General features: G+C 44.6%; 2 protein-coding genes across 3 annotated transcripts; one reads left to right on the top strand and one right to left on the bottom strand.

Annotated features, from left to right (window-relative positions):
* The first annotated feature begins 21,896 nt into the window (after nucleotides 1-21,896).
* LOC147896307 (transcription factor SCREAM2-like) lies at nucleotides 21,897-24,668 on the top strand. Of its 2 annotated transcripts, none has more exons than XM_087382133.1 (4): nucleotides 21,897-22,705; nucleotides 22,828-22,953; nucleotides 23,105-23,264; nucleotides 24,188-24,668. In XM_087382133.1, the coding sequence occupies exons 1-4, from the start codon at nucleotides 22,436-22,438 to the stop codon at nucleotides 24,211-24,213; spliced, it is 582 nt and encodes a 193-aa protein (XP_087238259.1). In that variant the 5' UTR covers nucleotides 21,897-22,435; the 3' UTR covers nucleotides 24,214-24,668. The 2 variants fall into 2 exon arrangements, with proteins under 2 accessions (XP_087238259.1, XP_087238258.1); XM_087382132.1 differs by having other exon boundaries at nucleotides 21,905-22,705; nucleotides 23,105-23,272; nucleotides 24,188-24,663.
* Nucleotides 24,669-29,729: 5,061 nt separating this feature from the next.
* LOC147896306 (uncharacterized) lies at nucleotides 29,730-128,724 on the bottom strand. Its single transcript, XM_087382655.1, has 11 exons — nucleotides 128,312-128,724; nucleotides 127,939-128,126; nucleotides 123,440-123,662; nucleotides 123,202-123,343; nucleotides 122,772-122,996; nucleotides 98,702-98,833; nucleotides 61,578-61,706; nucleotides 33,096-33,550; nucleotides 32,732-32,948; nucleotides 32,209-32,402; nucleotides 29,730-32,124 (listed from the first exon to the last, which is right to left on the bottom strand). The coding sequence occupies exons 1-11, from the start codon at nucleotides 128,668-128,670 to the stop codon at nucleotides 31,923-31,925; spliced, it is 2,466 nt and encodes an 821-aa protein (XP_087238781.1). The 5' UTR covers nucleotides 128,671-128,724; the 3' UTR covers nucleotides 29,730-31,922.
* Between the last annotated feature and the right edge of the window lie 15,455 nt (nucleotides 128,725-144,179).

The raw sequence follows: 144,179 nt of genomic DNA, 5'->3' as shown, positions 1-144,179 counted from the left end.
TAAGAAATGAAAAACTTTTATCCGCAAAATAAAATTTTCATCCAAAATAAGATGAATTTTGATATGTTTAATGTTTAATGTTTGCAATTAATGTTTAATGTTTACAATTACTTCACATGGCATTCTTTTTTGAATACCTTATGTATTAAACAAACTATACACTGAGATAAACTGAGATAAACAAAGTGTGAAGAACATCATGAAAGTACGAAAATGCTCATACATCATAAAAGTGGGAACAATATCATGAAAGTACCAAAATGAATCTGTACATCATCATCATCATGCTACAAAAGTGCATCCCTATACAAGAAACGTGTGAAGCCTAAACAATCAATCTGAATCTGAATCTGATAACTCTACATATGATCCTCTAGTGGAACGCTGACGTGGCTCCTGTATGACTCGCTGCCCAACCGTCCGCTGTGTGCCCTCAGGCAATGCCGGCTCAGATGGTCCAGCCTCATCACCTGCATGAGATGGGCCAGCCTCATCCTGATGAGGAGGAGGGCATGCTGCACGCGCCACTGCTGCCATCTCTGCATCCCTCGCCTCCTCTATGTACGCGCGTCTCAGCTCCCATAGCCGTGCATCTGCGAATACTCGTGCCTCAAATCCAGCGCGAGTAATCGTCTCTACATGTGAAATACGCTGGTCTCGGCCCCGCCCTAGCTGCTGCTCCACCCACTGCTGCAATGATGTCTGCAGCTCTGCCTCTCGCTCAATCCGGCGTGCCTCCTCCGCTCGTGCCTCGTCACCTGGCATGAAGTCACCGTACGAAAAGCGGCGTGGAACGCATGATGCAACCACTGATGTATCCGCACCCTCCTGCATCAGCAATGCTCTCTGTGCCTCCTCCCTGTAGTGCTCTGTCAGGACTACACGGGCGAATGGATCAACAGCCTGACGATGACCAGGATATAGATCATCCATGCCCAGTCCTCTGTATGTCGCCACATCAATGTCGGCAAAGCATACCGGGCACACTGAACGTGCCACCATGTGGCGGGTCATGCAGTGGAGATGTGCGATGTGGCCGCACCCTAGACCAACGGTGTCAAAGTCCTCGTGGCAGAGGACACAAGTGGAGGTAGGAAGCCTCGCTACGACTGCTGCGTCTATCGGTGTCCTAGTCGGCACATCTACAGGAGGAGCAGGGTATAGGGCCACACTGGGGTCGATCCTATGGCGCGACGGATCACGACTGATATGCCTCAACTGCAAGATATAGTGCTCTGCGCGATGGTATGCTATGCGTGTCCGAATCCTCTGCTCCTCCAAATCTGTCTGCAAGAGTCGTACGCGAGACTCCATCTCCTGACGCAAGAGTCGTACGCGAGACTCCATCTCCTGACGCAATAGATGTGCCTGCAATGCAAACATGTCGCGTACATGGTGAGAATTAACCAAAAAACTTCAGTTCAAAACACGCTACAAAAAAATAAACTAACATAATCAAAATAACTAACCTCATCCCTAGACTCGGCCAACACAGCCTCCAACTCTGCAATCCGTCTGTCTCGAGCCTCCAACTCGTGCTGAGGCGCCGTAGATGTGGGAGGTGGTGTAGATGTGGGACGCTCCATCGATGACCGAGGTGGGGGAGGTGGAATCGCAATAGATCTCGATAGGGCCGAGACCATGTGCTGCAAGGATGATGCCACTGAATGAACATCTCCCCTAATCTGTCCTCCCACCGCTCGCAGTGCCGGTGCAGGGATGGTGTGCAACTCTGGTCCCTCGCGTCGACGCCGAACACCTACAATCTGCCGCTCCTGGCGCCCCATCCTACCACGTCCCGCTCCTGATCCTGGACGGGTACTGAGGTAGTCCACCCGATGACCAAGGACAAACTCAGCATAAAGCTGCATGGCAAACGACCTCGCTATCTGGCGGTTGTGAGGCAACCGACCACCATTCGCAGCAAGATATCTCGGATAAATGTGTGCTGCTATGATGGGGTGCCTACACCGTAAAATATGCAAGGGGAGCCCTGATCGTGGTCGCTGGCCCTCGGTGTGACCATCCCAAAACATGTCGTCCAAGGCCTCCCTGTGATGTGACTCCCGCTCAAACAACTGTCGAATCGCTCTCCACGAATCCAAGCCACCACCAGTGATCTCCGCCTCGGCCTGTGCCTGAAAGCTATCCACAACATCCTCAACTGTCTCCAATCGACTCAGAGCCTCAATAACTGAATCCAGGCTCGCAACCAAGTGAGGGGGTGCCCTAGCATCCTGCAGTGCCCTCATCTCAGCTCTCAGCATCTCTATCTGCATACGAATAGTGGTGCTAGAACCTGTGCGCTGGCTGGCGCATGCACAAAAAAAACACATGGAAATTAATATTCTATTTGGGTAATGAAAATAATATTCTATTCAATATGACTTATAATCTATTTACGCAATGAAAACTATTTGTACGTACTCCTTGATGAGGTAGATCCTATGCACCTACCGACCGGTAGATGGGCCAAATGTGTGGCTCAATATTAATCAATATTATTAATAATTCTTAATTTTGATTAGAATTTTTTCACTCTAGTCGTTGCATTTTAAAACTTAGATGTCTCAAGTATTTTCTCCTTATATGTTTCCCTTTTTTCACTTTTTATCCAATATGAAACTTTTCCACATGTGGTGTAAGGACCACATTGTCCACTAATGGCCCCTATACTAAGGACAGATAGTGGAGAGGTTTGGTTAATAAGACCTTCTTTGAATGCTTTACTGCCTTGGGTTTGCAATAGATATGGAGGAGATAGAAGGATACCTAATACATTACTTTGAACGATACACAAGCAAGGCGCATCTAGTATTTCTCAGACTACACATTAAAAATGAGAGCGGGTTCACACTACAGACCTTTTAAAGCGAGAACTTTGAGAAAATAATTAAGCCTTCTCAATATTATCTATTTTGGTTGGGCAATCCACCTCAACTACTGGCCATTCCTATAGATCATCACTTGGTTCAAGACATTTTGTATAAGACTCACTCGACTTCTAGTTGTAAAAATAGTTTTGGAATGAGATCATCCACATACGTAGCAACAACAAAGGGCACAAGATCCCTAGAAGAGGATTCAAAAACTTTGAAAATTAAATCCTTGGATGTCCCTATGCAATGGGAAGGGTTGCATACGATAACTAATGTTAATTTTGGTTGAGCTCAAGTAATAAGCGTCACCGTTGCCTATGGTTGGACTAGCAAGAAAGAGACCACCCTTGCTTACAATGAAACTAGCATATAATTCCTTGAGCATGTGGTTGACATTCCATGTGTGACATAGTTTCAACGAGGGAAAGGAGATATGTAGCATCCGCACTATTTTGGTTATGAGGTGGTTCACGTGATTATTGATACAAAGTCTTTTTGGGAAAACATCTTAGTCGTTTGTAAAAGACAAGATAAATGTTGTTAACATTAGTCATAGGTTTCCCTACGGTGCAAAAAGGGATGTATGTGTGCCACATGGCGAGCTGCCATGTAGCAAACAACATGGAATGGGATGCTTCAAATGTCGACTCTTGAAGGTTATGGAGTTCTCTCTCTCTTAAGTCTCTTATCTATGATCATTAAGGGATGATTAGGAGAGATTCAGTCATTAACAGGCTCTATTTGAACTTAGGTCTATAGTTGATCAAAACACTTGCATATATTAGCATGAATGTGGAATGAATATAGATCCACTAGAGTCCCATGTGCAATGAATGTTAGGTATTCTAGTTAAACTTTCAGTTTCTCTATGGCGTATTTCTTTCTTCTTATACATATAAGAGAAGTAGATGAATTATGGAACTAGACAACAAACATGATCAAAGTGCTAGATCTAAAGCATGCCATAGTGATAGCATAAGAATCTCAAACAGTTTATAGGCACAGACCGTAATATTCGAGTTCTTGAAGACCCATCCAAATATTCTCAATCTTGTAATATTCTTTTTTCAGTTATGCTAGAGTCTATGCATAACACTTAGAAGAATTAGACATTTGCAACTCCATGTCTTCTTAAGGTCTAAGCCACTATTTCATGTCTTCTTAAGGGATATTGAAGATTTGGACTAAGCCACTATCTAGGCATTTCCAAGCTATAGCCTTATCATGCATGCTTAGTCTAATCAATCTATTGACTAATAGGGGACATATGCCTTCAACTTATTTCCTAGTAGAATCGATCCTTACTAATTGCCAAATAGTTAAAGGATGATTTATCATTAGTAATTTCCCAATATATTAGGGATGATTACCCAAGCTTAAACCTAGTTTCCTTCTAAAGAACTTGCTTGTCCCAAAGTGTCTAGTCAACTTCAAGCTTTGGTCACCAACCATGTCACTAGTCAATCTTTAATGTCCAACTCCAATAGTTGACTAGTAGGTTTATGTTTGTGTATTAATTCGATAAGTCGAGCGAGTCTTATACAAAATGTCTTATTAATTTGATAAGTCGAGCGAGTCTTGTGCCTCATTAAACGTTTTTTAAATTTAAAATTTTCACATTTTAAATTTTAAATGTCGTAATTCAAAAAAAATTAATAATTTACAAATGCATTTCAAATTTATAAATACTTAAAAATTATTCCTATGAACGTTTTTTATTTAATAGAAAGAGCTCTATTTAACAAAAAAAAATCTAATTTCACATTTTAAATAAAAAATGTCATAATTTACAAATTTCAAAAAAACATTAAAATGCATTATAAATTTTGAAATTTTTTATAATTTTCCTTATAAACTAAAATTTAATTAAATTCTACCAAAAAGAAAATGCTACATTAAAAAAACAGAAATATAGAACTCCTAATTCAAAAATTTTAAAAAAATTTACAAATGCATTTCAAAATTATAATATTTTATAATTATTAATATGAACGTTTTTTTAAAATACAATTTCATATAAAAAAGCTCTATTTTGAAAATACAATTTCATTTTCACATTTTAAATAAAAAATGTCATAATTCATAAATTTCAAAAAAACATTATATTGCATTTCAAATTTAGAAAATTTTTATTATTTCTCTTTTAACCTAAAATTTTTTATTATTTCTCTTTTAAATTCTACCTCATTAAAAAAACAGAAATATTTAACATTTTCACATTTTTAATAAAAAAAGCCTCATTAAACGATTTTTAAATTTAAAAATTTCACATTTTAAATTATAAATGTCGTAATTTAAAAATTAAAAAATAAAATTTACAAATGCATTTGAAATTTATAAATATTTTATAATTATTAATATGAACTTTTTTTATTTACTAAAAAAGGCTCTATTTAAAAAAAATAATTAATTTTCACATTTTAAATAAAAAATCTCGTAATTTATAAATTTAAGAAAAACTAAATTTATAATGCATTTTATAATTTTTCTTATAAACTAAAATTTTAAATTACGTTTTTTAAAATTAAAATTTTCACATTTTAAATTATAAATGTCGTAATTTAATAATTAAAAAAAAAATTTACAACTACATTTCAAATTTATAAATATTTTATAATTAACTGCAATCAACGTTTTTTTATTTACTAAAAAAAGCTCTATTTAAAAAAAAAAAATTAATTTTCACATTTTAAATAAAAAATCTCGTAATTTATAAATTTAAGAAAAACTAAATTTATAATGCATTTTATAATTTTTCTTATAAACTAAAATTTTAAATTACGTTTTTTAAAATTAAAATTTTCACATTTTAAATTATAAATGTCGTTATTTAAAAATTTTAAAAAAAAAATTTCAACTACATTTCAAATTTATAAATATTTTATAATTAATAATATCAACGTTTTTTTATTTACTAAAAAAAGCTCTATTTAAAAAAAAAATTTAATTTTCACATTTTAAATAAAAAATCCCGTAATTCATAAATTTCAGAAAAACATTAAAATGCATTTTATAATTTTTCTTTTAAACTAAAATTAAATCAAATTCTACATAAAAGAAAATGCTACATAAAAGAAAATGCTACATAAAAGAAAATGCTACACAAAAGAAAATGCCAACCTGGACTCTCCCGCTCCTGCTCCGTCCATCTCCGTCGAACTCCGTTCGTCACTCTCCGTCGCTTGCGCTCTTCCGTCGAAGTCCGGCAAATCCGAAATCGGTGAATGAGGCAGAGCTCGATCGAGGTATGCGGAATGAGGGGGGTCGCTCTCCTTTTATAATAAAAATTAGGGTTTACCTACCTCGATCGAGGTATTCTTTCCATGAGCATACATCACGGTACATATACCTCGATCGAGGTATTGGCATGCCACGATACCTCGATCGAGGTATTCTTGACATAACCATGCATCTTGTTGGCATGCCACAATACCTCGATCGAGGTATTCTTTCCATGCGCATACATCCCGGCACATATACCTCGATCGAGGTATGGCCATGCCACGATACCTCGATCGAGGTATTGTGACATGCCCATACATCTCGGTACATCCACGTCGATGGAGGTTTTGACATGCCACGATACCTCGATCGTGGTGTGTTGGCGGAAACGGGATGCCAAGTCATGTGTCCACGATACCTCGATCGAGGTATGTCATCCGCCCTGTTGGCCACCCTTTCGGATGGCACATACCTCGATCGAGGTATGCTGGACATGCCACGTGACCTCGATCGAGGTTGAGCTGGATGGCCACAATACCTCGACGAGGTAGATGTGGCATGTGTAGCTGGCCTGCCAGCAAACCTCGATCGAGGTACAGGCTCGGTTCGGCAAAAAAGCTACGTACCTCGATCGAGGTATGGGCTAGGCTCGGTTGTGCTCGTGTGTGATTTTCATTGGAGCTTATACCTCGATCGAGGTATAGGAGACCGAAGCAAAACCTTTGTATTTTCACTCGAGCGGGTGTCACACTCACCCGAAAGTGGTCCGGAAGTGGACACCCTTAGCTTGCTACCTCCCTTACTTATAATGACTTACATTGAATTTCAATGATCTACATAGTCCTATAAAGGATTTTATGGCCCATTGTAGTAAATGGAACTACATAGCCTTATAAGGAATTAAAAGGTCCTTAGAATGTCTTACATTGACTTACATGGTCACTATAAGGGTCTACATGGGGTCTTATAAAGGCTTATATGGTCCCAAAATAATGGTCAAAGACTTACATTGGATTACATGGTACTTATAAAAATTAGTCCTATAAAGGCTTATATGGTTCCAAGCTTATGGTCTAAGGTTCTATTGATTGAGTCTTAACCATTCCAACCACAATCCTTAAATGGACTTGGTATAATCTCAAACCCTTGGTGTATGAAAGCGATTTATCCCTTCCATTATTTGAAGTTAGTGAAAAATAGATGGGATAGGAAGGAGTGGAAAAAGCCCATATATGGTTTTTATGGATGGTAAAATGGATTCTGATACTTAAATGGACTTGGCACAATATCAAATCCTTTGTGTATTAATTACTCTCATAATTCTATATTAGATGCTTACCTAGCAAGAAATATAGATTACACAAAAGAGGTGGACATAGAAATGTAGAGATAAGTTACCTTAAAAAGGCATATAGAAGCATAGGAGTGGAGCTATACATGGTGAAGACCAGGGATACCTTATCTAAAATAGGGGTTAGTATGAGAGAGACTACTCTTATTTGCAAAAATAAGGGAGGTGTACACAAGAGATGGCTAGAGGTAGTGGTAGGTTTCAGGGATGGAAGGCTATAAATCACATGTTCATGCTTATAAATCAATCAAGCATAACATAGGAGGAGCATGAAAAAGAAAACAAGAAAGCAAAGAAAAGGAGGAAAATCAACCAAATCACTTTGTTGCATGCATTGTTACCATAATTTCGCCTAAACCCTAACAGGAGTTAAATTTACAAGTTACTTGGTGTTCATGGTTAAATATTTACCATAGGCCAAGGTTGTGGTGCAATGAAAGTATTAACAAGAAACCATCTAATTACCAACAATCCTTGGAATTGTTGGTAAGATAAAGCTGTATGCAATTATAGGTGTTGCAATATACCATATTAATGATTAGCTAGATGTAAATGGTAAAATGTACCAATAATGTTGTTATGAATTGCCATGATGGGCACTAGATGGTGCACATAGCCTATGATAAGGCTATAGCCATGATGTGATATACTAATGGGTAGTGAACATACAAACTTTTTCTATATGCTCCACCTAGATACAATGAATGAGAAGGGCAATATATGGGGTAACTTGGGGGCCATGTCAAAGGCATAGTCCATGATATCCTACATACAATGGCCATAAGAAAGTCATAGTCCATGAGAGGACATGACATGGATGTACCCTAGAGAAGGGCATGTGATGGAAATAGCCGAGGTGAGGGCAAGAAAATGGCATGTAGAGCTACACGCTCATGAATGCTATTGAGCCACAAACCATAGCCAAGGGCTAGAGAAGAATCATTTTTTAATGCTACATTAATTATGTGCCAAGGATTTAGGATACATCAAAGCCTAGCCAACCAATGGACACGTGAGAAGTGGAAAATATTTGATAACTGACAAATTTACATGTGAGTGGACTATTAAGGGAACGTTTCCTTTGAAGACTCAACCCTTAAATTGAGGAAAATTATACCTTGGGATCTTATCTCCTCTAATTAGGTTACATTGGAGCTATTTTATCTACATGGTAACCAAGTTTATGTAGATTGGTTACATGGAAAACAAGTTCATCTAGTTGGTTACATGATAACTAGATCCATCTAGCTTGATTATATGCTAACCAAATTCAACCAGTTTATTTACATGAAAACCAAGGTTCATGTGATTTGTTTAACCCAAAACCATGGTTTCATAAAATTTTATTTCAAATCCATGGGCCACAAATTATGGGCTATACCCCTCTTTAGTGGGGAGAAAACCTCCTTGTTTCAGCATTACTCCATCATCCTCCATGTGCATAGATGTTGCTACAGTTTCCTTCCTTATAGTCACTCCTATCCTCCTAGCATCTTGGGCCCTTTCTATGCACTTTCCACATAGTTCCACTCATATTTGTACTCTCCCCTTCCATTTCTTTACATGTAGCCTTCTTATATGGCCTTGTTTTGAAGCTTGAGAAGTGCTTTAGATATCAAGAAAAGACTCTTCTTCAAAATTTCCCCTCTTTTTCTTGTGGGAATAAGGGATGTGCGAGCATAGCTCTTGGATGGAGTGTTCTTAAAGATCCAATATTCTGCATTATTACTCTAAGTTGAGTGTTGCAAGTTATGTTGTGATGAAGATGGTGTTGTGAAGCTTGTATGCTTTGCAATTTTATCTTATTGTGGTACTTTGTTCTCTCCTTAAAGGTGGTAGGATGAGTAAGATAAAATTTAAACTTGTAAAGATTTAAAGAATTTCGTTATTTTTTTCATGCAACTTCACACTATTTACATGTTTATCTTCTTTTAGTTCTAGATAAATATTTAGATGTCGTCGACGTTCTTGCCCTTGGTTTTTCTTCTTCCTTTGATTGTAGGGCATTTAAAATTTGATGCATAAATTGACATTTGCTTCATATTATATGGTTGCAAGAAACAATAGGACGGGGGAAATCCCTTTTGAATAGGTGGCTACTCCATTGCATGGCACACATGGTGGGAATACCTATGATGACCTTGTCCATGTATATCCATTCTATAGAAAGAAATCATTTTTAAGAGCTTGCACTTGTGACGAGTGCATAACATGAATGTTTATCAAGCTTTATAGCTCTCTATTAGTGAGTTCCCCAAGTCGATAGCTATGCCACAAAGAGGCAACTTGCTATGAGGGATCACATCCTCATTTCCCACGTACTATGAAAATTACTCTGGGAGAACTTGTGGTGATGTGATAATGTGGGATACATGTGCGAACTATCACTAGTATTAGTTGGTAAAGCAACACTAGTGCAAACTATCAATAGTATTGTTTGGTTAAGCAAGGTCTCACAAAATCAAGTGACACTGCAAGATGAATCATGATCCATCATTTAAGTCTATCATGAATTAATGTAGATTGCATATGTTAACATGCGTCAAGATGGAAGTTTCTAACTAGGAAGTAGGGTTAGGGCTATGGACAAATCCTAACTCTAATTGGTAACACACTCTAACAAAGCAAGAGTAAAGTTCTCATTACTTGCTTCATTTCTTTTTGCCTTCTACTCTGATCTCTATACCCCATCTTCTTTTCTACACCATCTTGCTTCCTTCCTTTCTTGTCTATTAGTTACATCATAGGAAAAGAGCATGAAAGCAAAGGGACGCCCCCTAAAAGACCTACTTTTTAAAAAAATTACGTAAATCTCAAAGGCAGAGAAAAATAATTCAAAGATTAACCCAAAACAACTAATATAAATACAGTAACATAGAAATAAGAGAAGGAAGAATACATAACCTACTTCGCATGAAAAAAGTAAAGGGAGAGGGAGAACCTCTTACTTCAAGATCCCTTGTTTTACAATTGTGGAAAGGTTTTGTTCCAATGTCATGCCTATGCCAAAGATAGGGTCTTGCCTTGGACTTCAAAATTTAAAAGGAAAATATAGGTAGCTTAACACTAGTTTGTCATGTTATTGAACTTCATGCAAGTCAAGAGATGTGAGCTTTTTGTATTAAGATTATTAGAAATTTTAGCACGAGAATATAGGGGAGATTAGGAAGGGATCAGGATAGAACTAGGAATAGACTTATTTAGCATGATGGACTTAGTTGAAGTGTTATGTCCATGGTTCCACAACCATACCTTTACCCTTAGTGAGTGTAAGAGCTACCCTTACTCGTGGGATTCATATGCAGATCTTGATAATGGGTCAAGCTTACTATAATGCAAAATACGTCATCCATTGAATTGCTCTATTATGAGAACGATATGCAACTAGATGGTGACAAGAATAATATGCAACTAGATGGTGACAAGATTGTTGTTATGAAGTACCACGATGGGTACTTGATGTTGTAAATGTTGTTATGATCGAAACAAATATAGAGAATGAGAAGAGGGCTATGTAAGATTTAGGTTCATCATATTGCATAGGGAAAGGTGGTTAATGGACATAGCCTTAATAATGGCAAGGATTGATTATTAAAGGGGTATGTGACTGCGAATGCTATCAAGAAAATCCTAGTGAAATGGTAGAAGAAAGAGCATCTGTTTAATGATGCACTAGAAACATGTGCCAAGGCCTCGGAGACACTAATAGCCTAGCTTGCTAAGGTCTAAAACACATTTGAGAAACTTGGAACCATTGACAATTCACAAAATTCCATGTGAATGGATAATTAAGGGAAGGTTGACCTTGAAGGAAAACCTTGGATGGATGGGTGTCATCTTGTTTAGTTGGACGGGAACTAAGTCAATCTATTTCGATTACATGCACTAAGTTTAGTTAGTTTGATTACCTTATTGCAACCAAGCCCATTTGTTTCAATTACATAAAAGAACAAGGCTGCCGTTCATGAAACCATGAGCAAAAGCCAAAACCATGGGAGATAATGGTTTTAAGCATAGGCCTATCCCTACTAATCGATGGGAATCCAACTAGATAAGGGTAATGAACTTTTGGGATGTAATTGGATAATGCTAGCTACAAATTAAGATCGAGTTAGGATCTAAACGACTAGATTACTAAAACCATGGTTTTACAAAAGGATGGGCACCAAAACCATGTGCTCCCATCGGTGCACTAAGAGACTAGCTTAGTTTCTAACCATTAAGGGAATTTTGGACTAAAAAAGGGCCTCTTGGATTAGTCCCGTAAGATTTGTGATTAGTAAACCAACCAATGGGAAGGCTTGGGCATTAAAAGAATGGAGGATTCCATATTGGCCTCTCATTAGTGGAGAGACTTCCCTTGGTCCCCACTAGGCTCCCACTTGCCTCCTCTTTCCCCCACCACCTCCTGGGGCATTTACTCCCCCCCTTGACTTTTTTATGGTCCCCGTACCCTCCTTCCTCAATCTGTGGGCCCCCAAAATCGCGAGTTTTTTTCCCTCCAAAAAATCAAAATTTTCCAAAAGTGTCCCCAACCCCCCAAATACTTCCCAAGAGGCCCCCCAAACTATCCCCATTGACTCCCAACCTTCCTCCTAGCCTCTTTCTCCTCTCAGCCTCCTCCTCCTCCTCTCAACCTCCTCTTAACCTCCTCCTCCTCCTCTCAACCTTCCCTCAACCTCCTCCTCTCAACCTCTTCCTCCTCTCAGCCTCCTCTCAGCTTCCTCCTCTCAACCTCCACTCATCCTCCCCCTCTCAATATCCTTAGCCTCCTCTCAACATCCTCACAACCTCTTTGTGCTCTTAGCCTTGTCCTCTCAATCTCTTCCTCTTTTCTTTCTCCCATTCTTTCCATGTTTATGAAGCGCTCCTCTTCCCCTAGACCAGATGTAAGACACATTTGAAGGAGTACTTCATTTTGGGATTGCTCAAAAGGGACTTGTATGGGAGCGAGGGTAAGAGGACTATGTTGTGGGGAGAGAGAGAGAGAGAGAGGGAGAGAGATGAGATAGAGACAGAGAGATCGAGAGAGAGAGAGAGAGAGAGAGAGAGAGAGAGAGAGAGACAGAGAGAGAGAGAGAGAGAGAGAGAGAGAGAGAGAGAGAGTGTGTGTGTGTGTGTGTGAGAGAGAGAGAGAGAGAGAGATGGATTCCCATGCATTGTGTGTGTGTGTGTGTGTGATTTCACTTAAAAAAAAGTGTGTGTGTGTGTGTGTGTGTGTGAGAGAGAGAGAGAGAGAGAGAGAGAGAGAGAGAGAGAAAAGCAAATGGATTCCTATGGATCATGATGTAGTGGACACAATAAAGAGTTGATTTGATTCCTAGGCTTTGTTTGATTGAAGTTATTTTGTAGATATTCCAACTTCTATTACTAAGTTAATGATTTAAAAAAAATACTAATGATTTACTTATTGCAATTGTCAGGATGCATCAAAATTGACCATTTAGGGATGTGCCAACCACCGCTACTACAATATCTATGAGAAGTGAATTCATGACCACAATGGGGCATGCCTTACAATGATTATTATTTTCTTTTATAGATCAAAAAGTTAAAGATCAAGAAGTTATTGGAAAGGCACATGGATGTAATACTATCTTTCATTAGATGGAAGCACTCATGTACATTGGCTAAAAATGATTTGATTGAATATACCAAGAAATTTTTTATACCACATTGGATATCTATATTTTGTTTTGTAAATTATCATATAAATTCTTTCAGAATGTATTACTTTAGGTTAATTATTGTATTTAGTTAGTCAGGACAACTTTGAATTACTACATGAATCAGTGATGAAGAACAATAGGTTATGCATGGTACTGATGCATAAATCTTGGACATGACATGTCCAATCATAATGGTCCTATAGTTCTCCGAGCTCATGGGATCCCCTGCCTTGTGGATGGGTGAGATAGTGTTAATGGTCCAAGTGTGTGGAAATCCCAAATAGACTGCTTCATTAAAAAGCTTTGCTAAGATCAGGGCTAGGAAGTTAATCCCATATGCAATGAACTCAGTGCATAGCCCCTCATGCTCCTTCACTCGGCCATTATGAAGTTTCATTATGGCATCCTTTACCCCTCCTCTAGTGAAGAGGGTGCAGGATGTGGGACGAGGCATGTGTGAGAGGTTAGGGACTGGCTGATTTGGGATGTCATAAAGTGTGTGTGCATAATCAAACCAAATCTGAGTGTCAGTGAGTGGCAGAGGGGACCGTCCTTCTAGAAATCTCTGCCAGAAGTCCTTAGAGTTGTCACTAAACAAAATGTTTAGTAGCTCCTCCTCGTTTTAATAAACGAAGTCTAGTTTCTTCCTCCGTACCAGTCTACGGTATTCAAGTAGCATATCTGGTGTGCTCCGAAGATTGTTTTTGGTTTCGAATCTGAGTTGATGGTGTAAAGCCTTACACTCATCATTGTACCAACTATTACAGAGTATGGTTCCAGAGGGTGGTGGGTGAGTGGAGCGAGTGGTGTGGGGGAAAGCGTGAATGGCAGCCTTGTGTAGTGAGTGAGTGACAAGGGCAGCACGATCCTCTAAAAGGGGTATGAAGTCAATATAAGAGAGAGAGAGAGAGAGAGAGAGAGAGAGAGAGAGAGAGAGAGAGAGAGAGAGAAGCAAACTTAAGGAAGCGTCTCTTCTCCACTTTAACGCACTTCACAAGCTCCTATATAGTCTACAACTTGAAGTGTCATTTGAAGGAGGGGCCTCCCATAAACATGTGCTTGTGCCAACCACAAACTGCAATAGGAAGGGGTGCCTACAAGCATAAAAGAGAGAAAAAGTTAGAGGTTTCCTTTCTGGCATCACTTGGGTGTAATTGCATGGGTTCAAGTTCAATGGGGGCTGGATTCTTTTATATGTGAATTTTGCATTAGGGGAATTTTGGGCTTTGAACGTGATATAGAGGGTTTATACTACCCCCAAAATTTTGAAAATTTTCAAAAGTGCCAAAAATGACCTGAAACCCTTTCAAACCTTCCCCCAAACCATGCATATGCACCCAAGTCCCTTTCCAACCCTTGAATCCTTCTTCTACTCTCACCACAGTCACTTTCCAATGCCTCAATTCTTCTTCTTCTCACCTAATCACTTTCTGACCCTTGAATCCTTTTTCTTCTCACCATAATTATTTTTCGTCGCTTTTCTAACCCTCTCATGGCTCCATTGCAAGATTCTCCTATAATGTGGTGCTTGGTAGTTGATAGTGTAACAACAAAGCTATTTTGTAATCTAAAATTTTTAATTACTTTCACTCAGTAACTCAAATCTATTTTCTCACATCTCTCATTGTTCCATTTCAATGTTACCAACAAAAAGTAGAAGTGTTTCCTGAGTTACAAGCGCATGTGATAAGATGTGTTCTTGGTAGGATGTGGTGGAGCAAGCAATCAATCAAAGGGTGCAAGCTACATGGCACATGAGGGCTACATCTAGGGATTATGAACTACCTTCTCCATGTAGCTTATTGGATAAACATTATTCAAATCTTTTCAAATATGTGGAAGTAATCTCGATTGTATTTCAAGGAACTTGAGCATGGATGGATAGAACATTGAGGCAATCAAAGGTAGAGGGAAAAATCTTCTTTAATGTGATGGAAGTGGTCTTTCTTTAGCATTTACCACTATACCCATCAACATTTATCTGTCTTGTATGTGTTCTTTTCCTTTAGAGGACACCTATTATACTATAGTGTGTCCTTTTGTAGACACTATATTTTGGCTCCCCATTGGAGGTTGCTTGTACTTTCCCTTTCTATGGTAATTGATATTATTTCATTCTAAAATAAATAAATGTTATCATTCTCATGAAATAAAGTAAAATCATAATCTATGTTGTCTTATTATTGTTGTCTTATTCTTGCTGCTTGTTGAAGTTTACCCAAAACTCAATTTCAAAAAGGCCTCTTAGCCTCAAAGTGCATGTGGGTGTGCAATTGGATCAAACAATGTAAGTTTGGCCCAAATGTATACTTGGCCAAGAGGACTTTGTTGTGTCTTATGACATTACTTCTTGCCCCTAATCAGCCCCTTCCTGGTGATTAGCAAGTTTCTCTATAATGAACACTAGTACACCCCATTAGCCACACATCTATACAAAAAATCAGTTGAGCTAAGAAGAACAAGTATTTTGTAAACAAAGAAAGGCAACCACTTGAGCTAGGCTTCAACAAGATTGAGCCCCAAATAGTGGTTCCCAATAAGTAAAAGAGAAAAAAGATGATTTGGAAAAATATTAGGCAATCTTGACCCCCCCCCCAAAAAAAAAACTATTAGGCATCCTTGATTTGTTGGGAACCAATATTTGGGGCATGGAGAGACATTCCTCCAAAAAACCAGGTCCCCATCTGGCCAAAAGTCACGCGTGCTCACACCTAGGGCCATCTGGCCGTTTTTTTTCAATTTTTTTTTGGAGGAATGTCTCTCCATGCCCCAAACACTGTTCCCATTTTTTTTCAAATTTTTTTTGGGGGAATGTCTCTCCATGCCCCAACAGGACCCCATCTAGCCAAAAGTTGTGCCTGCTCACACCTACGGCCATCTGGGCATGGGGAGACATTCCCCCAAAAAAAATTTGAAAAAAAATGGCCAGATGGCCCCAGGTGTGCACAGACGGTTCGCCCCTGCCCACATCTGGGGCCATCTGACCATTTTTTTTCAAAATTTTTTTGGGCGAATGTCTCTCCATGCCCCAAATACTGGTTCCCATGCCTACATGCAGGTGCAATTGATTTGATCTAGCAAGCTCTCTCTCTTTCTTTTTTTTTTTAACACTGGGAAAAAACAGCCCTGTTTGGAGGCCCATATCTTCTAAATGGTGCAAGATATGAAAATAATTCATAGTATAACTTTTAACAGTCTTTTGATTCCCTACAACTTTTATCATCATCTCTTTCTGCCCAAACTCGCCATCTAAGGCTTCAAATTTGCATTTAGAATTGGGCATGCAAATCCAAGCCAAGAAAACACTTTAGAGTGCCTTTTTTACATCTTCGGGCCATTATTTGCCCATTTGAATGGTTGAACCATGTAAATCACAAAGTATCAAAGTTATAGCTTGGTGTAAAATCTACAACTCTCTCTTACAGAATTTACCCAAAATCAATCATCTTCTCAGACATATTTTCCTTTCCAAAGTGCTCACTCTCAATATGTTGATGAAATTGTGAAAACAAATCATGGAAGAAAAAATACAGTGCAATGACCTATGGCCTCACAATGGGTACTCACAAAAAGTACACATATTATACTCTACAAGATTGATGGCAAAGCTTGACCGATCAAAGTCGCTCAAAGAAGGAGGTTGCTAGAACAAATAAAGGAAATAAGAAGTCAAGTTGACAAAATGCTCAAGGATAAAATTATTAGGTACTCCAAAAGCTGTTAGATCTATGAGCCGCACATTGTGAGAAAGAATGATAGTTTTTTAAGATTTTGCATTGATTTTTAACCTCTAAACAATGTCGCAATCAGGGAGTACGAGTATCCAATACCTAGGATTGATGATATCCGAGGTTAGTAGACTTACAGAGTGTCGAGGACTTAGAGCAGCAAGACAGGACGTGATCATGGAACCATGGACCACATCCTCAAGCTCAGATGTATCATCGAGGAGGTGAGGTCACCAAAGCAGAGGGTTTATTGTTGCTTTGTGGATTTCCACAAGGCATTTGACACGGTTCCGAGAGCCTGCCTCATACAGCGCCTACAGGTCTTGGGCTATGACTAGGAGATCATTTGGGCTGTCATGGCACTTTACGAGAGAGTTTTTGGTAGAGTTTGGGCAGGATCCGGGTGGACAGACAAGATCATGAGCACCATCGGGGTCAAACAAGGGTGTCCTTTGTCGCCTACCTTGTTTGGCCTCTACATTGACGAGCTTGAGATAGTGATGCAGACACAGGGGGGTGTAGGTTGCTCTCTTGCGGGCATGCTGATTCTGCTCTATGCAGATGACATGGCTCTCTTGTCTTCCTCAGCAGAGGGGCTTCAGAGACACCTAGATGCACTACAGTCCTTTTGTGAGTCTCATGATTTGAATGTCAGCCTGGGTAAAATTAAGGTCATGATCTTCAATACATCTCGAGCCATCATGCATCAGGAGCAGTTCACATTTGCAGGGTCATCTGTTGAGATAGTTTCATCATACACTTATCTTGGGGTTATCTTCTCCGGACCTAGCTTCACTATGAAACCCGTGATGCAGGCACACTTGAGTTGAGGGTATGCTTCATTGGCGAGACTAGAGAGGCAGTGCCTCCACTCGCACTTTCAGGATCCACGCACCAAGGGGTTGCTTTTTGACTCCTTGGTTTGCCCAACGAGGATGTACGGCAGCCCTTGTTGGGGGCCAAACTTGTTGGATATAGAGTGGGCTCGTGTGGAGCGGCTACAGGTTCTCATGTTATCATGGATGATTCGTGGTAAGTCATCTGTTCCTCACCAGATCATTCAGGCTGAGTTTGGGTCATGCCCTTTGCAGCTAGATGTTGCATTTCAGGTCATCACACATCTGTACCGAGTTAGGGAATATGGGGATTATACCTCTGGGCGTAGCAGGCTACCATGGATAGTTCTATCCTCTTCTATGGCACTTGCAACAGGAGGAGACCAGAGGTGCTGGTATGCACGTATAGAGAGATGGTTTGAGTGGTTGGGGCTCCACATGGATAGACTACCTCCCTTCCAGTATAGCATGGATGCTCCGTTTTCTCCCCTCTTATCACACGAGGTCAACCAGGTTATCCGTGAGGATCTATTATAGCTACACACATTTCGGACCTAGTTGGGACCGAGTGAACTCCTAGTGAAGCTTAGCTTCTACAGAGATCATTTCTTACATATCACAGCGGAGGGTTTCATTGACCCACTAGGATACACGCAGATTCACCTACCCCACTCGCTGAGGATCTTTCTTGGGTAGTTCTGAGTCTCGACTTCACATCGAGAGCGACAGAGCAGAGTGACTACCCAGGGAGAGGCGCATATGCACACTGTGTGACATGCAGGAAGTTGAGACAGAGGAGCATTTCATCTTCAGGTGTCCTGTGTACTATGAGATCCGAGGGCGTTTCCACTACCTCTTCAGGGATAGTTATGGGGTTTTGTCCTATTTCCTCTCCTACCCCGACCAGCGGTGTTTGGCAGGTTTCATTCATGAGGCACTTAGACACCGTGAGAGGATACTTCGAGCCCAGAGATAGGAGCAAACTTCTTCCTCGACTGATCCCTCTCAGAGCTTTATCACGGAGTTCTTTCAGCTAGATCATATGGACCCCCACGGGACAAGGCCTCGACATGACCGTGACTCGGAGCCTGTGACCCGACAGCTCAAACAGAGGGTTGACACACAGATCACAGTTGGGGACATCCCCTCCTTCTTTAGAGTCGGAGCCCGACTGACGAGGGTCATAGTAGCCCTGGTCAGACGTAGAGCTACGACCAGGAGACATGCTAGGACCTCACCTCTGAGTGGCCAACAACACTCTATTGTCGACTTCTTGCCTCCACTGCCTCATCCATCCTGATATCTTGCCGGTGCCAATGATGATGAGGATATTGATGACGATGCTGAGACTGATGTATAGTCGACCATTAACATGACTATGTTGTACTTAGGACTTAATACTGCCATTTTGCATTTTTGCAATTTGCATTGGTATGGACACTCGTTTAGTAGTTCCACTACCATAGCTTGTTGTATCAGGATTTTCACAGTCTCATAGACCCATCGGTCTTTCGAAGACTTTAATAAACTTTGTTTTTTTCTTTCTCTCTCTCTCCCCCCCCCCCCCACCCACCGGCCCATGCTTCCCATGTTTGGGGCATGAGAATTGCATGAGCATGACTCTTGGATGGAGTATTCATTAGGACACAAGAGTTTGCCATGTGTTTTCTTACATTTATACTCTACATTGAGTGTTGCAAGTTATATTATGGATCGACCATGAATTTCCTTCTATATTGTAAGATTTATGAAGTCTTTTCCTTATGAACATGGTAAGCCATTTGCCAAATTCCTATCTTAAAGAGGACATGATGATCATGTTTCAATTATGATGTACATGGGAGCATTCCCATACGGATATGTATAGGATGATGCTACTCATGCATAACAGTAAGAAAGTATTTGTGATTATGTCTATGAGCACTTAATTAAGTAATGAGCTTATGAATTAATCAAATTTTTTACATTATTAATTGATAATTCATATAAGTTGCAATGGGTTAAGTTATGCTTTACTAATCAGAATTGGATTCACATGCACCTTTAACTCTACATAGAAACATGAAGATAGAGCCCTTAGTGTAAACAGAGCCCTTAATAGCATGAAGATAGAGCCCTTAATGTAAATAGTCTTCTCAATTAATTTATTGTAAAGAGGGTTCTCATCCTTTGCTATTTTACATGTACTTGCATTATGACTTTACTCAATGCCTATTGCAAGGAACTCAAGTGTCTTTGTACTTGCATTAGACAATTCACTTGTTATCGACATGTACTTGCATTAGACAATTCAATTGTGAGTCAATTGCTTTAAGGTGATACCTATTGTTGCAAGGAAAGCATAAACCTTCGAGTGTCCACATGGCTTTCTAAGGATCAAACATGCATATTGCATATTAATTTAGCTTATGGCAATTCTTCATTAAGGACCTTTATCTTTCTACCAAAGAAGTACCCAATCACAGGGGGGGTCACTATATAGAAAACTATAATATCACGTGCATACTAGAAATGCCTTATCACTGAATTTTAAGTTTAAAGTAGCCCCTTTTCTTGACAAACCTACAATTCTTTCCCAAAACCCATTAAAAAAAGTCGCTTATGTTGTTATATTTCTGTAAATTTATATCCAAAAATTGAATTTAAAAATACCAAATATGATAGTCATATATATATTTTTAGTGAACCCCTTGAGACACAAAGTAGCCCATAGAACCACATCATGCATGTGGACAGGCATCGGGGAATCATTGGTCGATATGCAAAACCAGAGGGAATTGTCATCTTGTTCGATTCAAGTCCTTTGGATTTTCCTTTCTATGTAAGGAAAGACTAAGAGACTCAAGGGACAAGGTGATAACGAGTGGAGGCATAACTAGGGGAGGAAGGAGATGAGGTAGTGTGGGTTGGAATTGAAAGGATATATAAGGGGATAAGGGTACGTAGATGATCTACATGTGGGGTTGCAAGAATTGTTTATCAAAAGGGCTTTGAGAATAATTGTTGGGGTGTTGATGATAAGGTCCGAGTCAACAATTCATCCTACAAAATTTATCTCCTAACAATTGCTTGTGCTAATCTTCAACAAAACAATTCATCCTACAAAATTTATCTACTAACAATTGCTTGTAGTACTCTTCAACAATAAATTATTAACCCAATTAAAACGTTACGTATTCTCTAAGAAGCAACGAGTTGACAGGTTCGTACGTTTGAGTTGACAGATTTCGTATGTTCGCAGAATTTCGTCACAGTTGTTGTGATGCTTTTGTTCGTAGATGCCTTCATCTGTCGGCGGTTACTTTGCACCATCACGTACAGATGTTGGTTGTTTTTTAGCTTTTTTCCGTGTAGATCGAATATCTGTACAGATCTTGCTCACTGTTTTTTACTTTTTCGTTTCGTGTAGATGGTAGATATCTGGGGTGGTCGATCGATCGATCATCTGTACAGATCTTGCTCACTGTTGATGGTATATCGATCGATCATCTGTACAGATCTTTGCATTGTTTTCGTGTCGGTGGTAGATCGATCGATCCGTCGTCTGTAGAGATCTTGCTCACTGTTGATGGGATATAATCGATCGATCATCTGTACAAATCTTTGCTCACTGTTTTGGAGCTCTTTTTTTTCGTGTCGATGGTAGATCGATCGTCTGTCGGCAGTTACTTTTTGTACGCTGAATAAAACAAGATTGATGCCTCACAGTCGCTGGCTTGGATCGAGTTCAGCTTCCTCATTCCTACAAAGATTTTTTTTGGAATGTATACGATCACACCGCGTTAAACCATGAGCCGGTGAAAAGCGAACGCGACAGCTGCGTGCGTCCCACTCCGGCCACATGCATCGATCTTCCCTTTTTTTTGGCTGTAAATAGATGCGCGTAAGTGCAAAAGATGCGTTCGACCTGCCGTCGGCAATAACTTTTCAGACCTCATCTACGTGTGGATTAAACCATCAACTCTTCCAATTAATCTATCCGATTAAATGATAAACCCTTAGGCCTTTATCATAAACCCTTCGTACTCTCCCTTGCATCAAGCTCCATCAAGCCATCTGCATCCCCAGAGATCTTACCAACCTTTATGTTTTTTCAATGGTGCTTACGATATATCTATGATCCTCTAGAGTCATCTGCTACTTTTCAGAGTGCTGGCTTAAACTGAACGCATGCCGTGATGATTAAGCTCCATACAAGCTTTTGAACACGCGTGTGCTTTGATGAAGCTACGTCTAATTACACGTCCAGACTGAAGAATTTGGAATCTAAGATCGCGATTTATCTGCGTTTTTCCCTGTTGATGATCTAGTTCCACCTCCTTATATTAAGCACAGACAAAAACAAAGCATGTGGGTCAGGATTCAGACGCTCTCTGGGAAAAGACGAAATAGCGCAGGAGGTTAGTGCTGGACGGCGGGTGGGTTGGACTTCCTGAACGCGTGCAATGATATCAAAGCCGAGCGGCCGACAATCTTTTCCTTGCATCTTTTCTGCTGTTGAGAGCACAGATTTCCTGCTTCCTGCGTCTTATTCTTCAGCTTTCTGACCGTTTAAGAAGTTCCCCTGGCTCCACCTCCGTCGTCTGCAACCTCAGTGCTCACTGTTGCTCAAAGATTGTTCCAGAAATTATTAGCCATCTCAGTCATAGCTGCTCGAGGGGAACCGCTCGCTTCGTGGTACTTATCTGTTCCGCCACGCTTGCGATAGTCCTCTGTTCTGGATCCCCGCAGGTCATCTCATCATTCGGATATGGCGATAAGCATCCCCCCCTTGTCCGACTCGGAGTCGGAAGATGGCATGCAGGTCCATAGTGATCACGCCAATCTTGATTCCGAGCATTATGACACTGAAAGTGCGGCAATAGAAGGCCCAAGTCCTCCCGTTTGCAGCCAAACTTTGCAATTGTTGAGCAACACCTGCGACGCCCTAAACAGCCAACAAGAAGAAATGGAACCAGTCGTCCAAGGGCTCTGTGAACAGCTGCGTTCCTTGAGATCCGTTGTCCCGCACTCTAGCCCAGTAAGAATTTACGCGTGATCTGCCGCTGCCTCCTCTAATGACTACTTGAACGAATTTTGTTTCGGGGAACTAAAATTACGATATATTCAAGCTGCCTTGTACTCACTCCTCGGAAATTGCAGAACTCTTGTGTGATCAGGGATGCACTGGAATACAGGGAAGAATTGAAGAGACAAATCCAAGGATTACAGAGCGGAATCGTCTTGGGTTCAACCGGCCAACAAGCGTCTGAAGCACGCTTCACCCAAGTAAGCGGCATACGCATCTTATGTAAGTCTTTGCTTCGGGATAAATTTTAGTTTGGCTTAGCAACCAAAAATTTTCGGCGATGACCCACAGAGAAAGGAGCCGTCACTGCGGTTTTTCAACAATCTTCTGTAATCGTTGCGATCTGCTCAGGTGGAGGTGCTCGCTAAGGATGAACAGATAGAAATCCATGTTTTGTGCGAAAAGAAGCCAGGTTTGGTAGTTGCTCTTATGGAAGCCATTGAAGAATTCGGGCTTGTTTTCGAGGTTGCCAACATGTCATGTCGTAACAGAGTAGCTCTCGACGTCTACGGTAAGCAGGCAAGTTCCGGGTGTGCCTTTCAGATCTACGTCTTCTCCTCAGTTCTCACGATTGTGAATTTTGCATCTCTCTTAGTATTCTTATCTAAATTTGCATGTATGTGAGTTTCCATCTAGTTCCTCTGTGAAGACGCGGGTCTAAAAAATGACAGTGCTAAGCAAAGGTGAAGGAGAAATGAGAGATCAAGCTAGCATGATCGATCATATTGGCTTTCGATCATGCTAGCTTGATCTCTCTCATTTCTCTTCACCCTTGCTTAGCAGTGTCATTTCAAAGAAATTTAGTATCAAACTCAGATCTGCGTCTTCATCTAAAATCAGACAATCAAGAGTTTAGTTTTTAAACTTATTCTAGGAGTCTTCACCCAAAATCACGTCTGTTTAAAAGCCTGTCGAAGTGCGAGCAGTTATTTTTCTTCACCCTTGCTTAGAAGTTAGCAGTGTCATTTCAAAGAAATTTAGTATCAAACTCAGATCTGCGTCTTCATCTAAAATCAGACAATCAAGAGTTTAGTTTTTAAACTTATTCTAGGAGTCTTCACCCAAAATCACGTCTGTTTAAAAGCCTGTCGAAGTGCGAGCAGTTCGATCCACAGAAGCTGTTGCGCATTCCATATGGCAGTGAACAAATTGCACATTATGTCTGCTCAGAGTTTTGCTCAAATGCAAGCACACTGTTCATTGGCGTCCATATTAAAATGTTTGATTACTAAGAGAGAAACGTGCATTTGGAAGTTCCACCCCAAAAATCCGTGTGGCTAATCCATTTCGTGCAGTGCACGACTAGCTCAAATCCAGTTGTCTCCCGTGCAATTGTCTATTTGAAACAATTGAGAATGGATACAATGTCATTGCAATTGCAGACTGGTCAAGCACTGGACGATATGAACTGACAGAGCACTCATGTAACTGCAGGGCAAAGAGGGTTTCACAGAAGCTGAAGAGATAAGAAAGGCACTACTACATACGATCACAGAAAGGCTGAACGATGGCTGATGAACAAGAGAAAGAGCAAGGAGATCTTTTAGAAACCATTCAACATCAATTCAGGAGAAGCCTGATATGGTATACATCTCTATGTAGTGTAATCTATACGCTCTCCCATCAATAGGCATACTTAAAAACAATCCTGTCATTTTGAAGCTACAATGCTTCAACTATTGCCTTCTTCTTTATCTCTTTGTACACTATGGCACCTCAAGCTTATGGACTTGGTGGAAATCCCATTTATTCCACGTCATCTTCTCTATATATGCAATATTAGAGGACATCCTTAAAGCTTATTATACTGTAAGCTGTCTTTATATGGATTTGTAACTTTGCAAATAGCTTAGAGAGGTGTGGCTCATCACACACCCTTTTGCTTTCCTTGCTTGGACCCTTTTTTTTTGCAAGTTTTAATAGACTTTGTTTAGCCTCGTAAGGGCCTTTTCCCACTAGCAGTTAGGTTATGTTAGTGAGCTTCACATAACTAGTTGTGTTAAGTTAAAGTTAACCTTAAAATGGAAATTGCATTCCCATTGGTAACCCATTATGTTGTGCACTAAGTGGTCTTAAATAAAACTTTGGGGGCATTTTTTATACAAAATGGTATATCTCATCGATCCAAAGTTGGTTCTTTAAAGTTAAGGTTACAATGGATTCTTCTTTTCTTTTCAAGACCTTTCAAATGAGTACCCATGTTATATAGTTCGGAGTTGATCTTGACCATGAAATTTTCTTAATAGGAATCTTGTTTTAAGTATCATTTACCCTTAAGTTAACCATTTAATTTTCACATTCCAACTTCTTTCTTTACCTATTTTGAAGGGGTTAGAATTACAAACATTTTTAACGGGAAGCTAGGAGATTTAACTTAACTACATTCTAAAAATACTAATGGGAATGCATACTAATATGGACACTTTGTTAAGAACCTTAACTAGTGCTCCATAATTGAATAGGCCCTAATATCCATTTAAAGTTCTTGAAAGTAGGAAAGTGTCCATAAATTTCATTAGCCATTATCTAAATTTCATAAGTAGGATGCTTGTTAAAATATGTGTGGGTGGGTGCGTGGCCATTTGCATGTGTGAATGCATGGTTGTGTGTCGTCACTTAGATATAGGGTCTCCCCCATTGATGTAAACCCCATTACAATAGTTGGTGATGTTGGTAAGCATGAGCTTTTGTTCCTACAATAGCTCCATCACTAGCCCTAATGAATACTAAATTTGTGTATTAAAGGCTCCCCTTTTAGCAAGGTTTATCTTAGCTAAAAGTCTAAGAATTCTTAATGCTAGCTCCACATAGGTAGCCAGGGAGAAATGGATGAGAGGGTCCTTCGAAAAATTCATAATAGCAATTAACACTAACAAACATAGCTAAAAGTGAGAGAAGATTGATTCTCTATGGAATAGAGATGATTTAAAGAATACTTTGAGTGACATATGTTTGATCCCCATATTTGCATTTACATTTAATATAAGGATGATGGGGTGTAGCCACTGCAAAATAGTATTTGAGACACATTACATCAGGCATTTGGGGATGGATTGTGTCTGGAGGATACAAACAATGGTGATGAGCTCACAATGCCCAATCTTAGATTCACACTTAAATTTCACTGGTGCCATAAACCTACAAACTCCCAAACTACATATAGTGCACTACATCAAGGCACACGTGAGGGTGCATTGTGTAATACTACCACTATGATTGTTTGTGGTGAAGGACTCATGGCATTATGCATTTAACTACACACACGAGCTTGGTGGCAAGTAGCTCATGGGGAATTGTTTTGAAACTTTTTAGAGCATGTTAAGATGGTCACAAAGATACATCATTTGTGCCTTATGAAGAAAAAACAACATGTATTTGCAACGAAAGTAATGAATTCCTCTATAAAAACACTATACAAAATGCAAATCAAGCTTTAAAAAGTATGTTGGAATTATTGAACACACCGGAAGAATGGATTATGTCTCCTCACATAGCTTTTAGAAAAATCTGAAAATCGGTCTTTAATGGGTAGAGGATAGTGAATGTTTTCTCCTAGACAAGCAAAATCTTATGCATTCTTCCAATATTTATACATGATAAGCATGCAATATGAAAATAAATATAAATTGTCTTACATTGTGAAAAGTCCCTCAATTGTTATGCAAGATTTGCTAAGAACTCCTTTACATTGAAAATGTTGTGAAAACAAATGAGGGAAAGCTTCACCATTTGCATGCTATCACCAAACAATAAACTCTCACACAAGATGTAGGATAGGATGAGGAAATGTTGCACTACAAATTTGACAATGGCATATACTCATATACATCGATCTATAGTTTGACAAGTGTATGTCTACCTACTAGATGAGCTTCTTGACTACTTCTTCATTAGTAAATTCCAAAGTCATGGAAGTTAGCATGAGCATGGCATTTTTAAAAATGCCCCAATCGGTAATAAAGATTCAAATGAGGACATAATTAAATTTATGGACCAACATATCACATGCAACAAAGACTTATCAGTAGATAACAATATGAAAGAAAAACAAGCAACCAACCATACCTCAACTGCAAAAAGAAACAGAGAGGATATTCTGGTCGTTCAGTTTTGGAAAACCACCTTTCATGAAACAATGATACTTAAACCATTAGAAGATAATGACTATAAACAATATTTTAAAACTTACAATTATATCAATTAAGAAATGAAAGATTTACCTCCTTGTTCTTTAAAAGAGAGCCAAAACATGTTTACAAAAATACGCTCAATAAAAAAAATAACTTCTTGTAGAAATGTAAAATGAATGTACAATTCATCATCGACCCATGTGCTAGTATAACATATTGCACGTCATACATAACAAAGGTGGACAAAAAAATCAAAAAGCATGAAGAAACAGTGAAAGTACGCATGCAACATGACAACGCCACACGAGAAAGATTGCATAAGATGGATACTTATTTCCAGCGCATGTGACAAATGAGTGTTCAACTAGCATCATAGTGACTCATATGTTTATTATTGTCATTGCTAGATCAACTTGCGAATTCAAATCATTAAAACCAAGGCAACATAGAATCAAACATTCATTCTTAATTAAAAACATCAATGCAAAAATTAGATAAAGAGTCAACAAACATAACATGTGAAAACATGATCGATAGGTACATAAGGAGAAAAGGCATGTGAAACAATCATACACAACAAAGGTGGACAAAACAACCAAAGAGCATGAAGAAACAGTGAAAGTACGCATGCAACATGACAACACCACACAAGAAAGATTGTGTAAGATGGGCAGTTATTTCCAACACATGTGACAAATGAGTGTTCAACTAGCATCACAATGACTCATATGTTTATTATTGTCATTGCTTAGATCAACTTGCGAATTCAAATCATTAAAACCAAGGCAACATAGAATCAAACATTCATTCTTAATTAAAAACATCAATGCAAAAATTAGATAAAGAGTCAACAAACATAACACATAAAAACATGATTGATAGGCACATAAGGAGAAAAGGCATGTCACAAAAAGAAAAGACATGAGCAATTTTTGAAAAGAAAGAGAAATGGTATAGGCATTGTATACCTTGCATCATTTGCAACAGAATATGAATCAAAGAATGGAATCATAAAGAAAACAATAGAGAAAGACCATCCAATTTGAAAAGTACTTGTTGCACACGGATCTCACAAACTACTATAGAGAACAAGTGCTCCTATATAGTCTCTTCTCCAAGGATGGCTGATATGGTTCATGGAAAGTAGCTCAAATGGCTGATGTGAACATTCTCCTAGTAACCACAACAAAATTTAATTATAATTTCAAATAATTTGTTAGCTTTAAAGGTCTTGCACGCTCCTGATGCATTGGATGAACCAGTTGACAACAAAACCAACACATATGAATGATGCATATGATCAATACAACATTGGAATAGATTTGCCATGTGGGGGGGGGGGAGTTCAAAAGAAGTTTAGTGTGAGTAGAAAAACACATACGATTCTCACATGAACAACACTGTTAACACGTAACATCATGAATCCAGAACACAATAGTATCTTTCATGACGTAAAAATATAGAACCACACATAAATTGCATTTACTTATTATTAGAAGAGCAGGAACATGAAAAACATACCTAGAATTACTCATTGTGTGAAGGGGATGACACCTCAACAAGCTTACTCTGATGAGAAAACTTCAGTTGCACACTTCAAAAGCTTTGAAAATATTTGTTATGTGTAAGCACCAGATGCATCAAGAACCAAGTGGGATCCAAAGAGCTAGAAGTCTATCTTCCTAGGATACAGTCAAGAGGAATGGTTATTGTCTCTATGATCTTGCAAAAAGGAAGGCCGTGGTGAGATTATATGTGTTGTTGTTCAGAAGAAACCTTATCGATTGGAGGAGGTGTCTTCTCCCAAAAGCCAAGAAATCTCAGTAGCAGAGTACAACCCCCAAGGTGGATGGAAGGCCAACTAAATATAAATAAGATGAAGACAAAGACAATGAACCACGAAAGAAAATGCCATTCACTAATAAGCATTAACAATAAAAATTGCAAATTTCGATGCACAATTACCTAAAGCTCCCATGCTGACATACACAAGCAATGCAACACATAATATAACTGGCACAACAATTCATTCATTTGCCAATACAACTATCCCATGAAAAGCTTGAAGAACTAACTTCCTTGCTCTCTCTAGTGTGACTTCTTGTACTTGATGAAATTACGTTGGTTAGGCAAAGAATATTTGATTTATATGCAGTCGATAAAATATTACCAAATGAGTTCTTCGGGGATGTCCATGTTATTTCCTGTGGTGATTTCTACCAAGCAAGCCCATGGTAAATTCAAAAAAGAGGAAGACATACTAGAATTGATTATTGGCTTACAAAATCTAAATGCTATAAGCTGAGGATAACGAGGAGACAACCAACAATTTGTGCATGCATTGATTTTATTTAGGACATGTACAATATACTAACAAATAAAGTATTTGAACATGAATTGTGTTCGCAAACCACCATGTAACCACCCTTCCCATGTCTATTCTTGACTAAACAACCAACAAACAAACATAATGGCGATGCATTTCAAATCACAATCAGGAAAGGATACCACGTGCATGTTGTTGACCACTACAATACAATAACCAAATTCTTAAACTCTGGCTCGTGCCCTATAAATGCAATAAAATAAGGATAGCTTGCTCAGATATGCAAAGGGATTTAAGTGACTTGTGTATGGAGATGATGTTGCTTTTCATGACACCACCTAACAATGATGACATAATGTGGATGCAATTTCCAACTCCAAACAAGGTGTGAAAACAAGGATCCATACATTGCTAACATAAACATCAAACAAACACTCATTTTTTGTCTATGTGAACTTATTAGATAATACTTGCAATAGGACCCAATTCTTAATGTCATCGATCGCCATGGTCATGTCATGCTTATTGAAATTACTTCAACAAGTGTATGTTTTGCAAGTCTTTGACACTTGATTGTTGTAGCCTTGTTTGTACTAGTGTGAGATGGCACATAGCACCTCTCAATGCTTGAACCCTACCTTGTATGGCATTGCTTGGGTCAGATTGAAGGACCTTTGGTACATTGTTGGATGATTTGTGTTTATGAAATGTCATTCAATGGCATTGTTACAAAAACAATAAGGGCTTTCATCTAGAAAACAAGTTGAATACATTCAAAAGGCCTGCCCTAGAAGCTGAGAGAGAGGAAGAGAAGAAGAAGAAGAAGAAGAAAAGAAGAAGAAGAGAGAGAGAGAGAGAGAGAGAGAGAGAGAGAGAAAGTGGGACAAAACAATCAAAGGAAAAAAGCACGTGGAAATCCAAAAGAAAATCATTTTCGCTTCTCTAAGCTGGGCAGGCGTCAATAAGGCTTCCACGCAAAACGTTGTAGGCCAGATATGCGTGAATGACATGTCCTTTTTTCCCTCCCCACCCACATGCACACACAACCATGTGGCTTACATTGACACACAACAAGGATGCACACACAACCATGTGGCTTACATTGACACACAACAAGGAAGGAATTGAACGGGGGCAGCCAGCTTAGGTGGGCGAACACCCAAACGACCTTAGCTGCGGCAAAGGAATATTAGCCAAATGACATAGTCTAATGGCAGGAAGAAACTTATGCAGAATTTTACAAATGAGCAAACATCACAATGGAAATGAATCAACAAACTCATGCAGAATTTTACAAATGAGCAAACATCACAATGGAAATGAATCAGGCAACAAATGAACTTACTCAAGTCATACACAAAGCAGATCTTACAGGACTGTGAAACACCAGACAATAATGCACATGGCCCTTCTCGTGGAGGTCGAAATAGAAGACGTGTACATCGCCGGCTCATGTGTCGAGCGCGTCGGTACTACAAAAAACAAGTGGGTATTGGGGACGCACAATCCGTCTTGGAAATGCCAAACCACGACACCACAACGCAAAGATGTCGACCGTCAATGAATGGGAGCACGGCATGAGACGGGCTTAGCGAAATGGCAACCGACTACACGTCAACAAGATCGACACAGAAAGGGCGAACAATACAACACATCTCTCTAGAAGTATGCCAGGATGAGCTGACATTCCTGATAAGGAGGGAGGGAGATCAAATGATCCTCTGCCGTTATCAAAAGTGAAGACTGAAGTGACTCGAGGATGCTTGAGTCATAGGCAATGGTTGCAGTCATAGGTGAGATTGAGCCGCTGATGGCTTATGCTTGGACATCAGAGTACTCAACTGGGTCGGGGATGTTTTTTCGAAAGAGACCCTGTGTTTGTAGTGTTTCGTTGTGTAATGTGTTCAGTTGGTGCATTCCAATTGATTGGCTGGAGCCTGTGATTGCAAGGCGACCAAAGTGTCGAGGGGTTCCCAGTTGTGCTCTAATTGAGTTCGCAGGTGCTGCTGCAGAGGGTCTGTGTATCTGCACCAACCAATCAAATTATTAGAAGCTCCTAAGCTCCAAGATTTGAACCAATTCACAAAATTCCGAGGGATCTCCAATAATGTTGAGATGTAAAAATAGAGACTCCGCTGAAGTAACTTTTGATGCTGGATGTAGAAGACATCCGATGTGACGGATCATTGCTTTTCTTTGATCCGATCTAGAATGATTTCTTCTGTGGTTGAAACAAACAAATGCCCACAATTTAGTACCCCTCTTGATCTATTTTTTTCCTCGTTTACATTTTTTCCTTCACGTGACGAAGGTGCTCAAGCTATGATGAGCAAAACTTATATGATAGCACTGTACAAGGTTGTTGATCTGCCTTGATGGGTTGCTTCTGATCAACATGTTGTCGATCACAAGTAAACATTCCGTAGATACCACAGGCAATACTGGAGAAGCGAAGAAAGTTCATGTTGGACAGCTTCTCTGTGCAGATGTAGCAATCCCTACTCTTTGTTTCGTTCCCTTCATCTTCAGGTTTACAATGCTTGTCTGCAGATGTAGCGATTCCTACACTTTATTTTGTTCCCTTCATCTTCAGGTTTGTAATGAACCATTCGCACATTTCTGCATGTGCTTTGACTCTTCCATCTTCAAACTGTGGATCAATCTTCTCACAAGTCCATCTTTGCCTTTTTATGATGTGTCCATGCCGTGTGTGTTACATGTTATGATATCCAGTTTCTGTCATCTTTACTAGGAATGCATATTCCAGAGCAGTGTCACTGATGTGTTGGTATCGTCCACCTTCCCCATAATGCCCAGAGTTCATGTCAGTCTTTAGAAGCACAGGGTGAGCTGTGCGATTGACTGTGTATTCTCGAACACGTGCGACCCACTTCGCAGCTTCCCAATAGCCCACCCTATAAACAATCAAGCACATTAATGAGCATTATTTTAATCACTTGCTTTGTAATAACAAATTGTTAATGAGTAATTGTTCTTGCCTTGTGTCTAAAAATGAAGACAACACCAACATTCCAGGATACGGTGCACCTCTTTTAGCATTATCATACGGAGAATAGCTGCGAATGTATTGGAAAATGTCCCGGGTGTTTGGATTGCCCCATTCCTCATAGTCAGGGACAGTAAGAGGTAAACTTTCATCCAACATGGTGTTGCAAATATCAAGAAAGGGCACCTGCAATCAATCGAATTTTAATATTTCCTGGTCCGGTCGGAGAAGCTTCCCTTACACCCCCTGCCCCGAACCCCCCTTATTCCTTATCTTTTATAAGAGGATACATATTTGAGTGATCTATCCCCACTGGAGTGTGTAACTCATCTAGAGATGAAATATCTCCTTGAAAAAAAGATCAAAGAGAACATGAGAGAACTAACTTGCTATTAAGATTCGTGCACAAAAGCTACTGTCAATTTTCAGGAAGGTAGGTACAAGAGGTATCACCAAGGCTACAAGTAAGGATCTTGTTTGTACCAAATAAGTAAGTTTTTAGAGGGTTAACTAACCTTCAATATGGCAGCTCGGAAAAGGTTGGGTCTCATATTCACAGCTGCAGCTACCAAAAGGCCTCCTGCACTCACTCCCTTGGCAGCTAGACGACTTCCATGCGCATAAGAATTTTTGACAAGGAAATCAGCACAGGCAAGAAAGTCATTCATAGAGTTCAGCTTCTGAAGTAGTTTCCCAGATTGATGCCACAATTTTCCAAGCTCCCCACCACCCCTGCATTAAGTCCCAATAATGGTAGCAGTAAAGGATTCCGTCATAATTGCATAGAGGTGCACTCAATGCCAACTCCAACTGATATACAGACCTGGGAATATTGCAAAATTTTCAATGACTTACAATATCCAAATGAAATATTTTTACCTGACGTGTGCAAATGCCAACACCCAGCCACGATCCAACAAACTTAGAAAATCACTACACCATTTCAGATCCAAAATCTCCCCATAGGCACCATAACCAATCACTAAGGCTGGATTTGTCCCATTCATTTGAAGTTTACGAGAATGGACAATCGTTAAAGGAACATTTACCATATCAACTGATTGAACTTTGTGATGATTACAAACATACAAGGGTGATAGGTCCACAACAAGCTTGCAACTGTCAGAAATTGCAGTTCTCCGGTTTCCCTTGTCAGTCAATTTGGAAGAGCTTATGTTTTCTTTGATGCAAAGCTTATTGCTCTTTTGAATTTTTGAAACCGTGTTTCCACAGGTGTCATTATCTGTGGCAAATTGTGTCATGACTACCTCTTCCTGTTGAAGGACTGCATAATCCTTGATGGATAAGTCATAATCAAGCAATGCCTCTGGCATCTGCATGGAAGACATCGAGAATATCAGGACATGGTTCTTCCAAAATACATGCAACAAAAATAAAAGACAAAGGATGGTTATGAGAAAAAGGGATATACACTGAAACTAGGAATATAAGTGGTACTAGCTTTGGGATTAGCCTAGTTTGACTAAAGTTTTACAGACGCAGTTTGTGATGATCTCCTTTCATTTCAGTGTGTGATTCCATCATGGATTGTAACATGTTGTGGCCTCAAGATCTCTCTCTCTCTCTCTCTCTCTCTCTCGTTGGATATATAAAGTATTATCAAGAGAACTGGCAAGGCCATTAGTGGATGAATCAGATATGGGTGAGAAGGTAATTATCAATAGTCATATTGGGGTCAAACAGAGATGCAACCTCCCCCATTTCTCTTTGTATACATTGGTAAGCTGGAGAAGTGGATGGGGCAGCATAGTGGAGTAAGGGTTCGCTTTGTTAATTACGCTCTCCCTTGATACTATGTAGATGGTGTAGTCCCTTGTGCAAATGATAGCTGTGGCAAGATACTTAGGTGCTTTAAGTTAATTTTGTCAATTCCAAAGCATGAAAGTAAAGGCTTTGGCCTAGTAGTTTGAGCATTGAGTCTCCAATGCATAGAGGGTTCAAGTCTTGCATGCAGCAACATTTTTAATAGTTCTAGCAAACCCTCATGCTCTCCCATTGCTCCTACCTGCCGTTTTGCTCCAGCTTGTTGTTTGCTTCCTGTACTCCACTCCCGTTCCATTGCTTCCTGCTCCAGCTCAGTCCGGTGCCTCATTTCATCGCCAGAAACCTGTTTTTTTAGCAGCAAAACAGTCCAGCAACTGTTTTCTGACTTTTTGAGGTCCGATTTCAACATTTTTTGAAATTTCTGAGCTGCTGCATACAAACAACCCTGTCCCGCACCATTTCGGCCGAAAAAAATTCGTTGTGCGGCCGTACGGACATGTACAAACAGGTGCGCGATGCTGCCAGGAATCCGTACGACTTGTCAGAAGTTGATTTCAAGCAATTTTGGGCTGTTTTTGGAGGTTTTTTGCTCAGATTCTGGAACTCTTTTCAGTCATTCGGGCCTTCCTCCAAGTGCTCCAACCTGCTCTAGCACCATTTGGCTGGGATTCTCTCCCTCTTGACTCAGATCTGCCTTGTACAGTTGGATTCGTATGTCACGTTTGCACACATTGCAATGACATTGAAGTGATTTTGCTCTTTGCAGATTTTGCAGTGACATTTGCTCCCTTTTGGTCACATTTTGGGGCTTTTGCAGTATCTGTCCTATTTTGACTTCATTTCCAATCCGACACTGGGGATTTTCGATCTATTGCTGAGAGATTGCGGGATATTTTTAGATTTGCAGGTTATTTTGTCACATTTGCTTTATTTCAGCGAAATTTGGGGCTTTTGGCAATTTGCCCTAAATTTGAAAGTTTTGCCCTTCCAAAAATTGGGGTTTTTGTCAATTTGCAGTGACATTGGCTTGGTACAACCAATTTTCGGCATTTGGTAGACATTGACATGCAGGAACATTGATATTGGCTTGGAATTGCAGCACATTGAATCACATTTGCAACTTGCAACACAATTTGGGGCTTTCCCCAATTTGCCCTCTTTTTGGCATATTTGCCCTCTCAGATTTTGGGGCTTTTGCTAGATTTGTTGTCCATTGCAGTGACATTTGCTTTATTCACCTCAATTTGGGTATATTATGCATTTTCCCCTTGATTTGGGCTTGTTGTCTTGTCAAATTTGAGGCATGCAGCCTCCATCTGGGACATTTAAAGCTGAATTGATCATTGGATACATTTGCAGATATTTGCCCCTTGTTTTGGGCTGATATTTTCGCAAGACAACTATCTTTGGCAGGGGAGTCCTTTGACCGGACAGATATTGTTTTGCAGGTCACATTTTTGGGGACATCTCGTGCATTGAGGTCATTATTTGAGCAGTCAATTTTTGGTTGGTCACTACCTGACATTTGCTGTCATTTTTCGACAGCCAGTTTATTTTGCTGTGAAAGCCTTGAGGCTACTCTTGAGCGCAAACGTTTTGCCATGGGAAGCAACGATTGGATGGGTATGTTCTCAGCTGGGGATAGGCTCGATGGACCCAATTATCCCATGTGGTCATACATGGTGAAACATTTGCTGGTTGCCAAAAAATTTTGAGGTATTGTCTCAAGATCGGATCTTCGACCTTCCTCTGTGGCATCCACTTCTGCTACTGCTACTGCTACAGCTGGTGCAGCTGCTACAGTCACTTCTGGATCTACTGCCACCACTGGTGCAACTGTTACAGCCACCTCTGGATCTACTACTACTCCAGCCACACCTCCTATAGGCCATCTTCTCCCGGTTCTAGTGATGACCTATGGGCCATGGTATGTGCCTTGTAGGCATAGTTATAGGCACTTAGAGTTTTAGTGCCTTTTATGCCACATAGGACATTTAGTCCTATGTGACACCTAGGACACTGAGTCCTAGGGTCTACCTTTAAGTACTATGTACTTTACTTTTCATCTAATCTAGTTGACGTGACAGCTTATCTCCATCGACTCTTGTACTTGCTCCTCTTGCACATCGTACCTACAATGGTATCAGAGCCTGGTTGGACCTGCCTCCTGCGTCAGTATCTATACCTGCTCCGTACGTACATGCATTGTACCTGCTCCATACGTACCTACGTTGTACTTGCTCCGCACGATGTACCTGCGCCGTACGTTGTACCTGCTCCGTACAATTGTATCTTCAAATCCACACACCCACACATACTTGAGTATCCATTTATACAAAGTCTTTGTACTGAATTTCTGTCGGCACTCCGGAGGTGAAGGGCTGTTGGTTCTGTTTTACCCAAGTGCAGGTTCCGAGGGTGTTGGTCACCTACAGTTGTGTCATTGCTCGTCGTAGCATAGGTGTTCACAAGTGTAGCATAGGTCCTCAGGTCATGTTTCGGTGAGAAGTGTAGGCTAAAGCGTGTAAACGCGCGCGTGAATGAGAAAGAGAGCTTTATCATAACGATTGATGGAGGCTCTCGCCTCCACAGGAGTTCAAGGGTTTAGAAGGGGATTTCAGGGTTCGAAAGGGGGACAGGGTTGAGAGAGCTAACTAGGAGTTCCAGGGTTCAGAGGGGGTTGCAAGGTTTAGGAGTTGTCCAAGATTGAGCAGTGGAGAGCTAGTCTCCTTTGCAGATTCGAGGGGTAAGGGTTGAGGAGGAGGGACAAGGAAGGAGGAGGACGAGGGAGAAGAGTGGAGGAGGAGGGAAGGAGAGGGAGGAGGAGGAGGAGGAGGAGAAGGAAGGAGAAGGAAGAGGCAGGAGGAGGAGGAGGAGGAGGAGGGAGGAAGGAGGAGGGAGGAAGGAGGAGGGAGGAGGAGAAGGAGAAGGAGAAGGAATGAGGAGAAGGAGGAGGAGGGAGAAGGAGGAGGGAGGAGGAGGAGGAGATGGAGGAGAAGGATGAGGGAGGAGGAGGAAGTACAAGGGTAGAGCATGCAAGGGTAAGGGCATGTTAGAACACGATAGTGTAAGAGAGCATGGACGCAATGGAGATCAATCGCATGAACACAATAGTGAGCTTGAAGACTGAACCCCAAAGAGTGGGAGCTTCATTTTATTGAGAGATATTTATACATGTTGGTCTCTACACAATCCGTAGGTACCTCCATGGTGGGACCTCTTTTGTAGGAGACCTTTTGGACAGGAGTCCCTCACTTTTGGGAGGGACCTTTTGGGTCTCTACACAAAGTGGGGGGACTTTTTAGATCTCTACATAAAGTGGAGGGACCTTTTGGATCTCTACACAAAGTGGGGGGACTTTTTGGGTCTCTACACAAAGTGGAGGGACCTCCGAAAGTGTAGGCTTTTAGTCTTTCTCTCTCTAGATTTAGTCTCTCTCTCTCTAGATCCTGATTTTGCAAGTATGATTGGATCATTTCTAGAGAGGATTTTGTCTATCCTCATCCTTTAAGATTTATCATACCATCTTTCAGGCTCAAGATATTACAAGCGGAGCTTTACCGCTACTCTACACACACAATGCTCTCATAGTTGTTGTCTTAGACTGCACTTCTGGCCCTTGTTGCGACAAAGTTAACAACTCCCCTGGACCGACTTGATTACCCGCCCTTGGGTTATGGTTGGGTCTGCAGATGGTGTTGTGATGCAGTTGTGATGGTAAAGATGGCGGCGGTGATAGATGGAGCGAGCTTCTTGTCGATCTTTTCCTTGTAATCCACGAACACCGTAGATTGCTTGCTCAGTTTTTAGGAAGCCAGTGTCAACCATTTCTTCAAACAAACACACATAATGCCCTTGAAGAGAAATGGCTCTTTGAAAGAGGCGACTTGTTGTTTGAGCATCTATATGTTGATTTGGATTGAAGCTGAGGTTGGGCAAATGGTCGTCAATGGTGAGGGACACCTCCAGGATGACTGCTAAGGCTTCACTGTATCTTTCACTTTCCTTGAGTGTTTTGTCATAACTGCTTTGCATAATTGATGCATGTCTGTCCAAGGCTCTGATCACTGTTTTTAGAGTTTCTATTGATTAACGGCCAATTGCTAGGAGCATCTGCGTTATCTGGATCATGATGATTGGCATCCCACCGGTAGCGACGGGGCACCGCATCAAATGTGGGATGCGTGCGAAAGGAAGATGGAGCCTGCATGTATTCAAGGAGGTCCTTTTCATTGAGCAGCTTTGGTCTACCCTAAGAAGGTTGTGGCTCTAATTTCATACTGATCTCTAGAGTGATTTGTGCTTGGTGGATACTCTTTAAAATTCCGGAGAGGTCCCATCCTCCTCTTAACTGCATGTTTGGGTATTGCCTCCAAAAATCACCAATGGGATTACTAGGCATGGAAATCCTATCTGTATCTTGTTGCAACTCTCGTGTGGGTGTGCGAATTGGATTATCCAATTCTTGAAGCTCATTGATGGTATCATTAATGGTGTCTTCCATTGAAAACTCAAGGGAGATTGGGGAAGAGGAAGAGATTATAGGGGAAAAGCTTGAGGTCGAAGCAATTAGTGAATTTGAAAAGGTAGAAGTAGGAATGTTTGTGGAAAGTGGAGGGAGAGCAGGGCAAATTGATTTAGCAACTTGATAATCCTCAAGGGATGGATTGTCAAGTGTTGGAAAAAAGTTAGGTGTAACTGGATGATAGGAGTTAGATTCTTGGATTAGGCAATAGTGTTGAGAGGCATGGGCAAAGAGGCATGGCAAGGAATATGGATTAGCGTTGATTTTTGGAAAGGTATGGAGGATAGTACTAGAGTTAGGGAGGGATGTGAGTAGATCAGAATAGAGAGTGGTGTTGGGGTTAAGGCCCTGTGCCACCTCATACACAGCGTGAACACGGTTCACTTTGAACCGGTTCCACCCAAATGCCTATCCTATCCTAATATATATTCTTGAGGGTTGTGGTGTGCCCTCGTCTCTGTATTCACACCGACCATTCCTATTGTTAGATTGACTCCCCTCCACGTGTTTCCGCTTCAACTGGTATCAGAGCGAGTTCGCAAGCAGCGACCGACGCCTCGAGTCAAGTCCTTGTTACGGGAAGCTCTGGCTACGGACTTGGCCATCTCTGTTCCTGAGGGTACCTCGCGCTCGGACAGCAGGCAAATGCTCCCTCGCAACGCAGCAGCAGCACAGAGCTCATCTTCGTATATAGCTCGTGAAGCAGGCTTAACACACGCCTTGCTGCCGCTTCCTGTGATGCCCTGCAACGGCTCAGACAAAAGAAGTCCTCGTTCGTGAGGTTAGCAAAGCGGGTGATTTGAACTTCTCGTTCGTGAGATTTGCACAGCGGGTGATTGGAACTCCTCGTTCATGAGGCTTGCAAAGCGGGTGAGGCACAACGCTTTGATGATAGCGAAACGTCCGTTCTAGGCGTCAAATAACAGAGCTCCATCAGCGTCCGTTCCAAGCGTCAAATAACGGAGCTCCATCAGCGTCCTTCGTTCCAGGCGTCAAATAGCGCAGAGAGCCTGTTTTCTGACTCGAGGTCTTCAGGGGAGTAAAGTGATCGGCCTGTTTTCTAACTCGAGGTCTTCAGGCAAGTGATCGGCTGTCGCAAGTGCTGCTGCGCAGCAGAGCAACACACAGAGCCTTCACTTTCGACGCTACAGGAGTGGATCCCCATTCGAAAGAAGACGTCTACAGCCTTTCTCCATTGTAGTGCATTCTCCGAATTTGGAGAAATTTCATGCAACAAATTTGGGGCTTTTGACGTTAGAGTGCTTGTATGCACTTGTGGGTACCTATTTGACATAATTTTCTTCAATAGACGCCAAAACAAAGGGCTTTTGCTCAAATTGGTGTTATTGGCAGCTGTAAACAGTTTTGAAAGGGGATTTACATGTCTATGTGTCAAATGCAGTGACAAAAGACGAGATTTTGCAATCAGTTTTGGAGAGTGGACAACATTGCATTTAGTCACAGTACGTGACTTTGAGGCCCTCTGTGCCTTAGGTGTATTTATTTCTTTCTACTTCAGCTTATCACTATGTCTTCAAGCAACGAAGGCAACTACTGGAACATTGAGAAGTTGGAAGGGAATGCAAATTTCTCTTATTGGAAGAACCAAATATATAATGTGTTGGTCCAGAAAGATCAAAATATGCCTATCAAGTATAAAGGGATCAAGCCTGATGAAGTTAGTGACCTTCAGTGGGAAACCATGAATGAGAAGGCCAAAAGTACCATTCTTGGTGTAGAGAATGAAGCCACTGCTTACAGCATATGGAAAAAACTTGAGTCCCTTTTCGAGAGTCAGAGTGCAGCTAGTAAAGTGTTTTGGTTGAAGAGGAGAGGGGACAGCTCTCTCACTTCACCTAAATAAGTTTCACTCTATATTCAGCCAACTCACAAATCAGAAAATGAATTTTGATGATGAGGTGAAGGCCATTTTTCTCTTGAGTACCCTTCTTGACAGTTGGGATACTTTTGCTACAGCCATCAGCAATTCAGCCCCTGCTTTCACAGGATTGTCATGCCAAGATGTGGAAAGCGCTCTTCTGCAGGAAGAGGTGAGGCGTAAGAATAGCAGTGAAAATAAGAATGCAAGTGCATTGGCTGTGGGCAGAGGTAGGCAGCAAAATAGAGGGGAAAACCAAAATAAAGGGAAATCTCGCAGTCAGTCCCGTCCTCGGAAGGACCTTGAATGCCACTACTCCCATAAGAAAGGGCATATTAAAAGGGACTGTTTTCAGCTGAAAAACAAAGGCAAGGATAAGGAAAGAAAAGAAGAGGACAAAGATGCGAAAAGAGATGCCAAAGACACCAAGGGCAAGGCTAAACTTGAGGAGCTCAATGCAGTGATTAGCAGTGATGAAGATAATGACGATGTCATACTTGTTGCCTCCTCTGGTGATAGTTCTTTTCTTGTGGCCAATGATGGCTCATATGCACAGGATTGGCTATTAGACTCAGGTGCATCCTATCATGTTACTCCTGATGAGCAGTGGTTTGCTTCGTATGATGCAGGGAAGAAAGGATGCGTGAAACTTGGGAATGATTATGCCTGTGACGTTGTTGGTATTGGGGATGTACATTTAAAATTCCCAAATGGTTCTGAATTTGTATTGCACAATGTGAGACATGTGCCACAGCTCAGGAAGAGCTTGATATCCACTGGGCAGCTTGATGATGCAGGGTATCTCACCCAATTTGGTCATTCTATGTGGAAGGTGCTTAAGGGAAATATGGTTGTGGCCAAGGGCTGCAAATCAGGCACCTTGTATCCACTGTATGTTGAGGGTGTTGATGCTAATGTAATCCATGTGACCGAGCAGCCACACACTTCATTGTGGCATAGCCGGTTGGGCCATATAAGCCAGAAAGGAATGAAAGTATTGTCTTCTTTGGGTTACTTGCCAAGACTTAATTTTTCTGATTTTTCAGCATGTGATCATTGTATTTATGGCAAACATAAGCAATCAGCCCATAAAAAGGCTGGAAATGTTAAACAAGAAGTCCTAACTTTAGTACATACAGATGTATGTGAAATGCCCAATCTTTCTTTGGGCGGTGCCAAGTATTTTGTCACCTTTATTGATGATGCATCAAGGAAGATATGGGTCTATCCCATTAAGCATAAGAGTGATGTGTTCAAAGTCTTCAAGACTTGGTTGGCACTTGTTGAGAATCAGACAGGAAAGAAGCTCAAATGCCTCAGGTCTGATAATGGAGGGGAATACCTCTCAAGGGAATTTACTACATTTTGTGATGAGAAGGGGATAAAGAGGGAGTTGCCCGCTCCCTACAATCCTCCACAAAATGGCGTGGCTGAAAGGGCAAATAGGACCATTCAAGAGAGGACTCTTAGCATGCTCTCACAAGCAGGATTGACCCATGGTTTTTTTTTTTTGCCGAAAAAACAATGCTAATTATATTACTTCGAGAACAAGATACAAAAGGTCAGCTTGTAGCTGACGGGCTGCGTTCACAAATCGGACACAGCCCTAAAAGGTAACACAATAAATCACTCTCTCACGTCGGGATAAGGCGAGTGTGAATGAACAGCCATCGGGGTGGTGAGTAGCGCCACCGAAGGCCCTGCGAAGTCTGCTCAAAGAAGAGGCCCTGAGTGTTCCAAGTCCGGAGGAAGCGTCTCCGCTTCTCTTGACCGGACCGGGAATCTCCCTGAATTTGGTCCCACTGGCCTCTGAGGGTATGAATAATCTCGCACCAAATATCAGTCATGATCTGGGCAGTCGTTAAGGAGGTGCCACCGAGGATCTGCCCGCAACGCGAGGTCCAAATGTGCCACCCTGCTATGCTGCTAATAATCTCCCAGACTGGCAGCCTCTCCTGAACTCCTGTATCCGCCTCTGCTAGGTGCTGCGGGATACCCTCGAGCAGCCCCCATGTACCCTGCGTGATAAGGAAAGTGGGGTCCTGCTGGCATGCCTCGAATAAGTGATGTAGACCAGGTGCGGTGCTGCACCAACAGAACGCGCCCCACGTGATCAACCCTAGCTCTGGTGCTGCGCGAGTGAGAATCCCGAAAGTCCACCTCCACACTTCCTGGGCGCGAGTGCAGCTCCACAGGCAGTGTTTTGGTGACTCCTCAACCTCATGGCAGATCTGACAGCGTCCGTCCTGGCCTATCTGTCTCAGCCAGCTCCCCACCGGAAGACCTTTGTGGGCGAGAAGCCACAGGAAGTAGGAGATCTTCCGCGGCCGCCAACTCTCCCACAAGGCCTTCCAGAAGGCCTGCAAAAAGAATCTGGAAATACCCTGTGCATACCAACTGGGCCGCTGGGTGGGGGGGCGGCTCTGCATCCTCCCAAGAACTCGCCTGCCCAAAGTCGTGCTGTAGGCAAAGGAGGTCGGCCCCTGTCCTGTCACAACCTCTGGCCAGCTCCACTCTCCTGGGTCCCAATCAAGCTCTGACAAGGCCCGCCCCTCCCAGAGCCAGAGTCGCCAAAGCTGCAGCTGATCCTGCTCTATGCTAGGATCGGTACGCCAGACCTTCCCCAAAAGGCCTACGATCCGAACCCTCTGCCAAAAGAGTAGGGGGTCGATGAGTGCATCCTCTCTCCTGAGTCGTCCACCCCCCATAACCGCGAAGAAAGAAATAGAGGAGTCGTCCATACGTCCTGCGACCACCAGTGGAATGCCACGGGGGGTGAACTGTCCCAGCCAACGGTCGTCACCAGGCATGAGGATCTGAGGCTCAAGTGGAACCAACCAATCAGCTGGGATCGCGCCGTCGATCTCCGTGCGTCTCGCCTGGGCTCCACGTGCACCTCCAGCTGCGTCTGCGAGATCAGCCGTCTCTAAATGTCTGTACGTGTCCCTCCAAACTCGAAGGGATCGGGCTGGCTCCCTCATCCAACCATCCCACCTGATATGTGATCTCCCCCCCAGCTGAAGGCCCTCGGCATCTCTGACCTGATCATTGCAGATAAGCGGGTGGCGATCGATCTCCTCCTGACAGCGGGGAGGGGACTGAATGAGACTGAAGCGGAGCCGCCTCCAAACCATGAGGAGGCTACGAACGAGTGGGGAACGGGGCTGAGTAAGCGGGGCGGAAGTGAAGATCCACCTGAGGGACGGGAGCCACTCTCCACCTCGGTGCGGGACACAAGAACCGACCCCCTGCTGAAGTAGCATCTTCCACGTCTGCCCCCCCCTGGTCAAACCGCGGATGACTAACTTGCCTAACAAGGCCCGACTCTGCAGCTCTGGATCGATGACTCCCAGGCCTCCCTCGGCCTGCGGAAGAATAACTGTCTGCCAAGCAACCCTGGCTCTGGTATCTCTGAGGCCATCCTCCCCGAACCAAAGGAAGTTCCGAACCAGCCTCCTAAGCTGTGCCACACTGGATCTCGAGAAACACCAACAGGAAGCCACATACCAAGCCGTGGCAAGGAGGACTTGGTTGACTACCAAGGCACGACCTGCAAGGGAAAGCTTAGCAGTGCTCCAGAAAGCCAGCTTCCGTCGGATGGAATCTAGCACCAGGAGAAACTGCTGAGCTGGCGTGATGTCCAGGCCGACCTGAAAACCCAGGTATCTAGCTGTCTGTCCCCGCGGGATCCACCTGAAACCCAAAAACCTCCCCCACTGAGAACGCGCCCTGGGGTCTGTGAGGAAACCAACTGATTTGTTCCAGTTGATTTTCGCACCAGCAGCCGAACAGAAGACCTCCAGGGCCATCCTCACCCTCTCCAGCATCAACTCATCGTCCTGGACATACAGGGCTGTGTCATCCGCGTACTCCGAGTCCAAGAGCTCCGTGTCCTCCCAGAGGGGAAGGCGAACACCCCTGATCCCTGTAGACCTCGCCCGGAGGTAGTAAGTCATAGCCTCGGCGAAGAAGAGAAATAGGTAAGGGGCAAGGGGGCAGCCCTGACGCACTGATCTCTCCAAGCTAAAACGCTCACCCATCCTGCCTCCAATGATGACTCTGCTAGAGGCTGTCCTGTACAAAGCTGAAATACCCTGAATCCAACCTGCTGGGAAACCTAGCCGCTCCAGAGTCCCCTCCAGAAAGGACCAGTCCACCCGATCGTAGCCTTCTCAAAGTCGAGAAGTAGGATGGCAAGGTGTGATCCGCTGTGCTGAGCCCACTCCGCCGCCTCTGAAAAGATGAAGAGATTATCCAGGATACTGCGATCCTGGACAAAGCCTGTCTGAGTGTCATGAATGAGGTCTGGAAGTAGAGGCCGAACTCTGGCGCTGATCATCTTGGCAAGGATTTTGTAGGCAGTGGTAAGGAGAGTGATCGGGCGCCACTGACGGATCTCCTGTCTATCTCCTCCCTTCGGGATGAGGCAAATCAGTCCCGAGGAGAGGCTCTCTGGCATATAACCGCTGCTGAAAATCCTCTGAAGAGCTGCTAAGAGGGGCTGATGGATCTGGTCCCAGAAGGAGGTGAAGAATGCCCGGGATAGCCCATCCTCACCTGGGCACTTCTGTCCATCGATGGCCATCAAGGCCTCCAACATCTCATCCGTGGTAAACGGTGCCAATAGCGTCGCCTGCATGCTAGGCTGGACCAAGGAAGGAGTGTCTCCACACCTCCTCACGGGCACGACGAGTGTGAGGAGCAAGCGGCTCCTGCTGGAAAAGGGTCCTGTAGAAGTCAGTGGCCAATCCCAAGACCTCTCCCGGATCCGTGACAATGTGTCCCTCCGCTGTCCTGAGACTCCGAAGCTGATCACCTGCAGCTCTCTGGCCATGTGTCCTGAAGAACTCCCTGCACATCCGGTCACCCTTCCGAGCCCAGAAGGAGAGAGAGGCGTGATAGGAAAACTCTAAGCGACGCTGGAGTGTCTCCTCAAGAAGGGCTCTGGCTCGAAGGGCCTGGAACCGAAGCTCCTCCGAGCCCGGGGGTGCCTGCTGGAGCCGCTGAATGGAGGCGAGGTCCCTCCGAAGGGCTCTCTCTCTACCCCACCACTCCTGTCGAACCTGTAGGGCTGCGAGCTGGCAGATCTGGCTGGACTCCTGCAAAGCCTGCGCCACCGAATCAACCAAATCCGCGCACTCGCCCCAGTCTCTATCCCAAAGACTGCAAATACTGCTGCGCACGTCCTCCCTCGAGAAAATGGAGTCGGGAATCCGGCATGAGCGGGGGGGAAGGGCCTGAGCTGCCGAATCTAATGATAAGAGCACCGGCGCATGGTCGGAGAGTGTCGTCCCTGGAACTATACCGGCCTGACCACCTCTGCTGATGGCCCAATCACTAACATAAAATCTATCCAGCCTCTCCAGGAGTCTGCCTCCTTCCCTGCGGAAACCCCACGAGAAGTCCAAACTCCCGTGCCAACGCCGGAAGGACGGGTCTCGCCAACAGTCCCTTCCTCCTGTCGCAAAGATAAAAGAGTCCCAAGCGGACTGCTTTGCCTGAGACATACCTGTAAACTCCGGTCCTCTGCCCTGCTGGTCCTCCAAGGTCTCCAAATTGTTGAAGTCACCTCCAACAATCCAGGAATCCATGTCTGGGAGAATCCCTGTAAGTGTCCTCCAGAAGGTGGCTCTACAACGGAGATCTGTGGGAGCATAAATGTTGAGAATTCCAACTCTGGAGCCTTCCAATTCCAGGCCTACCCACAGGGCACGACCTGGAATCAACGTGCCATGACCGAAAACTCCCTGGGCTAGCTGCTCTCCCACGGAAGTACAGACACCACCACTCCTCCCCAGTGCGCCGATCGAGGGCTCCCAGTAAGTGTGAGAGCGACCAGGGAGGATCTTCCCGCATCTACGGGAGTGAGCCGCCGAAAGCTTGTGTTCCTGGAGCAGAAGTACATCCAAACGTCCTATCACTGCTGGCTAAAGTTCCTGTCTCAAAATGAGCTTCCTGGGACCACGGGTGCCAGAAGAGTGAAACCCGTTCACATTCCAGGATACGAGGTGTAGGCTCATGGTGAGGGCTGGGAGGCAGCGAACAACTGTCTGCTCGCGGTCGAGGTCGAAGAAGAAGCTGACATTTCGGAGTAGAGGCGCTGGCGCTTATGGGAAGGTTTGGAGGGGGAGTCGGGGTCGTCCTGCCCGTCCTTCAACACCTTCAGCAAAGGCGAGAGGCCTTTGGTACCATGAACTAAGGCTTTCTCGAGCCAGCTCGAGATCTCTGAGGTGGACATCCCCCGTAGAAGGCACGGAGTTTCTGAGGCATCCAGGCTCTGACATCTTGGGGGAGGGGCCAAGACAGGGGGGGCCTGAGGATCACAATCAGTCTGAATCGTTTGGCGGCGCAGCGCCACCGCAAGCGCACGTCACCCTCGGACCACTGAGTCTCGAGAAGCTGCCCACCGGACGGGCCTATCCAGGAGCAAATCTGAGCATGCGTCTACTCCCTAAGAGCCTCCCAGACCGAGTCGTTTGTCCAGGTCTCGGTGCCGTCGCTGAGGAATGTGAAAGCAAAGCTAGGGCCATCCCTAGGGGCCAAGGCGGCTATCTTCCCATCTACCCCTTTGCGGAGCAGGAAGATACTGATGTCGAGGCAAGCAGGGAAGGTCCCGAGGTCGGCCACATCCAAGTAGTCCCAGGGGCCAGATCTGTAAAAGTCGCGGGGAGCTCTCTCTCCTGAAGCTGAGGCCCGTCAGAGTCTACCATTGAGGGGCTAGCAGACGGAGAAGCCTCCTCCGGTGGTGGTGTAGACTCCGGGTGTCCTGCCAGCGGAGGGGGAGGGGGAGGGGGAGGAGGCTGGGGAATAGGCAGCTCAGACTCCTCAGGGGCGGCTAGCGGAGGAGGAGAAGGAGGGGGAGCGGGAACTGCCCTCGGCTGAGGAACCGTCGGAGCAGCTAGCTCTGCGGGAGAACTGAAAGAGGCGGGGGGGGGGGGGGGGGGGAGGGATGGGGCTGCAACTGGAACTGGGGATGAGAAGGAGGGGGAGAAGACTGAGGAGGACGAGGGGGTTGAAGCTGCGGGTCGGGAGACAAGGGGTGCAGTTGGGGGATGGGCTGGGGCTGGATGGGAAGAGGCTGGGGAGAGGAAGAGAGGGGGACCTGAGGCTGTGGAGGGCGGGCTACCGTCGAAGAAGATGCTCTCCCATGTCCCTAGGGCGGCTGCCTGTCGGGTCTCTGAGGTGCAGCTACAGGCGGGGTAACCTCTGCCTCCTTGCCTTTATCAGAAATCTTCTTGTTCTTTCCTCTCTTCCTTCTAACCTCAGTCCAGCCGCCAGCTATCTCTGGTCCGGGCTCCGGCTGCCTCTGCTCCTCCTGGCGTGGCTGCGCGGAGGGGGGAGGAGGGAGCGGAGAGGGGGGAGTCGGGGGAGGCCGAGAAGAGCTGGCGAAACGTGGGCAAGCAGCCGCCAGGTGTCCAAAGCTGTGACACCTCAGACATTGTCCTGGCTGTCCGATGACTACCATGCTCTGGGTGATGCTACCGGCACCTGTCACGATCTCGATCACTGCCGGGAGAGTCGCAAGATCCGCCACAGCCACACGGACTCGGGGGGCTCCTGCCGTAGTCACCGCATCGGCGAAAGTATCGTGCATAACCCAGCCGAAGTGGGAACCCAGGTCCCTAACAATCGGCCGCAGCTCAGCAGCAAGACCAGGAAAAACTAGCGTCACTGGATGGCGAGGTATACGGAACCGGGCATCAAAATCTGCTGCGCTGAATCCACGGTACCACGGGACTATCATGATAATCTTTCCATCCACTGACGTAGGGGAGTCAGCAATCAGGTTGCTCGCAGCTTTCGCACTGGAGAGTTTAAGCCAGAAGATGCCCCTTCCCATAAGGGCCACCTCCTCAATATGGCCGTCCTCTAGCATGAGAGTGGACTGGAGCCAGTCCCTGATGGCTGATCTGGATGGGGAATGTCCAATGACTCTGCCATAGACCAAGGTAAGAGCAAAGTCATTGGCAACCTCCTGAACCCGAGATGATTGCTGCTCTGTCAGGATGACGCGGTAGGCATCTGGAGAGGGAGGGACCGTCTGGGCCTCCGGTTCCGGGCAGGGAGCCGCCATACCGCCAAGACAAACTGCGAGGCTTCCGATGAGGAAGAGGCTGTCACCCAAAAAAAGGGGGGGGTAGAAGCGGGAGGGTGGAGCCTGGGTGTGGCGGGAATGGAGGTGGCGCGAGGTGGAGGCGTGGAGGCGGGGGACGGGTGAGGTGGGGCGGCGGGAGCGGAAGCGGGGGCGGGGGAGAGGCGGAGCGGGGACGAGGGGGCGGACGGGGGGCGGGGGTAATGGAGGGGCGGAGGGGGCGGGGTGGGGCGAATGGAAGGGGAGGGGGGGCAGGGGTGAAGGCAGGAGGGGAAGGCGGGGGTGGAACGGGGGGGCGGAGAGGCGGGAGGGGGCGGGGCGGGAGGCGAGGGGTGAGGGGGCGGAATGGGCGGCGGGGGTGAGCGGAGTGGAGCGAGGGGGTAGCGGGTTGGGGCGGAGGGGGGTTGCGGGGCGGGGGTGAGCGGAGGGGGAAGCGGGCGGGGGTGAGCGGAGGGGGTAGCGGGGCGGGGGTAGCGGGGCGGGGGTGAGCGGAGGGGGTAGCGGGCAGGGGTAGTGGGGCGGGGGGTGAGCAGAGGGGGTAGCGGGGCGGGGGTGAGCGGAGGGGGGAGCGGGCGGGAGGTGTGGAGCGAGGGCGTAGCGGAGTGGAGCGGAGGGGGTAGCGGGGCGGGGGTGAGCGAAGGGGGGGAGCGGGCGGGGGTGGAGCGTGGCGAGGGGGACGTAGCGAGGCGGGGGTGAGGGGGGAGGTGAGGGCGGAGGGGTAGGGGCGGGAGAGGGCGAGGCAAGGAGGGGGAGGTAGAGGTACGGCGGGGGAGGGGAAGCTCGCAGGAGCACCTGCACATTTGACCCATGGTTTTTGGGCAGAAGCTGTAAAGACAGCAGTACATCTCATCAATAGGTCACCCAACCGTGCCTTGGATTTGAAGGTACCTGAAGAAATGTGGTCCGGAAAGCCACCCTCTTACAAACATCTCAGGGTGTTTGGCTGCCAGGCCTTTATGCATATCAGAAGGGAAATACGCAGCAAGTTAGACCCAAAGTCACGCAAGTGTATTTTTCTTGGGTATGGTGACAATGGAGAGATGGGTTACAGGTTGTGGGATCCTGAATCTCACAAGATTGTGAGGAGCAATGATGTGATTTTTCGAGAAGATAGGATGCAAAAACAGCCTATCAATACCATTGGAGTGAGAAGAGTCATTTTTGAGGAGGAAGGACCTGCAGCACAACCACAAAATGCCAATCAAAATGCTGTCCAAAATGGTCAAAATCAGCAGCCACCTCCGGCTTTTAATGCTCCATATTATCCTCCACAGGAAGAACCACAAATGCAGCCTGAGATTCAGCAAGATGTGCTTCCAGAGCAGGCTGTACGACCCCAAAATATGCAGGAACTGCAAGTAAATCAGCCACCTAATCAAGATGGTTGGGTTAGGTGGAGCACCAGGGTGTCTCGTATGCCTGATAGGTTTGTTCCAGGGGTAAATGCACTTGATGATTACATCATGGTGACAGATTGTAGTGAGCCCTCGTGCTTTAAAGAAGCCATGAAGAGGGAAGACGCAAAGAATTGGCAGAAAGCCATGGCTTCAGAAATGCAATCTCTTGAGAAGAATCAGACATGGAATCTAGTGCAGCTGCCTACAGGCCAGAAAGTCCTACCATGCAAATGGGTCTATAGGTTGAAGATCACTCCAGGGGATGCTAAGCCCAAGTACAAAGCAAGATTAGTTGCTGAGGGGTTCAAGCAGGAAAAGGGAGTTGACTTTGATGAAATTTTTTCTCCTGTAGTCAAGATGACTACATTAAGGACTGTTTTAGCTTTGGTTGCTTGTCAGGACATGGATCTTGTCCAAATGGACGTGAAGACGGCCTTCCTTCATGGAGACCTTCACGAGGATATTTATATGCAGCAACCAGAGGGATATCAAGTCAAGGGAAAAGAAGGGCTTGTATGCAAATTGCAGAAGAGTCTCTATGGCCTCAAGCAGGCACCCAGAGAGTGGTATCACAAGTTTGATGCTTTCATGAAAGCACAAGGATTCAGACGGTCTGATCATGATCATTGCCTCTACACTAAGAAGACAAGAGATGGTAGTCTTCTTATACTCATTCTTTATGTGGATGATATGCTTATTGCTGGGAATTCATCTATTGATATGAATGCCTTGAAGGCAAAATTGCACAAAACCTTCGACATGAAGGATCTTGGTGATGCAAATCACATTCTTGGTATGCCAATTGTAAGGAACAGGTCAAAGGGTTTACTCTATCTTTCTCAAAAAGAGTACATTGGCAAAGTTCTGGAGAGGTTCAATATGGATAAGGCAAAGGCTTTGAGCACACCATTGCCTCCATATTTGAAACTCAGCCAAAAGGACAGCCCTCAGTCAAATGATGAAAGGGCTAATATGGCCAAAATTCCTTATGCTTCTGCATGTGGCAGTCTGATGTATGCCATGGTTGCCACTAGACCAGATATTGCTTTTGCAGTGGGAGTAGTCAGTAGATATATGGCTAACCCCGGTAAGAGACATTGGGAGGCAATTAAGGGTATATTGAGATACCTTAAGGGGTCTCAAGATGTGTGCATATGTTTTCGCAAGCAAGATGCACAAGTGCATGGATACACAGATTCAGATTATGCAGGGCATGTAGACAATCGTAAGTCCACCACGGGCTACGTGTTTACTTTCACAGGTGGTACTATTTCATGGATATCCAGGTTACAGAGATGCACAGCATTGTCTACCACGGAGGCAGAGTATATTGCAGCCACTGAGGCTTGCAAGGAGGCCATATGGCTTTCACGTCTGGTGGGAGACTTGGGTTTTTCAGGGGATATTCCTTCTTTGCATTGTGATAGCCAGAGTGCTATTATGTTGGCAAAGAATCCGGTCTTTCATCAGAAGACCAAGCACATTGATGTTAAGTACCACTTTATTCGTGAGGTATTGCATGACAAGTTGTTAGAACTTGTCAAAATCCATACTGATGATAACCCTGCTGATCTTTTCACTAAGCCCTTGCCAGCAGAGCGGTTTGCACATTGCAGGACACTGATGGGTGTTGGATAGGCCTTGTACATTTTATATGTACTTGCTGTTTTTTTTTTTTGAGGCACATTGCCTTCAGGTGGGAGGTTGTTGGGGTTAAGGCCCTGTGCCACCTCATACACAGTGTGAACACGGTTCACTTTGAACCGGTTCCACCCAAATGCCTATCCTATCCTAATATATATTCTTGAGGGTTGTGGTGTGCCCTCGTCTCTGTATTCACACCCACCATTCCTGTTGTTAGATTGACTCCCCTCGACATGTTTCCGCTTCAAGTGGCAAGATAGGGGAGATTACATTGAAGGTAGACCACATATTCCTCTGGTAGGCATTGATAGCTTTAATTTTGGATTTTTTTGGGAGTTATATCCCGTGGAAGTTACTGGTGATTGTTGCAATATAGGTAGGATTCCAACTACTACCCGAAGAGGGAGGCTTCCCATCAAGCATTCATATAGTAGTATTGCATCAACCTTTAACCGTACGAGACTTGCATGTACTGAGAGACAGAACAAATTCTTATCGTCTTCATCCATATGCTGGCCTAGATCTCAGAGAGTCTTGGTGCTTACAGGTCTAGTCCAATCAAGACCAGATACTGCATGTAACATTTTGATTTGCAAGTGTTTCCAGAGTATGTGTATTCTTTCTTCAAGGTGATCCTCTTGCTGGAGGATTGCAACAAGATCTTGGTATAATGTAGTGATGCCTTGTAGCAGAATATCTTGTGCTGACCCCTTCGCATCGTCATCAGCTTGACTTAGTAGTTGAATTTCCAACTTGGAAATTATTGCCTTTTAATTTTGCCATTCCATGCACTTGTCTTTATACTTATCCACTGTGGAGGTGTATGCAAGCTTTAAACTATTGAATTGTTGAGCTGCTTTTGGATGCCTTGAAAATTGATCATTAAGCATGCGGAGTTGGAGTATCTCTTGCTCTTGAGCGTCCAATTCTGCTTTGGTGGGCACAAGTATCTCACTTGATGCTATCCATTCCTTCTCTAGTGCTTGAATTTGATATTTACCTTCTTTGAGGTAGTTTTGCAACTCTTTGTTTGTGTCTAATGTGACATGGAGTTGATCCTCTTTAAGCAGTAAACTTTCATTTAAGTGCACCAATTCCTTCTTGATATCATCACAAGTGGCTTGCATATGGGAGAGGGATAACTCGACCTTTTTCTGTTGGTTCAAGGCATCAGATAGCTGTAGGTGTTTTTCTTGGAGAGAAACCGTGGCTTGTAGGGCATCCTTTCTACTTTCTGCTAGAGCATTTTGTGCAAGGAGCTATTGCTGCATTTATTCTGCCATGCTTTCCTTGAGCTTCATAATTTCAGTCTCGGCACTTTGCAACTTGGATTGGAATGATGGGAGCATCTGTCTTTCCATTTCTCTTTCCTGCTCATCTGACGCCATGGTAGCAAATAATTGAGACCATTGTTGTAAGTGTTGGTTGTGATGTTGTATGATCTAGAATGTGCTATGGCCTTGCTTGTATTGGACATACAGTTGACTCCCATGTGCCCATGTGGAATGTTGGTCTATTTCTTGAATAACAGTCTGTTGTATGGTGCCACTAGAGGCATTTGGGGGTTGTGACTCTAGAGTCGTGAAGGCTTGTGGCCAGTTTGATTTACTTGTGCAACACGCGGTCGGACATCGAATTTGCAAGTGCAGTACTTTTTAAATATTCCTAAATTATATTTTGCAATGTTTTGAAATGGATGTTGGATAACATCCATTCCACGCTCGAGTCTTTCTGCAGGAGCAAGACTGAACTGAGTTGCAATATTCTTTGGCAGAGTTCCACATTGTCATTCTCTGGAATCTGTTCGGATTGTTGCCCTTCCATGCTATCTGCATTGAGAATAGATGGAGGGTCTAATTCCCATTCTCGCGATAATATCAATGTTTCAAATTCCTCTATATCTTATGTTGAGAGGGGTGTAGAGTCATCCTCTTGCTCTATTGCAAACCCAATTATTATGGCCAATAGATGGGCATTGTAGCTTTTGCCATTATGTGTAGTGGATACATAATTGGTTAGCAACAAGGATATGTGTTAAGCCCAGTCTTGTAGTTTTGCTCTACCAAGGAGTGTAAGAGTTTTTACTGACATATAGTTTTTTCTCACTCTTGTATGATTGAAAATGTCAACCAAAAACTTAGCTGACTCTTTGCATATGGGATCCAGAATCATATCATGGCGTATTCCCCCGCTTTGTGACTTTGTGTTAGGTGGGAATAAATCCTGAATTTCAGAGAATCTTGCATCCAAATGTTTCTTTGGATATTCTTCTTGTGCCTCTGAAAATGAGAAAGCCTCATGCATAGTGGATCTACTGAGGTAGATCTGTAAGGGCTTTTCTTTATATGTTACTATGCCATACTTATCTTTCTCCAACTCTCTGCTTTTATATGATAATATGAATTGACAAATGTATTCTGTCATAGCAAGTGTTGGTAAGAAGCATTTTAGCTTCTCAAAAAGACTACCTAGTCCCTTTGACTGCAAGGAGCTGTAAGCATTGGGTGACATGGCGAACGTTGAGACTCGTGGCCATACAAGCTGTGTTGTTCCATCTGTTGCTAGCTCTTTGTTGGTCTGGTCCTCAAGGTGTTCTGCACTGCATCTTCCACAGTCAATTGCTCTGGTTCAATTTCTCTAGTATCCCTTGGTTCTGTGGCATTTCTTCTTGGCATGTTGAATTTATTTGCTCATCAGTATCACTGTCCAGAACCACTAGCCGTGGTCGTTTTGGTGCTGACCTCTGGGTTGGTGATTCTGGACCGTGTCCTTCTTTGGGTTGGTGATTTGAGAAGGGCTGTTGAGGTTGAGGCTGAGGCTTAGGCCGTTTGGCATGGTGTTGCTTTGCCGATGGCGTTGTAGGTCTTTTTCCCATCTTATTGGACTATCTTTGTTGAAAATGGGGAGAGGGTGAGAGACACATGATTGGAGACAAGATCTGAGGCACGAACTGATGTTGATAGATTGTGTTATCACAGCAAGTACATAGCCTCTTTTATAGGCTGGGCAAGCCTTATCTTCCCACACAGACACCTCATAGATGAGGTCACACACAAGAGAATCTAGATCCTATAATCTAGGGGAGGAATCACACCTACGACATGAGGTGGCACAAGTGGCCTCAAGATTCTTCACACTCACACAACTGTAGGACACTCCTAGGACTCTAGGACCACACACACTAGGACTCTGATTCCAACAAACCCCCCTTCGGAGCTAGGGTGAGAAACTGTGACATCATCGAGACTGTGCATCCCAGGCAATCTCAGAGGCTAACAGTTGAGCATAATTCAGAAGTTGAACCAAGCACTCTCATGGCTTAGGTGTCAACGTGATCAGAGACTCAAATCTGAGCATGGATGCATGACCAACTCATAGGTCTAGGGAGTACACCAACATCCTGGAACTCGGCCAGGCCTGATAAAGGAAAGACATAACAACCCCCCTGTCTCCTAACTGGGTACATGGAAATAAGTGGAGCGCCTTTTATAGGACAAGGCACACAAAATGACAAATTATTACATCATTTTAGGGGGACTACCCAAGGCAGAGTACCTAACACACATGACTCTAGAAAGCCCACTCTTCATCTATCACCTCATGGAGGGATAGACCAGAAACAGCAGCAGTGCAGGCTTCTTCCTCAGGTCCAGAAGGTGTAGCTTCATCGTCTTCGTCCTCGCTCTGCTCCGCAACCAGATTGGCATGTTCTTTGGCTTGTACCTTTGCCATCTTCTTGAAGCAACGATCCTCTGGATGGCCAAGCTTCTGACAATAATTACATTTAAGAGGTTTTCCTTTCGTCTTGGGCTTATTCTTGAGAAAGAATGCTTTGCCAGATTCAAAGGAAGATTCTGCTTTCTCTGTAAGCCTACTGTCCTCATCAATGAGATGAGCTACCATATCCTTAAAGCTCATATTGCGGCTGACTCTTAGGACAGCAAGGATCTCATTGTACTTGGAAATGTCTTCAATACTTGAGAGAATTACAGCAACTTGATCATCATCTTCAACAATGGCTCGGATGGCAGATAATTGTTGGAGAATTGACCCAAGATTGCTCAAGTGTTCATTGAGGGTTTCAGTTTTCTTCATCTTGAGCTTGAAGAGTTTTTGTTTGAGAAATACTTTGGAATTATTGATCTTATTTCCAAACAAATTCTCTAATTTTTCCCAAACGTCATTTGCAGTTTTATCAAAATCCACATGGTGGATAAGGTTGTCAGCTAAAGCTAGGCCAATGATAGCCATTGCTTTATCATTTTGGTTCTCCCACCAACTGATTCTAGCATCATCACTTTGGGGTTTGGGCTCCTTGCCATTGGTGATATTCCATATGCCTTCTCGCATAAGAAGAAGCCGGAGTTTCATCTGCCAAGTTGGGAAATTGCTCCCTGAGAATTTCTCGATGAACAAGGAGTTTTTTATGCTATCCATTGGTGGAAAGGTCTTAGCTGTTATTACAGCCAGTGTCTAAATCCCTTACAATGTTTACTCAAATTTTGCAAAAAAAGCCCAAATTTTACATGGTAGAAGCTTCAATTATGCCAAAGGAAGACACAGGACAGAAAAGCCCTAAATTTTTGGGTTAGGGTTGCTGCAAAATTAGGGTTTGCAGAAAATTGGGGCTTTTCAAAATCTCCTAGAGCATAGTGTTCTAGCAATACTAGGGAAGCTTCAGACCATAAAAGCCCCAACAAATTCACCCAAAATGAGGCAAAATTCTTGAAAATCGAAATGGGCTGGAACAAGCCGCTCTTCAGGTCGTCATGAAGCAGAAATGCTGGGCTTGAGTTGTGGCGGCTGAAAGACGACTGTTGCAGGAGCAGCAGCGTGGGCAGAGAGGTGCAGCGTAGAGCAGCAGTTGCGTGGGCAGGAGCTGCAGCGTGGGCAAGAGCTGGAGCAGCAGCGTGGGCAGCTTCGGGTCAGCAAGAGCTGCGTGGGCAGTTTCGTGGTAGGGCAGCAAAGGCGGGTAGAAGAGCGAACAGAGGAGCGGGCAGAAGATCCGCAGGATGGCGGGTTTGTTTGCTGCTTGCTGCGGGCTGAATGGCGACGTACGAGTCGATGGCCACGGCCCTCACAAGGTCGTCTGTCGCAGGTCATTGGGGCAGAATGCTGCTGTAGAGCAGAGATAGATGTGCTTTGCGATTGCAATCCATCTTTATTCTACAATCCACGCTCGTCCGATGATCAATAGCGATGACCCAACATCGAGCATGCCATTTGAGCTTCCCATATCTAGCCTTCTGACAGCAACGTGGAGATGACGGAAGAGTGGCCCAGCGGAGGAGAGAGGTAGGATTACAAGGGATGCGTGAGCAGACTGCGAGGGAGGACGGGCAGAATGGCGCAGCATCAGGGAAGATAGCGGGCAGAACTGGAACGCCCTGTTGGTCGCCGCACGTAGAGATGGCGACGTGCGGTGGAGACATACGGCAATGTTATCGTAGAGACATGGCAGGAAAATCGTGTGTGATGAGGCAAGGCTCAGTCAGGGAAGACCTGCTCTGATACCAACTGTTGAAAATGGGGAGAGGGTGAGAGACACATGATTGGAGACAAGATCTGAGGCACGAACTGATGTTGATAGATTGTGTTATCACAGCAAGTACATAGCCTCTTTTATAGGCTGGGCAAGCCTTATCTTCCCATACAGACACCTCATAGATGAGGTCACACACAAGAGAATCTAGATCCTATAATCTAGGGGAGGAATCACACCTACCACATGAGGTGGCACAAGTGGCCTCAAGACTCTTCACACTCACACAACTGTAGGACACTCCTAGGACTCCAGGACCACACACACTAGGACTCCGATTCCAACAGTCTTTACCCTGGCATTGTACACATGACTCAGGTCCCAGTTTAACAGTGCTAATATAGTGCCATGTGCCAAGAGTGCATGTTTCTTTTGTGAGTGGCTAATGCATTTTACTCTTTTTGTCATGAGGGTGCTATGTGTGTGGATCAAAACAAGTATATCTTAGGGCTTTTATTTGTGCAATAATCAATTTATTCGTGGTACTCGACACGTGTGGGTGCGCTATGCATGACTAGTGAGGTGGGCATTCCTCCTATATGCTTAATTTGCTAAGGGAATCATAGGACAGCTAGGACTCAGTCATCACCTCTGAGCCCTAGGTTGAAATCGATTGAAACTACCTATATGTGCGAAGGCATACATATGCTAGTGAGTGCTCGTGATACAATCTTGGAAGACTTACGGCCCCCAAATCTTCATTATTGTCGGGGATGGCTTGCATGTTGATGTAGTAGTGCTTAAGTCGGCTCCCGTTTATTGTTGTTGTAGACTGGACTCCATCCAGTGTTTCTAGCAGCATAGCTCCGATGGGATTCATTTTTTTTACTCTATAAGGTCTTTGACCCAGTGCTCGTGATACAATCTAGTCCTAACTATGAAAGACTTGCGGTCCCCAAATCTTCATTATTGTCAGGGATGGCTTGCATGTTGATGTAGTAGCGCTTCAGTCGGCTCCCGCTTATTGTTGTTGTGAACTGGACTCCATCTAGTGTTTCTAGCAGCACAGCTCAATGGGATTCATTTTTTTGACTCTATAAGGTTCTTGACCCAGAAATTTGAGCTTGCCCTTATGGACTTTGGTATTGTGCAGCAAAACCAAGTCACCTTCCTTAATGTCTTTGTCTTTGAGGTTTCTATCAAACCATGCCTTTTTTCTTCGTTTTTCTGTTGTCATGGCATGGTAGGCAACTAATCTGGTCTCTATATGCTTCTCTAATTGGTAGAGTCTTTCTTTCAGCATTGCATGATCTCTCATACGTTCTTGTACTACTATGTGTAGACTAGGTATTACAAATTCTAGTGGGACCACAGCTTCAAGTCCGTACACCAATTGAAAAGGTGTATTTCCTGTACTGACCTTGAGTGTGGTTCTGTATATCCATCAGGCTGCATTTAGTTTCTCTGCCCAAATCAAAACGCTTTGGTTCTACTACCTTGGTGAGGACAATACATAGAATTTTGTTGGTGGATTCGGCTTGTCCATTCCCTTAGGGGTAGTAAGGTGTGCTCTTTCTATGGATCACCATAAAGCCAGAAAAGAGTTATTGGATGACCTCATTGGCTAAATGTGTGTCTCTATCAGATACAATTTCAATGTGACATCCAAATCGGGTGATTACATTCTCGTACAAGAACCTTGCTGTACTTTTAGCATCTGCCTTTCTGACGGCTTTAGCTTCAGCTTCAGCTTCAGCTTCAGCCCATTTGGTAAAGTAATCAGTGGCCACAATGATGTAGCGTGCCTATATTCCTTTTATTGCTGGATGGATGGGACCCACAAAATCAATCCCCCATTTTTCAAAGGGTTTTTGTGCAACAACTGTTGTTGAGGATTGGCATGATCTCATGTGGTATCACACATCTTCTTAAAACCTAGTCCTTGCCCATCTTGTATAGTTGTCCTACATGAGTTGATAGGGTGCAACTTTTAGAATTAGTTTCGTAGCATCCACAGCTTTCATTTCACGAGGTGGTCTTCCTGCCATTAAGTACCCAATGATGTCTGCACACACCAATCAGGCACAGCGTCTATTTGAAATAATGCGGCATCTGGTAGGTCATCTTCTTTTCCTTCCGGCCCTTCTTTGTCCTCAATCGTGACATGTAGGTCAGATCAACTCTATGAGTTGACTTCTTTGGTCAACCATATGATTGACTTGGGAGCCATATAGGCCACCCTTTGTATTTTCCTCTTATCCATTTGAGCAGTACTACGTTTTGCTCCAGCTTGTTGTTTGCTTCCCGTACTCCACTCCCATTCCATTGCTTCCTGCACCCAACATTTTGGGGTGGTGCCACGTAAGATAGACGCAAAAATTTTCAAACTGTTACATACCTGCAGAGCATCCATACACTTTATGGCAATACTCTCCAAGTTACTAGCACCTACCATTTTGCTCCAAATCAGTCCGGTGCCTCCTTCTGTTGCAAGAAACCTGTTTTTGGAGCAGAAAAACAGTCCACCGGCTGCTTTTTTGCTTTTTAAGGTCCGATTTTGACATTTTTTGAAATTTCTAAGCTGTTTGTATACAAACGACATGGTCCTGCACCATTTCAAACCCCTTCGGACAACAGATGCCGGCTGTACAGGCCTTTACGGACAGCTACGCGACACTGCTAGGAATCCGTACGACCTATTAGAAGTTGATTTCGAGCATTTTTTGGCTGTTTTGGGGGGTTTTGCTGAGATCTGGAGTCTTTTCAATCATTTGGGCCTCCCTCCAGCTGCTCCAACCAGATCTAGCATTGTTTGGCTAAATCTTCTTGGTATTAGACAGCAAAAATCAGTCCCTCATTGGCTTTTGGACACCCTCAGAGATACCAAGAAGACTGAACCTTGACCTGGAACCTTGACCTGCCCGCACTAGACATGCGAACAGACAAATGCAAGGTAATTTCTTAGCTCTAGCTTTGATTGCCACAAGGATGCTTTTGACGGCAAAGAATGGATGGATGCCATGAGAGTTGAACTTGAGTCCAATCATGCAAATGGCACTTGGGTGTTGTGACTTACCTGTAGGCAAGCATGCTATAGGCACAAAATGGGTTTATAAGGTCAAACGGAAAGCTGATGGCAGCGTTGACCGCTTCAAAGCCTGCCTGGTTGCAAAGGGATATGCACAGCAACATGGCATTCACTTTGAGGAGACCTTTGCTCTCACCTCATGCATTACGACCATATGGTGTGCCATTGCACTTACATCCCACAGACATTGGGAGGTTCATCGATCGGACATTAAGACCACCTTTCTTCATGGTGATTTACAGGAAGATGTCTATGTCACTCAGCCACTTGGCTTTGAGCAAAAAGGTTCTGAAAGTCAGAATTGCCGGCTGAAAAAGCAGCACAAACCTAGCGCACAGCATGGCAAGCAGTGAAGTGGGTCTTCTATTACTTGAAAGCCACACAAAATTTGGGATTGTTCTATGGTGCTTAGTCTCCACTAGTCTTGCATGCTTTCACGGACAGTGATTGGGCAGGTTGTTATGACACCAGGGTGTCCCACAGTGGCAACTGTTTCATGCTTGGATCTTCATGCATCTATGGTTCAGTAAGAAGCAACCTACAGTTGCTACTCTAGTTGTGAAGCAGAGTACAGGGCAGCTTTCACAGCTATAGTAGAGTGCTTGACATAAGCCAGCCGGCTTCTACAACCAGAGTGCTTTGGCGGTTGCTCATAACCCAGTGTTTCATGCGTGTACAAAGCACATTGAGGTTCATTATCATAATGTCCGAGAGCGACTGTCAAATTGGAGACATACATTTGTCCCATGTTCCCACGGAGGACAACTTAGCAGATCTCTTCACGAAGGCTCTACAAGCGACCCAACTTTGAGGCTTTTCGTCTTGCCTTATACTTGGCTCAATTTATTACGCGATGATGATCTCCCTATACTATCATAGGTTGCTATATCCCTCTTGGACGAACATGTGCAACCATGATATAGATTTTAGGTATTCCTGAAACGCTTCCAGGATACTTCATCCAAACCATGGAGGGGGTTTGTTAGCACATAGCCCTGGTATGTACCTTGTAGATCAGGTCGACTCATAGAGTTGACTTCATTGGTCAACCATATGGTTGACTTGGGGACCATATAGGCCACCCCTTATACTTTCTCATTATCCATTTCCAAGTTTTCTCAGTTTCCTTCACATGTCGTTTGCTCCCTTGCATTCCACTCCCTTTCCATTGCTTCCCGCAATAGGTAACATGCTTTTCAAAAGGCAATAGTAACAAATAACTTGCTTTCATTTGCAGAGCATAGTAACAGGTAACTTGCTTTTCAAAGGACAACACACATACTTTGATTTACACCTTACACACAATGGCACATCTTATCATACTTTGACTTACACCGTACACCTTACTTATCTGAATGTCTTCAAACTTTGGAGGAACGTATATAATGCTCTATGTAACGAAAAAAAATGACGCGCTCTAAATTGCCATAAAGGAAATCTGATGAGAATAGAAAAGGCTTGAAACATACTATAGGTGATGAAACACTTAGCCGCAAAGTGGAGGAGAAAAAATCCTGATTTAAGCCTGGTGTAATGGTACAGACCCCTTCTGGAAGTGTCAGAACATAAGAACAAGGAGTTTGAAGCTGTTTTGTAGCCTGCAACACAAGAAAAACTATATGAAGTTTACCGTGGTGGGTGAACACTCCCCTACCATCCCTTTCTGCAACCTCTATCCATCAATTCTTGGACATTACTTAAGTTAAGCCCTCCTCACAACAATACTCATGACATTTCCCAATAAAAGCAACATAAGTAGGAAAAAGGAGAAATGTTCCTCTTTGAGAGTCTAGACAAAAATAACACAATCCATATATTAGACACCAATCTCATTGAGAGGCAATACCTACAAAAATGCAAGCTGACTTGCTAAATTTAACTGAGTTTAGCTCATTAGTGCATCAGTCCCATTCACATATATGAAACTATAAAGAGACTGAGAAACAAAGATGACACAACTAGATCACAGCTCCATGCACCCACAGGGGGGGAAGGGCAAGGGCTGGGCTTCAATCTAACTGAATCCCATCCCTCCAAATAGGAGATTGAGTCAATGGAGCACTTCACTTTCAGATGTCTTGTGTACCACAAGATCAGAGGCCGACACACTAACCTTTCAGAGAGAGTTTCAAGGCTCGTCTCTGGCCTCTTGGTTCACCTGGATCAGAGACGAGATTGTGAGGCCCATCTAGACTCCACTCAAAGGGTAATTATTGATTTTTCGCAGCGAGATAGCACAGAGCAGCAGTTTCCAAACAGAGGCGACACAATCAAGACCCGGAGTGAGAGACACGATAGACCCACCAACGCATTGACGCATAGATGATGCTTGGGGATCTTCCTTCTGGTGCTCGCCACATCAACGACATAGCCAACGAGGGTGACAGTGGCACTTGTCCGACGACAAGGAGACCATTGTAGACCGTGCAATTGATCGACATCAGTTTTATCCCTAGAGGTTGATGAAGAAGGTGGAGACAAAGAGAATGAGGACAATTATGAAGAGGATGATGATGCATCATAGAGGTCTCTAGAAATATCATAAAAGTATCTACGGGCATGAAACCTCTTACTTATGTTATATTTTGCTATCTCTTGAATTATCTTTTTCTATCTGTTTGTAGGTGAATGAGGACGAGGACGAGGACAAGAAAATCATTGCAAAAATACAATTGCAATGATATTTTAGACTTCTTCAAGAGACTATAGAAGAGCCCTTGGAAACATTAGACTATGCAGCTATTTTAGTCTCTCTTACACCTTTACATGATTTGCCTTTAGCTCGAGAATTAATAATTGCCACCTCCTTACCAAGGAGAAATGCATATCCTTGTATGGATCTCCCGGTCTCATGATCTCCAGCATAGTCATTGTCACAGTATCCGTGCAACCTTGGATGACTTCCTCTATATAAGGGGTTTGTATATATTCTACATTTTCAACTAAGTCTAGTGTACAGTTAGTTATTTGTGATGTGATCTTTAGCTGTGCCCTCTCTCCTCATCTGCACTCTTCTCCTCTCCTCTCTTCATATTTGTTCAAGTGAAATGAATGTGTGCATTGCATGGTATACATGACATGGGAGTAATAACATATTAAGTGTACACGTACGCTATCACCATGCCATGATAGCCTACAAGTGAATTGGCAAAATAACATCTCTTTGATTTAAGGTAAAAAACTAGCAAACTCCAATGTGACCTGCACACCCAATTTATGACTCATGAGTAATTATTATTTGGCATAATGTTGCTAATGCAAGAGTAAAAACAAGTTTGTGATGTTACTTACGCCACGTTATATGTCTTAAAAATAACTCGTAAGTCATTTAGATTTATAGATTGTAACCAACTACTACACTAGAGGAAGAGAAAAGGTAAGAAAAGGATAGAAGTTTGGCTATCACTCAGTTCAATTCAGCCTACTCGATTACATTAGGGAATTGGGGAGCCCATTTGACATTATGTTTGTCATTGCACAGAAGCATCAATGTTTCCCAATTGAAATAGATAAGATATAAATCCTCTCTAATCCCATGAGAGAGGTTAATAATAAAGTGATGATGGCCATACTCAAGTTCGATATAGACTTTCTCTTGGTTTGTGACTTTCGTATTTTCATTTAATGTAATGAGCTTATGTTCGTTTATTTTTTGGTTCAGTATGGTTATATCTCAATTTCCTGGAGTAGTGCAAAGCTGTGTATATATGCTTTGATTCTTCATGTCTCATATACTTGGCAAAAAGGAAAAGACCATAGAGGATGTTCATGCAGTAGGGTAAGGGTTAGGGTTAGTGCTATGCACATATCGAACATATGTCTATTCTAAACTGTCTTGTACCTTTGATGTATCTCAAGACTCTTTTGACTATATTCCAGTGAGACTGTTTTGGATTTGCATAAGCTATGCTAGGGAACTTACTGCATAACAAATATATGGCCATGTGATAATCAGATATATAAGACATCCGATGAGCTGCTGATAGTACATGTCATTGACTGTAGGCTTTTCTGAATCTTTTGTAAGTTTCAAACGAGTAGCTACAATCTTGTAATCTGCCATATGAAACTTCTTTAGGAGACTATCAACATATTTTAGTTGACTCATGAAGGTGTTGTCTGAATCTCTCCAGAACTCAATACCAAGACAATAGTGCATAAGTCTAAGATCTTTCATGTCGAACTCTGTAGATAAGTCTTGTTTTAACTTCTTGATAAAGCTATCATTACTTCCGGTCACAATCAGATCATCTACGTACAAAAGTGTAATACTAATTTGAACTTTGTGGTAGAGAGTATGATCTGCATTGGACTTCATGTATTTCAAATTAGCAAAATACTCGTCGATTCTGCCATACCAACTTCTAAGTGCTTGCTTTAAGCCCCGTAGAGACTTTTCTAGAGATGGCAAACATGATTCTCTTTCCCTGATTCAACATAACCTGCTGGTTATTGCATGTAGACTTCCTCGTATAGGTAACCATTGAGAAAAGCATTCTTGACATCTAGCTGATACACATTCCATCTGCTGAGTGTCGCTAGGAAGCATAAGTGATAGTGGTGCTTCCAAGCATGTCACATCTTGCAGACAGTTGTTTCATTCTTTAGCTGATGCACCTCGAGGGGGGACTATTACATGTGCTAATAATGCTTCATATGCTGTAAAAGGAGTTGGAGATGTGCAGCTCACATCCATTTCAAGCCATCCTGTCACTCTGACAAATGTTCTTTTTGTGCCTAGCATTGAAGTCAACTTGATTTCAATTTCAGCAATTGCTACTTCAGGTTTCAGAGTGATCTTTGATGGCTACAGATGCCTAGTTTATGTTCTTCATATGACAATGCCATAGTTCTCACTGGCACTTCACAAAAAGGGCTTTATCACCTTGACATCATTCAGCTGCACTTTCTATTGAAGCATTGGCTATTTCAGATTCACAGCTTGCTGAAACTCATCTTTGGCATGAGAGAATGGGCCATCTCAATTATAGAGCTCTTGCGAAGCTACATTCACAGCAGATGGCAAATGATGTACCTCAGACTCACACATTTACCAAACATGTGTGTGAGGGTTGTCTTTTGGGTAAGATGCATCAATTTCCTTTTCAAAAGAATTGTCCAAAACTCTCACAAAGGAAATTGCAGCTAGTACACAGTGATGTCTGTGGCCCAATGAGGACAAATGCCATTGGGGGGTATAAGTATTTCATGACTCTCATTGATGATTTCACAAGATATTGCTGGGTATATCCTTTAAAGCTGAAGTTTTCTTATGCTTTCAGAGATGGCTGAATATGGTTGAGAATGAATCAGGAAGCAAGCTTGTCACCCTCAACACAGATAGGGGGGGAGAGTATATGTCAAAGGAGTTTGATGCATTTCTATCTTCACGGGGCATTATTCACTCATGCACTACTCCTTACACTCCTCAGCAGAATCCTGTTTCTGAAAGGAAAAACAGGTCCACAATGGAGATGGCCAGATGCATGCTTAAGGCCAAGTCTTTGCCCAATAAATTTTGGCTTGATGCAGTAATGTGTGCCAACTATGTGCTGAATAGATCACCTACACAGGCATTGAAGACTATTACACCTTATGAAGCATGGAAAGGCAGGAAGCCTTCACTTTCACACATGAGAGTTTTTGGGTCTCTTGCATATGTTCATGTACCATCTCAGCTGAGACATAAGCTTGATGACAAGGCAATCAAATGCATATTTATTGGTTACAGCCAGGAGAGCAGAGGGTATCGGTTATATCAACCAAATACTGAGAAGATTATTGTCAGTAGAGATGTAATCTTTGTTGACCATTTAGCTTCTCCTCTTGTGGACTGCAAAGCAAAGCCAAATGTTGACATGTTTGATGCCTTTGAATCTTGGTTACCTCTGCCATCATCAGAAGAGGATTTTGACCAGCAACATGAGCCTCCTGCAGGCCCTCCACTAAGCAATAATCAGCCACAACCTCATGCTGATTTGCAGGTTTCTCTTCCGGCACAAAATGATCCCACTACTCATGATGCAGTCATTGAAGAAAGAGCTGTCAATCAATAGACAGCAAAGGCAAGTTCCTAGATGGCTTCTTGATACATTGAGGGACAGCAAACAAGATCAGCCTTTTGCTGCCCGGACAAGATCAGGGAATAGACAGCATGGTCACTTTCTTGAGTTTGCACTCCTTGCTACAGCTTGCAATGAAGAGGCTCTGTGCCATAAAGATGCTTTTGATAGCAAAGAGTGGATGGATGCAATGAGAGCTGAGTTACAATCTATTGCCAAAAATGACACATGGGAATTAGTAGATCTCCCTCCCGGCAAGCATGCCATTGGAACGCGGTGGGTCTACAAATTAAAAAGGAAATCTGATGCCAGCATAGATCGATACAAAGCCCCCGTCTTGTTGCAAAAGGATACGCCCAACAACAAGGCATTGACTTTGAGGAGACATTTGCTCCCACATCCAAGATTACTACCATTAGATGTGTCATTGCCATTGCAACCCATCATCATTAGCAAGTGCACTAGCTTGACATCAAAACTGCTTTTCTTCATGGGGATCTGCAGGAAGAAGTCTATGTCACACAACCTTCTGGATTTGAGGTTGTTAATTCTGAAAATAAGGTATGCCGGCTTAGAAAAGCCCTTTATGGTTTGAAGCAAGCACCCAAGGCATGGTATGCCAAAATTCATGCACACTTACTATCCCTTGGTTTTCATAATAGTCCCACAGAACCCACTCTTTATGTCCGTGGGAGTGGATCTGATTTTTTAGTGCTGATTTTATATGTGGATGATATGCTCATCACGGGCCCAGATACTCAGCAAATTGCAGCTTTCAAGGCTGATTTGCAGCAGCTTTTTGACATGTCAGACATGGGATGGCTCCATTATTATTTGGGCATTCAGTTTGCTCATGTTGAGGGGGGTATCATGATGTCTCAGTCCAAGTATATTGGACAGCTCCTTGATCGTTTTCAGTTTGAGGATTGCAAGCCAATCTCTACTCCAGTGGACCCTGGCTTCAAATTCTCAGCTCATGATGGGAGCCCACCATGTGATATCACTCTTTATCAACAGGCTGTTGGATGCCTTATTTATTTATGTCACACCAGACCTGACTTGCAGTATGCAGTATCTCAGCTCAGCAGATTCATGCACATGCCTAGTTCACAGCATTGGCAGGCAGTGAAGAGAGTCTTCAGATATCTCAGAGGCACTCAAGATTTAGCCCTCTTCTATGGTGATCAGGGTTCACTTCCCATGCATGCTTACACGGATAGTGACTGGGCAGAATGTTCCGACACCAGAGTGTCACATACTGGCAATTGTTTTTTGCTTGGCAATTCATGTATCTCTTGGCTCAGCAAGAAGCAACCAACAGTTGCCACATCTAGCTGTGAGGCTAAGTACAGGGCAGCTTTCACCGCTACAGTAGAGTGTGTTTGGCTTCGACAGTTACTTACAGATCTTGGTATTCGCCAGATTGTCTACACTGACAGCCAGAGTGCTTTGGCCATTGCGCGTAACCTAGTGTTTCATGCGCGCGTACCAAGCATATTGAAGTTCACTATCATTATGTTCAGGAGCAGTTGTCAGCAGGAGACATAGAGTTGTCCTATCTTCCCACAGAGGACAACATAGCAGATATGTTTACAAAGGCACTTCCTTGTCCCAAATTCGAAGTCTTTCGACAGGCTTTACACTTGGTTCCCTTCGTTACATGATCTGACATCACTTGTACATTCATAGGTGGCTATATCCTTTTGGATGAACATGTGCCACTATGACTAGAAAATACCAGGTATTCTGAGACGTTTCTAAAGTACTTCAGCCCATCCCATGGAGGGGGGTTTGTAGGCCGTCCTCTGGTGGTTCTACTGATGCCCTATAGGCCATGGTATGTGCCTTGTAGGCATAAATAAAGACACTTATAGTGTTAGTGTCTTTTAGGCCACATAGGACACTTAGTCCTATGTGACACCTAGGACACTTAGTCCTAGGTGTAGGTTCTTCTACCTTGTACTCTTTAGTTTTGGATAATCAAAGTGTGATGTGACGGGTGTTCTTCTACGACCTTTTGCTATCTACACTCTTTCCTCTTTCGTATGATCCATCAAGAAGTGCATCTTTATTGGTTATTCTCTGCAGTAGAAAGGATATAGATGCTATAACCCTTCTACTCGTAAGTTTATAGTGAGCAGAGATGTTTTTTATGAGATGAGCAAATGGTATAAACCAGTAAATGTGATTGATGATGTAGATGCACAAAATGATAATGCTGCACAGAATTCACAGCAACAATCACAAAATATTAGTGGACCTGTAGTGTAAAACCAAATAAGTTTGGCCAAGCTAAGTTTTGGATTGTTGACTTCGAAGTTTCGAGTCACTTCAACAAGGATACTCCAGACTTTATCAAATCAAAGGTACTAGTAATATACTATACAAATGCTGAATTAAAATATATGCATACATAATGGTTTTATGTTGTAGGTCTGAAGAAAAACCAGCTTATCCATTTGTGGCATGTGCCATTACTGAATAGAACAAGCATGTGGAAATTGATGAAGGGGATGTCTCATTAGACAAGGTTGATGATTGCCAGGGGAATTGAGGAAGTAGTTCTTTATAACGGACATCATCTATACCTGGCTTTAAGGCCTACCTCTCTAAATTAGGCAGGGAAGAAATCCAATAGCATGAAAGGTTTTGCCATTTGAACTTGCAAAGCCTAGTCCTCATGACTAGGAAATTTTTGTGAATAGCTTACCTCATCTTCCTCAAGAGAAGATGATTTGCAAAGGATGTATCATGGGAAAACACAGCCATAAAAAGCACAAAGAAAAAAGACATTCTTGAGCCGATACATTCTAATCTATGTGCACCTTGGAATGCCAAATTAGTAAGGAGGTAAGATTTACTCCCTAACTTTCATAGATGATTATTTAGGTAAGATATTGATATACTTCCTGAAGGAGAAGTGAGACCCTTAAGTACTTTGAGGAATTTGTTGTCATGGTTGAAACCAGACTGGCAAACATGTTAAGGCTCTCAAATTAGATAAAGAGAGAAAGAAAGAAAAGAAATTTTATTAGAGTCTTCCGAAGACCGATGGAACTATGAGACTGAAAGAAAACCTGATACAAATCACAGTAAGGGTGGAGCTACTAAACGAGCATCATCACCCGTGCTGAATCCTAAGTCTGATCAAATATAATCGAATACATCTGGGTGTGACAATGAAAAGAAAAAAGACTGGAGCGGAGCAGAATCCTCCGTATGTCATGTCGCCCTACTTGGTGCATAGCCGATGATGGGACGCTGGAGTCCGTCAAGGGGTGTCGTGCGTCTCAGTCTCCTGGAGGAGGCTCCATGCAAGACCAAAGCCACCGTGACTCCCGTGGGACGTATCCCGAATCTAAACAATGACGAGAGGTCCCCCAGAGTGATCTGAGTGTCCCCTCGATGTCTCGTGTGTCGTACTGCGATCGTCAGGTTGAGGTCTCTATCAGGTCTACGGCTAGAGACTGGACGATCAATGTCACTCGATGGGAAGAACTATGTGATCCTGCTCTGAGAGGTGTCTGATGGTGTCGCCAAGCCCCGTCGCCTGAGTAAGTACTCTCTCTATCGAACCCCCTCGTGAATGAAGGCCGCGAGATATCTCTAATCTGGGTAGGCGAGGAATCTGGAAAGGAGCCTGGAGCCGTCTCTCAAGAGATAGTGGTAGCGACCTCGGATCTCGTGGTACACTGGGTACCTGAAAATAAAATGCTCCTCTGACTCAACCTCTTGACAGTCGCACAATGTGCATATGCGATGCTCCCTAGGAATCCCCTCTGCTCTGCTACTCTCTATGCGAAGGCAGTGTGATGATACCCGAAACTGTCCGACGGAGACCCGTAGAGAGTGAGGCATATAAATCTTAGTGTACCCCGGTGGTGTGATGAATCCCTCCTCCGAAACACGAAGACAGTACTCTCTGTAGAAACTCAACTTCACTGGAAGCTCCCTCGGCTCCAACCAGGTCCTAAAGGTGTGTAGCTGTAGGATATCCTCTCGAATGACCTGGTTGGTGTGTGGTCCGATCGGGATGGTGGGTGGGAGTACCAAAGGGGCATCTAAACTGTACTGAAAAGGAGGTATCCTATCGATGTGAAACCCTAGTCTCACAAACCGTCTGTGAGTCCATGCATACCAGCATTGCTCGTCTCCCTCTACTGCCAACCTCATGGAGGAATCGAGAGCCAACCATGGCAACCTCTGTCTCCCTGATGTGCAGTCCCCATATGATCTAACCCGGTGTAGATATGTGATGGTCTAAAAGGTTGCATCTAGCTGGAGTAGAGAAGCACCAAACTCAGCCTAAATGATGTGATGTGGTACAGATGGTTTCCCCCAGATCATCCGTGAGAGCATGAGGATCTGCAGGCGCTCCACCCGTGTCCACTCTATCTCTCACATGTCAGGTCCCCAACAAGGTCTGCCATACATACCGGCTGGTCGGAGCAAGGAGTCGAAGAGAAGAGCCTTGGTCCGAGGGTCCTAGAAGTGAGAGTGGAAGCACTGTCTCTCTAGCCAAGCAGTAAAGTGTATCCCCTACTCAGTCTGGCCTGCATCGCTGGTCTCATCATGAAGATCGAGCCGGAGAAGATGACCCCCAAATAAGTGTATGAGGATACGATCTCAACTGGTGACCCACCAAAAGTGAACTGCTTCCATTGCATGTTTGCTTGAGACGTGTTAAAGATCATGACCTTGGTCTTGCCAAGGTTGACCTCCAAATCATGGGATAAACAAAAAGCCTGTAGTGCATCCAGGTGTCGCTACAATCCCTCGGGTGTGGACAACAAGAGTGCCACATCATCTACATAAAGAAGAATTCTAATGATGATCCCGGCAAATGAGCAACCAGTCCCTCCGGAAGCCCCCATGAAAGTTTCAAGCTCATCGATGTAGAGGCCAAATAGGGTTGGTAATAAGGGACAACCATGTTCTACCCCTATGGTACTTAAGATCTCATATGTTCAACCTGCGCCTGTCCGAACTCGGCCTGAGACTCTCTCATAAAGTGCCATGACTGCCCAGATGATGTCCTAATCAAATCCCAGTGCCTGTAGGCGTGTGATGAGTCGAGCTCGAGGTACTATGTCAAATGCTTTGCGGAAATCCACAAAGCAGCAATATACCCTCTCCTTCTGTGATCTGGCCTCCTCTATGACACTCCTGAGTGTGAGTATGTGATCCATAGTCCCATGGTCTCGCCTAAAACCAGCCTGACCCTCTGCTCTAAGCCCTCTCATCTTTGCGGACAGGCTGACCGACGCATCCGATACTGCTGCATAGATCTTGGACATCACATGTCCAATCATGATGGTCATGTGATTACTCGGGTCCATGGAATCCCCTGCCTTGTGGATGGGGGTGATGGTGTTGAGTGTCCAAGTGCGAGGGAATCCAAGGCAAACAAAGTCATTGAATAGCTTTGCTAGGATCGAGGCTAACGTGTCGATCCCATATGCGATAAACTCGGTGCATAGCCCCTCGTGGTCCTTAGCTCGGCCATTGTGCAGTTTCAATGTCACGTCCTTGACTCCCCCTCTGGTGAACAACGTGCAAGTGGTGGGGTGAGGTGTGTGTATGAGATCTGGAGTAGGCTGGTGTGGGACATCATAAAGATGGCATGCATACATGTGCCAAACTCTTGTGTCGGTGAGGGGTGATGGAGACCTACGCTCAAGGAATCTCCGCCAAAAATCCTTAGAGTTGTTGCTGTACAAGATGTTCAGCAGCAGCTCCTCATTTTGACGAAGAAATGCCTACTTCATCCGACGTACGAGATGTTGGTACGTGCGTACCGTGTCTGGTGTGTTCGGGAGGTGACACCTGGTTTTAAGTCGGAGTTGTCAGCGATAAGCCTTGCACTCCGCATCGTACCAGTTGTTGCAGGGTACAGAACCAAGAGGTGGTCGTCTAGTGGACCGTGTAGTGTGGGGAAAGATTTGGAGGGTAGCCTCGTGGAGTGTGCGACTAATCAGGGCAACACGGTCCTCTATGAGTGGTATGTGATCGATGTAGGTTAGGAGTCTATTTAGGCGTCCAGAGTAGGCAGGGGAGAGGCTACGATCAAAGTGTATGTCGTGATAGGTGTCGTGCTTCATATGTGGTGTGTGTGGTGTGGCTAAGCGTGGGGTGCCGATAGTGAAGAATAGGTATGTGTGATCAACTCCTGGAGGGAGTGGTACTACGGTGAAGTCGGTGATACGTGAGGTGAAGGTAGGTGATCCCATGATGTAATCTACAACACTAGTGCCCCCCCCATGTGGGAAGCAAGTAAAACCACCTGAGGAGGGCCGTAGGTCAAGCCCGTTGTAGATGATGAGATCATGCATCTTGCCCAGATCAAGGAGCGCGTGTCCATATGGTGTAACAGGCCCGTGTCGGTCCGATGAGATCCTGGTCATACCTACTCCATCTAGGTCCATGTCTGGTAGCATGATAGAGTCGTCTCAAAAGTCCAAGAGTGGTGCCTGGCGCGTGCTCGTCCTGGCGTTGAAGTCCCCAACAAGGAGAACTTTCCCACGAGCTAAAAGGTCTGGGATATCCTGATGTAAGGGTGCATATGGCGATGTCTCACCCTCCTCTCATGCCACTCTGGTGAAGTGGGATGTGTCTGACGGGAAGTAGCATATTGCTATGAAAAGGTCACAAGTGGTTGTGCGTCGGCGGATCCGGATCCACATGAATCGGGAGTGTGCGTCCTTCCTTTCAACGGAGATGGCTCCAGTAAGGGAAGACTTGTACAATACTACGACCCCGCCTAATCCTCGAACTCCTCCTGTATCCCTCCTCTCATCCCTGAAGGCTGACTCCCATGTGTAGCCACTGACTATTGGTAGTGGACGCTCTGGGCTCTGGTGTGTCTCCGTGTAAAAGACTATGTCTCGACCTGTGTAAGATTTCGAGAAGTTCCCTGGGTCTGACCATAAGGTACCATTACAATTCCAAATGGTGCAAGCTAGTGTCTCGAAAACCTGAGTCTCATAGGCCCCGTCCCCCTAGAGAGTACGGGTGGGAGCCCGACGGGTGCCAGTCAACAACCTACCATCTCGGACCACGGCCCATTTTTCCTCCTTGCAGGCAACATCCCGCTGCTGGAGAAGAACTCGTCACTCCTCAATCTTTAGTGGTGTCAAATCCTCATCCATGGACAGGGTGTGGTGCTCTCGTAGAGCGGCTTGATGTCGGAGTGTCACTAGTCGAGCATGTGAATCTCTGAAGCAAATGACTAGGGGCTGCTCTCGGTTGGGGTCTCTCCCAACACGCCATGCTCCCTCTATGCCATGGTCGGGGACCCCCATGGTGGTGGTCACAAAGGTGATCGCCTCCTCCATGGGCATCGTCGTGGTGCTGGTGCTGTCTCGCGTGATCCCTCGTATCCGAATGTTGAGGGCCTTCGAAGCCCTCTGCTGCTGCTCTTGTATGGCGGCTGAAACGGTTGCCTTTGCGGGCTCCCGTTTTGCCACATCTACCCACCTAGTGGTCTCTGCTATAGCCGACTGTATCGTGGCTATCTATGCCTCCATCTCTGTGACTGGGGTCCCTCCAGGCACTGCTTTCAGGGTCCCGAGCTCCTCTCGAAGCTGTGTGATGTCGTGTCTCAGCCCCTAGATAAGGGTGCCCTGCTCATGTATAATGCGGGCCTGCTCCTGGGTGTATCGAGCCTGCTCCCAAGTGTAATGTGTCAGATCTGCCTGACGGGCCCGGTTGTTGTGTATCTCAGCCAATAGGGAGTCCCAAGCATCTGGTGGGGGCCTAAGATATCCTGGTCCAGGTGGGAACTGGGTCTCGAGAGGGGTTGGAATGAAGGTAGGCTGTTGAGGTTGTACTGAGGGTGGGGACAGCGTGATCTAGGCGGGGGAGTGGTATGTAGGAGTAGCGAGGCCGAACGAGGCGATGAAGGGTGGCTGATTGAGAGGTAGAGGGGATACGAGGGAAAAGTACTATGGAGCCATGGCTGGTGGGGCTAGTGATGGGGCTACTGGGGAGGGGACCGGTGATGATGATGCAGGAGAGGGGGAGGAGAGAGGTGGCGTTGATGATGAGGCAGATGATGGTGGCGAAATAGAGGTGGTAACCATAGAGGTCGAGGCTGTGGTGAGCGGTATGGTGGGCTTCGGGTGGGCCCCTTTCTTCTGGGCCGCGGTGCTGTCCAGTGTCAAACCGCTCCGGATGCTGCGTTTGTTTAAGTCCCCCAGGCTGAGTTGCTTTTGTGTTTTCCCCTTGTCACCATTACCCTTCCCCATCTCCTCGTGTATGTAAATTTGGACCGAAGGGCCTCCCGCCTAGTCCCCTATCCTCATCCCCCTTTGCCATTCATTATGAGGGAGGCAGCAGCGGGCAAAGGAGGGGTTGCAGGAGGGTGGGGCTGCAGGCGGAGGGGGCAAAACGGGAGCAGTGAGGGAGGGGCAGAGCGGAGGGTAGAGCAAGGGCAGCAAGGGAGCAGGGCGGAGGGGCAGTGAGGGGCGGAGGGGCAGAGCAAGGGGCGGAGGGGCAGCGAGAGGCAGCGAGGGGCAGCGAGGGAGGTGAGGGAGCAGAGCGGGAGGGGGAAAGCGGGAGGGCAGCGCGGTAGGGCAGCACGGGAGGGGATGTAGGAGGGCGGAGGGCAGCGTGGCAAGGGAGCAAAGCGGAGGGGCAGAGCGGGAGAGGGAGGCGAGGGAACAGAGCGGAGAGGGACTTGGAAAATTTTACAGACTTTCCCACAGCTTCTTACGTATGAATACAGATCTAAGAGAAGGGCATTGAAAGAAGCACTCTACTTCTTATACTGGCCAACAAAATGGCGTTGTTTAACACATGAACCATACTCTAGTTGAGAAAACCAAGAGTATGTTAAAAGGCCATATTATACCAAACTACTTGTGGACTGAAGCAGTAAATACAGCTACGTACCATCATAACCGAAGTGCTACGATAGCAATACTAAACAAAATTCTTGAAGAGGCATTTATAGGTGTAAAGCCTAGAATATATCACCCAAGGATATTTGGTTGCATGGCTTATGCTCGTCTCCATGATGCCAATAGAAGAAAACTATATAATAAATCAACTAAAGGCATATTTGTTGGCTATAGTGATGATCACAAGGCCTACATGATTTAAAATCTTGAAGCACGCAATATTATCACCGCAGGGATCTAATCTTTCATGAAGGAGAAATTGGTTATACTTCAGAAAACAAGAAACAGCATTCTATCAAATCATCGAGTAAGTGGTAGAAAGAGAGGCTGAACCACCTGTTGTTGAAGATCTCTATCAGATACTAGTGACATTGAACCTTAGTCACGGATCCTACCAAAATGTCAAGAAATTCAAGCTATGTTGTACCCCAACAAGTGAGGAAGGACTCAAGATCTACAAGGGTCTAAAGGGCTACCTACCATGAAAGATATAGCTGAGCCTGAGAGACATGAGGATGCCAAGGATGATCCCAGTATTATACTAAAACTTTTTAGCTAGTAGATTTACCATAAGGAAAGAATTCCATTGGTAACAAATGGGTGTACCGAATTGAAATGACGAGTGATGGAACTATGTAAAAGTTATGCCCAAAAAGAAGGCATCGACTATTCCAAATTGGTAGTAGCCCTTACCACTCATTATCACTGGCCTCTTTAACAAAAGGACGTTAAAACTGCTTTTGTAAGTGGTGATCTAAAAGAGGAGGATGCTCAAATGACAGAAGGTCTACTTTTGGATATTGCTTCAACATTAGATCTGATTTGATATCATGGAGTAGTAAGAAGCAAGTACTACTATTTTATCCTCAATGGAGAACGAATATAGAGCATCCAATTGTAACGTTGTGTGGATAAAAATGTAAATATGCTTTTCACTTGTTGCATGTTGATGGGCAGGTGCATAGCTATGTATATAGCTAGTTGGTGGTGGCTTTGAGTTATGGACACTCTCATAGAAGACTCTACACTGATGTATATGTTTTCTTCATATGGTAGATATTTCTACGGGGACTTTTGGGAAATGATGAGTTGAAGTGTAAATGCACTAGTTCACTGCAGAGTTTTGTGGTATCCACGTCACTTATGTTGGTTTCAGGATGACATGCGTCCTTCATTGCCATCCATTGTCATCTGATGATGTTTTCCCGCATGGGTTGTTTTATGTGTGGTTATATGTGGGCATTTATGCTTTGAATGCCTTGTATGAAGTTTGCATGAAGAGGTGGTGCCTAAGATCTAGAATTTGGGGATTAATGTCTAGGCCTAAGTTTTATGAAGAGATTGGGAGAGTGGTAAATTTCATGTGCTGATATGGCTGGAAAATTTGGAAAGTGAGCATGTGCATGCAAGGTGGCTACGTGAATCTAGTCTTGAAGCTTCTGGTCGATGAGGTGGCAGGTACGTGAGTTGACAGCAAGAAGGGCGGCTCGGGAAGCTTGGGGGAGGAGGCCTACACCCGAAGCTGCAAAGGGGCGCAAGAAAAAATACAAACTAGACTCAGTGGAGCGTGACTTCGGTGTGGCTGGGAAGGATCTCAGATGACGGGTGTGGGAGCTTCTGAGAGCGGAAGGGCTACAAGATGTTGGAGAGGCTTGAGTGCGATAAGGAGCAGACCGGGATGGATTGCTACTGTGCAGGAAGAGTACTTTGGATGAGGAGAAGAGCTTCTTGAAAGGATCATCACTACTATACCGTCTGGGAATGGTGGGCGACAGAGATGACTGTCTGTGAGCTGGGTAGTGAGCCGTTTGCACTTGGAGGGAGCTACTTGGCTGGCGTGTCGACTGTGTAGATTGAAGCTTCTCAAACGGAGGAGGTCGTGAGCATCGTGAGCTCTAGGATGCTATAAGAGCGACCAAGATAAGTGACTAGACAGGGTGGTTGCTTTGGTTGTCAGCTTTGGGTCAGAGGCGCTACATGCTCATAGACTGGTTGGTCGTCAATTACATGGGCAGAGAGCAGGGAGGCCTTGATCGGGTGGGTGTTGAATGCTAGCTACAGAGACTTCGGCTGTGGAGGAACTCCTGGGATGGCGAGCTGCGACATGAAAGCTTGGCTCACCTCAAAATTATGTGACTCCATTGGGAGCTCGTGGGCGGCAGACAGTATAGCTAATGGGTTGCTTGCTAGTCATAGCTAACACCTTGTGACTTTGGTGTATAGTTTGAGGCGCAGTTCTAAAGCAAATTGTGGCTAAGATAGATGACTCCTTTAAAGAAAGTCTCGTTGATGAGCATGTGTTAGCATTAGCCGGATCCCATATACTCACGGTATTCTAGTGTGGGCTTCTCTCACAAGATATCGGTTGTTGGTTATGCAGAGAAGGTAGATGGTGTCTTGCTCTTACATTGAGCTCGAAGGCAATGCTTTGGTGACAGAAGATGTCTGAGTTCCTATGAACAATCTTGTGTGAGACTAGAAGGACTGAAAAGACTGATAACCTTGGCATAATTGAAGAAATGTTTTTGGTGTTTGAGATGAGCCATAGGGTGGAGGCTATTATTATACCACGATATGTGCAATATTAAGTAATATTCAACAAAGTTACAGAGGAGCAATGGTTTTTATTCTACAGATAACAGACAAGGTTGCTGCAGGATTGGAGGTTCCCAGGAGCTAGTGGCCGAGAGATCTGTTTTATGAGATAGATATGATACCAGAATATGATTTTTTCTAAGACTAGAGTATAGATATTATATCAGAGTGATTTGAATGTGGAGTTTGATTCTGTAGATATTTTTGTGGAAGGAGATAGAGTGGTACCAATAGAGGAGTTACTGGAGGAAATGAAAAAAATAAAAAAAATGTAGTTTTGTTTAGAGGTAGAATCACAGTATGATACAGTGTGCTTTAGCTGGAACTTTCAGTTTAAAGAAATCCTCGACTTTGAAGCACAAGGTGTGTGGCACCTACTGTTGTATGTAAATGATGAAGAGTGGTAGGGTGTTGTGTTACCAGCAATGGAAGACCTCCCAGAAGAAATTTTCTGGATGAGTCTTTGTACAAATGTTGAGCTTGATGAGTGGATATAAATACTAAAGGAAAAAGCAACAAGAAACTGTATATTCATGTACTTGATTTTAGAATTGGGTCTGTCTGTGCAGAGCATTGAATTTGGAAATGATGTACATGTAGGAATCTTATACTCTGAAGTACATGATCGTATTTGGTCAGTCTTAGCATATGTGAAAGAGAAAGAGTGAATTAATCTGCCATTGCCATCAACAGGACCTCTTTTGGATGATGTGTTTTGCTTTGAACTTGTCCCGGATGAAGACTTCCAGGTTTGAGGAAGTATATGGTGTCTGGCGTTTGGGGAAGGGGTGAGTATATGAAAGAGATTGCAATTGACGACCAACCAGTCTATAAGCATGCAGTGCCTCTGACCCAAAGCTCACAACCAAAGCAACCACCCTGTCTAGTCGCTTATCTCAGCCGCTCTTATAGCATCCTAGAGCTCACGATGCTCACGACTTCCTCCGTCTGAGAAGCTTCAATCTACACAGTCGACACGCCAGCCAAGTAGCTCCCTCCAAGCGCAAACGGCCCACTACCCAGCTCACACACAGTCATCTCTGTCGCCCAGGATTCCCAGACCGTATAGTAGTGATGATCCTTTCAAGAAGCTCTCCTCATCCAAAGTACTCTCCCTGCACAGTAGCAATCCATCCCCATCTGCTCCTTAACGCACTCAAGCCTCTACAACGTCTTGTAGCCCTTCCGTTCTCAAAAGCTCCCACACCCGTCATCTGAGATCCTTTCCAGCCACACCGAAGTCACGCTCCATTGAGTCTAGTCCGTATTTCTCCTTGTGCGATCCTCGACCCCCTTCGCAGCTTCGGGTGTAGGCCTCCTCCCCCAAGCTTCTCGAGCCGCCCTTCTTACTGTGAACTCACGTACCTGCTAGCTCGTCGACCAGAAGCTTCAAGACTAGATTCACGTAGCCACCTTGCATGCACATGCTCTTATATTGGCTGTCCTTCCTTTCAAATCATTCATTAGTGTGTATTCCTCCTGTCCTTGACCAATATGCAAATCTGAAGTTTTGTAATGTTTCCTGGGCCTCTAACTCTTCTTTTTAGGAGACTGAGGGTTGAGATCAAACTCCACATGCTTCCCTTTTTTTGCAGAGGGTCCATTTTCTCCTATTGCACTCCTTGTTCTCTTTGCCACTGGCATGATCTCCGGAATAGTCTCCACCCTAATCAGGTTGATTGCCTTCCCTTTTCCTTTATCTTCCCATTTGACTCCACTAATAGAGGGCTGATTCAGATCCTTCAATTCAACATTGAAGTATCCTAACCTATCATTTGTCTTTTGCATTACATGATAAACTTCTCCACCTACTCTAGCTGGTTTATCACAGTGAGGGCTGATATGTCCCCATTCTCCACAGTTCCAGCACTTCACATTGCTCATGTATCCCCGTCCTCTACCTATTCCAGCTGCATCTCTCCTGTTAGTTTGCACACCTCAACCTCTTCCTCTTCCTGCAGTCTCCATCCAATTCAGGCTGAGTGACTTAATAACTGTTGGGGTAAAGGCACATTGCCACCCTTTTATTAAAGATATAACACCTATGACTGTCTTAAGACAGTCATAGGGTGAAAGCCTAATCCTAATAAAACCTATGAGTTTGTGGTGTGGCTCAACACTTCACACCCACACTTTTGTGTCTCCCCCTCTCTCTCTCGGTCTCCTTCGTTCAACTGGTATCAAAACCTTCACCTCTCCCTCTCCACTCCGCTCTACACCTCTCTCTATCCCTTCCTCTTCCCTCGGGCAGCGCACAGGCAGCGCGCACAGCGCATGCAGGCAGCGCGTGCAGGCAGAGCAAGGCAGCGCGCGCGGAGCAGGGCAGCGCGTAGGCGACGCGCGCAGGCAGCGCGGGGCAGCTCGCACACGCAGCAGCAGCTAGCTGCTGCTAGCTGCGCAGCTAGCTGCGCACCGCACAGCACAGGCTGCTATAGCCGTCGTACGGTCGAGTACGGACATCCGTACCGTCGTACGGACACTGTACACGCCGCCGTACGGTCACTGCGTCAGAAAGGAACAGGTCGATTTTTTTTTTTGGGGATTTGTGCTCTCGCAGGTACAAGGTATAGCAGGTACCCTGCACAGGTACAGCAGGTACAGGAGGCACATTTTTTTTGGGGGCAGAAGGAAACAAAGAGAGCACTCTGCTCTACATTCCTGGTTGTTCAGTTCTCAAAACTGTGTGGTTGAGGTCCTCGTGCTTGAGGTGACTAGTGCCACAGTGTGGTGGTTGCACAGTGATTTTGCTTCGGGAAGGTCAAATGCCTTGATTTTGCAAAGGGCTTTTATGCTTTTGCTGAGTGCAAATCTCAGCTTTTGGGTGACAATTTCAAAGGGCTTTTGCCTGGCAGTTTATGCAGTGTATGCCTTGAGGCAGTGTGGAGCCAGAATGCTCACATTGGTCTTGTTTCCACAGTGTATTCAGTGACATTTCTTGCAGGTCACATTCTGTGTACGACACCTTGAAAAATCTCAGTTGAGCCACGCTTGGCCAGGGCGCATCGAGTTTACTCGGTCCCTAACTGTCCATCGTTGACAGTGCTCAAAAGATTTTCTCTTCAGTGTTTGTACGTTGGGATCTGTGTTGTTACTATGTACACAGGGCCGTTTATGCATCACATTGTCAGGTGAAAGTACCAGGAGAGCGCTGTATTTTGTATGCTACCTTAGTGTTGAGGTGTTTTTCACTTGGTACAGGTGTCAAATCAAGGGGCTTTTGCCCAGATTTTGCTTGTGAGCACTTCAGTTACTGTTTGAGACCTTCAGATGCCTTTTATCCCCTTGGCAGAAGGGTGATTGTTTGGGATTTGTCCCATTCTTTGTTGCAGGTTTGTGACAAGCTGAAGTATTTGGAGCCTCTTTTCAGTGAACAAAACAGTGTATGACAAGTGATTTATGCATATAAAATCAGTGCAATACCTCATCTGAGGTGGGAGAAGTGTCCAGGACAGCAGTGTTTTGTGCTTCGTCAGCTGATGATGCACTGATAAAGCACTTGTGGAACAGCTGCAGCATTCTGAAGTTACTGTCTTATCCTATTTGAGCATGGTACAGTGTGTCAGAAGGTACAGTGACTGGAGGGAAATTTTCTGTTTTGCTGCAGATTTTTTTTTACAGTAAAAACAGCACTATTGTGAGTGCTCCTGGCTCTTGATAGAGCAGGTTTTTCTGAGAAATCAGAATTTTATTTAGTCATTTTTTGACTTATAGGGAGTCAGGTACTTTCCTTATCTGATATGGCATCAGGGGGAAGTGAATCTTCAATTCTGAACATAAAGAAATTGGAAGGGGCACACAATTATGCATTATGGGCAGAACAGTGTTTGAATGTACTTCTGCTAAAGAAGATTTCTAAGCCCATAAGGGTGAAGGGTGTCAAGCCATCTGGGATGTCAGATGATGAGTGGGAGGAGCTTGATTTGTCCGCTAGGGCTGCTATCATGCTTACTCTCAGTGATTCTCTTGTGTTCAATGTTCAGGCTGAAAAGACCTCTTATGGCCTATGGCAGAGGCTAGCAGAGTTGTATGCCCAAAAGAGTTCAGCCAGTAAGGTTTATTGGTTGAAAAAGCTTGTAGACCTTCGCATGAAGGAAGGTACAGCTATGACCTCACACCTGAGTGAGTTCAATGCCATCTTTACACAGCTTATTGCACAGGGATTGAACCTTGATGAGGAGTTCAAGGCTACTTTCTTGTTGTGTACCCTCCCTGAGAGTTGGGACACTTTCAAGACCACCCTGTCTAATTCAAATGTCACTCTTATGTATGCTGATGTGGAGAGCTCTCTCCTTATGGAGGAGATGAGCAGGAAGAATAATGCGGGCAGCAAGTCTTCAAATGCTTTGCAGGTACAGGAAAGAGGCAGGACTCAGCAGAAGGGGAGATCTGCTGGAAAGTCCAAATCCCGCAGTCAGTCCCGTGGCAAAAAGGATATTGAATGCTTTTACTGTGGCAAGAAGGGACATGTGAAGTCTAAGTGCTTCAAGTTTATACGGGATCAGAAAGCCAAGAAGGCTGAGACAAAGGATGCAGGCAGTGGAAGCAAAGGCAAAGGCAAGGCCAAGGCAGATGACTTGGATGCAGTGAATGTTGCAGCAGAAGACAGTGAAAGTAACAGACATGATGTTTTATGCTCTTCTGCTGTAATTGCACATACATTGGTTATTGATGGCCATGACATGCACACCTGGCTCTTGGATTCAGGTGCTTCTTTTCATGTTACTCCTCATAGGGAGTGGTTTACTTCCTACACAGGTACTCATGGAGTTGTTCACCTTGGGAACAACTATGCATGTCAGATTGCAGGGATTGGCAGTATACAGATAGTATTCCCTGATGGACGCACATTTATGCTTGATGGTGTTCGCCATGTGCCGCAAATTAAGAAAAATCTGATTAGCACTGGCTTGTTGGATGACAGTGGTTACCACACCACATTTGGGGATTCCAAATGGGTGATTACTGATGGCCAGGTTGTAGTGGCTGAGGGTTATAAGAGTGATACCTTGTACCCTCTTTATGTTTCCAGTGTAGGTAATCATGTTGTTGCCATAACCGAGCTGCCAAAGGTTTCATTGTGGCATAGCCGGTTGGGACACATGTCCGTTAAAGGAATGCAAGAACTGTCACGTTTGGGTTATCTGCCGTCTCTTTCATTTTCAGATTTGCCTACTTGTGATCATTGCATATTTGGCAAGCATTCTATGACTCCTCATAAGAGGAGAACTCCCCAAAATAGAGCACCGCTTGATCTAGTGCACACTGATTTGTGTGAGATGCCACAGCTATCACTAGGGGGTGCAAAGTATTTCATTACTTTTATTGATGATGCCACACGCAAAGTGTGGGTCTATTTCTTGAAGCATAAAAGCGATGCCTTAGATGCTTTCAAGAAGTTTGTCGCTCAGGTTGAGAATCGGACAGGTCGCAGGCTGAAATGCCTCAGATCCGATAATGGGGGTTAGTATGTGTCACATGCTTTTGTACAGTTTTGCGAAGCTAAGGGCATTAAACAGGAACTCACAGCCCCTCATAATGCATCTCAAAATGGTGTGAGTGAGCGGATGAATCGAACTATTCAGGAGAAGGTTCAATGTATGTTGTCTTATGCTGCATTGCCCCATGGCTTTTGGGCAGAAGCCGTGCAAACAGCTGTTCACATAATTAACAGGTCGCCGAACAAGGCTTTGGAGTTGAAAGTGCCAGAGGAGGTGTGGTCTGGCAAGCCACCTTCATATAAGCACTTACGTGTGTTTGGCTGCGAGTGCTTTGCTCATATACGCAAAGAACTGCGCACCAAACTGGAGCCAAAGTCTTCCAGATGCATCTTTATGGGTTATGGTGACGAAGGTGAAATGGGGTACAGGTTATGGGATCCCGTCAAACGGAAGATTATACGCAGCAATGATGTCATCTTTAAAGAGGATAGTGTACACGAAGAACCCGTGCAACCTGTGGAATACAGGAGGGTTGTTTATGATGATGTCGGACAGCAAAGAATGCCCATTAATATGCAGCAGCAGGCTGCTGTAGATAACCCTGTTCAAGAGGGTATATAGGCTGAAAATCAGCCAGACAATTTTGCCAATGATGCACCACTGGATATGCCAGCAAATGGGGCTGTAGAACAGCCAAATATGGTGGTACAGCCACCCGTCATGCATGACGAACAGGCTAGACAGCAGCCTAATCCGGAACATTTTGTTAGGAGGAGCACCCGTGTACAACGGCCTCCTGACAGGTTTGTTCCAGGAGCCAATAATGTGGCTGATTTTATCATGCTGACAGATTGTGGTGAGCCTTCCAGCTTCAAGGAAGCTATGGGAAGAACAGAGAAAAGGAAGTGGGAGAAAGCCATGCAGTCAGAAATGGACTCCCTACTTCAAAATGATACATGGAACTTGGTGCAGCTACCTGCAGGCAGAAAGGTTTTGCCATGCAAGTGGGTTTACAAAGTCAAAGTGGATTCAAATGCTTTACCGAGGTATAAGGCCAGATTGGTTGCCAAGGGATTTAAGCAAGAGAAGGGCATTGACTTTGATGAGACCTTTTCCCCTGTAGTCAAGATGACTACTTTGAGAGCAGTGTTAGCTCTTGTTGCTCATGAGGACATGGATTTATGTCAGATGGATGTGAAGACAGCTTTTCTTCACGGAGATCTCCATGATGAGATCTATATGAGTCAGCCAGAGGGATATGCTGTTAAAGGGAAAGAGCAACTTGTGTGTAAGCTCAAGAGGAGCTTGTATGGACTCAAGCAGGCACCAAGAGAATGGTACAAGAAGTTTGATGCCTTCATGCAGTCCCAAGGCTATCATAGGTGTGAGACCGATCATTGCTTGTATACCAAACGGGCAAAGGATGGCAGTTTGATGCTACTCATTCTATATGTGGATGACATGCTGATTGCCAGTAAATCTCAGCAGGAGATTAGTGCTTTGAAGAAACAACTGCATAAGTCTTTTGACATGAAAGACTTGGGTGATGCAAACCATATTCTTGGCATGCGGATTATTCGTGACAGGTCCAAGGGACTTTTGTTTCTGTCACAGAAGGAGTACATTGACAAAGTCCTACAGAGGTTTAAAATGGAGGGGGGGAAGTCTATTAGTACCCCGTTGCCTCCACATTTAAAACTCAGCAGTAAGGACAGCCCCAGATCAGATGATGATAAGGCTGAAATGGCCAAGGTTCCGTATGCATCTGCAATTGGTTCTTTGATGTATGCCATGGTTGCCACTCGTCCGGATATTGCTTTTGCGGTGGGAGTCATCAGCAGGTATATGGCAAATCCAGGCAAGCGGCACTGGGAAGCAGTGAAAGGTGTCTTGAGGTATCTCAAGGGTACCAAAGACTTGTGCGTATGCTATGGTAGGCAGGATGCATTGGTGCATGGTTTTACAGATTCTGACCATGCAGGGAATGCAGATAACCGGAAGTCTACTACCGGTTATATTTTCACATTTGCAGGAGGTGCTATATTATGGGTGTCTCGGTTGAAGAAATGCGTTGCACTGTCAACCACTGAAGCTGAATATGTTGCAGCCACTGAGGCTTGCAAGGAAGCAATATGGCTTACTCGGCTGGTGGGAGATTTGGGCATTACAGGAGATATGCCAGTTTTGCATTGTGATAGTCAGAGTGCTATCATGTTGGCAAAGAATCCGGTCTTTCATCAAAAGACCAAGCACATAGATGTGAAATACCATTTCATCAGGGAGGTACTGGAAGACAAGCGACTTGAGCTTGTGAAGGTGCATACTGATGATAATCCTGCAGATTTGCTCACTAAGAGCTTGCCTACAGAGCGGTTTGCACATTGCCGCCACATCATGGGATTAGGATGAGACCATTCTTATTTTATGGTCTTGTATACAGTAACTGTATATTGCTGTAATTTTTATTCTTTTCTCCCCTTTAGGCACATTGGCCTTTAGGTGGGAGGTTGTTGGGGTAAAGGCACATTGCCACCCTTTTATTAAAGATATGACACCTATGACTGTCTTAAGACAGTCATAGGGTGAAAGCCTAATCCTAATAAAACCTATGAGTTTGTGGTGTGGCTCAACACTTCACACCCACACTTTTGTGTCTCCCCCTCTCTCTCTCGGTCTCCTTCGTTCAATAACCTCTACAGCATCATGCAAGTCCTTCAGGGAGTCATCCTGCATAGGAACAGACATCAGCTCTTTTTCTACATAAGCCTTTATTACTTCTGGACTTCCAATCAGATTCTTAGGCCCTTCTTGCATTCTAAGCTGCCTCAATCTTTGGATTTTCCATTCCTTCTCCCTGGCCACTCTAACAGCATCTTCAAAACTATCTAGATTCTTCAGCTCCACTTTAAATCTGAGTGTAGGCTTCAAGCTATCTATAAAACGATCACGCTTGATCATTTGAGGTGGTACCTCTGGAACAAGAGCTTCACACACCTTGTGGTTCAAAATTGAGGATTTCTTCAAACTGAAAGTTCCAGCTGAAGCACACTGTATCATACTGTGATTCTATCTCTAAACAAAAAAACATTTTTTTGCTTTTTTCATTTCATCCAGTAACTCCTCTACTGGTACCACTCTATCTCCTTCCACAAAAATATCTACAGAATCAAACCCCACACTCAAATCACTCTGATATAATATCTAGACTCTAGTCTTACAAAAATTCATATTCTGGTATCATATCTATCTCATAAAACAGATCTCTTGGCCACTGGCTCCTGGGAAACTCCAATCCTACCAACAACCTCGTCTGTTATCTGTAGAATAAGAACCCACCGCTCCTCTGTAACTTCATTGAATATTACTTCATACTGCACATGTCGTGGTATAATAATAGCCTCCACCCTATGGCTCATCTCAAACACCAAAAACATTTCTCCAATTACGCCAAGGTTATCAGTCTTTTCAGTCCTTCTAGTCTCACACAAGATTGTTCATAGGAACTCAGACATCTTCTGTCACCAAACCATTGCCTTCGAGAATTATCACAAGCTCAATGCAAGAGCAAGATACCATCTGCCTTCTCAGCATGACCAACAACCGATATCTTGTGAGAGAAGCCCACACTAGAACACCGTGAGTATATGGGATCTAGCCAATGCTAACACATGCTCATCAACGAGACTTTCTTTAAAGGAGTCATCTATCTTAGCCACAATTTCCTTTAGAACTGCGCCTCAAACTATACACCAAAGTCACAAGGTGTTAGCTATGACCAGCAAGCAACCCATTAGCTATACTGTCTGCCGCCCATGACCTCCCAATGGAGTCACATAATTCTGAGGTGAGCCAAGCTTTCATGTTGCAGCTCGCCATCCCAGGAGTTCCTCCACAGCCGAAGTCTCTGTAGCTAGCATTCTCGACACCCACCCGATCAAGGCCTCCCTGCTCTCAGCCCATGCAATTGACAACCAACCAATCTATGAGCATGCAGCGCCCCTAACCCAAAGCTCACAACCAAAGCAACCACCCTGTCTAATTGCTTATCTCGGTCGCTCTTACAGCATCCTAGATGTTACGCTCTAGCCGAGGTAGCATGACCTCGGAAGAATCAGTCGACATTTCCCTTATGGATCTATCTCTGTAATATATGTGTTTGCGCTTCATGTAAATGATCGGGAGGGATTTAATGTCAAGGTCCTAGGTGAGGGCTGATAGCACCAGACTAGATAGATCTGAGACCAAGGGCCTAGTGCAAAGATTGTGCCTAGGGGCAAGGAATTAAATGCATCCCAAGAGAGGGGTGAAATGTTGCATTAGGAAGGCCCTATATGGATGACATGTGGCATCTAGATCTATCTAGGGATTTGGGGTTTGCTAAGGCTAGTGAGAGAAGGGAAGGATGTGATTTACGTGATTTCGAATGCAGATCTCTGTCTCTCGCTTGAAAGTCTTGGCAGAATAGGCTGGGAGGAAAATTAGGGTGCTACTCCCGTGATACGTCGGAACAGGCTAGTATAGACACAAGGAGGGTGACAGTTGGTATCAGAGCGCAAGGCTTGGAAGAGCGTAGCGGAGCGTCCACGAAGAAAAAGATTAAGAAGGTGGAGCGCTGGTGACGGATCAAGAGAGGGTGATGAAACGTGCAGCTGCTGACGCAATATGCGATGACGAACGACGTGGGCGTGATATACGACGGGTCTGTTCGCAATTGCCCGTGACCTCCACGCGACGGGCTAATCAGCGAACTACGAGGTGTTGCTGCCCGTGGTCTACGACGGAATGAAGACTAACAGGGACTTACGTTAACTGAGGTCTTCGGTGAGATTTGTGGAAGGGCGATGCGCAGGCAGGATTACGGGGGATCTGAGAACCTGTGACAACAGGCGATAGGTTCACGTCGCCAGCTGTTCCGCCGTAGTCTTGGCCCTCCAAGCTCACGTAGACAGCTCGTAGCTGGGACTTCTTTGGCCACCAGTTCCGCTTATATGCTGTAGCTAGTTGAATTGCACGTATCAGCTGGTATCGAGTTTCTAACCGGAACCAGAGATTGCAAAGGCTTTGGCGGAAACGTATCATTTACGATCAGGAAGTTACGAGGAGGCTACAGGCTTCAGGATATCTGCATACGTGAAAATCCAGTTGATCAAACCGTGTAGCGGGAGTAATCGACCAGGGAGCTCTCTTTGACCTCCGTCAGTTCTGTGTTTTTTTTCCTGATTTAGTTTGCTGATGCTCCGCTTGCGTGAAGAGGGTTTTGTTAATAATTAGTCTGCGTGAAGGTTTGATGCTGTAGCAGGGACAGATTATGCTTGAGACTATGCCTGTGTATTTTAGTCTGAGTTGACTTGCAGGAATTTCCCTAGTATAGGGAAAGCAGGATTTGGGATATGTGCATGTATCAAATGCCTAGTTAGTGTGAATTTGGGATTGCAGGTATTCCCTAGTATAGGGAATTGTGTCGGAGTGTCAGTACACTGAATTGCATCAGTTTGTAAATACAGTGGTCTAGCGGTGTTATTTTTATTTTTTATTTTTTTTTTTAAAAGGCAAAACATCTACTGAACTAAATGGAAGCAGAAGAAGGGGCTTCCAGGAGGGACCCTGGTGAATCAGGAGTCTGGCCGACCCAGCAAGGATCGCGCCCAGTAGCTCACACTTTATCTGGCAGGATTGCATTGCTGGAGGATGCCTTGCAACAGTTGTTAGCGCAGCAATTACAAGCCAACGCAGGGCAATCTGAACTTAGGAGAGTGTTACAGAGTATGTCTGCCAGACCTTCTCGAGAAGAGAAGGGAAAGGCTCCAATTGGAACTGGAGTCTAGTGTCCATACGGTCGAGCCTAGGAAGGCTAAAGTGCCAAATATTGCCAATTACAGACCGGAAAAGTATTCTGGTCGGATGAACGACCGTGGCTCCGATGTCATTGAGACCTGGTTACACAAATGGGACGAGGCGTTCGCCATTTGTAAGATCAGAAATGACATCAAAAAGATCCGCGAGGCCACCCATATGTTTAGTGAGGCAGCGGATCGGTGGTGGATTAAACAACAAAAAGATGGCATAGCATCCACTACCTGGGAGGGGTTTAAAAGAGAGTTCAGGAAACACTTCTTACCTCCTGACGAGGCATCCCGAGCTTGGGATCGATATAGGAACCTTCGTCAGAGAAATTTATCAGTGGCAGAATACACTGATAAGTTTCGAGAGAGTGTAATGAAGGTTGACGAACCCCTGCCTCAATCAATCCAAGTGAAAGATTTCATATTTGGATTGAATGATCGAATAAAAATGGAAGTTCGGGCTAAGTACGCGAACACGCTAGATGATGCAATAGCTATAGCCCTGAACTACGAGGATGCCAAGGGCAGCAAGCCAAGTGGGTTTGCACAGGTCGGAACCCAGTATGGGTATCCGAAGAAATCTGGGTTTAAGAAGAAGTGGGCTAGTAGAGGGAGTGGTTCGCAGCCGAGTGGTCAAGCCAAGCAGGCGAGACCGGCTGAAACTCCTAAACCAAGTACCACCATTGGAGTGAAGAGGAAAGTAACCCCAATGGCAGCCCGAGCTTGGTCTAAGTCTCCCTTGAACCCAGAACAAAGGGAAAAAGCGAGGAGAGAAGGCTTATGTTTTGGTTGCCTTCAGCCTCATCAGTGGAAGGATTGTCCACATAACAAAGATCGTCGGATGGCTGAGATGGTGATCTCAGAGTGCGACGTGGAGATGCAGGGAAGTCCCAGAGCGGAAGAGATGCAGATTCAGCTAGCGGGATCTTCTCAGAGGTTAGTACCTTGTTTGTTCTGTGTGTCTGTTACTAAGTTAGTGACGAGTGCACCTGATAACATCCTATCTAAGCCCGAAGCAACGGGGTATACAGCCTTCAATGATACGGAGTTAATCAAAATGAAAGGGCAAGTGGCCAGTCATGATGTCATTGTGTTGTTTGACTCAGCGTCAACTCACAATGTGATTAACTCCAAGCTCGTGAAGAGGCTGAAATTAAAGGCAAGTCCATCTGACTATGACACTTTGAGCCCCAAACTCAAGGGCTATTGGAAAGAGGTTCTCCAAAGCCCATTTTGGATGTGCACAAGGGCACATTAAAAGGGGCCTCTTGAGAGCTCCATTTTGAGCCCACTTTGAGTCGAGGGAACTCTATTTGGAGGTTGCTTCAAGCCCTAGACTTGGGGGCTATATGATGGAAGTGACGATGCAACCAAGAGAGCAAGAGAGAGACACAAGATATCATGGGTGCTACAGGTGCAATAGTCACCACACCCTTATTCTCTATATATCCACAAATAAAGAATAACCATGGTATAAGTGCATTGGGTAGGCCATAGGCCTTTACCCCAACAACCTCCCACTTAAAGGTCAATGTGCCTTTAAGGAGAACAATTAGCCATATGGATGAAGTTGGACATCCAATTATCACCCAATGCCCATCAACAACACTCTGCAATGTGCAAAGCGCTCGAAGGATAAACTCTTCGTGAGAAGATCTGTAGGGTTATCATCTATGGCCGATGGAAGTTCAACTGAAGTATGGGACCAAAGGGTTACCCAGTTAGAGCTTCGGATTCAGGACTATGCTGAGAAGCTTGATTTTGAAATAACCAAGCTTGCTCATGCGGATATAGCCCTGGGAATGGCGTGGCATTCTAGGAAGAATCCAGCCATTGATTGGAAAAAGCACGTATATCAATTCAAGATGAATGATGTGCTTTATGTTTTGCGAGGTGAAAAAGATATACCTCAGGGACCGTTGGTTTCCGTGATGGAAATCAGAAAGGCTCAAGTAGAGTTTTTGTACCTTTGCACAGCATCGGTAGAATCGGTGGATGATTCTTCGACTAGCACTGATGTTACACAAAGTGGTGAGATGGCCAAGCTGGCTAATCTTATAGTAGAGGAGTTCTCTGAATGTTTTAGGGATGAACTACCTTATGGGTTACCTCCAGAGCGGAAAGTTCAGCATAAGATTGAACTGATCCCGGGGGCAGAACCTGTAAATAGACCTCCCTATAGAATGAGTTTTACTGAAGAAGCGGAGGTGCATAGGCAACTGGAAGAATACCTCAAGTTGGGACAGATTCAACCAAGTTTCTCACCTTTTGCTTCACCAGTGATATTAAAGAGGAAAAAGGATGATACGTTTCGCCTCTGTATAGATTACAGAGCATTGAATAATATCACTGTTAAGCACAGGTATCCGATGGCTCGGATTGATGATTTGCTAGATGCATTACATGGAGCCGTGATTTTCAGCAAAATAGATCTTAAGTGCGGCTACCATCAGATCCGGATTAGAGCCGAGGATGTGCATAAAACCGCTTTTAGAAGCAGGTCTGGTCATTATGAGTTTTTGGTAATGCCCTTCGGACTTACCAATGCTCCAGCGACCTTCGTCATGCTTATGAACGATTTACTACGTCCGTATATCGGAAAGTTCGTAGTACATTTTATTGACGATATCTTGATATTCAGTAAAAGTGTTACTGAGCATCGTGAACACTTAAGAGTAGTGTTCAGTACTTTGAGGAAAGCCAGTCTTTATGTAAATAAAAAGAAAACTATACTGTGTATGGTTAGGCTTGAATATTTAGGATTCATAATTACTCCACAGGGGGTAGAAATGGATCTGAAGAAAGTGGCTGCGATACTAACTTGGCCAATCCCTCAGAGTCTGACCGCGTTGCGATCATTCTTGGGATTTGTCCAGTTTTATAGAAGGCATATCAAAGGATATTCCGGAATAGTATCGCCATTGACTGATCTGACCTCAGATAAAGTACCTTTTATTTGGGGACAGAATCAACAAGAAAGTTTTGACACCATAAAACAAGCTGTGGTCTCAGGACCGGTGTTAAAAATAGTTGATCCCCAGAAACCGTTGTTCCTAGAAACCGATGCAAGTGGCATTGCGGTAGGAGCAGTCCTCCTTCAAGAGGGAAGGCCAGTAGCCTTTGAAAGCAAGAAGCTTTCTCCCTCTCAAAGGAATTGGCCAACTCATGAATTGGAGTTGTATGCTGTTATCCATGCTTTGAAAACATGGAGACATTATTTGTATGGTTCAGAGTTTTATGTGGATGTGGATCATGATACTCTGAAACATTTTTGTAAACAGCCTGACTTGAGGGGCCGCCAAGCTAGGTGGGCAGAGCTCATGCAGGAGTTTAATCTAACGATTCGGTACCGAAGAGGAAAAGACAATAAGGTAGCTGATGCATTGTCTCGCATTATGCACAACCTGAGTTTCACGGTATTAGAGAGTGCTCTAATGACCGAGATCAGAGAAACTCAGAAGGTGGACGAGTTTGTCCAGAGCTTATGGCCTAAGGCTCATGTGTTAAAACCCGGGGAAAATGAAAAGGATGACCTGGCATCCAGAAAAGGCCAAACTTATGCAAGATATGCCATAAGGGATGGTATGCTAGTTAGAAATGGCAAGGCTGTAGTACCTGGTCAGAATGATCTCAGGCAGAGAGTCATTCGACAATGCCATGATAGCCCGTGTGCGGGACATCCAGGAGTCGAGAAGACATGATCTCGTGAAGCGAGATTTCTTTTGGCCAAAGATGAAAAAGCATATTCATGAATATGTGACACGGTGTTTCTCGTGTCAGGTAAGTAAGGCCGAGCGGGTGAAGCCACCCGGACTTTTACAGCCCTTGGAAATACCACTAAGTAAGTGGGAGAGCATTTCCATGGACTTTATTGTAGGGTTACCTGCAACACAAGGAGGGTATAATTCTATCCTTGTGGTGGTTGATCGTCTAACCAAGATGGCTCACTTCATTTCGACTAGAGAGTCTATTAGTGCCCCGCAAGTAGCGGATTTGTTTATTAGACATATATTTCGTCTGCATGGATTGCCTAGATCCATAGTGTCAGACAGAGATGTCAGGTTTACCGGTCACTTTTGGACAGCGGTATTTGAGACACTAAGGACTGAGTTGGGAATGAGTAGTGGGGATCATCCTGAGACGGATGGTCAGACGGAGAGAGTCAACCAGACTTTAGAGGATATGCTGAGGGCATATGTGTCATTGAGGCAACATACATGGGACAAGTGGTTGCCATTGTTGGAGTTTGCCTACAATGATAGGAAACATTCATCTACTGGGTTCAGTCCGTTTGAGCTGAACTATGGTTATAGGCCAGCCAATCCAACTATAGTTGGAATACCTCAGAAAGTGCCTAGTGCCGCGAACTTTATAGTTCAGATGCGGGAGATGCTAGCACTTGCGAGAGCTAATATCCGTCAGGCTATGGATAGAGCCAAGGTGTATGCCGATGAAAATCGGTCTATAAGAGTATTTGAAGAATGAGAAAAAGTTTTTCTCAGAATTCCTTCGCACTCGAAGTCGTTGACTTCAGGAGAGTGTGCTAAGTTATCACCTCGATACTGTGGGCCGTGGTTAATTCTAAAGAGAATAGGCAGTGTAGCCTATAAATTAGAATTACCACAGGGGTGTAAGGTGCACCCGGTTTTTCATGTTTCGCGTTTAAAGAAATTTTTACATACTGGTGACTCACTAATCGAAGGTGTGGTTTTGTTTCAGGAGATAGAGGATATTGCAAGGCGCAAACCAACAAGAATCCTGGACCGAGGAACAATGCAAATACGAAATCGGAAGATACCCACGGTGTTGGTTGCATGGCATGGTCAGCCTCTATCCGAAGCTACCTGGGAATCCGTATATCAGTTGCGGAGAGTGTTCCCAGACTTTATCATCGAGGACGCTGATGTCTGAAGAGGGAAGGAATGTTACGCTCTAGCCGAGGTAGCATGACCTCGGAAGAATCAGTCGACATTTCCCTTATGGATCTATCTCTGTAATATATGTGTTTGCGCTTCATGTAAATGATCGGGAGGGATTTAATGTCAAGGTCCTAGGTGAGGGCTGATAGCACCAGACTAGATAGATCTGAGACCAAGGGCCTAGTGCAAAGATTGTGCCTAGGGGCAAGGAATTAAATGCATCCCAAGAGAGGGGTGAAATGTTGCATTAGGAAGGCCCTATATGGATGACATGTGGCATCTAGATCTATCTAGGGATTTGGGGTTTGCTAAGGCTAGTGAGAGAAGGGAAGGATGTGATTTACGTGATTTCGAATGCAGATCTCTGTCTCTCGCTTGAAAGTCTTGGCAGAATAGGCTGGGAGGAAAATTAGGGTGCTACTCCTGTGATACGTCGGAACAGGCTAGTATAGACACAAGGAGGGTGACACTAGAGCTCATGATGCTCACGACTTCCTCCGTCTGAGAAGCTTCAATCTACACAGTCGACACACCAGCCAAGTAGCTCCCTCCAAGCGCAAATGGCCCACTACCTAGCTCACACACAGTCATCTCTGTTGCCCACGATTCCCAGACCGTATAGTAGTGAAGATCCTTTCAAGAAGCTCTCCTCCTCATCCAAAGTACTCTTCCTGCAACCATCCCCGTCTGCTCCTTATTGCACTCAAGCCTCTCCAACGTCTTGTAGCCCTTCTGCTCTCAGAAGCTCCCACACCCGTCATCTGAGATCCTTCCCAGCCACACCGAAGTCACGCTCCACTGAGTCTAGTCCGTATTTTTCCTTGCGCGATCCTCGACCCCCTTCGCAGCTTCCGATGTAGGCCTCCTCCCCCAAGCTTCCCGAGCCGCCCTTTTTGCTGTCAACTCACGTACCTACCAGCTCGTCGACCAGAAGCTTCAAGACTAGATTCACGTAGCCACCTTGCATGCACATGCTCACTTTCCAATTTTTCAAGTATATCAGCACATGAAATTTACCACTCTCCCAATCTCTTCACAAAGCTTAGGCCTAGACAATTAATCCCCAAATTCTAGATCTTAGGCACCACCTCTTCATACAAACTTCATACAAGGCATTCAAAGCATAAATGCCCACATATAACCACACATAAAACAACCCATGGGGAAAAACATCATCAGATGACAATGGATGGCAATGAAGGACGCATGTCATCCTGAAACCAACATAAGTGACGTGGATACCACAAAACTCTGGAGTGAACTAGTGCATCCACACTTCAACTCATCATTTCCCAAAAGTCCCCGTAGAAATATCTACCATCTCAAGAAAACATATACATCAATGTAGAGTCTTTTATGAGAGTTTCCATAACTCAAAGCCACCCACAACTAGCTATACACATAGCTATGCACTTACCCATCAGCATGCAACAAGTGAAAATCATATTTACATTTTTATCCACACAACGTGTAGAGGACTTCTAACCGTAGTAAAAAACCTTGGACTAATTGCAATCAATTAGATTGGACTGAGAGAGAGAGGGGGGGGGGGGGGAGAGAGAGAGAGTGAGACGAGACACGCAAATTGGTATGCAATGCAATGTCTAATTACTAAATGAATGCACTGAACTGATTACAACAATTAGCCGCTTATGGAGAGGCTGCATATGCTGCTGCTGACGACTAGATGCTTATGGAGAGGCTGTAGTGGATGTTGATGAAAAGCCGGAATCTGGGAGGCTTGCTGGATCTGAGTGGATGCCTAATGTTGCTCCTTACTGCAGGCTGCAGGACTACAGATGAATGCGGGACTTGCTGTTTTATGCTGACTGCTGCCTGGGCTGAATGCTGAGAATGGAAGTTGACTGCTGAACAGTGAAGACTGAACTGCATGAGCTGAATGCTGAAATGACTGGGCTGGTATCTCCTTTATAATTCATTCGAAAGGGGTGCAGAAGAAGACTAGCTGACCTTGGTCGGCTGGTCAATGCGAACATTTGACCAAGTCGGTCAAAAGTAAACATTGACCAAAAAGCCAATGTGTTGACTTTTTGACTAGAAAGTCAACTTTGCAATTTTTTTCCTACCTTGTCTTCTACTGCCCACAATCATGTGAACCTGCCACTAATTGATACTTTGTGGCTGGTATCTCTTTTATAATTCATTCTAAAGGGGTTCAGAAGCAGACTAGCTGACCTTGGTCGGCTGGTCAATGCGAACATTTGACCAAGTCGGTCAAAAGTAAACATTGACCAAAAAGCCAATGCGTTGACTTTTTGACTAGAAAGTCAACTTTGCAAATTTTTTTCCTACCTTGTCTTCTACTGCCCACAATCATGTGAACCTGCTACTAATTGATGCTGAGAAATAATGTATGTGTAGCCAGGTGTCACTCCCACTTGTGTCTAACATTGGTGCACGAGACATTCCCCTCTACTGAACTTGTTGCTAGGTGGATATCTTGCAACACTTTGCCTCGACGATTCAAACTGATCCATTGTGGCTTGTGCCTTTGGGGACTTGACCACCTGTGCAAAATTTCACACCAAGGACCTGCTAGAGAGAAACCTTTCATCCACATTCTCTGGGAACCCACGAACTTCCGTCTACACCAATGTGACTGCTGCTGAAGTCCACTTCCTGTTCCATATGCAACACCCAAGGCTGAGGATATGCACCTACTCATGGCCATGTTGAAGAGAACCTCCTACATGCCAAAGCCTATACGGAACTCCTTTTGATGAGAGATGTCAGACCACTGCATAAGATGTCACTGAGGGTCCTGTCTACAAAGCTTGGACTCACTAAAATGACTAAGTTGATTGAACTTGTGGGAAAGGAGTGACCGTGACCGCCTCAGGTGGTAGAGCCAAGGCACTCATTGGCTGCGACTGCTGAGCAATTCTTAGGGATGGAAGACCACTAGGAGCTGAAAAAGAAAGCTGAGAGCCTTCCTTGGGTGGTAGACCCAAGTGAGACCCATGATTGAGCTACTTGAGCTGTAATTGTGAAACTGTTTTAGAGTATTCCACTGACTGGTGCTCGGAGAACTCCAAATCGAATGAACTGACTATGCTACCTGCGGATGGAGGACTACTAATGAACTGACTATGCTTTGACTAGACTGGGTGGCGAGACTGCCTATGCTTTGACTGGATTGGCTCACTAGAATGATTGCCTGACTAACTGTGCCTATATGCTCGCGCAAGCCAAATCTATATCGTACTACATGCTCATGCAAGAAGCACATGACTTGCAATAAGATCTTCAAGACTGGATTAATCTGAGCAGAAGCAAATGAATTGCCTGGCGACATGGCCATCATTATGCTCCTAAGGTTGCCCATTTAGGCTCTGATACCAATGTACCTTGCAGAGGACTTCTAACCATAGTAAACAACCTTATACTACCTACAATTAAGAATTGGATAGCACTGAGAGAGAGAGAGAGAGAGAGAGAGAGATGAGATGTGACACAAGTCACGCAGGTTTGTCGGTAATGCAATGTGCAATTACTAAATGAATGCAATGAATTGATTACAATAATTAGTCCCTTTTGGTCTGGGCTATGACTTGACTCCATATGCTCCTGCTGACGACTAGATGTTGATGGAGAGGTTGTAGTCGATGTTGATGAAGAGCTAGACTCTGGGAGGCCTACTGAATCTGATCGAATGCCTTTCCAATATTGCTCCTGATTGCAGGAAGCACTACGGACAAATGTGGGACTTGCTGCTGTATGTTGTGGCTGCTACGTGGGCTGAATGCTAAGGATGGAAGCTGAGTGTTGAAGAGTGAACTGCATAAGCTGAATGCTAAAATGAATGGGCTAGTATCTCCTTTTACTTCTTTAGAGAGAAGCGTGGCCGACCATGGTCGAATGGTCAACACTGACGTTGGTCAGGTTGGTCAAGAGTTAACATCAATTTAAAAAGTCAATGCATTGACTTTTTACTAGAAAGTCAACTCCACGTGTTGTCTTCTGCTGCCAAAACCATGTGAATCGGTGCTAATTGATGCTGAGAAATGAGTATGTGCAGCCAGGTGTCACTGCCACCTGTGCCTGGCACTGGTGCATGTGACACCACTAACGCACCCTTTGAGGCTATCTAGTTGAGGGAAATATTGGACTTATTCGAAAGGATTCAACTCCATTATTGATTGATAATTAAATTTCTATTAAATTGGCCAAGGATCTTGTATTTCATGCTTAGACAAAGCACATTAAGGTGCAACATAACTTTATACGAGAAAAAATACTAAGCAATGAAATTGAGCTTATATACAATCTGACAGAAGATGAGGTGGATGATATCCTAACCAAACCTCTTGCTAGAATTAAGCAAGAGAAGTTTTCCAACCTGATGGGTGTGAAGCCTAATCCATTATTCATCAAGGGGATTGCTAGAAAAGTGACGAACTATAGACTAGTTCACTAAGTTATTCTTGAGGTGATTTTGGGTTAGAATTAATTAAAGGTCAGAAAGAGTGGTAGTAGACTTTAGCTCCTAGCATAGGACATATGTATTTTTCATATTCCGACCCTCACATTTTTATAGAGACAAGATAGGCTGCCTATTCGCCTCTGCTTCTCTGTCCATTCCTCCTGTATTTTTTCCTTTACCTTCTTCCATTTCCTGCTTCTCCCCCTTTCCTCTTTCCACATATACTCATCATCATTTTCACAAAGTCTCAAAGGATCTTCTGAACAGAATCATATGTGTGTGAAAGAAAATGTTTCAATCTCCACACTCAGAAAGAGAAAGAATAATAACAGATCAAAAGGACCACAACATACTTTCAAATAGAAGAGTGGCCCACAAGGGTTAGTGCATACCAGATCCAATGAGATGGGCATGTCAAACACACATATGCGAGGTAGCCCCTCTTTCCTTTGATACAAAACCAGATGTTTGTCAAATATATCCATATCGCAGGTTACAACATCTTGCTCTTCAAAAAGAATTTGCTGCAGTAAAAACAAGAAGGTACGTGAACAAAATACACGTGAATAGCCATGCTAAAAAATTATTACCAACTCTAACATATCTAAAATTATAAGGCAACATAATGCATCCAATTGAGCGAGTATCCAAAATCAAATGTTTTGAGTGATGGAAATAAAAAAGTTCAATCCAAATTTCCACTTAAACAGTATGCAATATCATTCACATGAACATTCAAAAATGTTATTTAAAACAACAATCAATCCACAAGCACCAAACAAAACAAACTCCTCCTCCTAAATGAAAAACCATCATATAGGAGATGGTGAATAATCATCAGGGAAGAGAGAGTCTTGCTCCTGCAACAATTCCCATTTTCAGAATCTGAATACTCCTATGCATTTACTATGCGACAAGTCAATGTCTTGCCATCAAAATTCAAAGAAAAGGCTACTACTGTACAATCTGTGTCCTATTGATAGAAAAGTACTAACCTTTAACAAAAATCCCTTGAGTTAGCCCATTAGACTATACACGCCATCAAAATCCAGTACACATCCTGTCACCACTAGGTCATATGAGTGGACTCAATGTTCCTAGCCCCCCACCCCTCCTTTTCCAAAAGAAAAAAGGAAAAACCACCCCTACACCAGAATAATAGCCCCCATCAGAAACAGAAGATCGTCACCACCTCCACAAACATACTATGAATCATGTCCTCATCTCATTCCTGAGCAGGCTCTCCATTTCCTTTACCCAGTCTCATCTGAAAAAACAAGGTGGGCCCAATTCCATGCAACAAATGCTCAAACCTAATGATCATATCATCAACCCCCATTAAATATTAAGTAGAAAAGAGTACCCTCCTAAACTTAAAGGGAGCTTCCTGGATAAGTGAAACTCCAAATTGTAGTGAGAGAGAAACAAATGTATGCCCATTACGGTTGTCACCCATGTGTCCAATCATTTGGTAAGCAAACTGAACATCTGTCAGTAGATATATACACATACTCAGTGAAACTTACCCATGGTATATCCCTTACGCTAACTACATGACAATAATGAACAATCTAGGATTCACTGGGAAAGAACAGAAACTTTACATAAACGCTTCCTAATAGGGGAGTTAGGGGTTAAGGCACAGACACCCTACCCCATCCTGCTGGCTGAAACAGGTATGATACCTCTAGAAGGGGAAGCATTGTATCAATTCATGGCATACCTCAACAAAGTTGAGAAGATGAATGACAGCAGGATACCACACAAAGTGATGGAAGCTACACAACTCATGGGTTGGCACAGAGAGGAGATGAAGTGGATGGAATAATGGGTATAACTACCGCAGATATACCAGAAGATGCATGTGAAATAAGAGAGATTGTGAGACAGAAAATGGTACAAAAACTATGGCAAAACCCAGGGACAAAAGTGCAGTTTAGTAAACAAGAAATTAACTCAATGGACAGTTATGGAATGCAGAAATACCTTGGGGAAGACATATCAACATTTAAAAGACATATGATCTGCAAAATTAGAACTAGTTCACATGATCTCGAGGTAGAGAGGGGTAGATGGGCAATACGCAGGATCCCCAGAGAGGAAAGAACCTGCAAAATCTGCCCCACAGGAGAAGTAGAAAATGAGCAGCATGTAGTCCTCAGATGTAGAGCATACGCACACATCAGAGAAGGCTATGGGGAAAGCAGAGACCTAAAGAATCTGCTGGAGCAGCCAGTCAAAAAGCTAGGAAGCTACTTAAAAGAGATTTTAGAACATCGCAACAAGGTGCTGGGTCTAGCTCACAAGATAGCCCAACAAGTACTCACTACATGACAAAGCTGTAAGATTTTTCTCTATACTAGATGTAAGGGATTACTATTAGTTCATAGTGAACACCAGTCCCATGGATCTTGAAGGGTCTCACACGGACTTTAATACAATCATATCATATCATCTCTCTCTCTCTCTCTCTCTCTCTCTCTCATAGACTCCTGACCCCTCTCCTTGAGGAGACTCTTTTTACATTGTATCGAGACGGGTCCCATGGGTCATTTTTGGCCCCCCGAGGACGCTAATAAATTCTACTTCTACTTCTACTTCTCTCTCACCACCATTATTTATTTCACCACCATCATCCGCCTCATCATCTATGCCACCTCTCTCCTCCCCCTCTCCTGCATCATCATCACAGGTCTCCTCTCCAGTAGCCTCACCACTGGCCCCACCGGCCACGGCTCCACAGTACTTTCCCCTCGTATCACCTCTACCTCTCAGTCAGCCACCCTTCATCACCTTGTCCGGCCTCGATACTCCTACATACCACTTCCCCGCCGAGATAATGATGTCCCCACCCTCAGTACAACCTCAACAGGCCACCTTCATTCCAACCCCTCTCGAGATCCAGTTCCCACCTAGACCAGGACATCTTAGGCCCCTACCAGATGCTTGGGACTCCCTATTAACTGAGATACACAGCATCCAGGCCTGTCAGGCAGAGCTGACACATCACACTCAGGAGCAGGCCCGATACACCTAGGAGCAGGCCCGCATTATACACGAGCAGGGCACCCTTATCCAGGGGGTCAGACACGACATCACACAGCTTCGAGAGGAGCTCGGGACCCTGAGAGCAGCGCCTGGAGGGACCCCGGTCACAGAGATGGAGGCACAGATAGCCACGATACAGTCGGCTATAGCAGAGACGACTAGATGGGCGAACGTGGCAAAACGGGAGCCCGCAAAGGCAACCGTTTCAGCCACCATACAGGAGCAGCAGCAGAGGGCTTCGAAGGCCCTCAACATCCGGATACGAGGGATCACGCGAGATAGCATTAGCACCACTACGACGCCCATGGAGGAGGCGATCACCTTTGTGACCACCACCATGGGGGTCCCTGACCATGGCATAGAGGGAGCATGGCATATTGGGAGAGACCCCAGCAGCCCCTAGTCATTCGCTTCAGAGATTCACATGCTCGACTAGCGACACTCCGACGCCGAGCCGCTCAACGAGAGCATCCCACCCTGTCCATGGACGAGGATTTGACACCACTACAGATTGAGGAGCGACGAGTTCTTTTGCAGTAGCGGGATGTTGCCCGCAAGGAGGCGAAATGGGCCGTGGTCCGAGATGGTAGGTTGTTGACCGGCACCCGTCAGGCTCCCACCAGTACCCCCTAGGGGGACGGGGCCTATGAGACTCAAGTTTTCGAGACCCTAGCCTGCACCATTTGGAACTGTAATGGTACCTTATGGTCAAACCCAGGGAACTTCTTGGAGACCGACGTCTCGTACGTCGGAAGAAGCAGGCATTTCTTCATCGACATGAGCAGGAGCTGCTGAACATCTTGTACAGCAACAACTCTAAGGATTTTTGGTGGAGATTCCTTGAGCGTAAATCTCCATCACCCCTCACCGACATGAGAGTCTGACACACATATGCACACCATCTTTATGATGTCCCACACCAGCCCACTCGATCTCATACACACACCTCGAACCACCACTTGCACGTTATTCACCAGAGGGGGAGTCAAGGACGCGACATTGAAACTGCACAATGGCCGAGCTAAGGATCACAAGGGGCTATGCACTGAGTTTATCGCATATGGGATCGACACATTAGCCCCGATCCTAGCAAAGCTATTCAATGACGCTGTTTGCCTTGGCTTCCCCCGCACTTGGACACTCAACACCATCACCCCCATCCACAAGACAGGGGATCCCATGGACCCGAGTAACTACAAGACTATCATGATTGGACATGCGATGTCCAAGATCTATGCAGCTGTATTGGATGCGTCGGTCAGCCTATTCGCAGAGATGAGAGGGCTCAAAGCAGAGGGTCAGGCCTGTTTCAGGCGAGACCATGGGACTATGGATCACATACTCACACTCAGGAGTGTCATTGAGGAGGCCAGAACATGGAAGGAGAATTGCTGCTTTGTGGATTTCCGCAAAGCCTTTGACACAGTACCTCGAGCTCGTCTCATCACATGCCTACAGACACAGGGATTTGATCAGGAGATCATTTGGGCAATCATGGCACTTTATGAGAGAGTCTCACGCCGAGTTTGGACAGGCGCAAGTTGGACAGATGAGATCTTGAGTACCATAGGGGTCAAACAGGGTTGTCCCGTATCACCAACCCTGTTTGGCCTCTACATCAATGAGCTTGAGACTTTCATGGGGGCGTTCGGAGGGACCAGTTGCTCACTTGCCGGGAGATCATCATCTGGATTCTTCTTTATGCAGATGATGTGGCACTCTTGTCGTCCACACCCGAGGGGCTCTAGCGACACCTGGATGCACTGCAGGCTTTTTGTTTAGCCCATGATTTGGAGGTCAACCTTGGCTAGACCAAGGTCATGATCTTTAACACCTCTCGAGCAAACATGCAACGGAAGCAGTTCACTTTCAGTGGGTCACCAGTTGAGATCGTATCCTCATACACTTACTTGGGGGTCATCTTCTCCGGCCCAATCTTCACGATAAGACCAGCGATGCAAACCAGACTGAGTAGGGGATACCTCACTAGCTCGGCTAGAGAGACAATGCTTCCACTCCCACTTCTAGGACCCTCGGACCAAGGCTCTTCTCTTCGACTCCTTGGTCCGACCAGCCGGTATGTATGGCAGCCCTTGTTGGGGACCCGACATGTCAGAGATAGAGTGGACATCATTCAGGCCGAGTTTGGTGCTTCTCCACTCCAGCTAGATGCAGCCTTTCAGACCATCACATATCTACACCGGGTTAGATCATATGGGGACTGCACATCAGGGAGACAAAGGTTGCCATGGTTGGCTCTCGATTCCTGCATGAGGTTGGCAGCAGAGGGAGACGAGCGATGCTGGTATGCACGGACTCACAAATGGTTTGTGAGACTAGGGTTTCACATCGATAGGATACCTCCTTTTCAATACAGTTTAGATGCCCCTCCGGTACTCCCACCCACCATCCCAATCGTGCCTACACCAACCAGGTCATTCGAGAAGATCTCCTATAGCTACACGCCTTTAGGACCTGGTTGGAGCCAAGGGAGCTTCCAGTGAAGCTGAGTTTCTACAGAGATTATTGTCTTCATATTTCGGAGGAGGGATTCATTACACCACCGAGGTACACTGAGCTTCATATGCCTCACTCACTACGGATCTCCATCGGATTGTTTCGGGTATCATCACACCCCCTCCGCATAGAGAGCGGCAGAGCAGAGGGGATCCCTAGGGAGCATCGCTTATGCATATTGTGCGACTATCAGGAGGTTGAGTCGGAGGAGCATTTTATTTTCAGGTGCCCAATGTACTACAAGATCCGAGGTCGCTACCACTCTCTCTTCAAAGACGGCTCCGAGCTCCTTTCCAGATTCCTCGCCTACCCAGATCAGAGATGCCTCGCGGCCTTCATTCACGAGGAGGTACGACACAAAGAGTACTTACTCAGGCGACGGAGCTTGGCCACATCATCAGACACCTCTCAGAGCAGGATCACAAAGTTCTTCCCATCGAGTGACATTGATCGTCCAATCTCTAGCCGCAAATGTGACAAAGACCCCGTCCCACGAGAGTCACAGTGGCTCTGGTCTTGCGTCGAGCCTCATCCAGGAGACGGAGACGCACGGCACCCCTTGACGGGCGCAAGTGTCCCATCACCGGCTATGCACCAGCCAGGGCAACATGACATACGGAGGATTCCGCTCCGCTCCAGTCTTTTTCTTTTCATTGTTACATCCAGATGTATTTGATTATGTATGATCAGACTTAGGATTCAGCACGGGTGATGATGCTCGTTTCAGTAGCTCCACCCTTACTGTGATTTGTATTAGGTTTTCTTTCAGTCTCATAGACCCATCAGTCTTCCGAAGACTCTAATAAAATTTCTTTCTTTCTTTCTTTATTTCTCTCTCTCGGCTTTCTGTACGGATAGAGACCTCACAGTGAACCTTGGGAAAACCAAGGTTATGGTGTTTAACACCTCGGCTGCATGGATCCCTAGATTTGATTGTAGTTTCACCCTGGGAGGAGAGGTGATTGAACTGGCCCAAGAGTATGTTATCTCAGGGTTATCTTCACAGGACCACGGTTCTCATTGAGAGGGGTATCGGAGGCCAAGTTGGCACAAGTACACAGCTTTGGGGGCACTGGGCGAGATAATGTGTGCATATTCAGTTTCGGCAGCCACACACCAAATTATGGCTCTTTGATACTATGGTGACACCCACACTGTGGAGCAGCAGTTTGGGGACCGAGTCTTTACCATACCAAAGAACAGGATCTCGAGGGACAGGCTGGACCAAAGAGGAGATACTACACTGGATGGTATCGTATGGAGATACCTTTGGTTATGATGATATCGCGCATGATTCGGAGCAAAGGATCGGTCCCACATGAGATTGTCAAAGATGAAATGGGAGCATCACTAGTGGTAGTAGAAGCACTTTCTCAGGAAGTGACATTCTTACAGAGGATTTGGAAGCTCCCTCAGCAGCGGTATCCCCATTTAGCACTTACATCCTCTAGAAAGTTGGCAGCCAAAGGGGATGATGAGTGTTGGTTTTCCCAAATGAGCATATGGTTTGTTAGAATTTGTGGTTAATGCCCCACATGCTTTTATGAGGCATTGGCAAGGGGCTTAGGCGGTTAGAAGGGGGAGTGATTGAGAGGGGGTCGCCAACCGATCAAAGTCAATGGTCGGTGGCCAAGATCAAAGTCAATGGTCGGTGGTCAAGGTCAATGGCGGGTGGTCAAGGTCAATGGTCGGTGGCCAATGTCAATGGTCGGTGGCCAAGGTCAATGGTCAGTGGTCAATCTACCACCCCTTTGTGGCCTCTCCCCTCTACTATATAAAGCCCCCTTCCCCCTCACTATCATATAGCACTCAAGGCTTCAGCACTGAAGCTGATCCAGCAGCGCGCACTTAGTAGGGAGAAGGCGACTTGTTTAGCCCACAGTTGGTGGAAGAAGATTGCAGCAACTTTTGCGCTTTGTAGCTGCTCCTCTTGCAGCCTTTTGCCCTTCATTCTAAAAGGAAGAACTTGTTCAGTTTTGCCATCTCCTTTGTTACTTCGTTGCTGCACTTTTGTTGAGTTGTTTTCCAGCAAGTTTTCATCTCTTTTGCTTCCGTTGTACCGTGATTTCTAACATGATATCAGAGCCCATGTTCTAGGGCTCACCTAGGAGCTTGAAGGAAGGGACTTCCATGCGAGAATCTTTGCCGAAGACGGTCCCGGTTCAAGTATTACTTGTTGCCCTTGCTGTCCGAACAGTAAGGAAGAAGATTTCTATTTCCAGACATGTCGACAAAAGCCTCATCCACGACAGCCCCCTCTCCCTCTTCTTCTCATCTTCCTTCTTCCTTCATCCCCAACTTCGGAGAAAGCGGGAAGCTCAATGGTACCAACTACCCGATATGGAAGGTGAAGATCCGGAGTCACCTCGTGGCCCGGAAACTATGGAGGCTCGTCACGAGAGGTGATTCAAGGCCGGTAGACACCTTGGACAGCAAAGGAAAGATAGTTACCCCGGTGGATCCAGATGATCTCGAGTACTGGGAAGAATGAGATGCTCAAGCTCTTGCCATGCTTATTGGGATGACGGCAAACACGGTCATCCCGCATATCCAGATGGCAGAGACTTCCGTAGAGGCATGGGCCATTTTGAAAGACCTCTACGAGACGGACAACACGGCCCACATCCTCACTCTCCAGCATCAACTTCACAAACTTCCGTAGAGGCATGGGCCATTTTGAAAGACCTCTACGAGACGGACAACACGGCCCGCATCCTCACTCTCCAGCATCAACTTCACAACATGGATATGAGTGAGGAAGACAACGTACACGACCACTTGATGAAGGTGAAGGTTGTGAGAGACCAACTTGCGGTAGTTGGTCAAAAGGTGGATTCAAGCCAGTTGGCACTGATGGTGCTACATAAGCTACCCAGGAGCTTCAAAGGTTTCGTGACGACGATCACAACAGGTCAAAGAACAAAGCCCATGACTTTCGAAGAGCTTTGCCCTCTTCTCATCCAAGAGGAGGCTAGAGAGGATTTGTACTCCCAGGCAGACGAGAAAGCCCTAACTGTGAAGGACAGGTCCGGCAAGGGCAAGTCCAAGGACTTCCACAAGAAGACAGACGATCAGAAGCGCAAGAAGAACATGAAATGCTTATATTGCGAGAAGCTTGGTCATATGGCGAAGGAATGCCGCAAGAAGAAGGCAGACCTAAAGCGAAAGAAGCAAAACAAGAGCAAGGAGGAGTCAAGCGGGGAGGCGGCAAATGTTACCATAGAGAAGCTCTTCATGATCTCGAAAACATGCTCCACTCTCTTGGCAGGAGAGAACGACAATGGCTGGTTTGTGGACAGCGGTGCCTCGAAACACATGTCCTTAAAAAAGGATTGGTTCACCACCATGGAGTCTACTCATCCAGGCTCCAAAGTAACGATGGGAGACAGTAGAACGTGCCCGGTCAAAAGGGTTGGAAGTATTCCTTTCGTCACGAGCTCCAGCAAAGAGAAGGTAATATCTGGTGTACTTTATGTTCCTGACTTATGCAAAAACCTTCTCTCTATGAGCCAGATGGACCAGCATCAAATGTCGGTTCTCTTCAGCAAAGGTCAAGTCATAATAAAGACCAAGGACGGAAAGGTGGTTGCTAGAGGAGTACTGGACCATGGGTTGTATCGACTCAATGCCCTACTTGTTCATGGAGATCAGGGCCGGTCCTAACTCTAGCACGAACGGTTCGGGCATGTGAATTATGGCACTTTCATCGACATGCAGAAGACCAAAATGGTGGATGGACTTCCACCAATCAGGCAAAGATGGTGTCTATTGAGCTTGCTTGGAGGGCAAGCAGCATCGAGACAAGTTCCCTCAGGAGGCTTCATCTAGGGCTAAGGCCCCTCTAGAGTTGGTCCATTCCGACTTATGTGGACCGATGTCAACAAACTCCTTCGCAGGTTCAAGGTATTCTCTTTTATTTGTCGACGACCTCAACAGGATGACTTGGGTTTACTGTATTGCCAAGAAATCTCAGTCCTTTGAAAAGTTTAAGGAATGGAAGGCAAAGGTGGAGAAAGAAACAGGGAGGTAGGTCAAGGCTTTCCGTACCAGTCGGGGAGGCGAGTTTACATCAACCGAATTCAACAGCTTCTGCAAAACACATGGAATCAAGCGACAATTGACCACAGCCACGACTTCTCAGCAAAAAGGTGTAGCTGAGAGGAAACACAGGACCTCAGTTGAGATGGGATTGTCTATGTTGCAAGGCAAGAATCTTGCCAAATCCTATTGGGCTCAGTTGAGATGGGATTGTCTATGTTGCAAGGCAAAAATCTTACCAAAGCCTATTGGGGTGAAGCCCTTGCAACCGCAATTCATATTCTCAACCGGACAAAGACAAAGGCTGTGGAACACATGACTCCATACGAGGCATACTATGGTAAGAAACCAACAATCTCTCACTTACAAATTTTTGGTTTTAACGCCTATGTTCATGTGCACAAGGATGAACGGAAGAAGCTTGATCCCAAAAGCCAGCAGTGTATCTTTGTTGGCTACAGTGAAGAGTCTAAGGCATACAAACTCTTTGACCCCAAGAAGAAGCAAATCATTGTCAGCCGAGATGTGGTGTTTGAGGAGACACTGCCAAAGACTGTTGATGATTATCAGGAATTCAGAGCCCTTCCCCCTCCCCCACCCAAAGTTGTCATTGAGGAGGTCTCCCAGAAAGCCCCAGAAGCCAAAGACGAGCAAGAGGAGCAACCAGCTCTAGTACCCACTTCAGAGGATCCTCAGCCAGCAAGGAAACTCCCAAAGTGGTATCTCAAGACTTTACAGGAGTCTCGAGTGACAGATATACCTGAGAGCAGTTCTGGCCTTTGGAGGTCCCAGCGGCATGCTTCGGCTTCATCTGCTCACTATGCGTTGGTGACTCAGGTCACAGAACCCAGGTCCTTTGAGGAGGCCACAGACATCCCAGAGTGGCAAGCGGCCATGCAGACAGAGATGGACGCCATCCAGAAGAACCACACATGGGACTTGGTGGATCAACCTCGCAAGAGGAAGGTCATCGGAATCAAGTGGGTCTACAAGCCGACGGGAGCTTGGACAAATACAAAGCTAGATTGGTGGTGAAGGGATATGCTAAGTCAAAGGATCTTGACTTTGATGAGACCTTTGCCCCAACTACTCGGATGACATCGATCAGGACAGTCATAGCTTTGGCTGCACATCACAGTTGGTCCATCTTTCAAATGGATGTCAAATCTGCGTTCTTTAATGGGACCCTTGAGGAGGAGGTTTATGTTGAGCAACCCCCAGAGTTGTAAGAGATTACAAAGATATGGTGTTGTAGGCATAAAGTCAAACCTATGGTTGACCAGTAGTACTTGGGTACTATATATACCAAGTACTTGTATTGTTTCATTTGAACATTTCTATTGGAGCTTTCTTGTGTGTGCACTCTTGCTCACTTGTGTTCACAACCTGTCTCCACTTTGTTCCTACATTTGGTATCAGAACACTTCCGTCTCTAGAGCCCATTCCTGCGCTTTGCTTCCAGACTCCCACAAGCTTGGTGCTCCAGTGCGCGTTCCTGGTTCTCACATTCAGCTCTCCACCTTTCATTTGAGGTAGCTCCAACAGTCCAACGGCTGTTTTTTGACCTTTTGAGGTCCGATTTTGACGTTTTTTGAAATTTTTGAGCTGCCTGCATAGAAACAAACCTATCCCGCACCATTTCAGGCGGGGAAAAAAAATTTCATGTTTTTGTCCGTACAGTCCGTACGGATCTGCCCGTATGGTTGCGCAACAATGCCGGGACTCCATACGACTTGTTAGAAGGCGATTCGAGCAGTTTTCGACTATTTTCGGCGTTTTTTCTCAAATCTAAACTCTCTTCAGCTCCAACCTCTCCTGGGTGTGTTCCAGCAACTCCAGGCGTCTCCATACTTCTACAAGCTCTTCCCTACACATGTGTTGTGTTGAGAAGTACCCGACAGCTTCATTTAGCTCCAAGCTACTCACTTCAGCTCCTTTGTCATCTCCAGCTTGCCCATATAGTCAGTGGACTGTTTAGCAGGTATTTCGGGCCAAGGTGCACTTTCAGTAAGTGTGTTGAGCTGTGTATTTCGCTTCGGGACTGTTTTTGCAGCCCATACTCTTGCACTCTCAGGTGCATTTGCAGATACTCTACATTGTTGGGTGCATTTGCAGTTACTTTACAGTTGTGGATGCTTTAAAGCTCGCATTTGAGCACTCGTGGGTGTGCTATTTCAAATTTGGGTTGTGCATTTTCAGTTTGGGATTGCACTTCAGATTGCAGCCGAGTGCAGTGATTAGTTTATGCCATTTTTGCAGTGAGTGCATTGTGCAGTCAGTGGCATTTCAGAGCAGCTAGTCTTACTTTGCATTTGCAGCAAGCATTTGTTTGGGATTTGCAAGCACATTTGCAGCCAGTTGCAATTTTGGGACTTGCAATTCTTTTTGCAGGTACATTTGCAGCTTGGCAAACATGTATCATGTTAAGAATGAGGCAAGGGCCATTGCCTTGACAAATCAGCTCAAGGATCTCGAGATGCAGGAAGGCCAAGCCATCACTGATCATATTGCCAGGATCACTGATCCACGTGATCAGCTCGCAAGTATTGATGAGGAAATAGAAGACAAGAAGCTCGTCTCTATTACTCTCAATAGCTTAGCGCCCTCATATGGCACATTCGACGTCATTGACCATTGTTCTCGGGGCAGCCCCACTCTCATTCAATGAATTAGTTGGGCTTTTGTTGCAAGAAGAGGAGAGATGCTCAAATTTTGCCAAAGCCTCTCGTCAGGGTGAGCAAGCGCTTGCCATGGGTGGAAAGGGCAAATTTCAGAAAAAGTTTGAGCCAAAACACAGCAATACAACTCAGCCCAAGGAGGGGAATGCAAGCAGTTCAAGCAAAAATCAGAAAAAGGGCAAATGCAATTATTGCAAGAAGCCAGGGCATTACATCGCAGAGTGTCAGAAAAGGATTGCCAATGAAAAGAAGAGGCAAAGGAACAGCTCTAGCAGTAATTTTGTTGCTCGCACTGAAACTCGTGATTCATATGCACATGGTGAAGCTCATCTTGCCCAAGGTGATAGAGATTTTGTGTTTGCTGCATTTAATGAGAAGATGGATGCCACGGGGGATTTGAATGCTGAAAATCAATCAGGGGATGCTTCCCTTGTTGCAAGTGATACATGGTATATCGACAGTGGTGCTACTAAGCACATGACTCCTCGCCAGGAGTGGTTTAAGAGCATCACACTTGTTCATGGCAGACAGGTTACGTGTGCCAATGATGCTTCTCAAGACATCATCCTAGTTGGGCTTTTCGGACCACTTTCAGATTGTATGAGTTCTTGGTGATGCCCTTTAGGTTAACGAACGCACCACCCACTTTCAATTGCATGATGGGCAGGATTTTCAGACCATATAGGCATTTCACACTCGATTTTCAGACAATATAGAACTTTCTTTCATGACATCCTGGCTTTTTCGAAGACAGAAAAAGAACATAAGAACTTGGCCACCATATTCAAACTTCAAAGAACTTTGAAATCACAAGCTTTTTATTAATGGCAAGACAAGCGAGTTTTTCGTCGATGAGATTCACTATCTCGGTCACATTATCTCTAAAGAAGGGATTTAAATGGATCCCGCAAAGATACGAGCTATACAGGAATGGCCAAATCTTACCTCGGTACATGTCACCCAATGGGGGACATATGCCTAACGGATGATGCCCTTTGGTTTATGCAATGCACCAGCAACATTTCAATGCCTTGTCACCAAACTTTTCCAAGAGAATATTGGGAAGTTTCTTGAGGTATTCTTGGATGACTTCTCTCACCTGGACCTTGCTGTACAAACTGATCACATAAATAAGTTGAGATGGGTTTTTAACAAGTGCAAGTTAGCCCTGTTGTGCCTATAAATCCATACAAATACTTCTTCCTAGCATTGCAAGGGGTCCTTCTAGGCCACATTGTCTCAGCTGAGGGAATGACCACAAACCCAGTGAAGGTGGAATTGATACTGACCTTGCCCATTCCTCGCACACCCCAAGAAGTCAAGTTCTTTTTGGGAAATGTGGGTTATTACAGAAGGTTCATCCGGTTCTATGCCGTGGCACTAACAGAATTGCTCCACTAGAAACAGTCCTTTGTCTAGTCCACACCTCAGCAGCTGGTGTTCGACAATCTCAAGGACCGTCTAGTGAAGGTGCCCATCCTACGGCAACCCAAATGGGATGTCATTCTGTTAAGGGCTCACGGAGGAGATGCCAAGGGCAAGAGGGACACAGGGAGAAGATCCACAGTGGGGAAGGGGAGAGGATGGCGAGGGGAGAAGCATGAGAAGATGTTCACACAAGGAGGGGGGCGTAGGGAGGACATGTGCCTGGGGAAAGGGGAGCGATGGAGGGGAGGGGGCGATGGAGGGGACGAGGTCTCAAGGGAGAGGAGGGGAGATGGAGGGGAAGGAGGGAGAGGAGGAGTGAGAGGGGTAGGAGATCAAGGAGGAGAAGAGGAGCGATGGAGGGGTAGGAGGCGATGAAGGAGCGATGGAGGGCAAGAGGAGGGGTGGTGGCACAAGAGGATGTAAGAGCAGAAGGAGGGGCAATGATGGCGCAGGAAGAGGCGAAGGCGCCAGGGGGTGTGATGGCGTTGGATCGGTTAGTAGGGAGCGGAGAGGAAATGTGAGGGGGGCGATGGAGGGAAGGAGGAGGGAGGAGAGGGTGCAATGGAGGGGAGGACGGGGGCAATGGAGGGAAAGACCGGGCAGGGGAGAGAAGGGAGGCGATGTAGGGGGCTGGATGAGGGTAGGAGACGGCATAAGTAGGGTAGTGGGAAGAGGAGCGACTGGAGCAAATGGGGAGGAGGGTGATGGAGGTGATGGCGCAAGGGGGCTGATGCATAACCAAAAGAGGAGGCAAAAAGCAGCTTGGCTAAAAATTTAGAGTAGGTGCTAAAAATAGCACGGGAGGAGAGGTGGTCACGATGGCTATGGTGAAGTGGATAGAAGGGGAGGGATGTAGAGAGAGGTGAAGGGAATTAGAGAAAGGGTTGATTTGAAGAGAAAGGTGAATGTAAGAGAGAGGTGAGGGGAAATGGAGAGAAAGAGAGAGAGAGGTGCATGTTAGAGAGAGAGAGAGAGAGATGTATGTAAGAGAGAGTGTGGAGGGTAAACGCGCTCGGATCTCATAGTAAACAGGACACCTGAAGATAAAATGCTCCTCTGTCTCAAACTCCCGCATGTCAGACAATGTGCATATGCGCCTCTCCCTGGGTAGTCGCTCTGCCTCGATACTAAGTCTGTGTGAGGAGACCCGGAACTGCCCAAGAGAGATCCTTAGCGAGTAGGGTAGGTGAATCTGCGTGTATACTGAAGGGTCAATGAAACCCTCCGCTGTGTTATGTAAGAAATGATCTCTGTAGAAGCCCAGCTTCACTGGAAGATCACTCGGGCCCAACCAGGTCTCAATGCGCCTCTCCCTAGATAGTCGCTCTACCTTGATACGAAGTCTGTGTGAGGAGACCCGAAAGTGCCCAAGAGAGATCGTCAACAATTGAGGTAGGTGAATCTGCGTGTATACTGATGGGTCAATGAAACCCTCCGCTGTGATATGTAAGAAGAGATCTCTGTAGAAGCCAAGCTTCACTGGAAGATCACTCGGGCCCAACCACGTCCGAAATGTGTGTAGCTGTAATAGATCCTCACGGATAACCTAGTTGACCTCGTGTGATAGGAGGGGAGAAAATGGAGCATCCATATTGTACTGGAATGGAGGTAGTCTAGCCATGTGGAGCCCCATCCCCTCAAACCATCTATCTATGCGTGCATACCAGCACCTCTGGTCTCCCCCTGTTGGAAGTGCCATAGAAGAAGACAGTGCTAGCCATGGTAGCCTGCTACGCCCAGAGGTGTAATCCCCATACTCCCTGACTCGGTACAGATACGTGATGACCTGAAATGCAGCATCTAGTTGTAATGGGGATGACCCAAACTCTACCCAAATGATCTGGTGAGGAACGGATGGCTTAACACGGATCATCCATGATAACATGAGAACCTGTAGCTGCTCCGCCCTGGCCCACCACTCTGTATCCGATAAGTCTGGCCCCCAACATGGACTGCCATACATCCCCACTAGGCAGACCAAGGAGTCAAAAAGCAACCCTTTGGTCCATGGATCCTGAAAGTGAGAGCGGACGCACTACCTCTCTAGTCTAGCCAATGAAGCATATCCTCTGCCCAAGCATGCCTCCATCACAGGTCTCATGGTGAAGAGGGTCCGGAAAAGACGACCCCAAGATAAGTGTATGATGCAACTACCTCAACAGGTGACCCATCAAATGTGAGCTGCTCCTGGCGCATAACAGCTCGAGATGTATTGAAGATCATAACCTTGGTTTTACCCAAACCTTCAAATCATGAGACTCGCAAAAGGATTGTAGCGCATCAAGGTGTCTCTGAGCCCCTCTGCCGAGGAAGACAAGAGAGCCACGTCATTTGCGTAAAGCAATATCCGGATCAGCGTGCCCGCATGAGAGCAACCTACCCCCCCTGTGTCTGCATCACTGTCTCAAGCTCGTCAATGTAGAGGCCAAACAAGATAGGTGATAATGGACACCCTTGTTTGACCCCGATAGTGCTCATGATCTTGTCTGTCCACCCAAATCCTGTCCGGACTCTGCCTGAAACTCGCTCATAAAGTGCCATGACAGCCCAAATGATCTCCTAGTCGTAACCCAAATCCTGTAGGCGCCGTATGAGGCGGGCTCTCGGAACCGTGTCAAATGCCTTGCGGAAATCCACAAAGCAATAGTAAACTCTCTGCTTCCGTGCCCTCGCCTCCTCCATGATACATCTCAGCATGAAAATGTGGTCCATGGTCCCATGATCATGTCTGAATCCAGCCTGTCTCGTTGCTCTAAGTCCTCGACACTCCGCAAATTTGTTGACCTCAGAATCAAGCACTGAGGCATAAATCTCGAACATGACATGTCCAATCATAATGGTCTTGCAGTTCTCCGGACTCATGGGATCCCCTGCCTTGTGAATGGGTGAGATAGTGTTGATGGTCCAAGTGCGTGGAAACCCCAAACAAACAGCTTCATTAAATAGCTTTGCTAAGATCGGGGCTAGGAGGTTAATCCCATATGCAATGAACTCAATGCATAGTCCCTCATGATCCTTCGCTTGGCCATTATGAAGTTTCATTACGGCATCCTTTACCCCCCCTAGTGAAGAGGGTGCAGGATGCATATGTGAGAGGTTAGGACTGGCTGATTTGGGATATCATAGAGTGTGGGTGCATAATCAAACCACACCTGAGTGTCAGTGAGTGGTAAGGGGGACCGCTCCTCTAGAAATCTCCGCCAAAAGTCCTTAGAGTTGTTACTGAACAGAATGTTCAGTAACTCCTCCTCGTTCCGGCGAACAAAGTCTAGTTTCTTTATGCGTACCAGCCATTGGTACTCGCATAGCATCTCTAGTTCACTCGGAAGACTGTTTTTGGTTTCGAATCTGAGCTGATGGCGTAAAGCCTTACACTCATCATCGTACCAGCTATTACAGGGTACAGTCCCAGGGAGGGTGGATGGGTGGAGCGAGTGGTGTGGGAGAGTGAATGTAAGAGAGAGGTGATGGGTTGGAGAGAGAGAGAGAGAGAGAGAGAGAGAGAGAGGTACGCTTAAGTCCACCTTGTGCATCACCACCGAAGCTAGGTGACCCCAAGCCACCTCTTGCATCTGACCCCAAGGGCCAAGCCACCTCTTGCATCCACCACCGAGCGTGGAGGATACCGAACCTCCTAGTGCACCCACCACCGAACCTAGGTGACACCAAGCATCCACCACCAAACCTAGAGGAGACCGAACATCTTGGTGCACCCACGACCGAACCTAGTTGACACCAAGCCTCCTTGTACACCCACCACTGAACCTAGGTGACACCAAGGCTCCTTGTGCACCCACCATTGAACCTCCTTATGCACCCCACCGAACCTAGGGGACACAAAATTTCCTTGTTCACCCCACCGGTCCTAGGGACACCAAATCTCCTTGTTTACCCCACCAAACCTAGGGGACACCGAATCTCCTTGTTCACCCCATTGAACCTAGGGGACACCGAACCTCCTTGTGCACCCACCACCGAACCCAAGGGAACACCAAGCTAACATGTCTATGTCCATGTGACATCTCAAACATTACTGAACATGAAATACCAAGCTGAAAGGTGACAAGGTGTTCCATGTCCCCAAGCTTGAAGGGGTAACTATATTATGTCCTATCCTGGTTCATCTAAAGTGACTGAGTCATGATATGTTGTAAAGCACTATGGATGACCGATTTATTCTCTAGGCCTGGGCACCGAGTGTGACCAAGTCAATCTTCTTTGTTTTGGAAGCACTGTAGTGATTATTCATGCTGTTTTGGGTGTCTTGGGACCGAGAAAGACTTTGTGAGTTGAAGCACCAAGGGTGACCTAGGCACTCACGTTGAACCGATGTCAAGTAAGGAGAGAAATCCCCCAAAAATTGTGTTGAGAAACCAAACAAACTTGAAAACCAATGAAAGCCAACTAATGAAAAGCCACAAACTTTTTTTTTTTTGAAATATTATTTACAACATTGAGAGAGAAGTTTAGTGCACATGATACTACTTCACTCTTGAACCATTCATTGGAGCAGGAAGCACATTGCCGTTAAAAGTGGCTAAGTAAACACCACCACTGGAAATAAGCTTGGAGATGAAGAAAGGATGATTGTGAAGTTAGGATCCGACGGCCACAAGGATAAAGAAAAGTGACCATAACGTCCTTGACCATGTCCATGTGTTATCATGCCAGTCAAAGCCACTGGGAGCTGAAAGGATTTGTCTGTGTCCTTTGAACGATTGCGTAATCTAGGGATGGCTGTCTTCTTTTGGTCCATCTTATCATGGATAATGCACAAGTATGTCTGAGGATACATTTCAAAAAATCTGTGCCAAGTGTAGTACACATTTCTACAACTTTTTTGTTGTAACATGTGCTTTCTTCTATCTTCCATCAACTTATTATGTTCATTTTGGCATTTTGTCGCTGCAAGCTGAGCCTTGATTGCACTACATAAACCACACTTAGAGAATTCACTTGTTTTTGACAAAGTTGTTGGAATATGGAAGCAAGAACTAGAAACTAGAAAACTAGAAGTGAAATAATAACAAGATTGAAAGACAAGAAGTACCTTGAGAAGAGTGTAGACAAGACACAAGCTAGATAGATAGATTGCAATGATGTGACCCATGAATATATGGGCCAAAGTACAAGACATAAAGCAAGAGTGCTTATGGGATAATTGTAGAGGTGCCACATGGCACACACTCAAGACACAAAGACTAGACTAGACTTAGACAAATGTAGACTAGGGAAATAGTACACTTAGTGTGCACTTATCTCCAACACCCTCCTTAAGTGGACACTAGGAGTAAGACAGAAAGACAAGACTAGAAGACAGACAGAAAGACTGATAGACTGAGAGACAAGATAGAAGACATGACAGACAAAGATCCTGAGACACCCCTCCTCAAGTGATATCCTCATATGGGTCCACAAGGGTAGGGACAAGATGGATCTAAAACAAAACACAATCAGATTGATAGACAAATAGACAGAAAGACAAGACTAGATAGACAGAAGACTGACTGTAAACAGAAAGACCAAGACACTAGAACCCTTTGACCTGCATCATCGGTGGTCAAAGTGGTAGACAAGAAATAGAAGTAATCAAAAAGCCCACTTCTCATCATATGAGGAAGGAACAGCATCAGCTGATGGAGATGTTGCAGCAACATGGGCTGAGGTAGATGCAGGGGCTGATGTAGAGGGTTTGGAGTAGCAGTCCTTCTCCCGGTGATTATCACGGCCACAAATGGTGCATGGATGAGCCTTGAAACAATCCTTCTCCATATGATTAGTTTTGCCACAATGGGTGCAAGGCTTTCTTACCTTAGAACTTCCTTTCTTTGCTAAAAATGCAGTGTCAGTTACCTTTCGTTGTTGAGTTCTTTCTTCCTCTTGGAGAGCATTGATGATACCTTCAAGAAAAGGATTATTGTGATACTTGAAGGTAGTGACAAGAGTAGCATAGGTGTCAGGTAAGCTTTTGAGAAGCACAGCAATAGCAATATCTTCGGAGATGGGGGACTTCACTGATGCAAGCTGAACCATAAGACTGCGAAGATAATTGACATGAGAGGCTATAGTAGCTCCCTCCTGCATATGTAGATCAAAGAATGAGATCATAAGTGCAATCTTAGAGTTTTTAAATCTGGGTCCAAAAAGGGTATCCAAAGTCATCCATGCTTGAGAAGCAGACTGTATGTCGGAGATGTGATGAATGTTATCATCTCCAAGACCGAGCAAGATGATAGCATAGGCTTTGTCGTTTTTGGCATTGGGAACATAAGTGACAACTTGCTCAATGTCGGATTCTTCGGGAGCAGCACGGTGAACAACGTCCCAAAGGCCTTCTTTCATAAGATGGCACTTAATTTTGATTTGCCAAGTATGAAAGTTGGACCCATTGAATTTGTCGATAGACATGAGAGAATGAGAGAAAGATGCCATGTGGGAAGGTCTTACCTCTTGCTAAGATGCAAGGGCAGTGTCTATTCCCTTACAATAATGCAAAAATAAAAGAAAGGAGAGATCCAAGAAGCCGGTTCTCTCACCACTTTGTCAAGGCCATAGCATGTGACAGCCCATCGAAGCAGGAGGAACCAGCAAAAAAGGAACTGCTCAGCAAACTGAAAGAGGCAATGCACAGTGCCTTAATCCCAGGCAGAGGCAGAGGCGCAAAAAGGAGCGCGGTCCAGGAGGTGCAGGCAGCGCGAGCTCCGTGTAGTCACGAACAGATGGTGCAAATCTCCGTGAAGATGGCGCAGATCGCGAACAGCAGCCTGTGCAGGTACGGATTCCGTACAGTCGTACGGACTATACGAACAGTCTTGACTGTACTTCGAAATGTTCGTTCGTTGATGCAGGTGCAAGAGCGGGAGCTATAGCAACGCCAGATCTATGCAGATCTGACGGCCAGATCTATGCAGATCTGCAGAGAGGGGAACTGCGCAGCAGATCTGGCAGCGCAATGGCGTGCAGATCTGGCGCGCAGATCTGGCAGAGAGATGGCCGGCAGATCTGCAACGGCAATAGGAACGGCAGCAGCGTGGAGAAGACGGGCAGAAGATGAAGATGGTGACCAGCTGAGCGGGGGAGAAATCTGAGAAGAGGTAGCTATGGCTACAACAGACTGAGGGGAGAGAAGAGGGATCAACCTAGCTCTAATACCATCTTGGAATATGGAAGCAAGAACTAGAAACTAGAAAACTAGAAGTGAAATAATAACAAGATTGAAAGACAAGAAGTACCTTGAGAAGAGTGTAGCCAAGACACAAGCTAGATAGATAGATTGCAATGATGTGACCCATGAATATATGGACCAAAGTATAAGACATAAAGCAAGAGTGCTTATGGGATAATTGTAGAGGTGCCACATGGCACACACTCAAGACACAAAGACTAGACTAGACTTAGACAAATGTAGACTAGGGAAATAGTACACTTAGTGTGCACTTATCTCCAACAAAAGTTACATGCTTGAATTCAAAGTTCCATATATGGTTGAACGTGGAAGTTGACATCTCCTTACAACCCAAACTATGCTTTAACTGCATGTTAACCTCATAGAGAATATCAACCTGCTTGTATACATCCGGTATCACCAACTGTGTTTCCCTTGATTAATCCTGAAGTGTTCTACTTTTGTGTGGCATACGCTCAGAATTGTTATCCACAAAATCTTGGATTATGGCTCTACCCAGTTCTGTGTGGTCCCAACCTCTCCGCACGATTCCTTTATTACCATGCATGCACCTTCGTATACCAATTTCAAATTGCTCCCTGTATCGATAAAATGTTGTTTTTGGAATACCATGCATTTCATACCATGCTCTACACCAAACTTGAATACCATTCAATGAAAAGACATATTTGAACTGCCCATTGTCATCTTTTCGACAAGCAACCCCAAGAGTGTCATATACATAATTGGTGCGAGCCTCCAAACTTTGGCCCCAATATTCTATGCATAGTTTGGATATCATTTGACGATCGGCAAATTGACAACAATTTTGTTTACAACAATTAATCATAGATACTTTTATGACTACATCCCTTGTGAGTCTAGATGATGCTAATGGCATGCCATGTTTTTTAGCTTTCCTCTTTATCATGCAGTAACGCCTCTTTTTTGTGGATTTTTCATTTGGGTCCTCATCTTCCATGTGCTTTTGCCTAGAACCACTTGGAAAATTCATGGTGTCATCGATTCTTAATGAAGTTCCATCTAAAAAGGTTATTTGTGCAATGGGCCATTTTATTAAGTGGATGGTATCGATGCCTGATACATCACTATGATACTTTTCAATTCCCACACCCAGATTACCTTCACCAAGCATCTCAAAATTTATAGGTTCAAATGGCTAGACATACAAAACAACACCCTCAGCAATGCTCTGACAAAATATGAAGAGGGGAGAGGAGAAGAGTGGAGATGAGGAGAGAGGGCACATCTAGAGAGCACACCACAAAATGACTAACTGTGCACTGGAGTCATGCCATGCCCAAGGCTTCGAGATCCCAAAAGATCCCAAAGTCTTTGAAGGGTGCAGGGCTCTAAGTTGTCATCCATTTCCCTCATCACCCGAGTAGTCTCCATAAGGAACCAGACTATGGCACCATGTAGGTCGAGGCCAAGGCCGTGAAGATATGCACCCACTTTCTCAAATCATCTCCAGGTTTGGATGTCCTATGGAATGGATGAGTGATCAAGGCACCCACTTTCTCAATGAATCATTGCTTACCTCCTCACACAATTGCAAATCATTCACAAGACATCTAGTTCCTATTACCCTCGAGCCAATGGCTTGGCTAAGAGCTCCAATAGACTGTGTATCATATCTTGACTCGTTTGTGTCTCAATTCCTTGGAAGATTGGGATCTTTTCCTTCTAGCTGCTCTTTTTGCCTAGAGAACTGCATACAAGGCCAATACTGGGTACTCACCATTCCAATTGGTATACGGCCTGGAGGCGGTTATGCCATATGGGTCTGTGGCAACCAGGGCATACTTGTTCCCTCGTCTCGTGGCAGGAGAGACGGGTCCTACAAAATCTAATCCCCATCAATAGAAGGGTGGCACAGGGATGAATGGCTTAAGGGGAAGGTACTCACATCGGGTAGGCTTGAGTAGGCTTGAGTCCAACTTGTTGACATGAGTCACATCGGAGCACATGAGTGTAGCAATCTTGGAACAACTTTGGCCACCACAACCCAATGCACATTATCTTCCTAGCAGTGGCCTCGGGAGCCATATGAACAACCCCATGACTGAGTGAGCCTCTTCAAAAATGGCTCCTGTTTCATGTGGGAGCACGCACTGCCTTAAGATGTGGTCTTTGCCCTGCCTGTACAACTGCCCAGCAATCTGCCTGAATAATCTGTTTCCTCTTTTCTGGATCATCCCTTTAGGAAACTCACCCGTTGACAACAAATGTACAATGTTTGCATACCATGGTGGGAAGCACTCCACCTTAAACAAGCATTCATCCATGAGCATTGTGACACCAAAAAGGCCCGTATCGGGCAATTCATCCTCAACCCCTGTTGCTGCTTCGCCCGAAGAGATCCGTGACAAATGATCTGCAGGTTGATGCAATTTGTCTGCTCTCACCATAATGTCAAAGTAAAAAAGAAGGATCCATCTGCTCAAGCTACGCCCAAGGGTGGGTTTGTTCAACAAATCTTGAGAGCCTGAAGATCAATAATGATAATAAATTTACTGCCCAAGAGATAGTGCTGGTACGTTGCCATGGCATTAACCATGCCCAGGCCCTAGCATTCAGTGGTGCTATAGTTTTGTTCTGCTCCATTGTGTTGTTTAATGGCAAAGTACACTGGCAAGTCCAGTCTGTGCTCCTCATCCAGTTGGGCAAATATTGCGCCAATGGCCAGTCCACTTGCATCCACTTTTACATAAACACAGCATAAAATACAAACCTCAACATCAACTGTCATCATGTTTTGTTCACCTGGATGGTGAATCATAGTGGTGGGGAGTTCCAGTTCTTCAATGGCACGCCTTTTCAAAGGCCAAGAGAAAGATCGGGGACCACCACCACTCTGTTCCTTTGGCCCATTCTGCCTCTACTGGATACATCAATCATTATAGCACTGCAACCCTAACCTTCCTTCAAACTTTTCACGCCTTTGATAAGAGATACTAGAAATGCTGTGCCTATGAAGTGCTATTCTATCCCTAAAATTTCAAACCAATATTTCAATTTTCAGTCACCTCTCAAATGGCCAATAGAGCATTAGTTTCCTCTTGAAAGTACTAGATACAAGATGTCAAAAAGAAAAAGGGATCAATCCTTACCTTTAACAGATCTCAAAAAAAGAAACGAAAAATACTTGGTGGAGAACCCAATGTAACAGCGGAAAGCTACGTCCAATTATCTGATAACAGATTAAAGTTGAGCAGAAAAACAATCAAAATGCCTCTTAGCCAGAGAAGGACCAGAATGGACTCTTCCAGTTCATATTCGTTCTCTGCCCATACTCTCTTGATCCTCGCTCTCAAATAAACTACCTTGACCAGGAAAAACAACAGAAGGCTAGCCGGATATTAATCGCAACCAGTCCACTAGACTACAATGTGAGATATAACTATTTATTTTCTAGTGTCCTACCTATAGAGGTGGCTTTTGTGTGCTCTGAAGCATGTCCCTTATTTAATCATATCGCAATGCATTGCTTCGATTTCCTAGACATGCAAAGATCTAACATTTGTTCACAAGAACTGGAGAGAACATAGGAAATAAGGGTATCACCTTCCAATTATCAAGACTCAAGGCACTGACAGGACATATAAACAATCTGTAATCACGGCTCAGACTCGATGCATTGCTGAGTGATGTATTGCCAAGATGCAGAACTGCATTAGTCAGCAAAAACAGATTTCCGTGGTGGTGTTCCACAAAATATTCCACCCCTGCTCTGCGTTTCTCCACCAGTTTCAGGCTACTTCCAGAACACCCTGCATCTAACAAATAAACCTAGGCAGCCCAAATATTGAAAAGAATAAGTGAACCGCTGGAGGTTTCGTGTATAATACAACTTAAAATGACAACTTTGGCCCAGCAAAGATTCAGATATAAGATTAAACATTTGGATGAACCCTCTACTGATTCTAAGTGAAGCATAATTACAGTCAGAATGCTGCTAGAATATGGAAACCTAGCCATTACAACAGATACTCGCCTCAGATGATGTCTTTGAGTTGATATTTATGGTCAGATACTGCCAATCCTTTGTTCTCGAAATATCTACATAATTGCTTGGATCTTTTTCTTCAAACAAGAGAATGTCTTGTTTATCTGATCCTAATGTATGCTTGAAGACCCTACACTATCAAGTCAGAAGTAAGGCAGTTGGAGACGAGAAGACAAAAAATATTCCCAGACAAAGAGATATAGAGGCTTCTTATCTCATAACATACCTGAAAGGCCGCAGCTTATCATCAGCTGTAGTGTAAAGAAGGCTGCGGTTATCTTTTGCCCACTCAACACTTACTACACCTTTGATTCTTGGCTTTGATAGCAACGAGCCAGTATCTAGATCTTTGACAAATAAGGTAAACACTTCCTTGCCACACAAGTCTACTGCATATGCGAGAAAACAATGGTTTTCCGAGATTTTGCATGTTCCAAGGTGCATGTATCCTGCATGATGGTTCCAGGTTTAAGATTTAATCTTTCTAAAACAAGAATAAACATAGACTTAAACTAAACTTTAGAAACCAAAGTGAGATATGGCAGCCTATTTCAAGCAACAATGATATGACAGTCGCTCTGATGATGATGTTGATGATGAGAGGGCGCCAAGCTAGATGGGCAGAGCTCATGCATGAGTTTAATTTGACGATTCGGTACCGAAGAGGGAAAGATAATAAAGTTGCTGATGCGTTGTCACGCATTATGCATAACATGAGTTTCATGGTATTAGAGAGTGCTCTAATGACCGAGATTAGAGAAACTCAAAAGGTGGACGAGTTTGTCCAGAGCCTTTGGCCTAAGGCTCATGTGTTAAAACCCGGGGAAAACGAAAAGGATGGCTTGGCATCCAGAAAAGGCCAAACTTATGCAAGATATACCATAAGGGATGGTATGCTGAAAAGAAATGGCAAGGTAGTAGTACCTAATCAGAATGATCTCAGGCAGAGAGTCATTCGACAGTGCCATGCTAGCCCATGTAAGGGACATCCAGGAGTCGAGAAGACATATGATCTCGTGAAGCGAGATCTCTTTTGGCCAAAGATGAAAAAGCAGTTTCATGAATATGTGACACGTTGTTTTTCGTGTCAGGTAAGTAAGGCCGAGCGGGTGAAGCCACCCGGACTTTTACAGCCCTTGGAGATACCACTAAGTAAGTGGGAGAGCATTTCCATGGACTTTATTGTAGGTCTGCCTATGACACAAGGTGGATATGATTCTATCCTTGTGGTGATTGATCGTCTTACCAAGATGGCTCACTTCATTCCAACTAGGGAGTCAGTTAGTGCCCCGCAAGTGGCAAATTTGTTTATTAGACATATATTTCGTCTGCATGGATTACCCAGATCCATAGTGTCAGACAGAGATGTCAAATTTACCGGTCATTTTTGGACTGCGGTATTTGAGACACTAAGAACTGAGTTGGGAATGAGTAGTGGGAATCATCCAGAAATGGATGGTCAGAGAGAAAGAATCAACCAAATTTTAGAGGATATGCTTAGAGCATATGTGTCATTGAGGCAACATACATGGGACAAGTGGTTGCCATTGTTGGAGTTTGCCTACAATGATAGAAAACATTCCTCTACAGGGTTCAGTCCGTTTGAACTGAACTATGGTTATAGACCAACGAATCCAACTATAGTTGGAGTACCTCAGAAAGTATCTACTCCCGCGAACTTTGTGGTTCAGATGCGGAAGATGCTAGCACTTGCAAGAGCTAATATCCGCCAGGCTATGGATAGAGCCAAGGCGTATGCAGATGAAAACCGGTCTATAAGAGAATTTAAGGAAGGAGAAAAAGTTTTTCTCAGAGTTCCTTCGCACTCGAAGTCGTTAACTTCAGGAGAGTGTGCTAAGTTATCACCTCGATATTGTGGGCCGTGGTTAATTCTAAAGAGAATAGGCAAGGTAGCCTATAAATTAGAATTGCCACAGGGTTGCAAGGTGCACCCAGTGTTTCATGTTTATCGTTTAAAGAAATTTTTGCATACTAGTGACTCATTAATCGAAGGTGTGGTTTTGTTTCAGGAGATAGAGGATAATGCAAGACGCAAACCAACAAGAATCCTGGACCGAGGAAAAATGCAAGTGCGAAATCGGAAGATACCCACAGTGTTGGTTGCATGGCATGGTCAGCCTCTATCAGAAGCTACCTGGGAATCCGTATACTAGTTGCGGAGAGTGTTCCCAGACTTTATCATCGAGGACGCTGATGTCTGAAAAGGGAAGGAATGTTATGCTCTAGCTGAGGTGGCATGACCTCGGAAGAATCAGTCGACATTTCCCTTAAGGATCTACGTTTGTAATATATTTGTTTGCGCTTCATGTAAATGATCGGGAGGGAATTAATGTCAAGGTCCTAGGTGAGGGCTGATAGCACCAGACTAGGTGGATTTAAGGCTAAGGGCCTAATGCAAGAAATGTGCCTAGGGGCAAAGGATTTCAAAGTATCCCAAGAGAGGGTAAAAAAAAAGATGCATTAATAATGATGGCATGTGGCATCTAGATCCATCTAGGGAGATGAGGCTTGTTGGAGTCAGTGAGAGAATGAGAAGGGACTTTCACGTATGTTTCAGATTTTGATTTTCTCTGTGTGTACTCTCACGCTCCAGCAAGGTTGGCTGGGTGGAAAGTTATGGTGCTAGCTACCGTGATTATCAGTAGTATAGTTGAGAGTATGTAATATGGGGTCTCATGGTCAGATGGATGGTGTACTTCAGAAGGGGACAATAAAGGATTACACGGGCTTTTGGTGCGTGCCTCGATGAGGTACAGGGTTTGCTTTCAGAGCAAGCAAGCAAGCAATACGACAGTCTGGTATGTACTTGATATTCTGCATTTGAGCCTTTATAGCATGCTGTGGAGAGACTCTGCTCTTCATTTGTCTCAGGTGATACAAGATTGGAAGGAATGGGCCTTCTTCGAAGGCAAATCTCGGATGCAGATTGCTAGAAGGTGATGGACAAAGAGTACTAAAGCCAAAAGAGTACCTGCTTGAGAACTCAGCGAGAGTTCATGGTCCAGGTTATCTGGAAATATTCATTGGTTGCAGACCTTGCCAAAGGAACAACGGGTTGAAACAGACCCTCAGAGCATGGTGCCTTGAAGACTCCAGGTTGTTCACTCATTATGAGGGGGACAACTAGACGATCGTGACGGCTGGATTCTTCCAGTTCGAAGGCAAGAACGTGACAGAAGATGGTGGTGCCGGGAGGTGCTACCAAAGATGAACCTATGTACCAGGGTGGTGTGCGGAAGCGGAACCAGACCTAGTGGAGCCGGAGCCACTAGATGAAAATCCAGGAAAAGCGTTGGACATCGAAGTGTTCTAGAGGACTACAACCAGGGAGTTACTAGAGCATCGTCATCGACGTGTTGGCATTGGGCCGAGATGTGTCGGTGAGAGGAGGTGTTGGAAAGGTCACCTCCCCATCTGTAAGCCCCCATATGAGGAGAGCACGGGGGAGGGAGATCTAGGGTAGTACCCCACAGAAAAAGAGAGAAAGGGGCTGCCACATAGATAGCATCATGGCTGTCATGTGGGCAGCACATCTAGAGCTGTTATGGGCAGATCACAGGGCCAGATTAGTGCGGAAGCATGGCAAATCTGTACAGATTACAGACGCCTGCTGTACGGCTGGCTTCAGGAACATGTACGGAGCTCGCGCAGGAGCCCTAGAGCTGGAACAAGCCTGGAGCAGAGGCAAGATAATCTGGGACAGATTGCGATGGATCTAGGACATGGAGGTGCACTGTTTGCAGCAGGTTTGGTGGGGTCTGGACCCTGAATATATAGGAGGGCATCTAGAAAGGAGGGCCAAAGCCCTAGTGTTGTGGGCCAAGGGCCCTTGTAATGAGAGCCCTTTAAGGGCGGTTTTCCAGCAGACTGGTCGGCCTGTTTGGGTCGGCCAGAATGAAGGTGCTGGTCAGTTTTTTGGAGCAGGCCTTGGGCCTATATAAACAGGCCATTGGGCCTCATTCAATCATCACTTGGAGCGGCAGTTGGGGAGCAGACAGCAGCAGCAGCAGCAGCAAGCCTAAACTTGGACCTACACAAAAGAGGAGAAGGAGGCTGACATAGAGCTGCAGACTGAGCTCAAGGTGCTGCCCACCTAGGCTGGCTTCCAGACAGCAAGCTGGAAGGGATCTAATAGAGAGTCTACATATGCTCAAGGTGGAGCACGTGGGCTCAGAGATCTACAAGTGTCAGGCTTGTAGTAGAAGGACCTTTTGCTATTGTATCCTCTCCTACTTTGTGGACGGACGGAAATATAAACAGTTGCCTCTATATTTGTTTTTTAGCATTGTCTATTTACTGGCTTGCACATCTATGCACGTTAAGTAAAGAAGTATGTGATTCCACACCTCACACGCACACTGTGTGAGCTCCTAGGCATTACTATCTGTCTTCCATTGTGCATACCCTCTGTTGGGTCATTTCTAACAAACCCTCTACCTGAGCTGTCATGTCACTGGCTCTGGGTCACGTTCGTGTCGAAGGCCTGTGGGGTGGGAGCCTGTATGTCCCGACTAATATCATATTCCCCAAAGCAAGGTCCCCTTCAAACACAAGTATGTGCTTACACATGATCGAGGGAAGACAATAGTATTTTCATTTGAGTCACTCACAAACAAGCATTTCTATAGGTAAACTTTTGTAAGAGGAGGTGATTCAGTGCAAAACAAACTCCAACCATATTCAGAATAACGTCTGGGGGCTTGCCGTATTCTTTGGCGATTTCATTCAAGTCGAGAAGTCGCTGCTCCTCGTCCAGGCCTTGGTGCTTCCATCCCAGAAATTTTGTAATATTTGACCTCAAAGTATGAAACCGAGACTTATTGTCATCGAAGTGTCGTTGCCTGGTGTAGACCGGATAATCCTGCCCTTCAAAGATTCTTGCGGAATATAGCCTGACAACATGGCAACAAGAATGAGTAAAATGTAGAAAGCCATGAGAGCATTCTTTACCATCCCTACAAATGCGAGATTGCCTGAAGACAGAGGACAAAGGCTCCTGAAAATTAAGAAGTGACCGAAGCAATGTTGTTCCAGAAGGATTAGGAACAAAGCTCTCGCATGTCAGAGAAAGACGAACCAGGGACCCCAGCGTTCCGGCGGAGCAGTCTGATCTCCGACTACACGGGACTTCATTTCGAGCTTCAACTGCTGCTGAAGGTCGCGGGTATCGGCCATGACGGTATTAGTGTAAAAGTTCTCTCGCTCGAGGTGCTGCAGGACGGCAGGATCATTGGGGTCCGACAGCCAATGGTAAGGATCCTCCCAAGTGATACCATGGGCGGATCTGAGAAAACATTTCTTCTTGGGCAAAGGAGGGCACTTCTGTTTGAGGAGGGTGGGCGAAGCTGATCTACGACGTCTGGCGATGGAGCTGAGGAAACGAGGGGCGAGGGATCGAGCAGGGAAGAGACCAGCATCACGCAGAGCTGCTAGCATTGTTTGCAGGCCAGCTTCAAAGCAAGCCGTTCATGGAGCTCTTTCAGGGGTTTGTCGAAGGTTTAAGGGTTGACTGTACCTTGCTCATAACACACTTTCAGCTGAGTTCCAACTGTCAAGGTCCTCCAAGCCCATAGAGAACCTCAAAGCTCAGGTGCTCTGAGCTAGCTGCCCACGTTCGATTCCGCTCCCTTCCAAACACTTCACTTGGGTTGTTTCCTCATAGTAGTACATTTTTATTTTTTTCAAGAGAAGCTTCATAGTAGTACCTACTCAAACACACCTAATGCTGCTCCAATGAACAGGCCAATATAAGGCAATGTTTGCTCACTACCTGTCACTGCAGGCCACGAGTGTTGTGCCCATGTGTGTTTGGGGGGGCGTGGCGAGGGCACGAGGGGGGGAGGGGCAAGGGAGAACCCTCAAGGGTCTACATTTAGTGTAACCAATACCAGCACATGAACGCATGACCTAGTCAACAACCCCCTAGGTTCTCATTCACAGAGAACTCATCATAAGCATGATGTTGTTGTGTCCTAGTATGAGCCCATTTGTTTTAATTCTGCATTTTAAGCTTTCAAATTCACATTTTTACTTCATTACGTGATAGAAGGGAATTTCGAAAAGCATAAAAAAGTCTTGTTGCTCCTCCAACAAAGGTAAGGTGCCATAGTAGGGGCAAGGGAGAACCCTCAAGGGTCTACATTTAGTGTAACCAATACCAGCACATGAACGCATGACCTAGTCAACAACCCCTTAGGTTCTCATTCACAGAGAACTCATCATAAGCATGATGTTGTTGTGTCCTAGTATGAGCCCATTTGTTTTAATTCTGCATTTTAAGCTTTCAAATTCACATTTTTACTTCATTACGTGATAGAAGGGAATTTCGAAAAGCATAAAAAAGTCTTGTTGCTCCTCCAACAAAGGTAAGGTGCCATAGTATTGGCCCCTTTACCCTAGATTGAGTTGCATTACAAGCAAGGAGGTTATTCCAATACCCCTTGTCACCAACCCATTATGCACCAACACCCGCTCATTGATGCAAATGCTCTATTAGCTCCCTAAAAGACCCTATAGAACCACTTGAAGACATCCTTGATCTCTCTCGTCCATGGCTATGTAGCTCTTGCTCCTCTAGGTTGGGCTCTGTATTGGCAAACGACCAGTACACATTCTCCCCCTAGTACACATTCTATAAACATGCTCCCCCCGGTGAATTCTAGCTCATCATGTTCCACCTATATCCCACTTGTGGTAATGGACTTCTTCTTAGGTCGCAAGACTCAGCACCTTCTACCATCCTCCACCACAATGCCTGCCATAACACTGCACACCCTTGGGTATGCAAACTCTATCTCGAAGAAAAGTTATCTCTACCAAATTGGCAAATACGGTTCCAAATTCCATACACTTCGCTAGCTCCTCCTTTCCATGAGGAGAGAGTGCTGAATGAATGAACACTAATGTGTGCCTCTCGAACATCCCCATGAAATATGCAAGGGAGGAATCGATTCCTATGCTTTGCTGAAACTCGCATCCCAAATGATCAATTTTGATGGTAGCTTGACAAATGCAATAAGCAAATCATTAATCTTTAACCTAAGAACCTTAAATCAAAACAAATAGCAAAGTAATTTAAGTTACTATCTTCTTTGCATCTTTTTCATCAAATTTTTCTTTGCAGAGGTTGATGGAACTTTTGCTCTCATCAATGCTGTAGGAAGGTCCTACAAATGAAGAGGGCTCTCAGAAGTTATTTGCAAAATTTAGCTCATTTAGCTTGCCCTTCCATCCCTAGATTGCCTTGAACCTCTTGAAACACTGCCTCTAAGACCAATGCTTGACTTCAGTCCAAACATTTCTTGCATTGTTACAATGATTGGAGCATCTAAGTGGCAATTCTGTGCCCCAACTATGTCGAGAGCATTTGTTGCACCATTTCTCATTGGCTCCAAGCTTTCCTCTAATGCCTAATTCCTACAAATCTTTCTTGAGTTTTGACTTAGTTTAGCTTTCTTGGACGTGGTATCTCCCTTCTCTCTTTTGTCGCCTTTCTTCCATTTCTTGGGTTTGGCTACACCAATTTTCTACAAAGCAATAGCTCGGTTCAAGGGGTTTTCATATGTCTTGGTCGGATTCACAATTTTTGGCGAGCATAAATCCATCTATGTACAGCTTGTAATCAATCACGCATGCATAGATTTATCATTGGGTGGTGTGCTCAACTGATAAATGAGGGCCCGCATCCATAAGACAACAACTTGTTCTTGTACTTCTTTAAGTCACCCAGCTTGGTGGGGACATCTCCTATCTCAACCTTCCAAGAAATGCCTCGAACATGTGCTACCAATTTGTAACGTAGCCAATCGTGAACTGGTTGAACCACCTTTGAGTTGCTTTGACCAAGTTACAGAAGGGGATAGTCTTCCTTGGTTGTTGCTCCATTTATATAACACATTTGCAAGTGACCATTTTGATCTTCTTCATCGATTCTCTTGAAGTCCTAGAACCTCACTTTAATGAGCTATGTGGATTTTGGCTTGGTGGTCATCGCCTTGGGGCTCCTTGGTCGGGGTCATTCCAACTCAACTCAGTTGGGCCTGCAAACTCGGCTTCTTGCACCTTAGTAACCATCTGGCACATATTCTAGTTGTTGTCCTAGGCCATGTCGGGGACAAATGCTGGCCCTTGGAATGAATGCTCGAAACCTTCATGCCACCACCTCGAGGACTCTCCCATAGCTAGCTCCTCTGGGTGCTTCAGGGACTGGTTCACCTCTAGTCCCTGCGTTGCAGTCAGACGTTGCAGTCAGACACTATCTCTTCATGTCCATGGCATCTCTTCATGTCCATGGCCCGATCTTCTTAATCCTCGTGCTCTCCACTACCGGGGGTCATTTGTTGCTCCAACTCTTTGTCCTTGGTCATCCATTCTTGGTTCCAAAATTGTTCTAGCTCACAAATTGGCTAGGTTCTACCAACTCCTTCTGCCCTTGGCAGAGGTGTTCCTCTCGACTAGCCGTGTACTATTTTGGCATCTCTTCGAGCGTGTGTTAGACATTGGTTCAAGCTTGAAGTACTCTGCAAACTGCTTGGGAACAATCTTTCAATGGTGTTGTGTTAATGCGATATATGCAACACTTATAGAACGTATCAAGATGAGTGTTTGTGCACACATAGTCTCGAATCAAAACACAACAATGAGTCAAGATGAAATGTAACATCGTGTCGGGTCGAAAATCATTTGACCAACGAAATAACTCAAAGATGAATAGGAAAGAATAAACCAAAATGAAAAAAATGATAGTTGAACCAAGAATGAACTGCTAAAGTTTGATAAAGGAATACTACACCCAATGTCCCCACGGAGTATACTATTCAATGCCTAGATCAAGTGGGCAAGAAGGCTTCTCGTACAAAGTAACGCGTAACCTTTACAAGGGAGCGTGATGACCTTTAAATCCTTCTTCCCGCCAATGATCATCCAAGATGGTGATGCTATTGGGCATTTAATCAAGGAGACATTAAAAAACGTCTGACACACAACCACCTTGTCACTGTCTCTAATTGCCTAAATGAGTTGACAGTGGGGCTATAAAAGCCCTAGCAGACAAGGCTTCGACTAGGAGTCTAACGACTCTAGTTAAGATTGGAGTTCCCCATGGTACTACGTTGGGCCGGTTGGGATGTGAAGGGCCGGACTTGGGCACATCCAATGGAACAAATGACTCATCCGAGAACCTCACGGGCATGAGAGAGGTGAGAGCGGAGGCAAAACAATTTAGATAGAAGATACATCTGTTTAGCCAAATTGCTTGGGGGGAGAATCCTAAATGACTCAAATGATGTTTAGAATGAGTCATAAATGACTTGAACGACACTGAAGTCCTGTGATCCTAAAAGAGGACTCAAGACTAGATGGTGGGCTCACCAAGCAGCCTCCCAACGTGTAGGGAGAATTCAGCCTAGTAGGCTCTTCCCTCTTCCACCTCAAGCCCTCATGCAGCCATTCAAGCCAAACTGCAACACAGGGGAATATCATGCTGCTGGAGGTGTGCATGAAAAGTTCCCTGACTATGGTGATGCATCTGAAGATAGTGGGAGAGGGGGAAGGAGTCTCACTTGTGGCTTTCTCACATACACAATGGGGGAATACACACAAAGGTGGAGGCTGAAAACAGTTTTCCTCTTCTTAGTTGTGAAAGCCAAAAGAACTCTAGTACAAAGAAATAGAAGAACCCTATATGTGGGTCTCAAACCAAACTCAGCTAACTAAGGTGGCATACTAACTGAGCCACGAACAAGAGTACATAAGGGTAGCTGTCATCCAACTATTATTCATGGGCGGTGTACCAACCGCATCTGCAGCTAACAAGTCGGTGACATAAATGCACAACGGTCACCCTGGCATATCACGAGTGGAGCTCGATATCTCAACACTCCCCCTCGAGCTCAATCCCAATTCCTGCACACCAAGCAGGTCTCTGAACTTGCGCAGCTTCTCTACGCCCGATGCCTTCGTGAATATGTCAGCTACCTGATCCTCTGTGCTGACATAAACTAGATCAATAAGACCTAGTAAAACCTTCTCCCGCACATAGTGATAATGTACCTCAATGTGCTTTGTTATTTGAGCTATGATGTTGGATTGGTAAGTCAGTTTATGCAGGCTCGAAGGAAACCGCATTTGGATGCGGCTACACGCATACTCAGGTATGTGAAGTCCACATTGCAGTATGGACTATTTTATGAGGCTAGGGTTCAGATACAGTTGCATGGATACACTGATGCTGATTGGGCTGGTAGTATTTCTGATAGATGATCTACCAGTGGATATGTGTTCTCTTTTGGGAGTGCTGCAGTCACTTGGAGCAGCAAGAAACAGCCCACAGTTGCCTTGTCGAGCACAGAGGCTGAGTACAGGGGTGCAGCAATGGCTACATGTGAGGTAGCTTGGTTGCATAAGCTACTCTATGATATGCATCAGTCTACAAATGGGCCAGTTGTCATTTATTGTGACAACATGAGCAGTATACACTTGGCAAATAACCCAGTCTATCATGCTAGATAGTCATATAAATCAAACTTCCTACTATGCGTCTGTACAGAGTAGGGTCTTCCAGAAGCTCACCTGCATTTGCGCTCAACTTCACATTCTGCTCCAAAGGAATTGAAATAGGCTTACAGCCTGTCATCCCATATTTGGACAGCATGTCCAATCCATACTGCCTCTGCAAGAGCTGTATCCCACTTGGTGATCTAATCACCTCAATGCCCAAGAAATAACGCAGCTCTCCCAAATCCTTCACCTCAAACTTCTGCTTCAATAGCGTGGTGATCAAATCATCAACATAAATGACAAGCAGCATAATACCTTTCTCTATTTTTCTCACATAAAGTGAGAAATCTGCCTTGGAAATCTGAAAGCCAATAGTGACAAGATATTGTCCTATCTTGTCAGACCATGCTCTAGGTGCTTGCTTCAAGCCATACAAGGCTTTCTTCAACCTGCAAACAAACTCAGGATGAATAGCATGAACATAACCTGGTGGCTGCTCCATAAAGACCTCTTCTTGCAAATCACCATGCAAGAAGGCATTCTTTACATCCATCTGATATAAAGACCATCCCTTTGATGCAGCCATAGCAATGACTGCTCTTACGGTTGTCATCCTTGCAACCAGACTGAATGTTTCTTCATAATCAATGCCATATGTCTGTGCATACCCCTTGACAACTAATCTTGCCTTGTATCTGTTCACAAAACCATCTGCATTGTGCTTCACCTTATAAACCCACTTACAGCCAATTGCATTCTCGTCTTTAGGCAAAGGCACCAATTCCCATGTAGCATTTGCTTCCAAGGCATCCATTTCTTCATCCATGGCTTTCTCCCATTTTTATTTTCCCATGGCTTGCTCAAAAGAAGTGGGTTCTAGTTCCTGTATCACTTTGACCATATAGGCATAGTGAATGGTTGTAAATCCATCATATTTCAGCCTATCCACAGGATACTTGACTCTGGTAGACGTGCGCAAAATAGGCTCACTTCCAGGTGCTCTCAAAACATCCATGGTCTTCCTTACTCCAGGTGTAACAATAGAAGGAATATCGAACTCATCATCAATGCTCTGTTCTAAGCCACTGGATTCACCATCCACATAAGAGTGACCTGCATTCACATCAAACATGGGCTGATCTACCTTCTCTTTTCCTTTTCGTGATACCTGCATACCACTATCTGCATTGCTTTGAGGAGATTCTCTTGATCTCAATCTGCCTGTCCATGGCGAAGTATGTGAACCACTACTAGAGGACACTACAGCTTCACTAATATTTTGTGATTGCTGCTGTGAATTCTGTGCAGCATTACCATTTTGTGCATCTACGTCAATCGTCACATTTACTGGTTTATACCAGCTGCTCATCTCATCAAAAACAACATCTCTGCTCACTATAAACTTACAAGTAGAAGGGTTATAACATCTATACCCTTTCTGCTACAGAGAATAACCAATAAAGATACACTTCTCAGCTTTTGGATCCAACTTGGACCTCAACTCATCTGGCACATGAAAATAGGCAATGCAACCAAAAATTTTCAAATGAGAAATATCTGGTTTCCTACCAGTATACATCTCCTCTGGCATCATGCCACGTATTGCTGCAGTGGGAGTCCTGTTCATTATGTAAACTGCTGTAGCAACTGCTTCAGCCCAATAATAATCTGGTAGGTCTTTTTCATTTAGCATGGCCCGAGATTCCTCTCCAATATGCCTGTTTTTCCTTTCTGCACGTCCATTTTGCTGTGGGGTATGACTGCATGAATATTGCTGCTTTATGCCATGCTCTTGCAGGAACTTTGCAAACTCATTTGAGAGGTACTCTCCCCCTCCATTTGACCTTAGGCATTTTATTTGCAGGCCTGTTTCTTTTTCAACCATAGCTTTAAAAGCTTTGAAATGCCCAAACACTTCACTTTTCTTTTTCATAAAATGCACCCAAACTTTTCTGCTGTAGTCATCAATAAAAGTGACAAAATAATGACAGCCTCCAATAGATGCAGCTTTAGTAGTCCACACATCAGAGTGGATTAATTCCAATGGCTTCTTACTCTCTTGAACATGCCTAGGAAATGGTTTCCTTGCCTGTTTTCCAAATTGACAGGCTTCACATACCTTATGCATTTCTGCAACCTTGAATTTAGGCAATCCTCTGCAACAATATTTTGGGCCTACATTGATTTAAGTCATTGTACATTAACATGACCAATGCGTTTATGCCAGATATCAATATCTGCAACAACACTTGTCCCATGTGCAAACATTGCTGCACTCAATTCAGGCATGTCCGCATCCAACGTAAACATCCTGCTCTTCTTCTTTCCTTTTGCTATCAAGCGACCGTTATTTTTCATAGCCTCAACAAAGCATCCATGAGGATTAAATTTGACCTCTGCAAGCCCTGCTCAACCATTTAACCAACAGAAACCAAGTTCTTGGTGATATTCGGCACATGAAATACATCAGACAGGTATTTCTTTTTCCCATCCTGCATAGACAATGGAATTTTACCAATCTGCACAATAGGATGTGCAGTATCATCACTAGTCTCCACAAATCCTAGTCTTTCCATTTTCCTTGCATCCTGCATCCATTCTGCATGACCTGTCATGTGGTTTGATGCACCTGAGTCAACATACCACACATCATTACTTTCTTCTGCACTTGTCACAGAATTGGTCATGTGTTGCACCATAAACAAATGCTCATTTCTGCCATCACCCTGTCTACTAGAGGATGCATAATTGCCTTGCTGCAATTTTCCATTCATAATGTCATTCTGCTTTTTGTAGCAGTCTTTAGCCATATGACCCATTTTACCACAAGAGTAGCATTCAACATTGCTGTTTGCATTTTGACCTCTCTGCCATCCACCACGGCCTCTTTGGCTCCCCCTGCCTCTAGAGTTACCACGTCCTCCTCCAAAGGATTGGTTTTCTTGAGTTTGCTACATATTCTAATTTCTACCACGGCCTCCAGATCGGCCTCCTCTACCTCTACCTCTTCCAGCATTTGAGTAGAAGATAGTTTCTTTTGAAGTTCCTCCTGAAGAAGATGCACCACCATTTCTCTGCTCTTCAGAAATTAGAAGAGCAAACAACTCAAAATTAGGAAAATTTTCACGGACGGCAATGGATGTCCGGAACTGTGCATAATCCTTTCCTAGACCATTCAAGGTCACAGAAACTAGATCATCATCTTCCACTGGCGACCCAATGGAAGCAGGTGCATCTGCAATTTTCTTCACCTTCATGTGGTAGTCATTGATGCTCATATTTTCTCTCTGCACATTGTGCAACTCCTGCTTGAGCTGCATTTTCCCGGCTTGCGTATTTGTGCTGTACATTTTTGCCAAAGTATCCCTTGCCTCCTTTGGCGTACTTGCATCCTGAATATGCACAATCATAGAATCCAAAATACTGATAGACAGCCAGTACATAACTTTTCTAGCTCTCTCATGCCATCCTTTAAATGCCTGCATTTCCTGTTGATTGGGAACATTAGGAAGAACTGGTTCTTCTTCATTTCCTGTAATGAACTCCCAATAGCCTTTTCCCATAAGGAAATTCGTCATTCTAAACTTCCATGCTTGGAAGTTGTTCTTGTCAAGCTTTTCAGTGACAATCTGTGAAAGAGAATCAGACGCCATTATAGAACACTGCAAAATATTTTGTCACTGCAAAAAACACAGCTTCTGCCTCACACGGGCAAATCTGCAAAACTGATGAAAGTGGTATTTGACCACATAGTCACTTCCTAGTGACGATTTTGCATCAACAGGCAATAAGGATGATTCTGTAACTCCCAGTATCTCTGCACAAAGGCATACGATGCAATTTCTGCGGTAACTTTTCATCGACCTGCAGAGCAGTGGTCAGACAGCAAAAACAGGGCCTTTTTCTCAGTGCTTCGGAGAACTTTCGCCTCCAAAATGGGCCCCGAAATGGCCTCGAATCAAAAAAATAAAGTCACCAAGGGCTTTGCCCTTGCCCGCAACATATACTGCCCTCTCGCCACACCGTGAAGGGCGTCTCAACCTGAGACAATGCATGGAAGACCTCTCCATGTGAACCCAAGAGGTGCAGCATGCCCATAATGCCTTACAGTGCCAAGTCACTGACATGTAGTGCGAGGCGATCTTCCAACGGCAAATCCTAGAAGATGCCTGCCTCAACATTCAATGCCTTGCACAATTGGTCGCACAAGCCGGCATTTCCATAGCTTATAGCTATCCAAGTTGTTTCAAATCCAACTTGGCAACCTAGCTACCCTGCCTCAACTCATGCCTTCGCACCCACCCATCATTCCTCCCGTTGCTTGGGCCGCCACCATCACAAACTAGGATAAGAATGGGGAAGAAGTCATGGATGGATGGACATTTTTGGTGATGCTAGAGGCACATGCAGACGGTCCTCTGATGTCCAATCCAATCCAATTGACACCTAAAGCAAAATCGGTCCACAGACAATGGTCTGCATTGTTGAGATATCGAGCTCCACTCGTGATATGCCAGGGTGACCGTTGTGCATTTATGTCAGCGACTTGTTAGCTACAGATGCGATTGGTACACCACCCATGAATAATAGCTGGATGACAGCTACCCTTATGTACTCTAGTTCGTGGCTCAGTTAGTATGCCACCTTAGTTAGCTGAGTTTGGTTTGAGACCCACATATAGGGTAGAAAGTGAGAGAGAGGATGGAAATCTGTTTTTTCTTGTAAGAAAGCCATTTGTGAGCATGGGAAGCTTGTCTTTGATGCTTTTTGGTGTTTCAAGTTGATAGGAGCTTAGTAGGCTTGATTGCTAAGGTGTGTGTGAGATCTAATCACCCCAAAGAACAACAAAAGTAAGGATTTTTGTCAAGTTTTGAAGTAGTTTTATGTTTTAGAACTCCACTTTTCTGAAATTTTGCATTTTGGCTTTCATAAAGTGTTTTGTTTTCATTGAGTAGGTAGATTAGGTAGTTTATCATCCCCCCATCACAAAAAAACATGAACAGAAACTTCCAAATCTTCACAAATCATCAAAAACCAATCGGCGAAACTGCATGTTCCTATCCCCACGGGTTGGTGCGATAGTGCTACCTCGCCGACCAGTGCCATAACCGTATCCCACCGACTGGTGCCATAATCGTATCCCGCCGGTCAAACTTGTGTTGACTTGGTGCCATAACCGTATCCCGCCAGTCAAACTTGCATTGACCTTCGCCTTAGCATTATCCCGCCGACTTGCTGTCCCACCAACTGTTGCCTTGATTGTATCCCGCCGACCTGACACATGTTAGTACCTAACCCACTACCCAAATTAATTACTGTCAGTTAGCTATCTCACCGATCAAACTTGTGTTGACCTGATGCCATAAGGCTATCCCGTCGGTCGTTGCCATAGCTCTATCCTGCCGATCATTGCCATAACTCTATCCCACCAGCTGTTGCCTTAACTCTATCCCACCGGTCATTGCCATAGCTCTATCCCGCCGGTCGTAGGGATAGCTCAGGGAAGCCACAACAAGGGGCTACTGCCCCTTGACCCCACATCGAGGCGAACTCAACCTAGAATTGAGGCCTACTGTACCAATGAACACATGATCTTGAGATTTAGGAAGTGTTCTACAAGATCACCTTGAGCCTAAAGATAGTGCCTCAAATACCATCTTGTCTACCTCCATACCTACCTTGGCATCCTCAGGGTCAGTAATCTCAAAAGTCGGTTCTCACTCATTGCAAGAACCACCACCAGCTGAATTATCCAGCTCTGAAGAGTCCACGAGTCAGGATAGAGACTCAGAACCCTCCAATGTTAGAGCCTCAGTAGCTGTGGACTCCATCCCCCCTGATCTCCACTCTCCTACCCCATCTATAGCAACAGCTACATTAAGGGAAACCTTTTCCAATATCATGAGAAGGTTTGGATTGATAGACCCAATAGAGTGGCTAAACCCATTTGCTAGACAGACTAGTGCAATGTCAGAGGCTCAAATGATGGCCCAACCACTGATGTCAAAAGCCATACTCAAGGAGCCAAGTCCCACAATACCTAATGGCAATCAACCCCCGTCATACCAATTCTTTGATGATAGACAATCCTATCGGGAGGGATTTGGACCCACATCCTCACAAGGCCCTCAAAATCTAGAGCAAAGGGGGCACAAGAATAACCTTGAAGGCTCCCAATTAAGGCTCTCCACCATAGAAGCCCCTATGATGCCTCCTTGGCAGCAAAGCATGGGAGATATCCCCTACCAAACAAGTGCCCCTTATAGGCCTATGCATACCACTCCCTAGAGGACCTCCAGTCCAACCTGTTAGGCCCAATTTGACCCAAGTCACAATGCTAATGCCTAGTGGGCGTGGATCCTCCCATCACAACCTTGTTCCATCAAATCCATGGAACCCTTCATCAAGACCACCACTATATGGGACATCGCCCACCATTCCACAACCTCCTCCGATATCACAAACGGTCCTTACAGATGAAGCTATGAGAATCCTAGTGCAAGCTCTAGGAATGGGGGCCACTGCTCCACCACCTATGTTTCCAAGATGGGATACCAACCCCTCAAGGAGCAAGCCTATTACAATCTCCAAGCTAATCACCAAGTTTGTAGGAGAAGGAGACCCAATCTCCCACGTTGAGAGGTTTGAAAAAATCTGTGACGCCTTTGGTGATATCAAGGATCTAGACAAGGTCAATGCTATTAGCTTGAGCCTTTATGGCAAGGCTGGACAACGGTTTAGAGCCTTAAACCCTGAGGAGAAAATAAATTGGGACACATTGCATAAATCCTTCATTGTGGGGTTTGCCCCCAGTGGTCCCAAGTGGAACCCAATTAACCAGCTTTATCAGGTGACGCAGAAGGACATTGAGTCCTTAAGAGACTATATCACTAGGATTAAGCATTTAAACTCGTGATGTGAACCCCATGAGAGGATGAGTGATGTGCAACTTCTGCCACGCTTCCTCATAGGGCTACGAGATGCTAAGCTGCATGATCATTTGTTTGCTATGAATCTCACATCATTCGAGCTATGCAGCAAGATGGCGATATGCCTAGGGGATAACATGAGGGAGAAGCCCCAAGAGGATAAATCCTTAGCTTCCTCTAATATGTCCCAAATAGCATAAGCTTCAACCTCAGAAGCAAGTAGGAATGCAAGCATTATGCCCAAGGCGCTCAACATGGAAGAGTTGGCCACAGATCTATTAAACAAGTTGAGCCAACAATGGAAGATAGAAGCACCAACAGATGCTCCTAGAACCCCCCATCTATTTCCACAAAGAGATGACATATGGTGTGGGGTATGCATTGCAAATCATCCCACTAAGGAATGCCCTCGTCTTAGAGCTATGCCAACACTCTACTGTGCCCATTGTGCTCGTTGGGGAAATCATGACACATCCCAATGTCATTATTCTAGGGTGATTCCTCAACCCATGTATCAACAAAAAACCCATGATCATGTCTTTCATGACACTTGAACGTTTTCTTTTCAAGGACAATTCAATGTCAAATTCATCCTCCTCCTCCTCGTCATCATCATCCTCATCACCTGATTCTTCTACATCACTTGATTTTTCATATTTTTCATCTACAACATATATTGATGGCTTACATTGTGCATTGGTATAGCGCTCAATATCATTGAAATGCTTTTCCTTGCTTACCAGTACACAGGCAATTAAGCCATCCATAGATCCAGTGACAAATATATTTGTAGTTTCAAAATTAAGGCAACCAAAGTGTATTTTATATTGTCCGCATGTCTTATTTAATGCATTCTTCAAACATGATACATGATCCATGGCCAAGAACACCACAAGAAGGAATTGCACTGGGGGAGAAGCGATTGTTATCAAGCTTTTCAACAAACACTCAAAGCGATCCTCGTTCCAATTTCTATTTCTGCTTGGTCCATACATTACATCCAAAAAAGTAACCCCTATTGCCATTGGCTCTTGGTACACATTATGTATAAATTCCATTCCCTCCATGTTTGAACCGACTGTGTAGAACCTCCAAGGCCGGGTGGAATTAGGTCCATGACTTGAACCTTCACTTTGTCCCATAATCCACCTCAAATACCCTTTGTAGCATCAGGCAATGGTGGAGTTTCCTTGCCCTGTTGAAGCTTCAGTTTTAACCATGAATCAGAGAAACCACGAATCCGATGATACAATTCTAGAGTAATTTTAAAATGTAATTTGCACTCATACCAAATTTTTAACATTAAAGGCCGTTCTGCCGATATAAACATATAAAGTACTTCTTGTAGTGCAGCATCTCTCTTGATCTGCATAGCTCATCCTTCAATATCAAGAATCATGGCATTAGTATTTGTTTTAGTTATGACTACTCTACCTTCCTTAATGTCATTTTGAATTTGACCAATTTGATCATCACTCAATCCATGCATGCATCTAAACATTGAGACTATGGGTTGCTTACGGCATTTTCCATCTTTGAATATTTGCCTGCAATGTAATCCTCAAGGATGGAGATCCAACCATCATAAATGGCATCGCTTGTAATTATCATATGTACATCCTTTGTGGCAAAGCTATTGCCCAATGTTACCTTGCTAGTGTCAATGAAAGCCTACAAAATATATGAATCCATTAGAATGCAATAATTAAGAAAACATTCTGGTAAAAAATGATTCATAATTAAAATATGTACTTACATCCTAATTCTCACAATCTAGATGTCCTTTTGCAAGCCCTTGTTGTGCTTTCTTGGGTTTGTTAAAGAGAATCCATTGTCCCCTCACCTGCTTAAGTATATCAATGTATGGAGATTGTCTCAAGATATTTTGAGACTCCAGGTTTGCCATCTTTGATATCTTCACACAAAAGCGTGTGGGATAATTCACTACAATCCTTGCCTGACGGGTGTGGTAGTCGTTCTTTCTTTGGGCCGTGCTGTTATCATCATTAGATGTGAATATTTTAGCAGCATATATTGTCCAGATAGTATCCAGTAGTAGCACTTGGTTAAATTCTTTTAATCTACCCTTTCTAGGGGCTGCTTTGTTTCAGGATTGAAAGGCATTAAATCCGCTATAGCAGCAGGAGGCCTAGAGTTATAACCGAAGTTTGCAGCAAGCTTCTCCACATGCTCTTTGTTCAACCCTCTATATACATAGCTTGGAGGAACTTTTTGACATCTTGCAACTGGAATTGGAAATGTTACATGCAACCCGAATGGGTAGTATTTTTCATATTCCACCAAGCCTGATGGTTTCTTTTGCCCTTTTTTTCCTATGACCTTTCCACTTGGCTCCAATTCACTACCAATGCTTCTTTCCACAACTGCTAGCATACCCTCTAGAGGTGTTCCTTCCTCTGGTACATCAATTATAGTTAGCTTTCCTTTCTTTGCCCCTTCTCCACTACCACTTGGTGCTTGAACCATAGTCGACTTTCCTTTCTTTGTTCCTTCCCCACTCTTGTGCTTCTTTAATGTTGCTGAACTTTGCGATATGATTCAATGATTGTTGTCACTGTGTCAATTTCATTTCCATAAATTGATTTAACACTTATTCAGCCTCTTGAGTGCATGTTGTCATCTACATCAGACTTCATACGAGATGCTTCATAATCGCTAGGATCCAAGAGAAATTTCTTATTTTGATTTATAATGATTAACAATCCAATATCTCCCTCTTTTCCAACCACATCTTCTATGATTTGATGTACCAATCCAACACAAGTGTATGCACTTTTATTAGGTAACAAAACAAATAAGTGAACTCGTGTCAACTGTGCTCCCTCAATACTGTATATGTCAAAGTACCAAGGTATGCTTTTTTCTCCAAATCCACTTACAACTTTCTCAACCTTCTTCACATTTGTGTCTTTCCTGTAAAAAATCCAAGCAATATACAAACTATCATCTTTATAATCTTTAATGTTAGAAAAAACACATTATCGATAAACATATCTGAAATAGAATCGAGAATTAACAATAGACATATTGGTAGATTTGAGAAAGCACCAGGGTCTAGGGAGATTTGGCCATGCGGCCAAATCTTATGGGCTTCTTTTAAAGCACCAGAAGGGGAGGTTTGGATGTGTGGCCAAATCTTATGGGCTTCTTTCAAAGCACCAAAGTTTGGGGAGATTTGGCCTTGTGGCCAGATCTTGTGGGCTTCTTTCAAAGCACTAGGGCCTGGAGAGATTTGGTCATGCAGCCAAACCTTTCTAGCTTCTTTCAAATCAGTCAAATCTTTCTAGCTTCTTTTAAATCACCTGGGTCTAAGGAGATTTGGCTGTGTGGCCAAATCTTGCTAGCTTCTTTCTAATCACGAGGGTCTATGGAGATTTGGCTGTGCGGCCAAATTTTTTCAAAGCAGCAGGGTTTGGGGAGATTTGGCCGTGCAGCCAAATCTTTTCAAAGCACTAAGGTTTGGGGAGATTTGGCTGCGATACGAAATCTTTCTAGCTT

Source organism: Dipteris shenzhenensis, chromosome 12 (genome assembly GCF_047967505.1).
Source record: "Dipteris shenzhenensis isolate YYH24624 ecotype China chromosome 12, Dip_SZ_1.0, whole genome shotgun sequence".
NCBI classification, from domain to species: Eukaryota; Viridiplantae; Streptophyta; class Polypodiopsida; order Gleicheniales; family Dipteridaceae; genus Dipteris; species Dipteris shenzhenensis.
Note: the sequence above shows the minus strand (reverse complement) of the source record. Positions and strands in the feature narration are given on the sequence as shown.

Coding starts and splice junctions, on each gene's coding strand:
- LOC147896306 (XM_087382655.1), bottom strand. CDS start 128,670: ATGCTAGCAGCTCTGCGTGATGCTGGTCTCTTCCCTGCTCGATCCCTC. Junction 128,127..128,311: donor CCGGAACGCTGGGGTCCCTG/GTTCGTCTTTCT, acceptor CCATGTTGTCAG/GCTATATTCCGCAAGAATCT. Junction 32,949..33,095: donor TTGGCATTTGCACACGTCAG/GTAAAAATATTT, acceptor GACTTAATGCAG/GGGTGGTGGGGAGCTTGGAA.
- LOC147896307 (XM_087382132.1), top strand. CDS start 22,436: ATGGCGATAAGCATCCCCCCCTTGTCCGACTCGGAGTCGGAAGATGGC. Junction 22,706..22,827: donor TTGTCCCGCACTCTAGCCCA/GTAAGAATTTAC, acceptor CGGAAATTGCAG/AACTCTTGTGTGATCAGGGA. Junction 22,954..23,104: donor CTGAAGCACGCTTCACCCAA/GTAAGCGGCATA, acceptor CGATCTGCTCAG/GTGGAGGTGCTCGCTAAGGA.